Source organism: Alligator mississippiensis, chromosome 4 (genome assembly GCF_030867095.1).
Source record: "Alligator mississippiensis isolate rAllMis1 chromosome 4, rAllMis1, whole genome shotgun sequence".
Lineage (NCBI taxonomy): Eukaryota > Metazoa > Chordata > Crocodylia > Alligatoridae > Alligator > Alligator mississippiensis.
In genome coordinates this window covers 112,425,461-112,569,639 of record NC_081827.1, presented here as the reverse complement: position 1 = coordinate 112,569,639, position 144,179 = coordinate 112,425,461, and positions in this window count along the sequence as shown.

Sequence of the window (144,179 nt, the reverse complement as noted above, 5' to 3'; positions counted from 1 at the left end):
CACAGGGACATTCTTTACAGTGCTTTGAGGTGGAAAGGGGTTTTTCAAAGGTTTGAAATCATTCAGATGGCTCTTCTTTAAAAGACATCACAACAGTTTATTCTTCAAAGGAGAATTTTAGCATGGTTGGTAGATAGGGACTTTTGTTACAATTACTATGATCCACCATACCAGAAAGAAAAACCCACCTACCAAAATATTTTAATTCAATCAAAAGCCTACATTGCAATCATAGTTATTCTAGGAAAACTATGTAAATATACCAATACTAACCTATTTAGTAGGGCTGTGCAAACCTTCAGTCGTCGATTTGATTCAGAGAAGATTTGGTCCAATTCGGGGACCAAATCTCCGAATCCAATTCGAATTAGAAGACCAATTAAAAGCTCTGAATCAACTGAATTGATTGATTTGTAAAAGCTTTGGAAAAGATTTGGCCACTTTGGATATTCAGCCACAGACTAAACAGGCAGCTGACACAGCTGCCTCCAGCTGGTGAGTCTTTTGGGGTTGCGGGGAGGGAGGGAGGGAAGGGGTATGGGGGAGGGAGGGATTGGGGCTAAACCTGCGACTGGGACAAGCTGCCTAGCTGGGGTGGAGGGGCGCATTACTCGGGGAGCGGGGTGGGATGCAGATGCAGCAATGCTGGGAGTGGGGGCTCTGCCCTGCTGCCACTTGCCCAGCTGGAGCGGCGGGGAGGGAAACAGGATGTGGGTTCAGCTCACTCCAGGCAGAAGGGGCAAGTGACAGCAGTTCAGACCCCCTGCTCCCAGCGGTGACGCACCCACATCCTGCGCCCTCCCACATTGGCTGGCAAGCGACAGTAGGGCAGAGCCCCTGTACCCAGCCCTGATGTGGGTGCGGTAGCACTGGGAGTGGGAGCTATGCACTGCTGTTGCCTGGAGTGAGCTGAGCCTGCATTGTGCCCGCCCCCCGCTGACTGGGTAAGTGGCAGCAGGGCATAGCCACCACTCTGAGCACTCCTGCACCCACATCCCATGCCCTGCTGCGCTGGGTGGCAAGCGGTGACAATGCCTGCCCCCCATGCTGGCTGGCAAGCGGTGGCAGGGCAGAGTCCCCACTCCCAGCACTGATGTGGGTGCGGCATATGGGAGAAGGCCACCTCTGTTTCTCCCCAAAAACTCTGCTCTGTGACAATTTGGTTAGGATGGGCCCAGCAGAAGATACACACCTTACCCTATCTCTTTAGGTAACCTGAGCTGGATACATTCCTGAGGGAGGGGGGACACCTGCTCCCTCTGTCTATGTGACTGGTATCACATACCTGGGTGAGGGGCTTGTTCCCTGGGGAGCTAGGAACTGCCAGTCTGCCCAGCAACTAGTGATGCATTTCAAATTGGTTGGCTGACAGCCAACAAGTGCTGGCCTCCATTGGACCAGGTAAATGAGGTCACAAGGACTATATAAGTTAAGGACTGCCCAGGAGGAGGGGGCAGCAGCCATGAGGAAGACTCAAAGAGGGAGAAGAGCTGAACCATGTGAAACTTGCTCTCTCTCTCAAAACTCATGATCAAGGAACTGCCTGCCTCCAGGGGGAATCTCCACCTGCCTCTGGATGATATTTATGAGTAATCTACCTGAGATCTAACTAGATATATAGCTTGCAGTAACTCAGATGCGTGATCAAAGGCTACCCAGCCATGGGAGTTTGCTCTGTGGGATTTCTCTGATATTGCTCTACCCTGTAACCTATTCTAACTCTACCCCTTGTAACCAATAAAGTTCTCCTTTGTACCTAGTGTGGGAGACTTATTGGGAGTGGGTCTAGATTATGCCTTGGGGTCCCCTTGGTTTGGCTGACTAAGGGAGACCACTACTTGTGCTTCTTACTGAGGAAGCATCCCAAGTTCTTGAAGTGAATCAAGTACCCTCAAGGGCTACTAGGCCTGTGTTTCCCAGGGTGCACAGAACCAGAATCAAGCCCAGCCCTGGGTGGTGACAGTGGAACCCCCAGGCTAGTGGGTGTGCTCCAGGAAGAGGGTCAGCCAGACGTGAGGCACCCCCGGGGAGGCACTCAGAACCTGGAAGGTGGTCGGGAGCAGTGAGGTGAGTGGCTCAATGCAGGAGCGCCCCACACTGACCTGCCACATGGCAGCACTGGGAGTAGGGGCTATGCCCTGCTGCCGCCAGGAGCGAGCCGCGCCTGCATCATAGCCCCCCTCCCCCATGCTGGCTAGGCTGGGCAGGGGATGGGGCCTGGCAGGGAAGTCATGGGGGCTTCTCCTGTGGCTCCCCGTGCTGGGGCAGAGGCAGGCACAGCTGGAGGAGCTGCGGGAGAAGCTCCTATGTCTGCCCTGCCCGGCCCAGCCTCCCAGCACTTTAAAAAAAAAAGAAGAAGAAAAGCACTGCTCTCACCAGCTCTGGCAGTGGCAATCAGGGCCTCTGAGGGCTCATGGTAGAGCCCCTACATACAGTGACGGGCAGTGGGGGGAAGCAGGAATCACCCCCCTACTTGGCACCCATGCAGCAGCTGTCATACCGCATGGGTGCAGCACGGCTTGGCAGGGCTCCCCGTGCTGTCTGGGAGCTGGGGTGGCTCCAGCAGTCAGCTGGAGCCCAGAACCACTCAGCCCCAGGGGCCCCAGCTCAGCCCCAGGGACCAACAGCCTCTGGTTTTTGTGACACCAGAGTTATGAAACATATGACTCAAATAAATTACAATGACATTTTCAAATGGGTTCAGAGTCACCCAGATTCTATTTCCATTGGGATTTTTACCATTGGCCTTATTGGGGTAGATGTGCAGAATTACGTTTCCTTGCATTCATATAAATGGAATATATTTTAAGCGCTTTGGTCAGCTATTCAATACATTTTTGCTGTTTGTTCATTTAAGTCTGACTTGGAGACTCAGGCCGTGCACATCAGAGAGACTTTATTCATAGGTGGCTTGGCATTGTTTTAGTGTAAACTATTGAACAAGAAACAACTCACTAGATTAAATTAAGAATTGTTATATGCAATTTGGCTAAGTGTGTTTTTTCCAAGTTTACTGAAGTCAGCTGGAGATTTGCCATTGACTTCAATGAGTTTTGAGTAAGGCTCTTGGTCAGATAATATGTCTATTAGGTAACATGTCACTGTAAGAAATATGGAATAGAAAATGGACAATAGAAAATATTGTCACTATTATAAGGCAAAAAAAAAAAAAAATCAATCAAAATGGTGGATTGTTCAATAGGCTGAGAAAGGCAGATTTTAGTAACTGATATACCAAGCCTTGGATCTATATAACATGGCATTGGGAGATTAATTTTTCCCTATAAAACCATATAAAAAGATGTTCCTGAGGCAGCTGATCCTGAAACAGATATCCTGAACTTTCCTAGAACTGGACATGAGTTCCCCTATCCATATCCCAATCCTGTCCTTCCCCCTTCTGGGTTCTTGGGATTTACTACAGTTAATCAGTTTGGGTAGCCATGTGCCAAAGCCACTATCTCAATTTTCATGATAAAGTAGGTCTGAGTTAATTTTCAATTCTCAAGCCTCAGGGTAGTAGCACTAGAAGTATATTACATAGTAGGTATAACATGCCATTCTGGGGAATCTCCTATTGCTACTAACTTATGTAGATTAAGCTCTGTGATCTACAAAGAGGCTGCCCCTAGGGCTTAAAAGGCAAAGCCTGTGCTTCTGGCACAGAAAGGGAGAAGGCTACTTAAAGAATAGAAATACAGACTTCATAAGACGATGTTTGGGAAAACCCTACCCACACATTGAAACCAAACCCACTCAGACAAACCAAGACTTCAGAAAATGTAAGCCCCCATGAGATGTAGTCTTGAACTTCTACCTCTTCTCTCCACTTCACACTTTTAAATAAAACTTTAATAACTAAGTTTCTCCAAAGCTGCACATTTACTAGGACTTCCTGACTTTTATTCCTAGTCACAGACCTGAGCATAGAGGTACTTTCTTTTCTGATGATGTTTGAATGTGAACTGTTCTCATAAGATGTGGACCAATGGCAGAAACCTTGGTTCCCAGCAGTGGATTTAAATGACTCACTGGGCATGTGTGTACTAAGTGAGGAAGATTCATTGCATGACGTAGTTTAATGCAATTATTTTGGCAATTTAGTGTACTCATAGAGCAAAAATGATTTTGATAGTCAGTAGCCCACTTTACTACTGTTGTGGATGATGAAGAATCTATGCCATAAAAAGTCCAGCACACTTGCTGCATGAAGAACTCTTGGGTAATTCCTAAATGTGAAGTCTGGCTCATTGAATGGTATTAGGAGTAATAGATGCATTGGTCCAGTTGCAATCTTTTACCATCAGTCTGACATTAGGAAGAAATCACTAAGGACAATATGAGTGAAAGATCAGCTCTCCCTCTTAAAAGCAAGGCCTGTGAAACCCCACAGATACCTACTTTTCATGGATGCAATGCAATGGACTAGAGTTGCTAACTTAACTTGTTAGAAACACTGGTTTCTGGCAATGCTTTTCCATTTGCTTATCACAAATAGGATCACTGGGATGTTAATCATTTTGCAGTTTAGAAATGAAAACTGAATACAGATTGAAATCACATGGTGCCAGATGCAGACAGAGCAGTGCCTAACTGTATAGACCAAGACAAGACGATGGGTAAGAGATATTTGCCTAATAACTGATATGTAGACAAATATTTGATTGTACCAGGGAAGCTGTTCACTTCATTCTGAAGCTCATACATCCTAGCTAGTTGTGGCAACTTTTGTATACAAGCTGCACTTGATATCCCTTGGTGTAATAAGGATCACACAGCAGCCAAGATGCTATTAAAGCTTAAAGAGCAATATGTGTTTGGCTTTGCTTTGCTTTTTTCCCCAAATTGTTATTGTGATCACTGCAGAGCCAACTTTGAAAGAGCAGTGTGAGAAGGCTAATTCACTCCTGGAAAATGTTTGTACACTTCCTGAACCTGCTGCTGCAAGAATTTTTTCTTGAATGATAATGCCATTACAGAATTGAACAAAATCTGCACCCAGTTTTCTTTCTGAGGAAATACCTGTGGGTTGTATTCTCAAGCAGAGAGAAGAAACAGCTTAGCCAGGGACAAAGTGAAAGCAGTTAATAGGCTTTTAGTTGTTATATATTAAAAGGGGCTGGGAAATGAGGGAAAAAAATACAAGGCCACACATGAACACAAATTAGCCTAGAAACAGGGAGGAGGAGATTTAAAAACTGGGAGCAGGATTTTCAAAAATTTTCCATGACTGTCTAACTTTCAGAGCTAAAACTCTTCTTTTAGGCCAACTCTAAGACATGGGTCTGTAAAGGTTTTTACGTGCCACATACCAGGTAGGAAATTAATGGGAGTTAGGCACCTAAAATACCTTTCTACCTTTGTGCAAAGTGCTTCTTAAAATCCCACCCTGCATCTTTTGTATGTGGCAACCAGATTTGTGTGTGATCTTATTAGATCTCACATGCTAGATTTGGGATGAAATGGGAGTCTGCATGGAACTGAGCCAAGACAGGGCCAGGGGCCTGAGAAGGACTGATACCACAGCCAAGGGGCTCAGAATCTAAGGAGGAAAGATAGAAGTTGGGGCCCAGAAGCTCACTTTGGTACAGTGGACTGGAGCTAGAGGGCTCATCAAGAGAAAAGGGGCAGGGGCCAAGAAGGTTGAGGCTCTGACATGGGAATGGTAGCCTGGTAACATCTGCAAGGCATGGGTGTGGTATAAAGGGGTGGAAGAAACCACGGAACAGCCCCTAAGGCTACAAGTACCCTGGGGCAGCAAAAGTGATCAGGAGGACCCACTTTGCCCAAGAGGAGCAAAGCTGAAACCAAAGCAGGGTCCAGAAGGATCTGCTGGCAACTAGAAGAACTGGGGCTCACTCTAAGACCCTTAACACTTTAAGACCTTTCTCTTCCAATAACACAATTATATCAAAGGGGTAGCAAGCGAGTAAGAAGGGGAGGGAACCCTAGAGCTGGAGCCAGGCAGGGGTTGTGTGGCCACGTCACGGCTGCCCCTGGAACATGTGCCTGCTACAGATACATAAAACTAGGGAGCAGAAGTTCAAATTTAGCTGAGTTTAGAGCAGGGGTGGGCAAAATATGGCCCGCAGGCTGGATCAATTAATGGAGGGATTTTGTCCAGTCCACAGTGGGTCCCTCAGTCCCTCCTGACCCAGGTACCATCTGGCTTGTGGCGCCTCCTGCCACCCCTGGGCATGCAGTGGGGCTGGGGTGGCTCTGAGGCTGGACTCCATTTCTAGGCAGCCCAGGTGGTGATGGCTTCTTGCAGCTGCCACTGCTGCTGGCCCAAGCCCAAGCCCCTGGCCTGCCCCGCACCTGCTCCAGACTTGGACAAGCTTGAGTGGACCAGCTCTAGATCAGCCAGGACCTATGCACGCAGGCCTAATCTCGGCCTGCCCCCTGCCTGCTCCAGACCCACCCGCCCATGCTGATCAGTGATGGTGGCCAGGCAGAAGCTGCTGCTGAGTGCAAGAGAAAAGTGGCCACCTTTCCCTCCCTGCTGCCAGGCCCATGTTACTGTAGCTGCCTGGAGCCTGCACCCAGGCTTTCCTGTGGCTCCTCTCCGCTGCCACCACTGCCCTGCTGGGCAGCTTGGAGACAGCACTGGGGGTGGCCTGGAGACAGTGCTGGTGGTGGCCTCTTTCCCCCTGCGCTCAGAAGCAGCTTCTGCCCATCAATTGCTGCTGCTGCTGAGCATGGTTTGGGGTGGACTGGGGTCAGTGCTGTGCGTGTAGGTCCCAGCTGGTCCAGAGCTGGTTTGTTCTGACCGGGGTGAGTCTGGAGTGGGTACGGGCCTGGCTAGGGGTTGTGCATTCAGCTGCCGCTGGGCACTGGTGGCTGGGAAGAGCTGCAGGATGCATGGACTCTGGGCTGTTACAGGGCGGGAAGGGAAGGGAGAAGTGCTGACCAGCCTACAACAGCTCCCCAAAACTGTCTATGTGGCCTGTGGGCCCAAATAATTGCCTGCCCCTGGTTTAGAGGAAGTTTATTGGTTGTGTATGAATACCTGGATTTGATGTACTTGTGCTTTCATTTTACAGTGTGATCAGTGGATGATTCTATAGGGAAACCAGGGTGCATTTGTTCCTTGACTTCTTTGTTTTTTTTAAAGCCTGAATGAATTTTTGTTTTTTGTTTTTTTTAAAGCCTGAATGAATAAAATGAATTCGGATTCATTTTAAAGCCAATGGGTTTGTCTGCGCGTATAACAAAAGGAAAATTTGGCCCTGAGATGAAGAGAGTAACACACAATTTAATATGTCAAAATAAAACATAAAATTGCAGCTTCTATTGAAAAAGGATTGGTATTTCCCCACTGCCGTTTGAATGGACTAAGCTCTAAGGCTGAGTGGGCCTTTTCCAATTTCAACTGATATCATTATTCCTTTTCATTTTCTTTCTTCATTTCTTTCTTGTGTAGTGTTGTGCAATAGCCAGCTGCTGTCCCCTATCCTGGAACTAGTTGTACTTTTGCACTGAGTAAAATTTAATCTCATACAGGGTTTAGAAGACAGGTTTTGATCTCTGGGTAGGTGGACAGTCATATGTAAACATGAAAGATGCTTGCTCATGGTTAGTGTCCTAATTGCTTGGGATTTTGCTGAAGAACATCATGCTACCTATTGCAATGCATCTTTTCATGCTGATGTCTGCAATGCCCTCACCAAGATACTGAAAGGTTTCAAAAGCACTCCTTTGCCAGCTCCCTGGTGAAGCTCTCATATCACAAAGCATTGTTTTGAGACACTCATCTATGAAGCTGACACGGAAGAAATGAAATGGCTTTATCCCCTCAGTACATCCGTATTGATTATTGTGTTGCTGGCAATGATCCAGTGTCATATCCTTCTCTTACTGTTTTGTCTGCTTTCTAGAAGATAGAAGGAGAAGAGGAAACAAACGCTGCCTAGCACCAAGTCAGTGACAGGCTGAAATACTTTAACAAAATGATATCACAAACTGTTTTCCCTTTGTCTGGATATGCAGGGGGCTGGAGATGAACTCCAAGGTGGGAGACAAGTGGCAAAACACACCTTTATTAAATTAATATACCAAGAATTTTCCTACATGGGTTCAGTGAAAGGGAGGGATGGAAGGTTACAGGGCTCCTACCATATGACACAGGGTGCATTATAGTTTCTCTTTGGGTTTAGGATTCAGCCCAGGCTTTTTAGGGCCTCATTATATTTTATGCTGCAAGTCAAAAAAATGTTAGTTGTCTGAGTGTTGTTTGGCTTAGTGGAGCAGTCACACCTTAAGGCAGGAGTGGGTAAAATACAGCCCACAGGCTGGATCTGGCCCACCAAGGATTATTTATCTGGCCTGCAGCGGGTCTCTCAGCCCTGCCTAGCCTGGGCCATGGTACATGCAGCTGATCCTGCTGCCCCTGAGCGGGGCTGGCGCTCGGGTGGCATGGTGGCCAGACTCTGCTTCCCAGCAACCCCAGCAGTGGTGGCTCCTTTTGGATGCCACTGCCAGTGTCACCACCCCACTGTCTGGACACCCCAGCTTGTCCGCCCCACACCCACTGCTGGGGGTGCCAGATGGAGCAGGTAGACAAGGTCATGGAGAACGACCCAAGTGTGGACAGGGCACACACAGCTGGGCAGAAGAAATGGGGCCATGGGTGAGTGGGGAGCAGCATCTGGGAGCAAGATGGGCAGGCAGGGAGCAGTGTCCAGAAGCAGGGTGGGTGGGCAAGGCTGGAATCAGGATTGTGGGGTGGTGACAGCACAGGGCCAAGCCTGGGGCAGAGCTGCAATCCACTGTCCACAAAAGGGGTAATGACCAGCCTGACCTGGGCTGTACTGGGGCCGGGTCATGGGTGTACACTCTGCCTCCTCCCAGGTTGCACCTGCCTGGCTGAGCACACCCTGCTCACAGAAGCCACTCAAGCAGTTTTGGTGTGTTGTTGTGGGTGGAGGTGGGGGGCAGGAGTGCAGACCCAGCCCACAATAGCTCACCAAAGCTCCCTAAGTGGCCCTCCAGCCCAAATAATTGCCCAACCCTGCCTTAAGACAAAAACTATCTCTGACTGTCCTTCACCTGCACCACTTTGACTTGCCACTAGAGGCTTGGTGAGTAGGAGCAAGACTAGGAGCTAGGCTTGCTGCTCCCGCTGGGCAGAGTGAGGGCTGCACTGGATGGCCACAGTGCCTCCTGCTGCCACCTGGACTGGCTTGGTGATTGAGCTCTGAGGGACCTGATCCTTCCCCCCACCACTTCCAGAGCTTGTGCCCCCTTCCGCAGGGGAAGGGGGCAGCACAGCATGGGCAGGGCCTTTGCTTTCTCCCACACCTCTTCCTTCGGGTAGGTTTTCTGGCTGGGCAATACAGCCCTGCAGAGACAGGACACCTTGCTGCCTGCCTGAGATTCAGACGCCCTTAGATCATGGATCAGGTGGGCCACAGAGAGAGCCTTGCCCCTACCTGTGTTGCACTCAGCCTACCCAGTCTGAGCCTACCCAGAAGAGCTTCCAGGAGATGATGCCACTTTTCCCACCTGCCGTGTCTGGCACGTAGGCCAGGCACTTGCCTGGGACAGAGGTGGGTGGAGCAGGGAAAGCTGTGCCAGGTGCTGGGGGCAGATGTACTCCCAGATTGCCCACTGTCCCAGGTAGGAGCCACAGGGCAGGCTTTTAAGGGTGACTGAATCTCAGGTGGGCAGTGAAGCATCCCACCCCTGCAGGGTTGCATTGCCCGGCCAGCAAATCTATTGCGAGGGAAAGGCACGGGGGAGCTGCTAGCAAAGGCCATGCCTGCACTGTGCTGCCCCCTTACCCTGTAGGGAGTCGAAGTGGGGGGCCTGTCCCTTGTGCTTTGACAGGAGTCATGTCTTCTTCTTGGTGGCACCCAGTGGCAGCGTGGAACCCTGCAGGCTTGGCTCCAGCCACTTGGTCACATAGTGTTAAGGCACCTTATGGCATCTACACATTGGTTGAGATGCCTTTAACTAATTGCACCTAAATTTGATACTTGCTTTATCTAGGTGTTGCTTTATTTAGGCACAATTAGCCTAAAATTGCCATTTTTAAGATGCATTTAAAGCACACACGTGTAGACAGATGCACATTAAAATGTCTCAGGTGTGTTAAAACATCATGTGTAGATGTGCCCAGAGAGTACCAAAAAGGAAAGCTTGTTCTGCAAAGTTCTTAGGTCTCCGCTTCTTCCCAATAAATATGAAGTTTGCCAGCAAAATACAGGCCTCCTTTATTCTGGATGCTAGCCATTTTTAATTCATCCACACCAGACCTAGTTACAAATTATGAAGGTAACATCATTTTATAAATTCCCAAATATTTAATTTTAAACTCTACCCATATTATATTAACTCAACCCATATTAACTAAAGCCAAGACGAAAGTGAAAAATCTACTTTAGCCAAGCATGGCCCCCACAGGAAAAACTCCCTCAGAACAGATGAGCAGTCACACCTATAGTCACAGAGAAAGAGGCTCAAAGGTCTAGGGCAAGCATTGAAATTGTAAGGGGAAGCACAGAGCCAATCATCTCTCTTTTGCCTCTGTGATAAATTCCATACTAGAAATGTGTGTGCGCTCTTAGGGTCATATGTAAAGCCTATCAAATGTCACTGATCAGAATATTCTTGATTAACTTTTCTTTTTATGAAATATGCTTTTTTGTCAAAACTAAGATATTTTGTAGTCATGCTGAATATGAAAACTATGAAAGCTTGGAAAATGTTTCTAGCACAAAAATGCAAGACAAGGACTGGGGCAAGACTGGGTTGTGATAACAAGACTGCCACAAGAAAATCAAACTGCTAATAGCTTGCAACCCACTAGGTATTGAGACAGTGGAGCTTGAGGTACCCAAAACCAGACCCATGCCATAAAATAATAAAAGTGATGATTAAAATTGTTGGCAGAGACCTGACACACTTATCACATGTGTATTTTCAAGCTAAAAAAGCGAGAGAAAGAGGCTGAGATCAATGTAACTAAAGGCAAGGAAACTACATATACATTTTGATTGAACTAGCAACTAAAGAAAAGAAAAGACTAAATATACATTTTAAGCAAAACCTGTAAAAGGTGCATTGAATAAAGGAAAAATGTCCTGTACGTGACATCGTCACATTTCTTAAAACAGGCATCCAATGTCTAAGGTGTGACAAATGTCTTAAACATTTAATGTATGTTTGGAGTTTTGTAAATAGACCATCACTGCTACAAGCTGTTGCAAATTTGCCACATTAATAAACAAAGCCATTTGTACATGCCACAAAATTGGCCTTTAAAGTGGCTTAATGCCCTTTTGCACCACTTTAATGGTGCAGCTGTTTGCACGTGTCGGCGGTATAATGTGCATTAAGTGACTTTGGGATGCAGCAAAATAAAGCATCTCCAAGGTGGTTTAATTTACCATGGAGGGAAGCACTGGGCTTCATGCATCTTAGGGCTTGTGCAGGTAGCCCAGCGGCAGCCTTTGCAGGCAGGCTCCACTGAAGGAAACCCCCCCCCCCCCCTCCCAAAATGGTGAGCCTGATTTTTTTTATTTCTTTTCTCTGGAGCCTGCCTGCCTGCCTGCCTGATCTGCATGGGGGCTCAGTGCTTCCCTCTGCGGCTGCAGTTCCCTCCAGAACCACTTAACCCAGGTGCTTGCAGGCGGGTGCCACCTGGTGGGGCACCGCCACTGCTGTGGAATGAAGCACCAACCCCACCCCCACAGCTCAGGGACTGCTCAGCTCGCTGGCAGCTCACCCTCCCCTCCCCACCACCAGAGAGGCAGGTATGGGTTGGGCCCAAGCCTTGTGTACACGCCACAGGCGTTTACTTCACCCTAAGTTGAAGAGGTGTTTTTAAAGACGTTTACTTCACCCTAAGTTGAAGAGGTGTTTTTAAAGAGCCACTACTTCAATTTATGGAGAATTAAACCAAAGTAAACCCCCATGGTGTGTACAAACGCCCCAAATGCCCAAAGACAGGTTTGGTAACCAGTGCCTCTAAGCATCCTGTTTACTACTCAAAGCAGCATCACATGTCATTGACCTATAATTGCAGTGGCTGCGAGAAACACAAGTCTTCATGCCTAGACAAATCCAAAAACAGGAGCCAGGCAATTTAACTATTGTAATACGATGCTCACCCTTTTCCTCCCTGTTTTGTTCAGACTTTAACCGGCCAACTATCAAGGAAAAATGCTTTGAAGCTATACAATTAAACAGTATAAATCAAGACAGAACTGCCAGCAAGATGTGTGTAGTCCACGGAAGACCAAGCTGCCATCCAGCCACACAGCCAATAAGCAAAGGATCCATGTTGTGAGGCTGTACAACAACTGCTTCCTGCCTGCGCTGGGTAAAAATCTCTTTACAGCTAATATAATACAAGGACTAATAGATCATTTTATATTGGAAAAAAGTATTTTTCTGTCATTTAGTTTTGTAGCTTGTGATAGTTATTAATGCAAGCCTTTCTGCTATTCATCAACCTAGTGTTGTGCCAATTCTTAAAGCACTAGGTTTAAAAACCTGCTTTCTAAGTGCAACAGTCACATACACATGTTGATATTTTTAACAGGAAGTTTTCTGAAGTCCTTGGCTCTGGTCATTTTTTACTTAAAGACCTAACACTGTTTAATCCAAAACCAGATGTTTAATGCAATTTCATTTTTTAAATGCCTGAAATAAGTTGCTTTCATTTCAATGAGGAATAAAAACACATTTTGACACCTTAAAAGTTGTTGCAAAATGGAACTGTCATCTTCTGATCAACTCTACTTTCGACGCCAGTGGGAATTCTTCAACAAGCTTTGAATCAGGCTACATAGGAAGCAGGTGGTAAATAACATTTTTTAATTAAAGAAAAAATAGATACAACCTTTTTCATAATTTTAACTAGGACATAAGCATTGGGGAAAAAATTATGATAAATTTTGGTGGAAGCACTTATGAATGAAACCTTGCCTGTATTTAATTAATGGCAAAACTTTCATTGCCATCTACAGGACCAGGATTTCATTCTTAATTTCTTAAAATTGAGTCCTGGTATATATGAATAGAGGTTCAACATCTCGAAGTGCTCAGCCGAGGCAATGTAGAATTGTGGCGAGGGTGGGTTTTTAGGAGTATTCAGAACACTTTTTCTCAAAAATGTTTGTCACTGTCTTGACTAATCCAAAAACAAAGAATTTACCCCCTCAAGGCTATTTTTACTGGTGTCAGGGTTAAATCATTTCTTCTGGGAATGTAAAGGAAGTAAAAAACACTGTGGGATACAGGGAGATCATCACGAACATCCCTTCAGTTTGAGGACAGAATATTAATATGGAGCTTCTGTTGAACAAATTGTACTGAATCAAAAACTAAGAGACAAAGTTCGGGATGGGGGGAGGGGGGGCAAGGTACATGTTAGTAGAGGGCAACTAGGTCAAACTGGGATAAATTTACCCTTGATGTAAAAAAGATAACACCAATGGTGTAAAAACAATAACACCAATGACCCCCAGCTTGAACACACTTAGACACATCACTAATGATCTCCAAGCCCTTCTGGAAGATGACACCCATCTCGAGATAGCCATGGGAAACAAACCTGTCCTGGCTTACAGTCATCCCTCAAATGGCATGTCTCTATCAACAGGCTATTCAACTCCTATTATCACCAAGGCACCAGACCTTGCTCTAGACACTAGCTGTGCCCCCTCATCAACCCAGACCATATAATCAGTGCATCAAATAACATGGATTATAACATCCAAGGTTACCTGTACTTCTACCTAATGATGTATATACCAGAGTTGCTCAAACACTGGTGTGTTGGCCAAATGCAGCCCTCAGAGACATAGATATCTGGCCCATGGAGCTCCCTATGGAGTGGGAAATTTGGCAGCTGGGAAACAGTGGTGAAAAATATGCCCGCTCTCCCCTGCTGCCAAATTCCCAAACCCCAAGCCCTGTGCAGCAGGTTGGGGCCAGACCACATCCCTCCTCCTGGGCTGAATGGGGCTGGGACATGCCTCCTTTCCCTAATGGGCCAGATTGGGACCTACTTAAACCCCTTCCTCCCCCTCCTCCCCTGTAGGGCTGGGTCAAGCTCCTTTACCCCTGCAGGGCTGGGTTGGGGCTGGGCTGTACCCCCATCTCTATGGGGTATGGTTGGGGCTGGACCATGTCTCTTTTCCTCCACAGGGCTGCGCCATGTGTCGTACCTGCCCCTGTGGGACTGGGTTGGAGCCGGGACACTCCCCAACCCCCTCTGCATGCCCCCACCTATTTGACCACACAGTGCTGGATTGGGACCATCAGCCAGATCTGGCCTGTGGATGGCCTAGGCACTCTCTATCCAACTTGCCGGCCTAAAAGGTTGAGTACCACTGGTATACACCATCTTCTGTTTACACACCTTTTCTGCTGTCTGCATTGGACGGATAGGGTGATCCCTGTAAGAACGAAAGACCACCAATTTGCCATCAATTCAAGAAAGACACATAGGCCTATGGCAGAACAATATAACCTCCTTGAACAGTCCATCACTGACCTCTGAGCAGCTGTTCCTAGACAACAACACTTTAAAAATGAGCTTGAATGGGAAACCGAGGAACAAGAAATCACCTACAGACAGTATTGTGTTAAGTATGGTCTAAACTGAGACTACAGATTCCTATCCCATTTCCTTGATTAGCTTTTATAACCCCTGTGTCCTGCTCTTTCCTACCCATCTTGCCTCTCAGCAGTGCTTCTTTTTCCATCCCTTTTCCCTGCCCTTTGTATTCTAATCACTGCTTTCTATTTAGAAGCTCTGCTTCCTGCACTTCCTTCACAGCATCTGATGAAACAAGCCTGCTGCTTATGAATTCTTTTACTATTTACTTCTGATTTAGTAAGTCTATAAGGTGCAATCTACCCTGCTTTCTTCAATAATGAAATCTTCAGTTTATCAACAGAACAGGTCCAGAATGGTCTGAACAAGGGCAGAATGTGCCTCGCAGCTGACCAGAGGAAATTGCTTATATTTGAGAGTTTACAACAGAAATCTCTCACTGGTTTGAAACACTCACTGGATCAGAACCAGAGGGTCAAATGCTACCCTTACTTACAGCAATATCTTCCCACTGATATAAATTTTTAAGCCAACATGATGCAATACAAAATGCTAGAGGTGGTTTTACATACTAAATTCAGATTGCTATTTCTCCTCCATGAACTTCAAAACTTGGGAATATTTGAGTTTGTGGTTTGGTTCAGGATTTTTTCTATGACACTGTTCCTATTAAAATTGTAAGAGAACTTTTCATTTTGAATTTTTAATCCCCAAATTCGTTAGTCATGGAAAATAAAACTAATCATGAGTTGTTCTGTTCTTATTAAATAAACAAATATGTGGCTGAATGATATACTACATGTCATTTCACCTCATTTAAAGATACAATATGCTTTCTAACCCTCTGACACTCCTTTGTGTTACTCATAATTAGAAAAAATGTTGGCATTTAAATTCAAAACGGTTTCTGGGTATCAAAAATGTCCATTTCATGCAAAATCTCTAACTCACTAATTAGTTTCTAAAGTTGGGATCAGGTGTTTGTAAGCCAAAGTCATTTAAATTAAATAAATTACTGTTATATAGAGAATGCTTTTGGCAAGGCTGTTAGCCAGGCTAAACCAGTCCTTGAAAACTTTATACAACTGAAAAACAGCAACTTTTTGAATACCTCATCTTCTGAAACAGAAAGTATTCTATTTTTTACAAAGTAAATTCCCTCAAGACATAGTAATGTCACTCATAATTTGGAATAAATGTGCACTACTTATTTTTTAACCAATGTAGAAATTAATATTACCCAAACTGAAAGGTATGAAAGCAATCTGAGAATCAGAAAATGAATTCCCCAGAAGAGTTTGAAATGCACACATTTTGGGCACTTATATTTATCCATAAGACTATTTTCTTAACTGAATATTATAAGTGATGGACCATTGCAGTTATTCACAGATATAGCAGGTCCTAGACTTGAATAAACATAGGTTTAATTTTGCTGTCTCATGTGAATAACCCCTCTGAAGTAGTAGATATGCTGTTGTGAGGAAACTACTGTATTTGCTTAAATCCAAGCAAGATTTGTCCCCTCCGATCAACATCGGGGAGGGGGGCGGGGAGGAAGCCTTGTCTTATATTCAAGTATGGGGCTGGGACAGGTGGGTGCTATGGCTCTGGCTCCAGGCTTGGGGCCAAAGAAGAACTAAGTTGCCATCTGCCCAGGCTAGGGTGGATTGTGCAGCAGGGGAGGGGGTATGCAGCAAGGGCGAGGCATGGGGGAGATCACCTGGTGGGAGAGGCAGTGGGCACCTAGGGGAGATCTGCAGTGGGGAGGAACACAGGAGAAATCTATGATGTGCAGCTTGGGGAGAGGGCAAGGGAGACTGCACAGCCTGTCTGTCTGTTACCTCCTCCCCAACTACTTACCTTCACCTTCAGCCCTGGCTCCAGCTGGACTTGGAGCTGCTGCTACCACTACTTCTACCTGGCAAGGCTGGGCACAGGCCAGGGCCACTGCCACTGATTGCCCTGGAGATGGAGCCAGAGCTGCCAGAAGGTAAGCAGTGGGGGTGGAAGGGCAGGTGGAGAGAGGAGCAAAGGGGGAAGGCAGTTGTGGGGGGCATGAAGCAGGGGGTAGGCACAGGCCAGGGGGATAGGCAGCAGGGAGGCAGGCACAGGCACACTGGGAGGTGAAGGGCAGGGGTATAGCAGCCTGCCCCCACCCTGGCCCCCACTGCTGCTTTCCCTACCATAGCAGTGTGGGGGATGAAGTTAAGACAACCCTCCAGTAATTGGATTCTATACTGAGAAATGTGCGGGCTGGACGCGAACCTGGGCCCTTGGTCGCGCTGCACGCAGGCTGTGGCCGGCAGCCCGGGCACGCCGGGTCGGAGAGGGCAGGCGCCGAGCTAGAATTAGGCACAGACACGTAACGGTTGATTTTAAGATTGTTTACTTACACCATCGCGGTGCAGGCTGAAAACTTGCTTGAGCTGCGGTTACAAACAGAAAACACGAACAATCACGTGGAGTTTGCTAGGCTCCACGCAGACAGAACTCCGGATGTCCAGGACAAGGGCACCTCAAATAGAAAACTCGTCGATACGTCTTATAGAAAGTTACCGCTCGAAGATGGGAAGAGGTGGGCGGTGGATCAGGCCACCAAACTCCTCTGAGTAACAGACAGGGCTTGGATGACCCTGCCGTGCACCCAGAGTCCCCACAAGATGGATGTGGAGTCCTCTTCTGCTTGGGTGGAAACTGCTCAAGCCTCTTATACAGCTAGCAGGCCAATCGCTAGCCGCCACGTGGGAATAATTTAGAACTAGCCAATAGCGGGACACGAATTTGCATGCGAAGAGCGGGAACTCCTTCGCACCGTGCATTTCTGTGTTGCAAAGGAAATGCACCCTGCAAAGACAGCTGCAAAGTGGCGGGAACTCTCTCCTTTGCACGCGGGTTCTCTGTGCAGCAGAACTCCACCGTGCAATGAAGCTGTAAACCCACTGGGATAATTCCTAGTGCCGAAGCACACACAAAAAATCAGAGCTTTGGGTCATGACAGGAAAATTATAACTAATTTTCCATATATAGAATCTAATTAATGTCTTGGGAGGGGAGTCATCTTAAATTCCAAGTCATCTTGGATTCAGGTAAATACAGTAAGAAGATGTATGTTTCCAGGAACTGGGATTTACTGAGCTGATTAAACATTGCCTTGTGCATTACCTTGTAATCAAACACAGCTGAACAAAGAGAATGGCAATGAGGCATAAATAATTCCTGAGCCAGAATGATAGTTTTTATATCCATGTGGACAGTCTTTGAACTGGTGTAAATGATTGCAAGAGAATAAGTGAGTCAGGTTCTCTGTGTCCCTGAAATCAGGTGAGGCGATTGTGGTCTTTAACAAACAAGCACAGAGATCCCAAGAGAAAATGGAGTGCTGAACCAATGAACCCTTCTCCCACTACCCCTCCACACGTGTGTTAACATTTATGGACCTTAGCTCCATTCTGGCACACACCTCCCCTTAGGCAGTGCCCAGGGCTTATGCCCATGTCACCTCCCCATTCTCATGCTACTGCATTCGGCTACTGCACCTCTTGACTTCGTGAAAGTTGGGGGCAGGGTTACTGTTTTTAAGGGGTTTCGGAATTTTTTAGCCTGTAACAACAGGAAAAAGTGGTGACCTTCCCCCAGAGTCAGGGATCATTCATATACGTGATGAGAAAATGCACCTGCAACAAGTTTAACAAATCACTTCTGTCTTGTAGCCCGCCAACTTACATCACTGTGAAGTGGACTTGAGAGTAAAATAGCAGAAATGCAAGTCCCATGGCCAAACAAAACCTCAAAAGAAAATTTTAGTATAGGTGAAAACAGAAAGGAAATGCTGTAATTTTCTTTTTCCAACAAAAGACAAAAACAATAAAGTATTTTGTTTCAGGTCAACCCAAACCATGTTGTTCAACCTGACAAAAAATGTTATGTTGCCTTTTCACTGATTAGTTCTATTTCATGTCTTAACAAAAAGCTGTTAGTTCCAAAATGAAAATGTCATTGTGAAATGAAAATTTGAAATGTTTTATTTCCATATTTTAAAATTTTCCCCTGGGTTTTTTTTTCAGATGAAATTTCTTTTTCAATGAGTTGACTTAAAAAATGGTTTTTCTTCTGTGCAGCTAAATCAGCTTTGAACTTTCTTAAAAACAATAGGCTCTAAGGCTGTTACACTCATTAAACATGCTGCAGGCATCTGGCTTATATGAAGATCTTCACTAAGTCTCCGTCATCGTTCATTGCCCTAGTGAGATGATGGATCCCTTGTTGTTCTAAAGGGATCTGTTGTAAGATTATACTAGTCTTCCACCATCATCAATTAGGCTGGTCATGAATCTCTTTTTTATGGTACTTATTGCATTTTCTAGTAGGAAAGCCTATTCTCTCCCTTGTCCCATAGATAATTTACAAGTTCATTCACTCCTGCTGAGTATAACTTACTTTAGGAGTCATAAACCTGTATTGTTATTGTCCAAATAATCAAGAATTAATAGCAATGTATCATTTAGACTGGTAAAGACATTACATTGCACTAGTTTATGGCCAATTGACATTTGCAATGGACCCTTCCTCTTTTATTGACTAGACTTCATCTAAGTATGCATAAGCCCCTGCCTGCTAAAGAATTACTCAAGTATTCTCTCCTGTTGACTGGGAGGCCATGAGAAGAGCTGAATTCAATTTAAATCAAATAACTTTCCTTGATTTAAATTGCATCCCAAGTGTAATCCGATGACAGGAAATTAACTTGAAAGAGTCTGTCATGTTTTTAAGGGGAAATAGTTCTTTTCTGGCCGGTTCTTGAAATTAAGAAGTTTGTTCCCAGAACAGACTAACTAGCTTACAGTGCACTTTTTTCTGCACCCTCATTACAACAGACTGAATGAGATGCCACTCCCCTGACACTGCTTATGCTCATAAGTTTACAGTGGGATTTTTCACTATGGGTGAATATGAACATCAACAATTACCTTTTTAAATATTATACTTAGAATCATAGAATCAAAGAATCATAGAAAAGTAGAGCTAGAAGGGACTTTCAGGGGTCATCTAGTTCAACCCCCAACCAGAGGCAAGACTATCTCTATCCACACCATCCTATACAAATGCATTTTCTAGCTTAATAGTAAAACTACATAGTCAACCCTAACAAAAACACAAGGCAAGGTACCCTGACCTGCCACAGGTAAAGCAGGGGGACAACAATGGCAAGTGTTGTTAAAATATCCATGAGAGATTCAAGGAAGAGAGTCATGCCCTCCGCTACATAGGAGAGCAAACACATCCCCTTTTTCCACCCAGTGGGCACATCTACACGTGCACTTATGTGCTTTTACTAATGCAAATTAAATTTAGTACCTCCAATGTGAGGTGCTAAATAAATATGCATTAGGCTGCCCTAATGCACAGTACGCCTGTGTTAAGTGGCTAGTGTTCACTTCGGATTCAGCTTTGGCTGATTCAGGGGACAGGGATTTGATTCGGCTATTTGAATCACTGTTCTGAATTGATTCGGCCAATTCTGATTTGGAGATTCAGCTGCTGCCAAATCTCCGAATCAGCTAGGCCAGGCCCATCCCCCACCCACTCTTCCAGCCTGGCAATGGCTGCCCTGCCCATCCCAGCTCCCTGCACTTGGGGGGAAAAAAAGCACCGACTCAGCAGATGCTGCCGGGTGGGAGCGATCTCTGATGCCCCCCACTGCCCCCCCACTGTGTGTGGGGCTCTGCATAGCCCTCCAACCCCCCACCTTGCTCCCCCAGTGGGCCAGCTCTGGCCCTTTAAGAAAAAAAAATCAACCTCCCCCAGATTCACCGCTCCTGCTGGTGGAGGATGATGCCAGCTGCCTCCCACTGCCCTGCACTACTTGTGGAGCACTGCATGAGCCCCGCAAAGCCCTGAGGCCACTGCAGGAGTGGTGTGTCCCAGGTCTTTTCTTGTTTTTTTTTTTTCTTAAAGGGCCAGAGCTGGCCATGGCGGAGCACCTGTGGTGGGGCTGGGGGAGCAGGGGGGTTGGGGGGCTCATGGCAGAGCCCCCCATGCAGCATGGGGCAGTGGGGGGCAGCAGGGATCGCGCCCCCTCAGAAGCACCTGGTGAGCACTGTGACTTTTTTTTAAAGTACCAAGCTGGGTCAGGTGGGGGCCCCCATGCAGGGGCTGGGGGAGCGGGTGGGGATCGAGGGGTTGGGGGGTCTGAGAGAGAAGAGGGGGTTGGGGGGCTGGCAGGGGTCCCCTCTATAGTCCCCTCTCCCAGGCCCTCCTTTCCCACCCCTAGTACTTATCAGCTTGGAGTCAGCTTCAGCTGTCTGCTGCAGCCACTAGAGACTGTCCGAATTATCAAAGCTCTTAGAATCTTTTCCAAGGATTAGGAGAGCTGTCAATTGATTTGGACCTTTTAATTGGTCCCCTAATTCAAGTGAGATTCAGAGATTTGGCCACCAAATCAGGCCGAATGTCCTCCAAATCGAATCACCACTCGAAGCTTTGCACAGCCCTAATGCTCAGTACTAAAAGTGCATGTTTTTTAAGTGACAATTCACAGTCGCCTATTTTACTGTGCATTAGCATAATTGCATATTTTTTTATGTGATGCTTTAATGTGCAGTAAAATAGGCTATTATGCATTAAATTTTGGGGCAAAGCATCCACACCTGAAGACAGGAGGGCGATCCAGGCTGACCCAGACAGGCTCAGCAAATGGGCGGATGAGAACCTGATGGTGTTTAACATTGAAAAATGCAAGGTTCTTCACCTTGGGAGGAAAAACCTGCAGCATCCTTATAGGCTCGGCAGTGCTACGCTGGCTAGTACTAATGAAGAAAGAGACTTGGGGGTCATCATTGACCACAAGATGAACGTGAGCCTGCAATGCGATGCTGCAGCTAGTAAAGCGACCAAAACGCTGGCTTGCATCCATAGATGCTTCTCAAGCAAATCCCGGGACGTCATTCTCCCCTTGTACTCAGCCTTGGTGAGGCCGCAGCGGAAGTACTGAGTCCAGTTTTGGACCCCACAATTCAAAAAGGATGTGGAGAAGCTTGAGAGAGTCCAGAGAAGAGCCACGCACATGATCAGAGGTCAGGAAAACAGACCTTATGACAACAGGCTGAGATCTGTGAGGCTCTTTAGCCTGGAATAGCACAGGCTCAGGGGTGATCTGATGGCCACCTATAAGTTTATCAGGGGTGACCATCAGTATCTGGGGGAATGTTTGTTCATCAGGGTGCCCCAAGGGATGATGAGGTCGAACGGTTATAAACTACTGCAAGACTGTTTCAGGCTGGACATAAGGAAGAATTTCTTTACTGTCCGAGCCCCCAAGGTCTGGAATAGCCTGCCATCGGAGGTAGTTCAAGCACCTACATTGAACACCTTCAAGAGTAAATTGGATGCTTATCTTGCTAGGATCCTATGACCCCAGCGGACTTCCTGCCCTTTGGGTGAAGAGCTGGACTCAATGATCTTCCAAGGTCCCTTCCAGCCCTAATGTCTATGAAACCTATGAAATCTATGAAAGTGCATGTGTAGACATGCCCAGTCTGTACCAATATAATCATTAGGTAAAATTCTTTCCTGACACGAAAATATGTTGATTTTTCTAACCTTGAGCAGAAGGGAAAGAGCTTCTAGCCAGGAGCCTCAAGGTTTAAGACCTAGGAGGAGCATTTGTACACCCCAGGCAAAATCCTTAATCTTGGCTGCAGCCAACCACCCAATGCTTTTGAGAAAAGGGGAAAAAGAAAAAAAGAAAACCCTGGCACATAGCAATTGGGGGGGGGGGGGGGAGAAATCCTTCCCAACCTCATGTGACAACCAGAAAAGCCTAGAAATACCCATAGTAGAGCATAGGCATAGCTATATCTACATCATCCCTGATCAGTGCTTGTCCAACTTCTTTTTGAACACCTCCAATGATGCAGATGCTACAAGTTCCCTAGGCAGTCTATTCTGCTACTTCATCGTTCTAACAGTGTAGAAGTTTTTCCTGATATCCAATCTAAATCTTTTCTGCTGCAATTTCAAGCCATTGGTCCACATCCTGCTCTTTGCATCAAAGAGAGAAAAGGTATTTTCCCTCTTCTATACAGTAGCCATTCAAACTGCTATTGTCCCCCCTCTGAAGTCTTGTTTGGCAATCCCTCACAGTCAAGGATGATTGTCTTCTATGATTGTCTTATCTGTGTGTCCCAAGATGGCTGATGAGGCCTTTCTGGGACTGACAGACTCTCCTGCAGCTCAGACATGTGTTTTCATGTTGGGTGGGTAGCACTGGATTTATTTAGTCCACGGCATTTTGTTTCTCCTTCTCCTGCTTCTTCATTTTCTGTTGTTGTCATGAGGTTTCAAAGTACTGAGATCACTGCAGCAGATTCTTCCTCCATTCAGGGCAGTCGTGGCTGATAGTCCCCCCTGTGCTGACTGACTGATGTTGCATTTTTTTGAGTTGGCTTTGAGGACGTTCCTGAAGCACTTTCTCTGCCCTCTTGAGCATACACCTTGGCTGAGCTGGGAGAATAAAAATTGCTTCAGAAACCTGGAGTCAGACATCCAGATGACATGGGCAGCCCAATGAAGTTGATGCCAGGTGATCATTGCCTTAATACTCATAGTGCTTGCTTGCAGGAGATTGCTAACAAAGGTGCATCTCTCTTCCCACTGGATTCAAATGATCTCCTGCAGGCAGGATCGATGATACTTCTCCAATAACTTTAGATGTTTCCTGTATGTTGTCCATATCTCATCTCTGTACAGCAAGGTGGGGATCACAACTGCTGGATAAATCATGAGCTCTGCTGTTGCAGTCTTTGAACACCCATTTCTTCAGGTGTCCAAAGGCTGCATTTGCACATTTGAGGTGATGTTGGATTTCTTTGTTGATGTCAGCCTTCTGGGAGAGATGGAGTCTGAGGTATGGGAAATATTCAACATTCTCCAGAGTCTCACTGTGGATCTGGATTACTGGAGCTGGGGACTGTTCATTAGGAGCTTGTTGGTGGAGGACCTTAGTGTTCCAAGTGTTAAACATCAATCCCATTTCCTTGTATGCCCTGGTAAAAACCTGAATGATTGCCTGAAGTTCTACTTTCGAGTGCACCCTACTACATCATCAGTGAACTGGAGCTCAATAATTGTGGTTGGGATGGTCTTGGTTTTGGTTCAGAGCCAGCTGAAGTTAAACAGCTTAGTAGTTTAGCTCCACTCTGGATGGAAACTTGTTGGTGGTCAGATGTAACATCACAGCAAGGAATTATGAGAAAAGTGTTGGACCAATGACACAACCTTGCTTAACTCCTATTTTAACCTTAAGGGGATCTGTGATAGACCTATTACTGAGAAACACCACTTACATACCATCATGGAGCAGGCAGAGAATGGTGACAAACTTCCATGGGCATCCATACTTCGGAAGGATCCTCCACAACACTTCTCAGCTGACAGAGTCAAAAGCTTTTGTGAGGTCAAAGAAGGCCATGCAGAGAAGCTTATGTTGTTCCTGACATTCTTCCTGAAGCTGGTGAGCTGTGAAGCTCATGTCAGTTGTGCCTCTTGATGCTCTAAACCCACACTGAGATTCCAGGAGGAGCATTTCAACAAATAGGAGGAGGCGGTTCAGAAGGGCTCTTTCCTGTGATGGACAGTAAGGTGATCCCCCTGTAGTTTCCACAATTTGACTTGTCTCCTTTCTTGAAGATTGTTACAATCATGGCATCCCTGAGGTAATCTGGGACTTCCTCATCATTCCAGATTCTTAAGATGAAGGCATGAAGCTGTGATGTGGGCTTCTCTCCTCCCTGTTTTAAGATTTCAGCGAGGATTCCATCTGCTCCAGATGCCTGGTTGTTCTTCAGCTGATTGATGGCTTTCCTCACCTTGCCAAAGGTATGAGGTATTCTGAGATCATCTCTGACTGGGTGTTGTGGGATGGAGTTGAAAAAACTCTCATCAGCAGCAGAGTCTTGATTAAGAAAGTCTTCAAAATGCTCCTTCAAATGGGCATTCATGGATCCCCTTTCCTTGATCAGGTCTCCTCCATCCTTAGGTCTCAAGGGGGTTGGTCCCCTAGTGCTCATACTGTAAATTGCTTTGGTGGCACTGAAGAAGCCATGTATATCATGGATATAAGCCAGATGTTGAATCTCTTTAGCCTTGTCTTCCCACCATTTATTCTTCATATTGCATGTCCACCTTTGAACCTCTGTATTGGCTTGTTGGAGATTCAATTTCTTTTGCTTGGAGTTGGTGTCATTTTGCCAAGCACAAAAGCCCTTGCGCTTTCAATCAATCAACTCATGGATCTCCCGGTCTTATCAAACCTGTCTTGATGTTTCCATGTAGAGAATATAAGTGTCTTTTCAGAGGCACTGATGACAGTGGCCTTGAGGGCACCCCACATGCTCCAGACATTCTCCCATTGTTATTGATTGTAATTCACCAGTTTTTCATTGAGGCAATGGTGGAAGAGCTCATGCTTGGTTGGGTCCTTGATTCCTTCAAAACTGATCTTCTGGCATCACTACTTCTGCTGCAGGCATCATTTTGGAGCCAGTTTGAGTGACATAACCAAGCAAATGAATTGGTGATCAGTCCCAGCAATCATCAACTCCTAGCATCAGTTCCAGCCCCTGCTCTGTGGGGCAGAGCTGTACTTCTACCCTGTTCATCTGCAGGTGGCAGGTAATGGTATGACCTTCAAGGAAGGTTAGTTGTAAAATGAGCAAGGATAATTCTGATGAATAAGCAGTTGCAGACCAAGCAGTGGCAGCACCACCAGGATGTGGTGAGGACAGCAGATGGCAATGGTTTCCCTCCTGAAAAGCCACATATATCACTGATTCACAGAAGTTTAGGGCTGGAAGGGACCTCATGAGATCATCAGGTCCAGCCCCCATGCTCTGGGCAGTAAAGACTGCTGGGGTTAAATAACCCCAGCAAGGCATGCATCCAGTCTCTTTTTGAAGATCTTCAGGGTAGGTGCCTGTACCACCCCCACTGGGAGTCTATTCCAGAGTCTGGTCATATGAATTGTGAAGAAGTTTTTCCTTATATCCAGCTTGAAACCTTCTTCTAGGAGTTTATGACTGTTGCGCCCTGGGGTTTTCCCCTGGGGCCAGTTGTTTGCCTAGCCCCTGATGCTCACCCTTGATATATTTGTAAGCTGCCATCAAATCTCCCTGAAGTCTTCTCTTTTCTAGGCTGAACAGTCCCATATCTGTCAGCCTTTCCTCATATGGCTTGCTCTTCAGGCCTCTAATCATATGAGTGGCTCTTCTTTGGACTCTCTCAAGCTTCTCCACATCCTTTTTGAAGTATGGCACCCAGAACTGGATGCAGTACTCCAGCTGCAGCCTCACCAATGCTGAGTAGAGCAGGAGAATAACTTCCTTAGTTTTTCTTGAGATGCATTGGTTGATGCATGCCAGCATATTGTTTGCTCTGCTAACTGCAGTGTCAGACTGGTGGCTCATATTCTTTTTATGGTCAATTATGACCCCCAGGTCCCTTTCAGACATGGTGCTAGCTAGTGTAGCACTACCGAGCCTGTAAGTTTGTTGCAGATTTTTCCTCCCCAGATGGAGCACGTCACACTTCTCAGAACTGAGCAGCATCTGGTTCTGTTCTGCCCATCTAACTAATCTGTCTAGGTCCACCTGGATCACCAGCCTACCCTGATGCATGGTTGCACTTCTCCAGAGCTTGGTGAACTTTGCCAGTGATGGTGCTGTGACATGGCAAGTACAGGTCACCACTATAATAAGCCTGCCCAGCATCCAGCTATGAGTCTGCAAATTCTCAATGGAGAGCAGGTAGAAAAAGGTGTTAGAATCTCAACAGCTGAGAGGGCAGAGCAAGACTGCAGCAGAACAAGATCCCCAGTTGTCTTGGTCTTCTTGCCATTGATTCAAGGTCCCAAACTGTCAAGAGCCATGTGGAAGCTGATGTGCAGCAGCTTCTCCATAATGAAAGAAGAAATGGACAGGCGTCTTCCATGCCAGCATATTCTGCAAGCCCTTTGGCAACCAACTAATGTTAACAGGAGCAGGATTGTGAGGTCTGGAAGCTCCTAGTCATGAATTGGCATGAAGGAGGCAGTTGAAAGAAAGTTATGTAGCAGTTGGACAAGACAGAAGTGTTATTTGGCAGCTTTAACTGTGACTAAGCAGCCCTCTTCAGGATCCACACTGCTCACCACACATGGGGGCGGGGGCTAGAACAGGTACTATAAACATAGACTGTCTGATACAGTATTCTCAGCTCAATACAGTTTAGCTCAAAGGACATGGAAGCAGCTATACCTTATTCCGGAAGGGTAAACAGGAAGGAGAATGTGGTATTGCCATTAAGAATGAACTCATAAACCAACTTGTTGGATTCCCTATTAGAATTAATGAGTGCCTCATGACTGTCCATCTTAAATTGGTGGGAAGCCAATATGGCACTGTCATCAGTGCATATGCCCCAACTCTTGACACCGCTGATGAAGCCAAGGAGGAATTCTATGCCAACCTTGACCAAGTACTTTCTGATGTTCCGGATGGAGACAGACTTATTCTTCTCAGTGATTTCAATACCGGAGTCAGAAGGGACTCTAACCTTGGGAACAGAACCATCAGCAACAAAGGAGTAGGAAAGGTCAACTTCAATTGCATTCTCCTCTTGATCAACTGTACAGAACATGGACTCACCATCACCAACAACCTGTTCTACCAGAAAAACAGGCACAAGACATCATGGCAACACCCACAGTCGAAGCATTGGTACCTGATTGACTATGCCATCATCCATGCCCAGGATCTCAAAGATGTCTGAATTACCTGTACCCTTCTTAAGTACCTTTTCAGTGAGCTGAACATGACTATTTCCTTCAACCTTTCCTTGCATGACTCAGCTTCCAATCACTTTATCATTTTTCTCTCTCATCTCTGGACCTTCTCTAACTTCTCCATGTCCTTTTTAAAATGTGTTGCCCAAAATTGGACACAGTACTCTAGATGAAGCCTAACTAATGCTAAGCAAAGGGGCACTATCACCTCCTGTGTCTTGCGTCTAATACTCCTACTGATGCAGCCCAAAACCACATCCACCCTTTGTGTGGCTACATCACACTGCAGACTTATACTGAGTCTGCTATCGACCAAAACTCTATCTCCATAGGACTTCCATTCCAGCTAGTTGTCATCCAACCTGAATATATGTTTTTTCTTATTCTTCCTTAGGTGTTGAAGTTTGCATTTGGCAGTATTGAACGTGATCCTGTTAGCTCCATCCCCACTTTCCAATCGGTGAAGATCCTTCTGTCAAGATTCTTCCACTTCAGCCCTCCAATATGTTCTCAGTCCTTTCCAGTTTCATGTCATCCACAAATTTCCTCAAGAAGCTTTCTATTTCAGCATCCAAATCATTAATAAACATGTTGGACAGCACTGGACCTAGGATAGACCCCTGTGGGACTCCACTAGAAACCTGTAGAGTCTAGTGGAGTCCCACTTCATAAATGGCTCCATTTATTTTTACCCTTGGCTTGCAGCTATTAAGCCAGCTGTCTACCCATCTTGTAGAAGTTTTGTCCATTTTGTTTATGAGAAGGTCATGTGGTACTTCGTGAAAACCTTGTTGGAGTCCAGATACACTATATCCACTGCTTTCCCTTTGTTTGCCCAACTGGTTACTTTGTTGAAGGAGATATTTGGCATGTTTTGTTCTTAGTCCATGCTGCCTGCTTGTGATCAACCTTTCTTCATCCATATTCTTGTAAATACATAGACTTCCTTATGATATGCTTCCTGTATAATGAGATGAGGCTAAACCGTCTATAGTTTCTTGGGTCCTCCTTTTTGCTTTTTTTAAGGAGGGTACTACTTTGGCCCTTTTCAGTGCTCCAGGACTTCACCCATCTCCCCCTTGCTTCACATTTTACATTTTGTAAAATGTATTATTATTCCAGGCAATATCCAGAAAACTGAAGTCTATCATTGGTTAAATCGCATAACTTTTAAATTATTTTGACCTCCTTGAATAGTGCGTCATCCACTTCTTCCTGACTTGGTGGCCTATAATACATATGGACTATAATAAAACCCCACCATCGTATCAGTGCTTTATCTTTCAGCTTTTATCTTCTCCCAAATGCATGCTGATCTGCTACATTCTTCCTCCTGAACCAGGGAACAAGTTTATACAGTTTTGACATACAGTTTTGACACAAGCACCTTTTCTGTCCATAATTCTAAGTATCTTGACATATTCAATCTTAAGATCTTACAAGATCTTACAAAAAGTCAACTACTGCAAAGTTAAGCTACTGCAATTTATTCCACAGTTAAAGAGTATTTATAAATGTAACATTTTCTATCAGGGTTAGCTTCCTTTCAGTGGCATTCTTTTGGATCATGAGGCTGGAGAACGAAGGTTAAGATAAATGTTGGGTCCCCTCCACCCCCAATTAAAAAAAACATGTGATCCTGCAATATTTAAAACTTCATTACATAAAAGTATATGCCACAGTATGTAAAATACTATGCTGTTCAATAGCCTTCCCTTACGTAAAAGGCTGTTATAAAGACGACAGTTAGAAATTATTCTCTGTAGCAGCTGGGGACAGAACAAGAAGAAATTGGCTTCATTTGAAGACAACAGGAGTCTTTCCACTGATGTCAGATGGCTTTAGATTATACCCTGAGCCCATTTTTAATACTGAAACCATTTGTTAATTCTAATTCCATAACATCTCCCCTTTTACCTTAATTATGTAACTAAAACTGTGATAGAGTTAAAACCTCCTTGACAACCATTATGTGCAAGTAGTCAGGATATAGTATATATATATATTTTCTGCAAAATATAAGTAGTTTGTTTGAGAGAATGAGAGAAAAACATCTAGGGAAAAAAAAACAACAAGGTACATCTCCCACACAGACATAGCCAAAGGATATAAATGAGCTATACAAATGGCCCCGATGTGTCTTTTTTCTAGGATGTGGCTATTTTATAATTGATAAAAATTAAACTGAAACACAAATCTCTGGTCTTTTTGAGGTCAATGTTTTATAAATAAAAGTACTACTCATATTATACTTTGTCATTTCATCTTTTCTAGTAATTTTTCTTTCTCAGCCCATTAATAATTCTGTTTTGCTGCTAGCAGAGTAACAGAAAAGATGCATAAAAGGAAACTCAATATGCAGTGCTAGAGAAAGGGTATGCTAAGGTCTCAGGGCACCAGAGAAATCAAAGTCTCTTTTGCCACCTGTGGCAATTCACTTGTTTATAGCTAATATGATCATTTACATCTGTATCAGTCAACAATATAATGTCATAATGACAAGGCAATGGGGAAAGCAAAGTTCAGCAGATTTATTTGAATATGGTTTGCAGTACTTTGGAGAGCTTTCACTCCATCCTATTTTTAGCCTGAAGCAACTGGCTAATCAGATGTTGAGATTAGTTACAAAAATGTGCATCCAGTTTTCTAATGTGAATAGACATTCATCTATTCACATTAGAAAACTGGTTGCACATTTTTTAAATACATTGATTCCTTCAACTTGTGCTATCTCATAATTCAGGAAAAGGCAGGGAGACTTCTGGCTCTCAAAAGGGCTTTATTGCAACTGTTAACACATGCACAAAGATGGCTGACAACTTCCTATTGATGTCATCATGCCAGCCCTCAGGAAGGGAGTTAACCCTTACTACTACATCCCCTTTTCTCAGGACAAACTTGAAAAATTTCCAAAGAACTGCAAAATCATCTTGAGAAGAGAAGTTACAAGCTCACTACTCTTGTGAGCCACTTCCCTACAAAGAGAGAATAATCAAAACAGAAACTTCAAAAAGCCTTTTCATTTAAAGTTTAGACATATTTCAAATCTAGGTTCACAAATCTAGCCTATTTGGTGGACAAGAAACACATCCTGACCTAGTCTAGTAAGCAGGTAGAATATGACAGAGATGCTCTCAATTCCTATGGAGAAGACCTCTAAGTGTCACCACCCTATATGAATGAGGGGTATCTTCCCTAGCCTAGACAATGCCTTGTACTCCTGCATCTGGAGTCCAAACTTTCTGCTGTGAAGAAAGAGTGGGTATGCTTCTTGAGTCATGCCTGGTGTTATCATTCTTTCTCTGACAGTCCTCTATCAGTTTCTCTTTCTCATGAAATTTTTGCACATCAACAAGTTCTAGGACCAAGTCATCTATCATAGTTGGTAGAACTGTACAGAGTTGGTGACTCATAAGCAACTCAGCTTGACTCCATCCATGCTGTAATGGTGATGAACGGTATATCAGGAGAGCCTTATAGAGATCTTTGTTCTTCTAAAGCAAATTCTTCACAGTCTGCACTGTATGTTTTGCTTCCATGTTAAAATGTGGGAAATGTGGACTGCTGGTGATATTCTGAAAGTCATATTGGGATGCAAACTGCTTAAATGCAGCTCCAGAAAATTGCAGACCATTATTGGTTCTTAAAATGAACAGTATGCCATGGCACAAATACATACTCTTCAACACTATTATAACTCTCAGTTGTGGTCTTCTCTTAACTGTGCCATCTCTAAGTAACAGGAGTAATAGCCAATAACAATGAGGTAAACAGAACATTTCCAAGTCAGTAAGTTGGTTATGATCCATTTATAAAATAAAAGTCAGGCCAACGAAGAAATTTCTGAGTCACTTTCATGTCCGTGTAACTGCTACTGCTTCTTTTTCTGTTTCTGCATGTCAAGTTTCAGGTAGAGCAAGTGCTCTTGACACAAAAGCAATAGAGGCCCAATGGCCAGCTTCTTCACATTGTTGCAAGACTCCTCTAGGTCCATAGGATGAAGTGTCTGGTGTAATACTTGTTTCTTATGCCAGACCTTATTGAGCTGGTAAAAATGAGCTGAGAATTGATATGGTCTCACTGAAGGCCAATTGTTGTAGTGGACCCCAGAGCCATATGTTCTTGTCATTTCAAAGGTCTCTTAAAGGTTTTGTTATTGTTGCCAAGTTTGGCACAAAATGGCCCAAATATGTGGCCATTTCTAAAAATCTGGATAATTCTGGGACATCATTGGGTTTTGATAACCCCTTAATACCTGTTTTTTTGGTTGTAGCCATGTTGGTCTAAGGACATAGGTAGGCAAGGTTCTTTGAGTAGATGTGATATCTTTTATTAGACCAACTGAGTAGTTGGAAAAAAGCTCTTAGCAAGCTTTTGGGTGCAGTCACCCTTCTTCAGGCATAGGGAGTCTCTGCTGGTCTGAGACTCCAATGAATGAGAGAAGTTAAAAGTATAGCAGGATGTTAGTGAGAATATAAATAGGTAGAAATTAGAAAGACAAAAGGTAAAGCAGACTTAGTTGGTCTAATAAAAGATATCACATCCCCTTAATAGCTCCAACTTTTGCTGGATCTGGTTGGATTCCTTGTGATGTGATCCAATGTCACACAACTATGAGTGAGAGGTAGTAAAAGTGCACTTTTCATTAAGTAACTTTGGCTTCTTGAAGTTTTCTGACTGTTGCATCCAATCTTGTATCATGTTGTGCCCTGGTGGTCCCCAAAACCAAAATGTCATTGCTGTGACAAGGAACACGTCCTAGGCCATCCAGTATCTGTGACATCTGAAGCTGAAGGAATTCAGAAGCTGATGAGATCCTGAAAGGTAACCATTTAAATTGGTATAATCCAAATGATGTAATAAAAGTTGTTAGCTTGGTGATTCAACAGCTAGAGGAATCTACCAGAATCCTGCCTTAGCATTCCATTTTGTGAAGACCTTGGCTCCTGCAAGTTGAGTCAAGTTGTGTTCCACTGAAGGCAGAATGTCTTTCTTGGCACACACATTTGTTCAACTAGGTGAGGTCAACACATATCCTAACCTTACCACTGGGTTTTGGCACAACCACCATCCCAGAACATCAAGCAGTAGGTTCTACAATCTTTGTGATTATTTTCATTTTTCCATTCATGCTAGTTCTTCTTTTACTTTGTCCATTAGCAGCAAGGGTACTCATCTTGGTATAGTTAATGAATATGGAATTGCATCAGCTTTTAGTCCTCTCTTATATTCACTTGACATTTTTCTAAGACCTGAAAAGACAGCAAGGTATTTGGCTCTGCTGTACTGCTCCAAAAATTTCTGGTCCATAATTTTATTCAGTTGATGGGCAAGTTGTAGTGCCTGTATGGCTGGTAAGCCAAGCAAGACACAGCAAGTTCACAGATTACAAGGACTCCCTGGTCTATAGTTCCCTGTTTCAGTGTCATTTTTGCACTGAAGGGTCCCAGTGCTTCAAGGGTAAAGTAACCTGGTCCCTGTAACATTTTAATAGGAGGAAAGAGGATCCCATACCTATGTTGGCTGTAGTAAGTATCAGGTATAGCTGAAACTGCTGCTCCTGTATCAATTTTAAATGGAATTAACTGTCCATTGAGCTCTATTTCTGTCATTCAGACTCCTGGGTCTGAAGAAGACTCTATAAGTTCCTCTAATAACACAGTACAATCCTCTGAGTTCTATTCTGTGACTTAATGGACTCCTGTGGTTGAGCAACAAACTAAATCTTAGTAACCTTTCTTTTTTATATCTTTGACATATCTCTTCCTTAGCAGGACAATTAGCATAACCATGTTCAGGGTTTTTACCACACTTGTGGCTTTGGCCCCCTTTCCCACTTGATTGTTGCTGTGGGTGCTGGCAAGACCACTCTCTTTGTTCACTGTAAATGTGTTGGCTACAAAGGACCAACTCACAGGATCATCATGAATTCTAATTTATTAGACGGGATGTGAAGTTACCAATAAAACCATAAATGTAAACTTTGAGTTATGAGGGCTACTGGCCACCTTAACACACATTGGCACACACATACACACACACACACACACACACACACACATGCAATTGCTGCAATTGTAGTGTAGCCCTGATGTTGGTTTATACCTATCTGGGGTGCTGGAGTCTGCTGTCAATGGTCAGCTTCCTCCAAGGCAAGTCTTCTCCAGAAGGGGGTCACCTGCTTGTCCTTCTGTCTTGGTAGGTCAGGGGCTGAATGAGGGGGCTTCGCTGAGGGTCACACTTCACTGCTTTTTATCCCTTCTCTGGCAAACTTCTGTGATCCCCCAGCATCATCCTGGCTGCCCAATCCAGAGATCACTGTCCTACATGAGTCTTGAGTAGTGCATGACAGCTGTTAGTCACAAGCCGATGGTGCAGTTTCAGGAGTCCACCCTTGACTTGGTTGACTCAATGGCTGTATTGAATAGTCAATAGGGTGGGTGCTCACTTCCAGGAATCAGTTCCTTGGCTTGATTAGCCTAAAATGGCTTGTAGAGTAGAGTTTTGTAATGGTAAGTTCCTCTGGCTAGGCTATTGTCAATTAACAGCCAGAGGCTCTTGCTTTGCTATTCAGTTATCTATTGATTCATACATTCACTCAGAGGGACCAGCCCAATACAGCAATACAATTCCAGTGATTACAATTCCCATGCATTCTTATAATAATAATTTTAGTAATACAAGGTATGACTTACTCTAAAGAATACATTCATTAAAAGCTAAAAGGTCTAAAACACAAAATACAGAATGCCAGGACAAAGATGAGACAGATGAAATATAAAAATGCACTGTGAGAAATACATACAAATGCAATGTGAGGTAGTGAGGATCAAAGGCCACTGGGGACAGTAAGTGAGTTAAGTTAGATGCAGTCATGTAGACTGATTTAGCATAAAACTTTAGACAGCTGTCGGAAGTTTGCCTTGGGAAATAGGTCTTCATCAAAGTGGGAATGTGTTCACCAGGATATATTTACATGCTTTTCTAGTCCTCTTAATGGCTTTGCTTTGAACTGGATATTTTAGTTATTTTGTTTTCTGTAGTGACACTTAGCTCAATTGATATATTAATGTAGTTTGAAGGTTTCTCCTACAGAAATCCACTTCAGCTTTTATAAATCACATTTCTTTTGCCCCCAAAATGTTCAGTTAGTGCCTCTACCATATCAGCATATTGCTTTTTCTCTGCATTTGTAAGAAGCAGTGACATCAAGATTTCATCAACCTAATCCCCTATTGAGTAGATGAGAGGACTTACTTGGTAAGGTTCAGACTTTTTGTCCAAACCTGACACTTCCCTGAAGTGGTTAAAATGTCTGATCCATCTAGGCCACATTCCTGGGTGTCACTGGTAGGTATTATAAGGCTTTGGGGACCTCTTTGTGGGTGCCCTGCCTCCCAGCGATGTCAGGGTGAAACCCTACTCCAGTGCCACCTAGATGGTCTGGGCGCTGCCCCTTTTTCTCTCCTGCCACGTCTTTGTTGTTATCAGTTGGGGAGGTAGTTCCTGGTTGGGGCCTGGAGGTGTCTTGACCCTAGGGTTGTCTTCATGGGGCTCCAAACCTCCCCTTTACCCCACCCTTACCACGCCTTCAGCCTGTGTTGATGCTGCTCCTCTCAGATCTTCCCCACACTGCCCACCTTGCCAGGACTGGGTCTTCTGGGCTGTGAACCTTAAGGGGGCCACCCCTGGTTTTTGGGCTGGTTTCCCCCTCTTCAAGGAAAATAAACTTGCCCCTGCTGGGGTCATCCATAATTCAACAGAAAAATGCCGACACCTGCCAGTGGAGCTCCCGAGCCTGCCTTTCTCTCTCTCTCTCGGGGCTTCTTTCTCCCCCGCTCCTAGGAGCTTGTCCGTCTTCTTCCCTTTTAATGGGCAGGGGTACTGGGACCTCCCCTGTGCCCCATCCTTACCATTTCCTCTGGCATCCCCACCCTGGAGCCCGGCTGACCTGGGGTCCTGTCATCTTGGTCCCTCTTCTTCCCTTTTCTGGGGCTCATGGTTCCCCATGCTCTGACCCATTCAGAGCTGTCTGAGTATAATTGCAGACTTACTGCAGACTACTCTGCCCTGAGTCCCAGTTCCAGGGCTCCTAGTCAGAGCTTGAAGTTCCCCAGTGGTGTCCCACCTGATCTCTGCTCTTCAGCAGGGTTCCTTGGCTCCTGCAGACCCCCGAGCCTGCCTTCTGCCTCACCAGTCTCCTGGTGGCCAGCTGCCTCTTCCTCCGGGAAGCTGGGGCTAGAGCTGGAGCCTCCCAGCTCCTGAGCTGGCATCTCCCAGCTGGCACTCTGTCTCTGTCTCCCCCGCTCCTCCCTAGCTGTTTCTCTGGCTGCCTTTTGAGCAGCCCGTGCTGCTTGAAGTCCATGCCCCCAGCTCTCCCTGATTTGCAGGCTCAGGCAGCTGCAAAACCACCAAGCCTGCATTTGTGCCAGCGTCTGTGCTTTGGTCTCCTCTCTGTTGTTGCCCATCTCAGCTCCTTTGGTTAGGGGTCTGGGCCATGCTGGGGGGGGGGGGTCCTGTCTCCCTTCTCACACAGGGGAAAAGAAATCAAACTGTTACGGTGATGTAACTTCACAGGCATCTTTACATGTGCTCTGAGGTTGGGGGAAGGCACTTTAATTACAGCAGCTCTCAGGAGCCAGTCTAATTAAAGTGCTTTCAGTGTCTTGTTCATTCAGCATCCCATGCTTCAAAATGGCAGTGGAGGTGCTTTAACTGAAGCTTGTTTGAGTTTTAGTTCAAGTACCCCCCCCCCCACCATTTTTAAGCATGGGGACAATGAATAAACATGACCGTGAGACTGCTGGAGCGTGCTAATTAGCATACTCCAGCAGACTCAATTAATTGAGTCTTCTCCGATGCATGCTAATTAGCGCATATCAGAGCAGGCGAAAGGCATGTCTATAGGTGCCCTAACTGCCTGCATTTTCTCTGTGGCCAGCCTTTGCCATGACCTGGACTCAGCTGCTGCTGGACCTTGATCTGTCATTTAGGAATCACGCAATTGCTGACTGACATTTGTGTTCCTGTTGGTGGCAGGATTCAGTCACTTCTGACAGCTTGTGCTACCTCATAGCTCAGAAAAAGGCATGGAGACTTCTTGCTCTCAGCTGCTACCACACACAAAAAGATAGCTGACAACTTCCTTTTGATGTCATCACGTCAGCCCTCAGGAAAGGAGTTAACCCTTACTACTACACAACCCACAAAGGCTTTAAAGATATGATATATTCTGGGGCTGTGTGAAGCTTTGGTCCCTGATTCAATTCAACAAAGATTCAGTCTGATTCGGTGGCTAAATCTCCAATCTGAATCAAATCAGGAGACCCTTTAATCTCTTCAAATTGAATTGGAACCCTCTGAATCGATTCAGAGAGATTCAGAAAGATTCAATGATTCGGACATAGACACAGCTTTAAATGTTTTTCTACATACCTCAAGGTAGCAGGCGGCTCGTGAATGCTGCGATGGCGGGGCGGATGGAGTGTCCCACAGGAGTTCAGGGGGCTCCCCAGCACACTTTGCAGCAGACCCAGAAGTGGACCAGAAGCACTTCCGGTCCACTTCTGGGTCCGCTGGGGAGTGCGCTGGGCCCCCCCCCCCCCGACCTGGCACCCCTCCTGGCTTGGCAACTGGTGCCTCCTGGGTCTGTGGGGGGGGGCACCCGGGGTCCCCCCATGGGTGATCAGGTACTTCTGGTCCACTTCCAGGCCGCCCTGCACTCCTGTGGGATGCTCCTCCACCCTAGCATCACAGTGTTCACAAGCCGTGCCTGGTACCTCAGGGTATGCAGAAAAAATATTTAAAACTGTCTATGTGCAAATCGCTGATTCTCTGAATCAGCATCAAATCTTCATATTCAGATTCAGCCAAATCAAATTGGGGACTGTGATCTGAATCAACTAATCGAATCACTGTCCCCAATTTGGGCCAAATACAAATCTGAATCTAATATGGCTCATTTTGCACACCCCTAAGATATACTATTGCTGACTAATCTTTCATTGAGAAGGAGTTAGTCTATTATGAAAGCTACAATATAGCAATTGAACAGAAATGATAAAGAATAAAGTCACAGGGTGGATCCCAAACTTAAATTCCAGCAGATACTATATAGCAAACAATATAAAGGTACCCATTAATTTTGTTCCCTAGCAATTCATTGCTTTCAGGAGAGGAGAGAAAACTGGGAATAGGGTCAGTAGTTCTATCACTCAAATTCCTGAAAATAATTAAATTAAATGCAGAGTGCTCATCTGGGGATGCTGACTCCCAAGACTCAAAATGTCCTTAAAGTTAATGAATGAAATTGATCAAAACATGGCAGGCCATATAGTCACACTTATGAATAATGATGTTGCCCTGTTGTCTTTGCTAGAACTACACAGATTTGCTTTAAATAATACAGGTAATAAAAAAAGTTTTTATAGTCAGGATTTTTTTTTAATTTATTTTTAATTTTCTACTTTTATTTCTTTTACTTACCAATTAACATTTTTCCAAAACAGAAATATTTTTCCTTTACAATTTTTGTTAAAACAAATGAGACCCAGAAATGTTCAGGCCAAATGAAAATTTCACATAAATCCTCTTATTTCATTCAAAAATTTGTAATGAAAAATGGTGGCCAGGGCTGTTACCAAAAGACCTGGTTAGACAAATTTAAGGGCATAATTTAAAAAAAAAAAATCAAACAAATTTCTTGGAACTTAAAATGTCTTTGGTGATTTTGAGTTGAAGGTTCCACCTGTTTCTTATTCTTCTTGGGGCTTTTCATAGATCTCTAACATTTTTCCTTTGATGCACATCCATAGCTTCCATTAACTACTCAAAGGAACGTGCTCATTCATCAAAGGAGAGTATACTTGTCATCATGCAGAGACTGCAAGGGAGAATTGTTCTGTATATCCAGTCTTTTTCCACTATTTCTTCTGCAGGCAGCCCATTTTTTCAATGGCCTTGTATAAGTTTCATTGTGTGATAATTTTGGGTCTTTTAGCATTGTTCAAAGAAGAAATGTGCAATAAGTCAGTCTTTGCCTACCTGTAGTGCACACAGCATACTAGCTTCATCTTTCTCAGGTGTGAAGAAAACATCTAACTGAAGAATTTCTGCAATGAGGAGGGTATTTCAAGCAGTGGTCTTTGTTCCACTTTGCTAAAAAATGTGCTTAATGGAATGGAAGTGTGTAATTTTCATGTTGGCTGCTACATCCTGTCAGTGAAAGCTTAATGCCTAAACAGAATGCTCCTTTTATTGAATCTGACATATATTGGGTTTGTATGATTTCAAACACTGCAGTTCCTGCACGTTCCATTCCTTTCATCACTTCTAAATCACCATTTAATTTCTTTTTTTTCCTCTCCCACACAGCTCTATAAGCCATTCTCCTATTGCTATTATCTGTTATTCAGTTTTATGTATAAAAAAGCTCCATCCTACCATTTTACTTAGTTTCCCATGTTATGTATATGTTACATTCTTGATTGTTAAAGACTATAAGGCTTTAGAGCAGTTGAGAGTTCACTGCAGATGCATCCAGTGTCAGTTTGGGCTGACAGTTCTTAAAGACATGCATTTACAAGGCAGAGATAAAAGTGAGAACAAAATCAAAATCTTCAGATGTACTTTTTTGGCTCTAGTCTTAGAGATAGTGAGCCATTTGAAGGTATTTGTCTGAATTAAGCATGCACTGAAGCACAGGCAACTGGTAGGGGGTGCACAGGGGTGGATGTGCCCCCACCGATGGAGCCGGTGCCTCCCCTGGCAGCTGACACTGATGCTGTCAGCAGGGCTGGTGCCCCCCCTGACAGGGCCATCAGCGGTGGCTTCTGTGGGTGCCCCCCAGATTCAGGAGACACCAGTCATTCATGCATTGAAGTGAAAGCAGGGTAAATATTGGCACCGGTACTTTTATTCTATTTCACATACACATCGTAACATATGGAGCTGACCTAAAATTGAACATTTTTTTCTTTTGGAATTGTGTCAACAGTTAAAAAAAAAAAAAAAATTGGTGTCTCTTAAACTAGCTAAAAAAGCTACTTAAGTCTCAACAGGGCTTAAGTTCCAACAGGAACATTAGCTTACCCTAGGCAAAATCTCAGGCCTTGGATGTAGCTAATAACCAATACTTCTGAGGAGGGGGAAAAAAACCAAAACCCTGATAGGTAGCAACAGGAGGGGGAAAGAAATTCCTTCCCAGCCCTATGTGGCACCACCAAAGCCCAGAAACATGGGAAATATCCATAGTAGAGCACAGGAAATGCCTACTCCTAGATCATCCCTGACCAATGCTTGTCCAACCTTGTCTTGAACTCCTCCGATGATGCAGATTCCACAACTTTCCTAGGCAGTCTGTTCCACTGCCTCACTGTTCTACCAGTGAAGTTGTTTCCTCTGGTATCCAGTTAGAACCTATTTCGCTTTAACTTCAAGCCACTATTTTTTTTGCGAAAAAAAAGTTAAAATATGCATAAAATATTTGGCAAATGTTCAGAAAGTTCACAAGCAATATTAAGAAACAACATTGGTTTTAAAAGCTTGTGTAATACTCTCAAAGTGTCTCCTACCTGTCTCAAAACATTTTCCCTTTTTTACAAACAAAATTAATTTGTAATTGATAATTTAGTTGTATTCTATATAAAAGCATTACAACTGAACTACTTATAGAGAGCAACTTCCTACATGGTTACATTTTCCAAGTTTTAACTCAATAAACTTTTTTTAGAATAATATGGAGTGACTTATAGTATCACAACCTGAAGAAGTTATCACAAAGTAAGTTGAGGTATAGGTATAAACTTACTGCACATTAACTTCTCTGTAGTAACTACCCCTATAAATATTTGAATCCAGTAATAAGTAGCTAATGCACTGTAAATTTACAGCCTTGCTTACTACATGGTACCTTGCTCATGTAGTCATATCTTTAGACAGAGAAAGAATAAGTTATAAAAGTCATAACCAATGTCTTCACTTCAACTAAAGCCTTAGCTTCTTCAGTTGAGCTAGAGTCTGTAATTTATGAAGAAATTGTGATACATTAGTGGATACTTTGATTAATACAATCATTAGAAACTGGAAATGGCTGGGCAGTGGGCAATTAGAACTGTTGTCCACAGCTCTGTAGCCAGTAATTCCAACCCAAACTACTTGGAGCCACATGATTCATTTTTGTACATTTTCTCTCTATTTGCTAATGACCAATACAGCTCTAACCCTTGTCAGTTACTAAATAAGCTGGCTAGGTGTCGACTTCACTGCAATTGTGAGACATTTGAGAGAGGATGTATTCATTTCAAACATTGACTCCTGCATATATATTTTCCTCAGAAGAGCTTTCTAGCTGTCAATATTGGTCTAAAAATAAACAAGCCCACCAGCAATGCCTTCATAGCTGGCAATCAAAATGAATGCCCAGAGGCAAGAGAAACCCCTGTGTGCCTGACACACTGCACTATAAAAGTTAGTGTTGAGTAAAGTCCCCCTGTACTCTGTACCTATTGGGGGGTTTAAAAAATGGAAGTACAGTATACCATCTAATATGGTACCATTATTGCAAGCACTTCAGAGAGCTGTAGGTACAGCTCTGACTATTGAAACACATGTCTAAGTAAAAGAAGACAAGTCTCATTAAAAATGCATGAAAAATTTTTTAAAATTTTGATTGAAATTAATACTGTGTGCAAAGCAGAAGTTAAGTCAGACGAAAGAAGCTGCTGTTCATCACAATGGAGGCAGTGCCTACTTTGACTTCAGATGCAAGGTGTAACTCAAGAGAGTTCAGCTGTGGCTTAAAATAGAATATCTGACTCAACAAATCCAATTTCTGAAACAACTCAGCTATGTCAATTTTTTAAAACTCTGTATCTCTTTCAAAGCTGTCAAAAAGTTTCTGGGAGAGTCATAATGTGTTAGTGTGCTAACATGGCAGGAGTTACTCTAATTAGTCAGGATCTGCAGTTGCACTGACTTTCTCTTCCTGTTTTAGATGTAAGTTCAACAACTCCAGTCATACTTTCTTCCAAGTCCCACCACAGACCTGTAAGTGCCAACATAGTGTCCTTCTTTAAAAAAAGGGAAAAGGAGGACCTGGGGAACTATAGACTGGTAATCCTCACCCCAATATCTGGGAAGTTACAGGAGCATATCATAAAGAAGTCCATTTGCAAACATGTGAATGAAGAAAGGCTGATCACAAGAAGACTGCATGGACTAAGAACAAATCATGCCAAATAAACTTTACCACCTCCTTCAACAAAGTAACCAGTTGGGTGAACCAAGGGAATGAAGTGCATATAATGTATTCGAACTGCCGCAAGGCTCTGACAAAGTACCATGTGACTTTCTCATAAACAAACTAGAGAAATGTGGGTGGGATAGACAAAACCACCACAAGATGGATAGACAACTGGTTCAATAGCTGCAAGCAAAGGGTAATACTAAATGAAGCCATGTCAAGATGGCAGGAGGCTTCTAGTGGAGTCTGTCCTGAGCTCAGTGCTATTCAACATGTATATTAAAGATCTGGATGCTTCTTGAGCAAATCTGCCGGTGACATGAAACTGTAAAGGATTGTGAACATGGAGGACAGGAGTGCAATTCAGAAGGATCTTGATGGATTGGAAAGTGGGGCTGGAGCTAACAGGATAAAGTTCAGTGCTGACAAATGCAAAGAAAAATCACACATGCAAAATGGGTGACAACTGGCTGAGATGGCAGCACTATGGAGAAAGAGTCTTAGTAGATCACAGACTCAGTATAAGTCTGCAGTGTGATGTAGCCACCCAAAGGGTGGGTGTGGCATTGGGCTGCATCAATAGGAACATTAGATGCAAGACACAGGAGGTGACAGTACCTCTTTACTTGGGACTGGTTAGGCCTTATTTATAGTACTGTGTGCAATTCTGGCCTCCACATTCTAAAAAGGACATGGAGAAATCAGAGGGGGTTCAGAGGTGAGAGAGAAAAATGATAAAGAGCTTGGAAAGTGAGTCCTACAAGGAAAGGTTGAAAGAAATAGGAATGTTCAGCTTGCAGAAAAGGCACTTAAGGGGGACATAATAGCAGTCTTCAAATACCTGAATGGCTGCTTAAAGAAGAGGGAAAACACCTTTTCTCTCTTGCTGCAAGAGGCAGGATGTGGACCAATGGCTTGAAGTTGCAACAAAACAGGTTTAGACTGGATATAAGGAGACACTTCTTCACCATTAGAATAGTGAGGCAGTAAAATAGATTGCCTTGGGAAGGTATACAATCTGCATCATTGTAGGTGTTCTACAAGAAGTTGGACAAGCATTGGTCAGGGATGATTTAGGATACCTATGGATATTTCTCAGGCTCTTGGGCTTTGGTGGTTGCCACATGGGGCTGGGAAGGATTTTTCCCCCATGTTGCTATATGCCAGGGAGGAGGTTGTTTGTTTTTTTGTTCTGTTTTGTATTTGCCTCTCTCAAAATTATTAGTTATTAGCTACAACCAAGGCTTGAGATTTTGCCTTGGGTGTGCCAGTGCTCCTGCTAGGTCTTCAACTTGGAGGTTCTTGGCTAGAAGGTCTTGTACCTCTGCTCAGGGTCAGGCCAGTCACCTCATTTGGAGTGAAGAAGGAGTTTTACCCCATGGTCAGATTGGTATGGACTCTGAGGGGCTTTGTCTTGCTCTATAGCAGGGTTGTGGGTCTCTCACTTCCCTGCATCTCTCAAGCATATTTGCACTCTTGCAGCAGCAAGATACTGGCCACGGTTGTCTCTCTGCTTTGCCAGTGGCAGCTTACGGCTTTGTGACAGGGTTGCCTGTGTAATTTTAGCCATAGGTTAGACGATGATTGGTATGGTATGGGTTTGGACAGGGGTGGTCCTGCTTCAGGGACACAATTAGAGTAGATGATCTCCAGAAATCCCTTCCCTACTTTTGTATGATTCTATAACCTTCTTGTCACAGTTGACCAAATCTGATATTCTGTTCTTGAAAGTCCTTCTTGAAAACTCCCCTTTTGTGAGTGGACTTCCTCCCCTGAACCCATCTGAGTACACCATTAACATTACTGTCCTTTTTATAATCAATATTTAAAAATTGCACAGAACTCAGTTGTTACTAGTTGAGGATCTGGGTATCCCCGTGTATTATTATTATTTTTTGTCCATATATTTCTAAGTTAGTGGGCAATCATGCTAGTTTAGGTAAGGATCATGTGTCACATCCTTGTCTATGGCTCCTGTTTACTGTTTAAATACAAAAATTCAGCCCCTTGACTGAAGCAGTCCTCTGGGTTGTCTCCCTTGCTCAGTTCAACATACCTAAGAGTTTACTCTGTTCCTTTGAATCTTCTGTTGTCATGCGATAAGCATTCCTTAATTCTTTCCCTGTCTCACTCTGACTTACAGATCTTTTAAAACTTCACTGTGATTTAGACTAAATGTTAAGTAAAGGGCTATGAAAGAATAAGAGTCCCTTTGAACTTCCTGTTTGAGTTATGTGAGTTTGGGTGCCACCCTTTGACTTGGCGTTGCATCTAGAGACAGTTTAGTCCTGAGAAATGGAATGTAAATGCTTTGAGAAATACACTCTTGGTATTTACCAGATAGGAAATGCATATACAGCATCTCAGAGCTTTTAAATATCATGCAAATTAACTGTAGTTTTCTCAAGTGATTTAAAGTAATTCCTTAATAATGAATGTTTCCAAATATACTAAATGCTAAAAATACAAAAAGCACGTGAGCTGAGCCTACTGCCCAGATACTTCTGATCATGTTATGGTCTTCAGCTGGAGTGTTATGGTAAGCTCCATGTCTAACAGGTAAGCTTCTGAAGTTCAAACAAGACAAGAGAGAAGTAATGCATGAGCTAGGTAAGGATTGCGGCTGGGGATTCCTAAGTAATATAAGTGGCCTAAGGAGGGGTTGCCTAACCCACACCTCTACCCCCAGCCTGCAGGCTAGATCTGGCCCCAGGTCTCATATAATCCAGACCCTGGGGCCCCCCACAGGTCCTGTGTAGAACCTCACAGGCTATGACCCTGTATACTAGATTAGGCATGCAGGGCTGTATGGGACCCAGTCCCAGCCTGTGGGGACCAAGTGGGAGAAGTATGGAGCTTCTGGAGCCCAATCCCAGCTGGGTAAGGGTGGCATGGCATCTGAGAGCCTGATCATGGCTGAGCAGGTGTAGTGCAGAGCCCTGTGCTGCCTCTGCCCAGCCTGGATCGGGCTTTGGAACCCCGTACTATCCCTGCCTGGCCCCCATGTGCCAGGATCAGGCTTTGGCTGGGTGCACATAGCACAGGGCCTCAGGACCCAATCCTGGGGAGTAGGGGCAGTGCAAGGCCTAATCTGGACACATGGATGGGCCTTGCACCATTCATCTGGCCCATGGGGCCAAAAGTATGTGCACCACTAGCTTAAGGTATCTAATTTAATTTAACTTTGGTAAGGCATTGGCTTCAAGGTCACTTAACTGAATATCTGTTATTTGCTTAACATCAACTTGTTTTGTCATTTTAAACATTGCTTACTGTTTCTCTTTATATGATGGACTCAGAAGCTTTTGTCATGAAAGACAAAATGTTCTTCTTCGCTTCTTCCTTCAATATTAGGGTACAGGATCTTACACAGAGTTTCATGTTTGGGCATGATTACTTCTTTCTGGCATCTGGGCTACTGAATTATTTAGCAATGTGCTTATAAACCTATCATTTAACAGCAGCATATTTTGTTGATTTCCAGGATGACTGTTTTCTTAGTGATGGGAGATGAAGCAAAGAACAGAATTGTGCTGTAACTAGTCCATTTCCTTTAAGCCTTCAATGCAGTGGTCAGGATACAGATCACACATTAAAAAGTCAGATTGCAGGTATAGTGCAGAAAAGTGAACTGAAATCACCTTAACATTTCAAAATCATTTTGCGGTGTGATAAGGGGTGTGTTGTAATGATGAAGTCACTTGCCAATAAAGTGAGGTGATTCAGAACATGAAATATTTGATAGACCATGAATCAGCATCACAATAGGAAAAAAAAAGCACTGCCCCATTTGCAAACCTTGTAGCTGCCTGGACAATAGAGCAGCATTTTGTATCCCAGGTCACTGCAGGCTGAGGAAAGGTGTAAACCAAGGTGTTCCATAGCACAAGCTAGTACGCTAACCAGCTTCACTAGTCATAACTTTTCATCTGAATATGGTTTCTATCTCACTCAGACTGATTGACTGAACTGAAGAAGCCTTAAAGAAATAATAGTGGTAGGACAAATTTTGCTGTCAGATTCATGCTGGCAGTTTCATTTGATTTCCGTGGACCTTGTGCTTGCATATCTGAGGGTGGAGTTTAGTGTCCCATTGGTATTAGAAATGAAATATGGAGAATTAGCTGTCACTCCTACCCCTCAAGTTAAACCAAGTGCATGGTTTCTTCCTTGGTAAATATGTTTTTTGCAGCTCCATTGTCAATCTGATGCATAATGATTTTGGTCACTTTATATATGATTAACATATATGACATCATTATTCCTCAGTTTTTTCATGTAAAGCATTTGTAGGTGTTGAAATTGGATTAAGATGTTAAAACATTAATTTTGCTTTCTGCTTTTACTTTTTTGGTAGTTGAGTTTACATATTTACACAAAGTACAGCACATAAAACTTTCAAAGTCATTTGTAAATGTTAAAGAATTTGTATTCCCTCTCAAACTCTGACTAGGTGTATTGTTTATGTTACTTCAAATCACTTCATTCCTACCCTTTCTGGATCTATGCAACACGACTGTTCCCTACAAGTCTCCTCTAATTTCCTTTTACATCTGTCCTTTTGTCTCCTTTCCTGACTCATAACTGATTTTTTTTTTACACACTGTCTTAGCCAAATTGCTTTTTAAAGTCCAAGAGTTTTGCTAAGTTTACAGTGTTAAATACTAGGGCTGTGTGAAGCTTCAGTCCCTGATTCAATTTGGTGGAGATTCAGCCTGATTCAGTAGCCAAATCTCCAAACTTGAATAGAATCAGAGGACCCTTTAATCTCTCTGAATAGAATCAGAACCCTCTGAATCAATTCAGAGAGATTTGGAAAGATTCAGAGATTCAGACATAGGCACAGCTTTAAATGTTTTTCTACATACCTGTAGGTAGCAAGCAGCTCGTGAATGCTGTGATGGTGGGGCGCATGGAGTGTCCCACAGCAGTGTGGGGGCCTCCCTAGCACACTCGGCAGCAGACCCAGAAGTGTACCAGAAGCACTTCCGGTCCACTTTCAGGTCTGCCAGGAAGCACGCTGGGCCCCCCCCCCCCATGCTCCCCCAGCTCGGCGACTGGTGCCTTCCGGGTTTAGGGTGGGGGCACCCAGCATCTCCCCACAGCCAATTGCTAAGCTGGGAGGGGCATGGGGGTCCCCTCAGCATGCTCCCCCAGTGGACCTGGAAGTGGACCAGAAGTACTTCCAGTCCACTTCCAGGTTTGCCACTGAGCACATGGAGGGCCCCTCCCCCCCCACACGCTCCTGTGGGATGCTCCATCCGCCCCAGCATTGCAGCATTCACAAGCCATGCCTGGTACCCCAGGGTATGTAGAAAAAACATTTAAAGCTGTGTCTATGTCCGAATCACTGATTCTCCAAATCAGCATTGAATCTTCAGATTTGGATTCAGCCAAATTGAATCAGGGACAGTGATCCAAATCAACAAATTGAATCACTGTCCCTGATTCGGGCCAAATCTGAATTGAATAGGGCCCACTTCACACACCCCTACTAAATACCTCACTAGCATAGACTGTTCCCCATTTTTTCCTCCTGATTTTTATTATTTGTATTGCACTTGTGTGAATTACAATGTAGTGTAGACTTCTCATGGTGGAAACCTGTATGTAGATGTCCCTAAGGCACTGTCTGCCCCTATATTGCATGATAATGAATAGTTACAAATCGCGAAACAATAAGAGTTCATTTAAAAGTATCAATGGGGGGAAACTAAAAGACATGGGTTCAAAAAATCCAAATCTACTACCCATGATTCTGATCAAAATTTGAAAGTGTCTCTTAATTTAGGAATCTGTTGGGGTCCCTGTGTTTCTAACCCTGATCCATGGCACTCACAAGCAGAGGTCCAAACTGTGGCACTACTTGGCAGCTAGATTGCTGCCTGCTGCAGCCCAGGCTGGGCCCTCCCATGAGATCGCTAAAGGGGATCAGATAACCTAGGAAGACCAGTAGGGGCCACAGGACCCTGATGGGAGTACTGTAAAACATTTCCACTTCTGGTAGCCCATGTCCCTGTAACAATAGTCTTAGCATCTCTGCTGTGGACCTCCTTGCCTGATTCCTGTATTCCTGCTCATGTCTTAGACCTCCCAGATTCCTCGCTACTGTTTTCACTCAGATTTTTCTGTTGAACCCTGGGCTTGCCTCTCTAGTTTGGTTTTGTTTTGCCTCTATCTCACACCCTCCTACCTTGCCTTGCTCCAGCCTTTAACCCTGGTGCCTTAGTCCTACTTCACTCCTGCCTTGGATACCAGTACTTTATGCCTGCTTACCCTAACATGCATAACACATGTTGCATTTTGTGCATATTCCCTGGCTCCTGACGTCTGGCCTGGCCTTGACCATGGGTCTGTTTCGACTCCTAGCTTGATACATTGGACTCAGGCTGACACCCAGTCATGTGACCCTCAACTTTGACTTTTGGATTTCTGGTAGTGTTGACCCTCAGCTTCTGAACCTGCTCCCCCACATCTGGGTCATACCCACAAGAGGACCAATATAAACCATTATGCCCAGTCTATGTGGTACTAACACCTGAGGGCTATCAACACAATTGGATCTAATAACATACTGAGAAATAAATGAGCTACCTAGCAAACTTGGAAAACTATAGGCATGGAAGGAAACTGTAAGAATTTCACCTTCTATCTTTCAGTGTTTGTATGATGACAGAATATCTGTTTTGAAACAAATGGGCTGCTATTTACCTTATTAATCTAAAAATGTTGCATTTTTTAACAAATACGGGAGTTGAAATCCAGCTCTGTATGCAGATGATACTTCTTGCTACTAGGTGGAACTCACTTTATGAAACTAAAGAGACTGGGTAGGAAACTGGTGGGCTAACCTATCACTTTTGATTCAGATGCTATTTTCCTTACATTTGGGGAAGCACAAATTTGTTTTCTAATAATCACTGTGACAAAATCCACTCATACTGAGAACTGTGAGAGTGATACAGATGAAATGCTGAGCAATTAATTTGAAAAATATTAATTTCTCAGTTCATTTGTGAAGGACATCACTTTCTAGTCTCTGAATCCAGTTAATCCATTCATGTTCCTACAAGATGGACAATTACACTGTGACCTACTGTGATCCTCCCCTCCCCAGTGATTTCAGACCTAGGGGCCATTTCATCCTAGTTAGGGTACCTTTTGAGAGAGACCACTACAAAGTGGCTAGGGCTATCCAACTATTTACTTATCAAATCCTGAAATCACTGAGAGCACATGATTTAGATTTCTCCCTCTAGATTTAAAGGCAGAGAGGAGTAAGCATTCCTTCCATGAATAACAACCTTTTAAAGGCTACTTTGTAAACCTGTTAATTTATATGCAGCTACTAGATTAACCAACCAGGGCTGAAGACTCTCTTCCCTGCCTCCTCCCAGCTGCACATCTTATGCAACATTTATTCCTTAGGGAAGATGATAAAAACAGGCTAAAGCTTCTCATGATCAGTCTCTCTGAAGTGCTATTTACCCAGAAGAGTTAAAATTGTGCTATATGCCAGCTGACCACAACAACTGCCTATGGATACTCAGAACTAAAACCTTATTGGCACAGGTGCAGAGATGTATAATTTGGCATTATATATTTTATTCATCTTTCCCTTGCTCTCTTTTTGGACAGGGGACTAGCTTATTTGTTTATTTGGAAGCTGAGCTAGAAGGACATTCCAAGAAATACACTAATAAGATGTCTGTTTTTACTTATTTTAATCAACAATTTAACTGCTGTTATCATTGTAATTAGTGCCAGATCCTGGAGAAATATATAGATTTCATAGATTTCATAGATGTTATGGCTGTAAGGGACCTCAAAGATCATCAAGTCCAGCCCCCTGCCCCAAGGGCAGGAAGTCAGCTAAGGTCAAAGGATCCCAGCAACATAAGCATCCAAATGTTTCTTGACTAAGTCCTGCTGACTGAGTTGCCAGCTTTGCGAAGGATAGTAAAGGTGATCAGCTCATGGTCACTATCACCAAGCTTTCTGTTAATTCTTAGGTGACTGACTAGATCATCCTCTTTGGCCATTACCAGGTCCAGTAATGCTTTACATCTCATCAGCCCATATCTTGGTCCCTTGCTTTCTTTTCCTAATACTCTCTCTATATGCCTAGTTTTAGCCATACATTTTTAGTTTATTTTTAGTTTTATCATACATATCTTCAGTTAAAAAATGCAAATGGGAAGAAAACACTTTGCTAATCTCATTCAAATGTAAATTATGGGTCAATTCCTTGATTTACATAAAGGAGTCTAGATCTATTGACTTTCAATTTACATCAGTTGAGGATAAGGTCTGACAACTCTAGCTGTGAAATGATAAATCTAGCTGTGAAATATTCCAAGTAAAACTTTGCTTCCTGTTGTTCATAAGCTTTCTTTATTTTTCTTGATAGCCTTTATTTATTTTTCTTTCAAATATCAATTTGCAGGCATTTTTTAGAACAAAGGATTCTAAACATTAAGAATCTAAAAATTAGATGCCGCAGCTTTATGTGAAATGATCACAGGAGGAGCCAAAATACACAAACAGTTCTTGGACAGGGGACCAGAACTCAGATTCCCCCCTCCCCCACGTGACTCTCTTACTTACTTGGTTACAAGATCATATTCTCTGGTAGGCACCCTGTCAATTTTACTCTCACCCCAGAAACCTTGAACTCCTATCAAACAGTAATGCAATTTTAACAAGAAACAACTTCAGGGTGGGGTATTTCTCACCCTCACTCCTGAATAGTTTTTAGCCTGATGATTAAGGCCCTCTCCAGAGTGACAGAGGATGTAGGGTTCAGATGTGAGGCTGAGAAGGAAATTGAACATAGGTGTCCCACTTCTTGGTCAAGTGCTTTCCCCATTCGACTATTATATAAAGGAGGATACCACCATCTGTTCCTCTTCTAACTATACTTTTAAAGAAAGCAGCACCCACCACAATATTTTGTGAGGATACTGAACCTTTTGGTGTATGTTAGGTAGCTTCTGAGGATAACTACTTATAAACTCATCAGGGGCAGAAAGAAACACGTGGTTTGTAGATGTTGATTGGGTTTTGATGTGATATTGGCACTAAGCTGCTAAATTCTGGCATGATGGGCATTCACAAAGAAAGAACTGTACCACTTTCAAATTCAGGATAACTTTCAGGTCAAAAGTAAGGTGTTAATGAAGTTTTAGTACCTCCAAGGGTTTCCTAGAATTAAAATATTGGATTTTCTTATCTAGATTACACCAATAAGCAGCCTTACTTCAGGTGCCTATATCCTTTACTGGCTCTGGCCCTTACTTCTTGTAAAAGACTGATCATTCTGAATAGTGAAAACCTCTTGCCACAGAAAAGGATGAATTTTCAGCAGTACAAACTTCCCCATGTCTCAGTAATAGACATTAGGTCTACACGTTGAACAGAGTCTATATCTCCAGGTTGAATCACCTCTTACCCTTGTACTGAGATTGTCAATAAAGTTGAGGAATAAGAATTGTTGTCAGATTAGTTTGGACCTCTCTCCCTGAGGAATGAAGCTACCGAACAGCTACTGCTGGCATGAGCCATATTTAAACTATTGATGAAAATGAGAAAAGCTCTGTATGGCAGCAGCAAGCTTGCAACCATCAAATGTCCTTGGATCATACATTTTCATATACTAAAATGTTTGTTTTTTGCATTAGATCAGCAATTCTCAACTACGATGCTGCCTGAGGAGCCACGAGAACCTTTCAAGGGTGCTGTGGGGTGCCACACAATGTTAGCACTGTTAGGTGGGCAAACATGGTTCACAAGATAAACTCAGAGGGCATCTTTATACATGCTCCTGGGTGGAGGGGGGCACTTTATACAGAGTGGCTCTGAGAGTCACTCTAATTAAAGCACCTGCAGCATCACATGTATTCAGTATCCCACTCTTCAAAATGTCAGTGGGGGCACTTTAACTAATTAAAGCACCCCACCACCATTTTGAAGAATGGGGACACTGGATACATGTGATGTGAAGGCTGCTTAGCATGACCCAACAGATTTGCTAAGCATGATCCAACAGATTTCATTAATCAAGTCTGATGCTTACTAATTAGCAGATGTCCAGCATGTGTATAGGTGCCCATAGTTTTTAAATAGAAATCCATAGTGTCTAAAATATTCTGGCCTGTTGTGGCCTTTCTGAGTTCTTTGCAACAGGAAAATTGCTCTATAATTTTTCCATAATCAAAAAATAAGTGAAAAGGAAGAACTGGCATGTTTCAAGGGGTGCCTTGAGTTTAACTGAAGAGTCCCTTGAGTCTATAAAGACAGAACCATGGCATTAGATGCATATCTCAGGAGGCTTATCCAGTACTTAAAAATCATCTGTAATGGGTGGGGTGATGCTTCTGGATTTTGTATTACTGAGACAAATGGTAAAGTGTTTCCTGTGCCTTGCCTCCAACAGTATATGGTCCGGTCCCATCCAGAAGTCCTCACTTTTGGCATGATGTCCACCAGGGAACAAAAAGTTTGCAGGAAACTTGCACTATCACAACCCCACCTCAAGTCGGGGATGAAAGGAAATGTAGCCTTTCATCTTCAGCTTTTTGTTGCAAGTTTTAGATTAGTTAAGCCACAGAAAACAGGATTTATGTCCTGTTTCCATATGAGCAGCAGGAATAGATAGGGATCAATAGTTTTCGAAAGATCCTTACATGGTCAATATAGCCTGGATTCCCAAGTCTAAATTACTTTTGAAAATGAAACTTAAGTGCCTAAATCACAGACACTTATGAAAATTGTAAACTTTTAGCTTGGTGAGCCTTACATTTCAGTGTTTTATTCTACCTTGGATGAAGGAATGTGAGAGCTGCTCAAAGCCATTCATTAGGCACCACAGATTAAGTACTTACTGATGTAATACAGGACTTTCTAACCCCTCCTCAAGCATGAGAGGCTCTTTGATAGGATAAAGTCAGACTGTCACAAAATGGATGTTGTATAAGTCAAACATTTTTAAACCATAGTCTTGAATGATATTACAATATCTGCAGGCTTCTGACTGCTGGAGGCTTTTATTTTAATATTGCCTTGGAAAGTATATAGTACTGAGACTAGGCCATTAGCAACTCAATTTATTAAGAAATTTCTGCTTAACAAAGAGTTCACTGGTTTGCTGGAGATGGGGAGCTTGATTCTAACTGTCTTTACGCTGATGACACTTCACAACAATTTCTGTATTACATCAGAATTCAAGGAGCCACAAGGTTTAAATTAATGGTTTTGTGTGCCAGCCCCTCTTGTTCACCAGCTCAGGAGTACACTCTGGCCCATGCACATAGCTGTCATTAAAATTAAGAAGAACTGTTCCTCAGGAAGGACTTATTTCAGATGCTGGCTAAACGATAATGAAAATAAATATGGCTTCAATATGACTTAATAGCCAGTTAGAAATTACTATTCAGTTGATACATTAACTTAATAATTTTATACATTTACAATATCAGCAGAGTATGTGCATGGAACTGGGATGGAGCATAAGGGAATGGTTTGTGGAGTGTGATAACTATATGAGAGTCAGAAGAACTGGGCTCAGTACTGCTTCTGTTACTAATTTTGCCACTGATTTTGGCATTCCACCTCTCATTTCCATGCCTCAATTTCCCTCTATAGTGAGAGCTATGGTATGGCACCCTGATTGAGAATCACTAGTCTGAATTTGATAAGCTTGTGGCCAGAAGTGCACACTGTTCCTACTTCTGCTAAGTTTCAGATTCCCAACTGCTGGCTCATGCAGCTATTACCATAGTTGTTACCTTTTATATATATCCAGAAATCTAAGTAAAATTAAAACATCTATAATTTTGAAAGCCAATAAGCAGTCCTTGAAAAGGCTGTGAAACACAAGTGATCCTAAACTCCTTTTTACAGTTATTATCATTCTAATTTGCATCAACTGCTGCAAACAATTAAACTGTTATTATCAGGCTAATATAAACCTGGTATTCTCAAACTTTGACAGGTCCATTTTTGGCTTAATGTCACTAAGTTTTTTTCTTTTGTCCCTTTCTACCAAAAAAGGGGTTTAATTCCTTGTGGTGGACAATAGAATTTTTAGATTGGTTGGCTCTGCCCTTGCAATGTCAAACAGAGTGGGCTAAAATAACAGCAAATTATCTTAATGCAGGCTCACAAACCTTAAGAGTATTTTTAACCTATATGTTGACACTTATTCCCTATTCTTGTTTTTCTCAAGGACTCGCAGTTCTATTCAGGATATTGGAACACATCTAACCCTAAATGTACTGTCCCATTTTTTCAAAATGTAAATAGTGTTCCTATTCATTGCAATTCAAAAATAGGTAAATAGTTCTAGTGATAGTTACTGTTGTGATCACCAGGTTCAATAAACATAGGCATATGTAAATGAGAAAAACTAAAGAATTAACTTTATTGTAAAGTCGCAGGCAATATCTCTAGACCGTTGGTCTTTCTCTAAATAAATGATTACATAACTGAGGGTCCATCTCTCAAATACCAACTTTTTCAGCCTCGATAGTTAGAGAGCATCTTTAAATTACAGCTAATATCACTAGAGTTGCAAAACGCTGTTTACAAAAAGCCATGCCTTCAAGTGCCATAGGGAGTGCCATAGGCAGACAAGGTTCTTCAAGTGTATCTGATATCTTTTATTAGACCAACTTAAATAGTTGGAAAAAAAATTTAAGCAAGCTTTCGGGTTTAAACATCCTTCGTCAGGCTGAGGAAGTTTCTGCAGTTGGTGTGTGTGTGTGCTGTTTCCGTATAGAATGAAAAGTAAAGAAGCCAGAGGCTGGGCTGGTATGCATGCAAGACAGGCAGTCAGTGACGATGTAAATCGTGGAGTCAGTGGGTGAGAGACAGGCTGGGTGTGGGGGAGAAGGGGGATGAATGTAGCAGTTAAATAGTGGAGAGGTACCTGGGGAGTCAGATGTCAGGCAGGTTGTAATGTGTCATAAATCCAATGTCTATAGGTAGTGCCATTAGCTAAGCAGTGTACCATGCTGTTAGTTGGCAAGTGGCACTTGGCACACCAGCAAAGGAACACTGACAGAGTTCTGTGGGGGCTGTGAACATGCAGTTGTAATGCAGCTGTGCATTTGCAATTAAAACACACACACAAAACCATAAAGCTGAACAAGATGCAAAGGCTGGAAGTTGAAACCAGTTCAAATTGGAAGGGAGAGGAATGAACAGCTGTCTAGGGAAAAGCAGATTAATTGTTACTTGGAGTCCTTGAGATTTGGATTTTCCACAGGCTATTAAAATGTGACTGGGGAATCCATTCCCCTTAAAGTTCCTTTGAAAAATTCAGTTTAACAGTAGACTGGATGCCTTTCTATAAGATATAATTTAGTTACTGGGTTTGGTTGTGTTCACTAGCATAGTGGAGAATAATTTCTTCCACTGCGGGAAAGCCTGGATGAAATCCTTCCGCTTGTTTTATGTAGCAGGTGAAATCAGATGATTAGAATGTTCCCTTTTGGCTATAAAAACCTATGGCTCTTCTATAATAAATTCAATGGTGAACTGCAAAACAGTAAGAGTGCTGCTTCTTTTTGTTATGCTTTGGCAACTGAAACACCAACATGCATGAGTCTTTCAGACATTTATATCTAGATTGTGTCTCTTGGTACAGCCTTGTTAAATGAATAGTGCACATCTGGACCTCCTCAGGAAGAACTGCAAAGAATCACAAGTCCTACTCTGCTCCTGACATACCAGTGATACCAGTAATTTCCTACACTACTTTGCCAAGTGGAACATGCCCACTGCTGTTCCCCTTCAGGTAAGGCATCCCTGGTGAGCTGTCCAGTGCATGGTTAAAGGGATAGGATCAATGCCATGTCCCCAGCCACTTCTTTTTGTGTTTCTTTGGTTTTCTTAGAAATAATGGCTCATTGCCCCCTCTCTGATCTTGCTCTGCACTCAGAGCCAGGATGTGAGGAAGCTTCTCAGAGGTATGGGGGGGAAAGGTCTTACTTCCCCTTACAACACTCTCTGTTAGAGTCAGCCACAGTCTGGCTGTCAGCAGACTCAGCTGCAGGGACACGTTCTTCTGAGGAACATCTGCATTATGGTAGCCAAAGACAGAGCATAGGTCACTTGTGATTTAATCTCTCCAGGTCTCCTCAGGACCAGCCATCCTGCCATGCTTTTTACAGTGAAATGATACAAGGTTCAGATTTTTTAAAATCTAACCGGATTTGGTTACTAGAGATTTTTGTACAAATTACAGGCTCTGTCTTGCTCTATTTTTAAATCATTCAGTAGAAGCACCATTCTTTTCATTAAAAAAGGGTAAAAACAGATGCCTCCAGATCTTTTTGTTGAATCTGGCTCCTTTTCAAAGGATGCCTGCAGGCTGTGGAAGCTTGTTTTAAAAAGTCATGCAGCTTTAGTTTTCATGCCACATGCTCCACGGTGCACCGTGGGATACTTTTACAAAGAATTGCACAAGGTTTTTTTTAACCATTCAGTTTCCAGGAAAGTCAGCAGGAATCACATGGAAGAAAACAACTTTGAAAATATGCCTGACGTTATGACCAACTAATCTTTTCATTCTGCTCTCATCAGCAGGAGAACAAAAAGAGAGTTATGTGTCATTTACATCATGGATCAAACTTTGGTAGAAAGTATTCTAAAATGCCCCAGACTGATATGCTCAGCCAGTCTTTTATAATAAACTTACCTTTGTGCTTCCAAAAAATCATTTCTGGTATTTGTAGCACATATTCCAAGCCTTCAGACCTCCTGCTTGCTATTTCCAGAGTTATCACATTCTGTCACCAATATTAATACCAGGAAACATAATAACTGGCAGCAAGCACAGTGATGCATTTGATGCTTTAGAAATAATGAAATGTCACTCCCATTACAAAACAACGTGGCATTTAATGATTTAATGGGGCTATGCAAAGTTTATTTACATTATTATTCCACCATAATGATTTTGCTGGCAGTCAAAGCTGCCAAAAATACCACTGAATGTTAATTTAGATGAACTTTAAAGGCAGCCACATAGGGAGCAACCTGAAATCAAAGCTCTTGGTCTTAGCCTTCAAAGGAGACTGCCCCTGAGGGTGTTATTAGAATCCTCATTTAACCTTGCAGGTTTCATTTCTGGGATGAGGACAAAAAGAGAAAGACCCCACACCTGACAGGAGCTTGTGTCAGAAAAAATCACTGTATTAATTAGCTGGCATGGAAAAAAGCACCGGATTTAGATATTAGTGACAATGCTAATTAAATATCAGGTTTGGAAAGAAGATGTTAGGTGGAAAAGATCAATGAATAATAATTTTTTTCCCACACCCATGTTGTTATTTTTAATGAATTCTACTCAACTTTTTCAAACAGCACTGTTTATTCATATGCCACATGCACCTTTTCCCAAAAGATTAATCTACTAAAGTTGGGGTAAGCATCTTAAAATGAAGAAGCTGATTCTCTTCCCAAAATAAGCATTCCACTTAGATTCTTTCTCCACTCAAAGTTTAAAATCAACTCCCCAGTAACAGCAGTGGCATTTCTATTCAGGCAGAGGAGGGAATCAATTGCTTAATAGTTCATTGTTCTCAATGCCACAGGTGCTAATGATTGTCTCTCCTTTTTAATGGCCTTTATAGGAGTCTTTACATGTGCTCCAGGGTGTGTGTGTGGGGGTGCTTTAATTAAAGTGCTCACACCATCTCCTCCATTCAGTGTCCTGTGCTTCAAAATGATGGTGGGAGTGCCTTAACTAAAGCTTGTTCAACAAACTTTAGTTAAAGCGCACCTGCCATCATTTTGAAGCATAGGGATACTGAATACAGGCTGTGGCTACTGGACTATTCTAATTAGCACACTCCATCAGACCCAATTAATCAAGTCACTCCCTATGTCGCTGCCTTTAAAGCTCATCTATATTTGAGAAAATATGATAGTACTTTTAAATCCACCATTCCTGCAGTTTTTGATTGAAGGTACTAAGAATCAGTCCCTGTTGTGCTTTACTGAGATGAGTTGTTTTCATATAGCAAGAAGTAATCCTTGTTATTACTATTATTATTATTATTATTATTATTATTTGTTTTTGGTTACTATGAAAGGCCCCATATCAGGGTTGAAACTATATTGGTTTGGCACTACAAACAAAAAATAAGAAAGGCAGTTCCTGTTACAGAACTTACTCTGTAAGTGATGAAGTCAGCCAAAGGAAGGGAGTTAACAAAACAACACACACACACACACACACACACACACACACACACACCAATTTTTCTATGACAAGCCCTAGGGTGAAAATCCAGCTCCACCAAAGGCAAACTGCACTTTTGCCTGCAGTTTTCACCCTGCTGTGCCTTAACATACACACACATGACACGAGTTTTGCTTTCAAGACTTTGAGGTATAGTTTCCCAGAAACCCCAGCATCCATCTCCTTGAATCTTAGCAGGTTTCATGGCCTCAGAAGGGGCTACCATCCTGGCAAGTTTCATCTTAACCAGGCAAGAAATGACAAAGATATAGGCAGTTTCATGATTCCCTATCATAGCCTATGGGAGAAATGTCAAAACAGCATCGAAACAGTAAAACAGTTTTGACGAAATGAAACGGAACAGTGCTTTGAAATTAAACAAAACTCAAAACGAAACACTGTCCCATCAAAATGGCAAAACGGAAGTCGAAATGAAACAGTGATGTTTTGCACAGCCCTAATTTCTTTCTTTAGTCTACATGGAAATGTACAACATACAGTGAAGTAGGTGGATATGTCATGCATATGTAGAAGTTGGAATACACTTGAATATCCATTTTTACAGTGATGAGCATAGTAAACTGCCTACTGCTAATGGGAGAACAAGTGGGGGTCTTCAAGAGGAGGTTAGATAGGCATCTAGCTGGGGTCATCTAAACCCAGCACTCTTTCCTGCCTATGCAGGGGGTCGGACTCGATGATCTATTGAGGTCCCTTCCGACCCTAACATCTATGAATCTATGAATCTATAAGTGGTTTCAGAATAAATAGTTAATACTTCATCTCTATATATGTTATTTACAACAAATGAATAAATTCAGCTATAATGCCTTGAAATAGTGCACCATGGGGATTGATTCTGCACTACAGATGTCAGTTGGATCTTTGCCACTAAATTCAATGGGAGAGGATCAGAACCTTAGTGAATGCATATTTAGACTCTGAAACAGAAAACACATTGATGTTGGAAGAATTCCAGTCAACCCATCCATGCAGAACCAGCTGCAGGTCCCAATTCAGTTGAAATTTATTCTTAAATTACATCAAAAACAATGGGATTTAAACATGAAAGTTAGTCCTTTCTTGAATAAGAATGGATTTAGGTATATACTGAAGGGCAAGTTTCTTTTCTTTTCTTTTGGACAACTTGAAAAGATTTCACTTTGGATTTGAAACATTTTTTTAGATCAAATTGGGCTAAATTTTAAAAAGAGCTTTAAAAAGAACCCTGAAAAGGAAGTGTTAAGGGTTGAATTAAATGCTTTGTTCAGGCTGAAACAGGTTTGTGGGGTGCAGGAGAGTTATGCTGGAAAGAAAAAACAATGGTTGTATTTTAAGTCAGCCTAGAATGATTTTTTTTTCTTTTTTAAGCCTGACCAACAGACAGAAAAGTGAAATATTTGCACAGCTCTACCCCAGTTGCAATTGGCTTTGTAACATAAATAAAATGAAGGAGCACTTATATTAATCATTTATAACCCTCTTTTATCCAGGCTTTTATCCACTAGTGTTTCAATTTCATGCCGTAATCACCTTACACCTCTAAACTATTGTACAAATCAGGCAGATTTGCTAATAATTCTTTTTATTTCTCTAACTTGGATCCCAATTAGTACCATTGTACCATTAAAAAAGAATTATTAGGTTTATGTCTCTCCAGAAAATGAAAACCAAAGAAAACAAGGCACATGAATCTGGAATTGTTTATACATTATTGTAAAAACAAGGCCAAAAAGCAAAACTGTAGCACCGCAGTATAGGCATCTGAAACAGACAAATAAATGCATCACAAATATATATCCATATACTTAATAAATTATTTTAAAGGGTTGCCAGATGCCTTGGTTGGTGAGCTAATTAACTTAACAGAAGGTTAAAAATCAGGTTAAAATCTGCTTTTCCCCACTGTTGTTATTAGGGCTGTGTAGTAAAACATGCTGCTGTTCTATAGGAACCCTTCCTCGTCTGATGTCAAAACTGAATGGTATATAGTAAAAGAAGCAAGGGAACACAGGAAAACAGGACAATTTCATAAGTAGGGAAGTTCAAAATTGGCTTTAATTCCTGCCTCTGCTTTCACTGCTGGCTACTTATTTTTAGCTATTTATTTTGAAGAATGCCTGACTTGAAACTGTGGGGTGAGATGTGAAGCAGTGCTGAGCATTCCCAGCTGCAACTGAAATCAGTGGGAACTGTGCTTGGAATAGATGAAGGGCTACAAAATACTAAGTTTTCTTCAACTTAAAATGACTGGGTTTGGTTTTTGTTTTTTTCCAGGATGCTAAAAATTCCTGAAAAAAATAAGTTTCAGGTCAACCCAAAGCACATTTAAAATATATTTTTGGTTCATCTGTTGAGCTACAAATTCAATGACCATCACAGTCATAATTGCCAGCCAGTCATCAGCTAAGTACTGATACCTAGCTAGTATACTAATGGGCAATCTTTGCACTAAGATGCATTTCTGAAATCAGTAGGTATCTGCAGATGTAACTCAAGGCAGGATGTTGCAGTTAAAATGAGGAATGTATTCTCTTTCCAAAAAAATAATGTATTTGATGATGCTTAGGGTATGAAAAAAAAAAATTACTATGTTTGTGTCGCATTTAGCACAACCATAGGGATTAAGGATCTCCAGTTTTATGCCTGCAATGCTCCTCTGAGTTCAGACGACCTACAATGGTGCAGACCTGCAATGCAATGATGGATCAGACTCATAAATTATAAGTGTGAGTATATTAGCATGTGTAAAATATGTAATTGTTAACCAGCATATTATGCTAGGTTGCCCCTGGATTTAAACACTGTAATTATATCAAAGACATATAATTTACAAAAGTGAATTTTGCTTATAAAATTGTATCTTATAGTACAGAGCAGGGACCATTTGGGGTTGAGCTACCAAGAGAAATGAAAATAGGCAAATAATTACCCAGGTTCAACAGTGGCATTGGCAGAGTCTAAGTACAGCATGGTTGTAAGACATACTAGTCTCATCTTTAAAAGTAAAACTGTGTCTGTTCCAAAAAGGAGTGCAATCAGATGTGGTGAAGAAGCAGAAAGTGAGACTGACAAAAGTATCAGCAAGTTTGTAAGTATTTCCATCTTACTGCATTTCACAACAGTCCATTTTCCTTGGAGATATTTGTAAATGAAACAAATTTATTTGAAAAATGAGCACAATGGAGGGCGGGGGGGGGAGACTGATTTTGAAAATCAATAATAAAAGAGAACACCTTGTGAAGAGTAAACGTTACATTTTCTCAATGAAAATTTTGAGTAAGTATTTTGAAAAATTGGTTTTTAATTTAAATGTATTTATAAAAAGAATCAATATTCAAAAAAGCCAACTTTTAGTTAAAAACACTTATGTTCAAAATATTATAATTGACTCTCAGTAAAATACTGAATTGTTCATATGAACATAAGAATTGTCATTTAGTGGGTCAGACCACAAGTCCATCTTGCCCAGTATCCTGTGTCACACAGGGGCAGGAAATAGATGCTTAAAGGGAGAGTGAACTGGGTGTGACCAGGGTTTTTTCCACTGTTCCTCTCTCACTTGCAGCCACCAGAATTTAAGGTCTAGGAAGTTCTGATTCAGTGACTGTGTCCCTAACTCTTGTACTCAATAGCTACTTATGCCCCTTGACTCCAAGAATTTGTCCAATCCTTTTTTGAATCGGCTAAAATCTGGTTCATACTCTTAGAATTTCTATATAGATTAACTTCAGCTACAAAATACTATGTGATAGTTTTATTTACTTATTTGTAACTTCACCAAAAATGCAAGCCACTGCAACCAGGAAGAAATTCCTTTTTAGACAGAAGCACAAAGAAAAGTACAGTAATGCATGGGGTTAAAACATACATATAAACAAATAAAATAAGTATAAGCTCTATATAGTAATCCCTTACTGCTGGAATACACATTTAAATGACTACCACCACATAACATTATCTATTTATTTGTATTTATCCTCCTCCCTTAACTGAATGCACATCTCTGATTCCCAATTAGCACATTCAAAGATAGATCAAAGGCCATGTTACCAGCTGGTGGAAACATCCACTTTCGTTTATACCAGCTGAAAATCTGGCCCCAAATATGCTGTTTTCTAGCCATGTTCTCAATACCTTTCATGAAATATTGTGAAATCCTTTAAAAGCCTGTAGACTTTTATATTCTTATTATGCTGTACCACAGGTGTTAAGTTCTGAAAGATTCACTAATGGAACCCATAATTACCATTTGACATACAAAATGAACTCTACAAGGACTGTTAAAGCACAGCTCCCTGACCTCAAGTTTGTAAGAGCTTAAAGACAAAGATCAAGCTGCAGCTTTTCCTGCTCCTTATCCAGAAATTGAAACAAATTCACTGGGGATAAAATTTACTTGTGGGTTGATGGCCATGCTCACGGTCTGTGAACCATGTAAATCTTTAAAATATAGTGTAAGAAGTACTAATGTGTGACTAATGTGGCAAGGTTCTTTGAGTAGATGTGCTATCTTTTATTAGACCAACTGAATAGTTGGGGAAAAGTTCTTGGCAAGCGCTGTCACCCTTCTTCAGGCATAGGGAGTCTCTGCTGGCTTGAGACTCCAAGGAATGGGTCTCATGCTGCGTGAATATACTTGGATAGATTATCTTGTCCTGCCTCTCTTTTTTGTTTCCTTTTAGTTTTTCATGTTTTTTAGTAGTCAACTGTGATATGAATACGGCATGAACGTATTTCACACGCATTCACTCATGTTAAAAAGCAAGCCAAAGCTAGACCTCTAGCACTAAACCACAGGATATGACATAAGACAAGTATTGACCAAAGCAGAAATTACTAACTGATAACATCTTTCATTGGACCAATTGCATAAGATAGCTGGGAGGTTTCCTATGAAGCCACCACCTCTAACATGTTGCCATGTGGTGACAAGGCTACGGTGCTGTGCTTTAGTACTTCCTTTTGGAAGTACTAATGCATGGAAGTACTAAAGCATGGTGCCATATAAGTGGTTACTGCACTATGCACGCAGCGCACAGTTAGATTTCACCGCTATGCTGCTGTAGTGGCATGCTGTACCAGGGGAGTGTGCTGCTACGGTGACATAGCTGGTGATCATGTGTAGACCCACACGATTGCTACATCACCATAGGGCACCGTACAACAATGTAGTGCATCACTATGTCACCATAGGGTGACATGTAGGAGCACCCTATGTAAAGAAAACAGAGAAAGGTGTCTAAAGTCACATACACAATTTGTGGCAAACCTGGGAATTCAGGCAGTCCAGTGCATTAAGTACAAGACCATTTTATAAAAGAGGCCAGGAATTCTTTTCATAAACCATTTTATTTCTAGTATTTATTCTTAGATATACACACTATTCCACAATTATGAAAGCAGAATAGTTACCACTAACAAGTATCAATTTAGCAACACTTACCACAGAGCATTATCTGAGCTATCATAGGTATTTCCTGTCTGAAAGGAGGGAAATCATGTTGAATTTCAAACACCACTGCTAGTTGTTGGTAGATGCTAACTTTCTAATGTAGAGCACAGGTACTAGAACTAAGTGAATAGGGGCTGACAAAAGTAATTCCCAGGTTCAATTATTTAACTTGAAAAAGAAACAGCAGGACTCATATTTACTTTCTTTTTCTGCAAAATACATATTGATCTGGAACATTGTTCTTGGAAATTCTACTCCTGAAGAGCAGTAGTTTCAAGAATGGTATTTATCATCTATGGAATTGCCATCCAATCCCTGGCGTATCATTCAGGATACGCAACCCCTCCTAGATTAACATCACAGCGAAGGTCATGGCAAAATCTTAACTCCAAAAAAGTAGTGCTAAAAAGAGAAAAGTATTTATCAAAGCAATGGGTTCAGAAAGGTAGCAATAATTGCAGAGATAAATGTATTTAAAATCCTACATTTTCCTGATGGATTTAATTACTCATTATTTATGTCTCTTGAGTAGACTGTTATAGAATAATTGATCACCCTATTGATCTTTTTTTGCTATTATAAATTACATGTGATTACCTTTTGTAAAGCACAGCTCGGAAATGGCCAAGATAGAAAGGATGTTTCCATAATACTTTTAAGTGAAAAAAATGATTTCTCTTTCCAAAACTGATTTTGTTTTCATTTGCAATTATCAAAATATTTAATGGAAGAAAAGGACATGTTTCTGTTTTACCTTTTCCTTCCTATTTTACCAATTTTTAAAAAATGGGACAGGAAGTGGAAAAAATGGAAGCTTTTTTTATTGAAAAAGTTTAAAATCTCACCCAAAACGAAAAGTTCATAAAAATTCACAAGTGAGCATGGGTTTAAGGAGCTGGGTTTTTGGTAACCTAAAACCATTTTCCTAGAATGATGATTTTCAACTAGGGTGCCATAAGATCCCTGGACGAGTGTTATGAGGTGTGAGGGGATAAGCACATGCTCAGACTCATTCTTGCATGGCTTTACTCTTCACTGTCTACCTCCTCTGGAAGGAGATAATCACAGGAATAAATAAATTAGTTTTTGAAATAAGGTGCTGTTCAATTCACAAAAGCTACAAAGGGGTGCTTTGAGTCAAACGAGGAGTGCATTGAGTCTAAAAAGGTTGAAGACTGCTGGTCTAAAGTAAGTGCCAAACAAGCATGTCTGAAGGGAGAAAACAGGGGGGAAAGCGGGACAAAACCTTATGTCTCTTTCAGAAAGGAATATTGCTGTTCCGGAGGAACAATTCAGAGCCAAGAGATCCTTTTGAGACATCTATCTATTTTGTTATTCACTGTTAAGGAGCTGGTTTGTCAGGAGGAAAAAAGGAAAATGTTTTCATTACAGACCTAATTAAACAGCTGGTGAATGGATGGTGGTTACACACTTCCGTAAGAAAGCAATACACTTGAAGTTCAGACTGATCTGAAATAATTGATCATGCCTTGCCTGATGCAGAACTAGATTAGGTATAGACTAAGAAACAGAAACTTCTGAATTCCAGTCCCAGTTTCTGCTTGTTCTACGCTTAATTATAAAGCCTTGGCTAAGGCATTCAATTTGTAGAGCTGCCTTTCCTGAAATGAGACCCAGGGTCAGTGTCTTATTTTGTATACGTATTCACTGCATGCCATAAATGCATATTTGTATGTGGAAACAAATCCAAGCCAAGGTTCCATAAAGCAGAGAAGATACTGCTATGTATGGGACTGTAAGGAGAGGGGGAGTAACCATCCCAGGTAATATAAACAGCAGATTTTTGCTTCTAGTTACTAATCTAGGCTGGCCTGGAGCAATAGATGTGTTAAGAGGTGCACTGGTGAAGCTTCATTCAGTTCTGAGCTGGCACAAACTGGTATGTCACATTGTGCCCTTCTCTTCAACAACAGCAGATGACAGGAAATGCAACCTCATGACACTTGGGCAGGATGGCATTTCATCATAATGTCTGTACTACTTCAGTTCATTCCTTTCATCATACTGGATGAGTGGGGCTATTGAAGTAAAACTGATACATTAATTTGTAACCAAACCTGCTGCCAGTGACCAAGGCATTTCATCACATAGTCTGAGATTGCCAATCCCTTTCTCTAATTCATCAAGCCCCATTTCTGTTCACCATGATTTTCATTTATTATTCACTGTTTGGTTGTGTGTCTAAGGCCTTGGCTCAGGATGTAGGACCCATGCAAACATTGTGCTTGCCCTGAACAGTATATAGTACAAGACCCTAAACCTGTAGACTGCTCAGTGTAGTTCCCTATGAAGAATAAAGAGCAACTTAAAACCTTGGACAGAAAAACAAGGGAGTATAGCTCATTTCTGAAAAAAATAGGGAATATCCTTCAGGTAAACTTTATGTAACTGGCTATAGTACCTATGCCTGATTCCCCACTTACTTGCATCTGAGCAGAATTATGATGTTTTACATTCACTTGACAGAGGCATAAACCATTACATGAAGTGAGAGTCTTTAAGTATGGATAAAAACAGATAGTATGGTAAACACCAAGGTAACTATAATGGTTGGATTGCTTTTAATTATTTTCTTGGTCTTGAAATGAGGAACAACTGTCCATTTATTTAAGGAAAAGAAGCTAAGGAAATACAGACTAGATGAAAGTAATGTAAGGTGAATATATAAACCAGTTGGATCATTGTGCCCAATGACTAGTCATCAATGGCTCAATGTCTAGTTGGAAGGAGGTATCAGGTGGGGTTCTCCAGAGAACTATCCTAGATCAATAGGACTGAGTGCATATTTAGCACATTTGCAATGATGCCAAGCTGGGTGCAGTTGAAGACACACTGGACTAGGATTTAGTCTAGAATCCAGAATGACCTAGATTGACAGGAAAAATGGTCTTTAACCAACCAGATGAACTTAGACAAGGAGAATGCCTGGCTAGGCTGAAGCATTCTGGAGAAGGAGCTGAGGGTTACAGCAGACCATAAAATGAACATAATCCAACAGCATGCTCTTGTTAAAAAGAAGGCAAACTGAACACTGTATTAACAGGAGTGTCACTTCCAAATAAAAGAAAATGATTATTCTGTTCTATTCAGCACTGGTGAAGTCTCACGTGGAGTCCCGTGTCCAGTTTTGGGTCCCACAATTCAAGAAGGATGTGGACAGATCGGAAATAGCCCAGTGGAGAGTAGTAAGAATGATTCAAGACCTGGAAAGCATGACTTATGAGGAAAGGCTGAAAAAACTAGGGTTATTTAGTCTGGACAAGAGAACACTGAGGAGGGATTCAGGTACCTGAAGGGTGCTTACAGAGAAGATGAAAATGGGCTTTTCTCTGTAGCTGTACAGGACAGGATTAGGAGCAATGGCCTCCAGCAGCATCAGAGGAAATGTAGTTTAGAGATTAGGGGGCATTTGATGACTATGAGGGTGGTCAAGCACTGGAACAGATTACCTAGAGAAATTATAGAATCTCTAATTTTCAAGAACAGGTTGGACAGACACTTGGCTGGGATGGCTTAGGAAGGGATGATTTTGCCTTAAGTAGGTGTCTAAATTAGATGGCTTTGTGAGGTCCCTTCTAGCCCTACCTTCCTATGATCCTGTTTGGTTATTTTTTTTTTTTTTTGGGGGGGGGGGGTCAATGTATTTTTAAGTGGTAAGTATGCCATTTGGGGCCTAGGTTGGGTACTTACTTTGTATATTACAAAGGGAAACAAGTAAATAAATACTGCTTCACTATCTTACTGAGGACTCCTCAGAGCTGACAGAGACATGGATGTACTCAGTGACAAGACTTTCTGTTCTGCTTGATTTAGTTTTGGCTGGGTTTTTTCTTTTTTGTTCCTTTATTGCCTGACTAGAAACCAATGAATCTCAGAAGTGAAAGGTAGGCAGATCTGTGCTATTCCAGTCAAAGAAAAGTAAATAACTAGTTGTGATGTTTGCCTACCGGTGCCATATTAACATGTAAAGCATCCCACACCTGTGCTCACCATTGTCCCTAGGCCCTAGGGCTGACAGTGGGAGGAGATAGAAGAACATGCTGTCAGGATCCATCACTCTTTTTCAGTAGCTCAGTGCTGTACCACTTTGGTAGCTCTATCTCCAATGAAAATGACTAACCACCAGAACGCTGGCACAATGACAGCTTAGTATTTTCAGCAGCTCTGTAAAAGGATGTGAAAATGACTAAGGCAACATACATCCCTCATTCCCAGGTTCCACTGGGAACAACAGCTTCACTCCTTCAAAGTGATATTCAAACTGGATAAGTGCAATATTTACAGTAATCAAGGTGCAAACAGGCTATGCATTGGGAAATGTGGCAAATAATATGCAGTGAGTAATTCATATAAGAATTTTTTTGCTGTTTTTTACCTCTTTGCAAATTGTCCTGGAACAGATTGCAGTCTCCAGCACTTCAGTAGTTAATTGAAAATACTCATCCAAACAATTGATCTAAATAATTCCAGATCTACAGCTCATTTAAGAACAGTTGTTTTGAGTATCCAATATTTGATATTTCAAATGTTTAGTTCAGCTTCAGTTCCACAAGTGCAAGAGCTGAATATTTAATAAAAATATTCACAATTGCAAATTCATATTTTGCTTTCTACAAAAAACATGCAATATTTGTTTAAGGTTCACTGTTTCAATGGACATTTCTGCCAGGAAGCATATTTGATGTAATATTCATGGAAAGGAAGCACAGGAGAAGTAAATGTATATTAAAAAGATGAGTATTCATTGCATTTTTTTCCTCAAATTACATACCAAAAGAGTATATTCAAAGTAAGCTTAGAATGTAAATTCAAGAACTTGCTTTCTAGATAATGCCTGATATATGGTTGCCCAGGCAACCTAAATTTTTCCTCCTTGTACAGCCATGCTATATACTTTTTTCACCCTTTCACTCCATTTCCCCCATTTCATACCTCATATTTTTCATGCCAAAGTGAGATGAACAGAGAAGAGGGGAAAGAGAAAAACCAAAGAAGTGAAAAAAAATTCAATAACAGTCAAATAGTAATTCCCCGCCCCCAACAAAACCTATTTTGAAAACTAGCATGAAAACAAATTAAAAATATTTTATTAACTCTTTCTCCAGTTTTTTTACTATCTCTACAGCGTGGCCAGAGCATTCTTCTAGACATGCTAATAGTATAACAGATTTATAAGTCATGATTTTCATGAAGGCAGGAGCCTTGGAAGTCATATAGATATCCAGGATCTAGAGAGATAGAGATCTGCAAATTCTGGAGAAAGACCTAATACTCATCTCAAGATCCACTACTACCTCAGAATCATGAGTATTGCTTACAATGGGAATCATCAGGCAATCACCAGGCTGTAGTACTGTATTTACTCAACTATAAGATGACCCTGATTATAAGATGAACTCCCAGTTATCATATTCTATATATGGAAAATTTATAAATTTCTTATACTTTTCCCAGTATAGAGTCTAATTGTTGGAGGTTTGCCTTGAATTTCTCTTCCCCTGAAGCCCTTCCTCCCCCTCTCCTTACTGTCTGTGGCGGAGCACAGGGTGCTCCTGCCACTTTAAGGGCCTGGAGCTGGCAGCCTCCAGGTGCCTGATCAGGGCAGCCATTTTGGGGCTTATATAAACCAGGCAGTTTGGCTGCAGGAGGTCAGGCAGCAACATTGCCTGGCTGTAGGGCTGCTGTGATTGACCTGGAGGTAAGGGGGAGCTGCAAGGGGTTGGTAGGAGGCTCCTGGTCCTGGGCATGACCTGAAACTGCACCCTGCTGGGAGTGGGTGGTCTGGTGGGGCTCTCAGTGGCGTGGGAGACCCCAGGAAATACCAGGCCAGTGATCACCCCAGTGAAAGGCGGGTTGGGGCGCCTTAACCCCTAGCTCCTACCACCACAGGGTGGGTGACCCCTGACTTGGATGAGGGCCGAGAGGGCCAGTGTTGTGAGGGGCCCAGAGAGGGTGGACCCCGAGAGTGGCAGTGATGTGGGCGAGGTGCTGCGGTTGCTCCTAGGAGGAAGGGAGTAGTGGCACGGTGAGGCCCGAGGAGTAGAGTGAGTGGCTAGAGAGACCCAGCCCGAAGGGGAGAGTCCCCTCGACTGGCCCATGCTGGGGCCAGGACCAGTGAGGGTCAAAAGGGCCGGGGGCCCACCGCGAGGGATGCCCAAGAGCCGGGGGCCTGGGATCCTGACTGGCCTTGAGGTGGGCCAGGGCTAGGTAGCCGAAGGTTCCGGGGGAACCACAGCCGAGAGGGGAACAAGGCTTCGGGGGGGGGGGGTGAGGTAGCCCAGATGACGGCGGAGTGGCCGTCTGAGTAGAGAAGACCATAGTGGGGTCTTGCATAGAAGATTCTGGGGCCCAGTGCGGGGGCTGGTGAGGAAGAACACCGTGATGCCGTCTGCGAGGCTTGGGCTGCGGCATTAGGGGAGGTCGGAGCCGCAGAGCGCCCCTTTGGCATCGGGGCAGTACGAAGGGCAGCCTCCCGCTTAATTAACATCTTAATTGAACTCATTATCATCAAAGGTGTGGCGGGCGAGATAGGCGGGCGGTTGCCCAGAGACAGGTGGGCGGGCCATGAAGAGCTCGGCCCTGAGTAGGCCTGCTGTCACAGTGACAGGCGGGCGGGCCACAGAGTTCGGGCCTGGGAGGCCCCCCTGTCACACAGTCAGACACTGTTCTCCCTGAGCACATGGAAGTAAGGGGCAAATCTGAAAGCACTGACCTTGAAATAAACATATTTTACCATATAGGCAAATTACTACTGGTACCTTAGTTCATCCAGAATTAATGCATTTTATTTTTTTTAGGACAGGTACTCCATTCATATGCTTTTAAGCTTCCCTTTGTATCTATTGATATATAATACAAACTATGCATAATATTATTTCAAAGGTAAAAGGCTTATGATTTAAGGGTGGTGAAGAAACAGAAATAATTGGAAATGGAAAAGAAAGTAACAGCTCAGCTGTGGGGGTGAAGAGGAAGTAAAAATATATTCAATGCAGTGGCTCACCATGACTTGAAAAATGGTGCTGAGGGAGATTGCGCTCAAAGGGCACTATCATCTGGGATGTAACCTGTCCTTGTGGTAGTATGCCTCATATGAGCCATGTGTTTTATAGTCATGCTCAGTGCTGGCTGCATTTAGTCAACTTCATGCCTGGTTTCCAATTCTGAACACGTACTGCTTTTGACAGCAGTTTAATGAGGTTTCCTTATATGTGGTTATCAAACAAGGGGCTTTTCCCCCTGTGCTGATTGATTGGAAAAAAAACTTAATCTTGCATTTGAGTAAATATGGTAGCTGTTTAGGCTTTGTACAAGAGTTACATTTAGATTGGCCTAACCAGGGTTAAATCTATCTAAGTGCCCACTCATGTAGGTGTGTGAAAGGTGTAAATTGGTCAAAAAATAGAGTGCCTGATCTAAGCACACTTCAGGAAGTGCACTTAGACTGAGAAAGGGTCACAATCTAGCAAGGGGTTAACCTGATCTATTGAACACCTGCACACAGCCCTGGGACCAGGAATGTCTAGTCACTTGATTCAGCCCTAGGCTGTATTGTTACTGACCCTGACACCTCTGATCCTGAATGGGCTATTTATTGGCCACCCTGTCTTGATTGGGCAATCATCCCTGCAGACCTGCCAGCACCCCCAGTCCCACCATGTTCTCCCACCACCCTGAGTTACTTGCCTTTAGCTGCCCATGCTATTCCCAGCAGCAACAAACAGCTGCACATGCCTCTTAAACCTAAACCAGGTGTGCCAATGCTTGTTCACACCCTTACATCACATTAGCTAAGGATTATACATGAAAATCACTGCCAAGCTTCTCTGTAGTGTCCAAACCAAAACGTTTCAATCTGACTGAAGGGTTCAAGTTCTTGAGGTTCATCCCATCACTGATCAAAATTTAGGTTAATTTTCCAGTTTCAAACTATTGAATTAATTGATCTTGTATACAAACAGGTTATATCATTGTTATAATGACTACTTTTGGTTATGGCCTCAGCTGACTTTTACAATGGAGTCAACCTTATTTGGTATACACAGCAAAAGACTGCCATCTAATAGTAACCCCCTTCTAGGCAGAGTCAAACATAAAAATCTAGACAATGTCATGATACAGGAACATGGGTATGAAGAAGAGATCTTTGGTGACTGCTGCTAATAACGGAGCAAAACTGAGTTCAGTATCTACAATCCCTTTGTATGAGAAAGAAAGCAATAATGTCGATCTGAGAAAGTAATAAAAACACAGTGGTGAAGGAGAGTCAGAAGAAAATAATTATCCAGAAAAAGAAAATACAAATCTTGAATATTATTATAAAATTGAGGCAAACAACTATACAAGGAAATTAAAGAAGCTAGGTTTGTTTGGAAATTTCCTTGGGTGGCCCACCTGTATAGTGAGCAGCCTTTTAGACAAACTTTGAAGCATGAAGTACTCTCTCTCAGATTTCAGAAAGAAGTAGATACCACCTAAACTAAATGCCACGTACAACAATGACTGATGTTTAGCTCCATTTTGCAAAATAAAATAATCGCAAAGAAGGTAGCAGTATTAAATTTAAACTTGTGCAGCTCCCTTCCCAGAGCTAAGGAAGGGCACTTTATACCTAAAAGCTTGTCTAACATCTCTTCTAATTATATATTTCTTCTGATAAAAGATATTATTAAACAAAGCTTGTTTCTGACACATTCTTTGGATCATTGCAGCTACAATGCACCCCAGCTCTACTACAAGGACATTCAGACATTTAAGCAATTCAGATAAGTGCTGCACATAAAGTCTTCAAGAATATTAGACTCTGTACAATCTGCACCAAATTTTCACTCTGTACCTGCACATTATGCAAATATGTATGCATATTGGGTCTACAAAGTAAACATTTTTCTGTGCAAATTTGGAATTTCATACATTAGTACCTGTGTTTCTACAGGATTACCCATTCTGTAACTGCACATGTTGATTTTTAACATGAAATTACCTCTACTATTAGTGTGTTTATATGTAAAAGTTCAGTTTAGATGTCTGGGTCTGAAAACTTGGCCCTGGATAATTTGTTAAAGAAGCCTCTTTCCCATGAAATACACCAAAGATTTGGTGTAACCAAGTATTAATAACACTTCTACTTATAGACCATATACCAAGTGTTTTCTGAAACTATCCATGAACAAAGAATAAGAGGATATCCTTATGCGAATGGCTCTTATAAAAGACCTGTCAGATGCTGTCATAAAAAAGATAGCAAAAATCATAAGAATACTGTATCAGTAAATGTGTTATGTTGTCATGACAACCTCCATCTCTAGTCTGAAGAGCTGAGGGAAAAAACAACAATAGAGAGAAAACTTTATAAGCATAAATGACCACGCAGAATTTAGAATTATACCAGACTGCATCAAGTGTTTCAGGGTAAAAATGAAGAAATATTACCATTATCTTTATTTATTGCCAATTTGCATTGGAGAATAGTAAAAAGAGATTATTGAAAATGTATTCAAGAAATTGGTCTTGAAAAAATTTTAAAAATAGAATAGCAGAATATTATTCTGCTAAAATGTTATCCTACCACTGAATATTTGAGGGGAGAGAAGGAAACAAGAACACACCTTTCCAAAGCACAGGTTTTTCTCAGAGGAAGGATACACCTCAATTTTAGATGCCAGCTTTTTAAGGGCACAGGCAAAATGATCAGTTATTGTGAGGTAAAGGAAGGCAGGGACCTATATTGTCTCCACTGCTTTGCTGTACCATGGGCACACTCCTACCTTGTGGAAAATGAAAGAGGGCTGAGTTACCATAGGCTAGCTTTAATTTACAATAGGATAAATACAGTTACTGCAGAATAGCCGATACATGGTGGGCACATCTACACGTGTGATTAATGTGCACGAATAAACTCCCAAGCTTACTGCTCCAGAGTTTTTTCATGCACAGCAGCACTCATGAAGATGCTGCCCTGGCTGGCTGCAGCACAGCAGGGGCAGCATCTACACATGCACTGCTGTACACACACACACACACACACACACACACACACACACACACACACACACACCTCTGCAGGAGGGCAGTACTTGTATTTTACAAGACTACCCTGCTGTAGAGTTTATTACTTTTGTGTGCCCTGAGAGGGGCGCACACGTAGATGCTGAGACATTCACTGTGCAGTGAATTAGTCAACTGCAAAATAAATGTCTCATGTCGACATGCCCAGTGGATGCCTACTGCCTTGTACCTCACAGTAATTCTTTCCTTGCTGTTAGATATCATTTAAGGCATGGACAAGGCTCTGCCATTCCAATCTCTCACACTCCTTGTCAGAACTGCTATCTTGTCATGATTCTAGAGCTTAACTTCCTTACAGAGATAAATTGTGGGTTACTTAACATGGAGGGCATGTGAACTGCTTTTCATCTGGTCCTTATCTTTGGACTTATCTTGCTTGGATGACCTTTGTAGGAATTAAAACCCGTATTAGTCTAGCTCCCATGGTCACTGCAACACACAAAAACTGTGTCAAGGTCCATAGCTAAGGCAAAGTTTCTGAAGTTTAATTTAGGCCAAATCATCATGATCAATTGCAAAATAATACTCCCAAGTCTTTTTGTGACAACATCATGGTGAGAGTTGCATTATGAAATCATTTAGTATTGCAATGCAAGTATACAATGTAGAGATGAAGTCAGTGAAGATTTAAGGATTTTTTTTCTACCAACCACTAAGAAAATTAGAATTATTTGTATCCTGAAAACTTAAATTTAAGCCACTGAAAAATGGGATGAATGGGTATCTTAAGTTATACTAAGATATATGTTGTATATGTCATTACCAAAATTTCACCTCCACAGAATAGAGCCAATTCTTTAAACAGTGGAAACACATAATAAAACTGTTGTGAGATGAAATTACATAAAATGAAATAAAATTAAAAAATTGTGTTCCATGGACTGTGAACATGACCGGCCATATAACCTGTGATTATACTTAACTCATGTGCCAAGAACGAGTCACATTGCCTCATCTATTCTTCCTCTGCCCCTTATAACCATTTGAGTCCAATCAGTATTTTCTTAATGAAATTAATACATTTTAAATTAAATTAAATGTATTTTATTCTGCCTCAGATATTACTTTATGCTGTAGTTTTTTTGTATTGACTATGAGAAATTGTCTTATACATGATGTCAGGGAAAAACTAGAGGTCTCAGAAGCTGAGTAAGGGAAGCTAGCATCCAGACACTGGAGCTGCTTTTAGGATCCAAGAAATAATTGGGCGGGGGGGGGGGGGGGAGGGTGGTAATGATAAATGATTTACAATTAGTAAGGGAGATAAAAGACTCTGTCAATATTTTAGAAGTAAGAGGAACAACACAAACTGGTAGGGACATATTTTGCTGCAAAGTGTAGTGTCAGAATTCAAATATGACACACCCCCAGACCAGGAAGTGGAAGAGTTGGAAGGAATCAGAGCGCCCCCTGTGAGCCAGTTTCTGTGGCTTTTCCAGGTTGCCATCTTGGCCTGGACAATTAGTAAAATGGCCAGGAGGGAAGGAAAGACTTTGACTTTTTAGCTACTTTATTCAGGGGTTCGGGGTACAAAAAGTTGGGCCCTCCAGGGTCCAGGTCCAATATACAAATCAAAGACAAACAAATCACTATCAAACCAAAAGCACCATGCTATTACATTCATAACATCACACCATGACAGACACCTTTGCAGTATTATATATCATGTCTAACATGCCATTATGTGGTCGGGACACCTGGCCACATGGTCATACAGACCAAAGCCCTCTATAAACAAATGATTCCTACCCTGCTTTATCCAATAATACATGTAACAAAACCTTCAACTTCCCACACAAAGAAAAAAAGCAAAAAACAGCCTGGTGAGGGCCCAGGGCGTGGTGCAAGCTTGGAGTCATAGTCTGCCATCAAGCCTACTCGGTCACCCAGACCAGGCATGACATCAGAAAGTGTGTTGAAGATGGCTGTCCTCCACGTGGCAGAGTACCCCCTCAAGGGCCCAGCATGCCTCAAAGGCAGGCACCACCCACCCACTCCAGTGCACTTAAACTCCAGTGAGAGGCACACCCACACCAGGAGGCTGAAAAGCCTCAGGGCATCATCTGAGCCAGTCTCGGAAAGCCAGTTACAGCAGCTCTTGAGGACAGCCATCTTGGCCTGGCTCAGCAGAAAGTTGGCCAGGCAGACAGCACCCTGCTCGGCCACCTGGTATGGGTAGGAGCACACATAGGTGTTCCCTGAGGGCTCCTGCACAGCGCCCGCAGCAGCAGCTCAAGGGTGACAAAGAGTGGCCACGGGAAGGGACAATCAAGGAAGGCATGAAAGAGGTTCTTCTCAATGCCCCTGTCATGACCCAAAGGTCTGATTTTTTTTGTGTGTGCTTCGGCACTCGAATTATCCCCGTGGGTTTACCGCTTCGTTGCACAGAGGAGTTCTGCTGCGCAGAGAACCCGCGTGCAGGGGAGTGTTCCCGCCACTTTGCAGTGATCTTTGCAGGGTGCATTTCCTTTGCAACACAGAAATGCACGGTGCAAAGATTTCCCGCTCGTTGTATGCAAATTTGTGCCCCGCAATTGGCTAGTTCTAAATTATTCACACGTGGCGGCTAGCGATTGGCCTGCTAGCCATATAAGAGGCTTGAGCAGTTCCTGCCCAAGCCGAAGAGGACTCCACATCCATCTCGTGGGGACTCTGGGTGTGCGCGGCAGGGTAATAGAAACCCTGTGTGTCGCTCAGAGGGGTTTGGCGGCCTGATCCACTGCCCACCTCTTCCCGTCTTCGAACGGAGCCTACTATAAGACGTAACAACGAGTTTTATGCGCGCTTGTCCTGGACATCTGGAGTTTGTCTGCGTGGAGCCTAGCAAGCTCCACGTGATTGTTTGTGTTCTGTCTGCGTGGAGCCTTGCAACCTCCACGTGTGTTCGTGTTTTCTGTTGTAACCACAACTCAAGCAAGTTCTCAGCCTACACCATGACCATCTCGGTGTAAGTAAAATAATCTTAAAATCAACCGTTACGTGTCTGTGCCTAATTCTAGCTCGGCGACCTCCCTCTCCGACCCGGGCTGCTGGCCACAGCCCGCGTGCAGAGCGACGAAAGCGACCCGGGGTCAGACCCGGCGCGCACAGCCCCCAGGGCAGAAAGGGCAGGCCATTGAGGTGGCTGGGTCAAAGTGGGATGCAAATGTGCCAGTGGCTAGTATGCCATGCAGCAACTGCCACTGCAGGTCACCGGTCTTCTTGGCAGTTGGCAGCTTATAAAATGTGCACCAAGCCGGGTGAGCCAGCGAGGAATCTGGTGGCCCCAGGTGCCATTGCCACAGTGTATTGGGGCAGCCCACCAGCAGCTGGGCATGTTGGACAAGAACCACCCAGGCATACAGGCTTCTACATGACAGAGTAGCTTCTACATGTGTTACTGTCAGGAAGCACTGGGAGAGTCAGGAAGGTGCTAAATCCACCAGCCAGCTCGCCGGCCACAGCTGGGGTGACTGGCAGTGTGGGGAAGGCCTTGCTTGGAGCATCAGCAGTAAGGGGGATCTGGCACACCTGGAGATGGTCATCTAGGGTGGCTGCTGCCTCTGGCAGGAGGATGGCCTGGATGTCATGCAGGAGATGGCCCACGCCGCAGATGGAGCCCAGCTGGGTGGTCAGGGCCTCGGGCGAGAGCCAGGGCAACCAAGTGGGGTCAAGGAGATGGCCCAGACAGAGGACATGTGCCTGGATGAGGGTGGCTGTGAGGCTGGCAGAGGCCAGGCTCAGCACAGGGCAGTGCCGGGCTCGGTTGTGCATCCAGGGCTCCCTCATCAGCTGTGGGAACTGCAGGCACCAGGCCCAGGGCTGAAGGCGGTATGCCAGGCTCGTACCACACTGTGGTAGAAGACCAGAAGCACTGCCCAATTCAGGAGCATGAGGTCCAGCAGGAAGAGCTTCCCGTCAAAGCCGAGGGCCCCCACCCTCTACAGGAACCAGTATGCCAGTTGTTGCCAGGGTAGGTACTCCTCACTGTAGAGGAGTCACTGAAGGGCTTGCAGGTGGAAGGCGGCCACCTTGCTTGCCAGATTGATCAGGCCCTGGTCCCCCTTAGTGACAGGTAGGTAAAGGATGGCTTGGGGGAGCCAGTGGCACCCATCCCAGAAAAAATCTACCAGATCCCATCCCAGAAAAAAAAATCGCCCATCCCAGAAATAACGTAGTATACTTGTAGTTCAGTATTATCCCCAGCAAGGGGATGCAAGATTCAAAAAGCAGTTAGGGAGCCCAGGAAAATTCCAGCCCAGGATGGAGGGCTGAGGGGCTTCCCTTAAGCTGGGGGCCTTCCCTTAAAACCCAAGCCAAAACTTCCCATTGGCTGCGGGGCTTCTTTTCTGTATATAATTAAATTCTGTACATAGTTACTCCTGAGTCTGCAAGGTCTCTCCATTGTAAAAGAGAGGCCCTCCTCTCAGGGAGCCTCTGGTCACTCCTAAGTGAGCTGAGCAATGGAAAAGCTACCTGGCAGCCCAGGCCCCAAACACCTGGACATGGCCGCAGGTAGCATTGCACACCAAGGGGTACAAATATAATATTTATATTAAACTAGACTTCCATAGATATCTGCCAGCAAAGAAAAAAGAAATATATACAAGCACGTATTCAAAAGTATTGTAGAGCGCACAAAGCTTTTTGGTTGTTGTGTATCAAAGTTCAACCCACTTCAAATGCACATGGATTTTCAGATAAATAACAGTTCAAAAAGAGCATGACTTAGCTGCTATGAAAGTGGGGGGTGGGGCAGGAAGCACCCACGCTATCCTTTATTCTTGGTTATAGAAAAAAGAATAAATGAAATGTTCTTGGAAGAGGTAAAAAATGAGTGAAGTACTTGAGTCTTCTTGCTCCACACAGGTTAGTTAGCAAAACCAATCCTTCAAATAGCAGATTTGTACCTGTAGAGAAGCAACTCCTGCCAGTTCAACTGAGTCATCATTTAAAAGGTATCTATCTGGCACAGAAATGAAAAAGGAAGAAAAGATTAATTTCATTTTAATCTGAACTGATGAGTTCTTCATAATCTGTAAGATCAAAGACAATAAAGAGTGACTGTGAATTATGTAACTGCACTTGTCTTTATATTGTATGACATGAACAATGAATATAATATATATTCAAGTGATATCTTAAAGCACTGCGTCTCAGAGTAAAAAGTAACAGAGACATATTGTACTGTGACAATCTAAAGCTAAATTCCATGAGTGATGAAAATGGTGTTGTTTAGCTGCACTGTGTGTATCATTATTTTTTTTCAATAGGTAGAAACTGTCTCTTTCTACTTTCTAGCATGAAAAACAGAAAAAATATTTTACTGTAAAAACTATATTGAGGAAATAGCATATACTGTGTTGAAACTCTTCTCAATACTGAGAAGAGTTGCTACTGAATACTGAATTAAATTAAAGTCTGTGGGCCTAATTTTCAGAGCTCTCCCAGCAGCTATCCACAGCTACCTAAGTGGCCATCTCACTCTGTGAGCATGACCTTGCATAGCAGTTACATTCCTCTGTACTACTGACCTTACCACAGGAGGCAGTGCCTTCTTGATATTGGCTCTCACTGCCTTAAGAAATAGGAGTGGCCATGAACTTCAGCTTTCAGAACAAATGTAAATGATGCTTCTTTCTAAACTTGTCTTTCTGATGATAAATAAATTCCCTCGAGACAATACTGTGAAGATAAATATATGAAAGATTCTTAGGTGCTCTGATCAAAGGCCATATAAATACGATCTCTTGGCCTGTCTATCTTGGAACTAGAAAGGACTCACTGAGGAAGTCAAGGCATGACTACAGTAGTTATGTTGGCACCTGTCCAGCTTCTTCTAACATGTCCAGGTCCTGATCAACAACAATCTTGTGACCACTGTTTTGTGGCACAGGTATGTCACTCTGTGCCTACCAATCGCCCTGAGAAGCTACAAATGCTCCTTGTGGACTTCTTCTGAGATGGTCACCATTGGCACTAGCAGGCCATCCTCTACTTGCCCACAGCTGAAGGGTGTCAGGTCCTGATCAACCTCATGAGCAAAATGGCTGCCTTCCTTGACTGTTCCTAGCTGGCTGCTCTTGGCCATCCTCAGCACCCTCTTTGGCAGACTGGACTTGAGCTTCTTTAAGACTGTGTACATTTATTTATCCTATACTAAGGATAGAGCCCTTCAGTGGATGGTCTTTGCTGGAAAATATGTCCCCTGGTGATGACTGAGTTTTGCATTCTTGCACCAGGTGGTGGGAGGTTTGGCCTTGATTGGGAACTTTTCCTCTTGGGTCCTGATCACCTCAGCTGGGATGTCTTCTTGACTTTCTACCAAAGCCTAGCACAGGCCTGGAGACCCATTTTGCCTGAGACCCCAGGCCAGGCACTAGTGATTTCCAGGGCTGCTGCAGGTTCACTATCTGGCTTTGCAGTAGGGATACTGAACCGAGCCTCTGAAAGCCTCATTGCTTCCTTGGTCTTGCTACACACCAGAAGTACCAGATGTATGAGGGTCTGAGGGGCCTCACCCCACCCAGGAAATGAATAAAACTGTCACCTGAAATGAATTAAACTTTCCACATGTCCATCATCTTGGGCCCCCCTCTGGCAAAAAATAAAAGTTGGCACCTATGCTACACACCATCAAGCTGATCCACCTCTTTGACCCAGCCCAATCTATCAGACCTTAGCTGCTTGGCTGGGGCTGCATTCCATCCACTGTACTTCATGCCTTCTGACTGAAGTGAAGGCTGCCCACCCTGTGGATGCTATTGCTGCTCTAGAAGTCCATCTCTATGCACAGAGAACCCTCCTTGATAGCAGCTTGCTGGACACACCATCTCCATTACTGCCTGCTGCCCTAGACATAGATAGCAATGACAGCAGGGGGCCTCAGTACCCTGCTGTCCCTTCCCATGCTGCCCAAGAGTGGTGGTAAGAACTGCTTTAAGATCCTGTTTAAGAAAACACTGTACACATGGACAATCTGGGTGTGCCATGCCTGCATCTTCACCACCTACCCTGATAGAACCTAGAGGCAGTGCCTAGCACCAAGAGGAATGGTAAATTCCAGTAAAGTCTGCTACATGAGGTCCTGGCTACTACCACGTTAGACCCAGTGACATTGGCAGGCTGGCAGCCTGCCCCTTCTGCAAGAATGAGATGGAAGGCATGCCTTCCTTGACTGTCCCTAGCTGCAGCTGCTCTTGGCCATCCTCAGCACCCTCTTTGGCAGGCTGGATATGTGCTTCTTTGAGACTGCATACATTTTCTCCATCCTATACTAAGTGGCTAAGGGGACCGCGATGTGCCAATTTTGTGCTAAACCAGATCAACGTAGGGACCCTGAAGAGCCATGGGAAAGAACAGACTCTCATGGACCAGCTGTATCTCAGGGATTTTTTTTCTCTTCCTGGCTTAAGTCCATCTCTCCTTTGAGTTTGGGCAATTTATAACAGAAATAGACCAATATGTGTCATGTGACACCAATATGTGTCATGCTGGGCCTGAAGAAGTCACTCTGTATAGTGGAAGATGACCCGCTACTTCAAAAATGTACTCATGTGAAGGATATTGAAAGAGGGGGAAAGGGGTTTCAGTCTTCTGGTAAGTTTGATCCCTCAGCAGTGGAATTCTGGGCAAACTGTATTCAATGTTGTGGTTCATCATGACTTGAAAAAGAGTTAACAGTTAGAGGAACTGCATTTAATGGGCATTACCATATGCCTTAATCAGGTGGGCTGCACTACCCTATTCTTGTGATAGGTTCCCATCAGCAGCATGTGATTTATAGTTATGTTCACTGTTGGCTGCATTTAAATCAATTTCATAGTTGGTTTCCATTGCTAAGCATGTGCTGCTTTTGGCAGAAGTTTAATGATAGACAGTGTATTTAGTGAGATTTTATTGTATGTGATTATAAGATGAAGGTCTTTTTCCCACATGCCAATTGGGGAGGAAAACCTCATCGTGTATCCAAGTAAATACAGTAGATACAATTCCAGAGAACAGGCAGGTGGTGATTGGGATTAGGCTTCATGGAAAGGGAAAAGCTCCTAGGTGTTACTTGCAGTGTAGCTATTGCCATTGCATGCAGTGCTTGATATCTCTGGGTAAAAGTTCTGGAAAGGTGGGATATTACATCATGCTAACCTAAGCAGCTAGTGCTGACTTGGGAGGTAGATGGGAAAAAAAACAGCATCTCCTGCCACCTCCCTCTAGTAACAGTCCTGATTGTTTATTGTCATCATGATGACATAAGGTCTGACCCCAAACTTACTGAAGTCAATGGACTTTTGGGTCAGGCCCCAACAATGGTTGCAAAGATGGAGGCAGACAATCAGGAGATTGCCTTCTGAGAATCCCTCTCCTTTCACTGCCTGCACTGGTCCTTCTTTATCTGCTGTTAGAAAAAGAGTTACAGTAATTGAAAATGTTTCACTGAAGCCCAACTAAAAACTAATCAGAAGAGTACTGAGAATCATTTTGCTAATTTAACATGTAACACTTTTAATGTGACACATTCCATGAGCTTGCTTCAACGACATTTTTCCACAACAGTATATTCATAAGTCAAAATGGGACAAAAAGACCTTCTCTTATTTCTTAGATGTCCTCAAAAATGTAGAGTCTAAAGCAGCTGAAATTCATCAAAACTTATCCCCCTAGTAGAACATACAAAGCCAAAGGTAGAAAAAACAGGCACACAGGGCTAATCATCAGCCGTATAAATGGGGCAATGAGAACGTCATCAGGCGTATTACTGAATGATAGTGCACTGCCTTCCTTTCTTCTCTGTAGACATACTTTCTATTAAAGTCCATATAATTACAACACTTGTGGCTCTAACCCACAAAACTACTATATTATACTATACAAAATAGATATGAATGCCAACATTTTGCAAAAAGTAAATAGTGATGCTAGGTGTCTAACTGTACAGACCTGAAGGAAAAACAGTTTTCAGAGGGAAGGTATTCAGGACTTTCTAATACCTGGCTTTAACTTATGTCAGACTGGGTGCCCAAAAATGGCTTAGACCTGAGGAGGGGCACCTGGTGCCCAAAAGCTTGATTAAGTTTTTTTCAATTATACGGTTAGTCCAGTGAAAAATTTCACAAAATTTCTTGCCCCTCACCCAAAAATGAAGCATCCAAAAAATGAGTCAGGTATAGAACTTTAGGCCATGTTGCAGAAATTATGTGCTAGAAAGCACACACTGCTTTGTTCCAGAAAGCAGCTAGAGATGAAAGAAAACTTTTACAAAATGCATGTATACTGTTTTTCCACAGGATATTGTTAGTGCTGAGTATGCTTCTGAAAGCAAGTAGTGCAAAATGGGCAGCTGCAATTCTTCATGAAAAGAAAAGGAAAGGCTTTGTTCTCATTAACAGTTAGAATTATTCCAGTTCAGCCAGACCTGTAATCTAGAAATGTAACTGCTATGTGAAATGAAAAGCTCTTGGTCTGACTTACTAGAAGTTGTCTCTTCTGAGTTAACTGGAATGAACTCCTTCTGAGACTGAGCTTTAAATGTTTTAAATGACCATGAAAACCTGCAGCTATATCCATTTGTCTATTGCTAACTCTGCTCTAAGTGGGTCAGAAATTTTCCTAGGAAATGAAATTACCAATATGTTGAGGCCAACTTTGTGGAATCTAAGCCATGATTCTTGTGTAACCATACTTAGATTCCTGAAGTTCAAGGGCAGACCCACCAGATGCAGCATCTGGATTCAATGTTTTCGGATTTTCTTAAAAGAAAAATTTCTGGAATGCCACACAAACCACAAGCTTTGCTGTGCATAGAGTTGCTGCCAATATGTTTCAGGGGTTGTTAGGTAATTTTCCTCCTTTAGGTTGTGTTGAATCCAAAGTTAATGGATAAAAGTGCTAAAGAGATGTAGAGAGAAGGATGATTCATTCATTTTCCAATTTAAACAAAAACACTTCCTCATACCAATGCCTGTGAGAGAGACTGCATCAGTGGGCAAAGCGGCTTATATTAAACACATATGCTGGAAAAATACAGGACCCAGTCTGACTCTTGCTGAGATTAATGAGATTTCCATTGACTTACTTGGGAGGTGAATCAGATGATTGCATTGCTAATAAAGCCTAATGTCCAGTTCATTTCATTTTTCTGAAACTGCAGGAGAAAGGGCAAAGGGTGAAAAAAAGACCTTATGCTGGGACTTCAGTGGGTGAAGAACTAAAACCTTTCTGTTTATATAGCCAATAGATTCCAAAAAACCAGAACGGTGATATTTATAAGCAGGTCTGAGTCTCATTTCTCAACAGTAGGCTGTAGGATAATAATCACCCCTGGTAACATTGTCTCAGCAATAAATGGAGAGGCAGTGAACTCCATCTGAAGCATGGAAGCCATCTCAAAGCCATCTGGTGCTAGAATTTCCCTGAAGACTACAAGAACTCCCTGCAGCATATTACTAGATGATAGTGCATTGCCATTCTATTAGCTTTGCAGGCAGAGTTCTCCTGTCAGAGCCTCTCTCCAATTTGTATCTGTTTTGTCTTTTATTTTATTTATTTCTTTATTTTTATACAGAAGAACTCAAAGTGACCTCCCAAGTCACAAAAGACAGTTTTCTCTCACAGGCAACTATGGCATCTGAGCCTGTTCATATATGTATCAACTTCCATCTTAAAATTAGTTAGGTTCTCAACCCCTGCTTCTCATACTGAATGGCTGTTTCAGAACCTTAAGCCTTTACCTTCATCTAATTTTTTATCTAAATTCATTTGTGATCAAGTTATAAATGGATGAAAAGAACATTTATTTACCACATGCAGGTTTAATTTTTTTTTCCGTAGCAAATGGTCCTAAATTGATACCTTTAACCTCAAACAATGAAATGTTTAATAGTTTAAATAGTTTAAATAGTAACTTACTTAGCAGTCTTTCTTTTATGTTGCTGATCACTCAAGATTACAGTAACTATTTTAACAAATATTCTGTAGATAAAGGAACTTTAATTTGTCCTTTCCGCGCATGTGGTTTTGTTAAATCCTCCCACAAATGTTGTTTTTCCATTGTTCCTCATTTATGCACAGAATTATGTTAATATTGGTAATGAACTTTGGAAATGGTACTTTTAACTGTAGAGAAACAGCACTACCTAAATATTAAATAACTTGTATGAATATTTCAAGAGCAATAAGATAACACTTCATCTTCAGTTCATGGTTGATTTACTTATACTGCAGATAGTATGCCCTTCAGTATTTATATCACCACATAGCTATTATGTTTAGAGGCATTTACACACTATTGCTCTGATACTTGTTTTTGATTTAATGCAAAGATTGTTTGAATCCTTCTATCTACTATCCAAATTAAGAGAAAAAAATGTCCCATTTGTTTGGTAGATAGCATAGAGATATACTCTCAGAACAATTCAGGTAGCAGCATAAAGGAAGTCCTATAAGAAGCACATAATGTAAACCAATATTTAAGCAATCTTTTTGAAACATTAGTAGTACGTTATTTAACTGGAGTAACTGATCTAATAACATGACTGACTCCTAAGAAAAGACAACCCCATCCCTGATAGTTTTTCATTTATATAATAATAATTCCCATATTTCCCCTTTCAGGGTCTGCATTTTTTCAGATCAACTCATTCTAAAGATGAGCAACATTGCTAAACTACAAGAAAGAAAAAAAAGCAATATTATATGTAAAAAATGGTGAGAAATTGGTTGCTTAGCAGTACTTAAAATGCAATATACAGGACAATAAATATGGCTCAGTGCTTAGATATGAGTAAAAGGCATCACAGAAAAAATAGAGGTAAGGTAGATGAGTGCACAGCTTTGGTTCACAAGACTCTCAAGCAGCTATATCCATAGAACATAAGTAGAACTGTGTGAGCAGTCTAATTATTTTTGAGAAAGGAGGTACATCTCACCTTCGATGGCAAAGGACAACTCTGCTCTCACCAACTCCTCCCCACCAATAGAAAGAGGAAAAACTACTAAAGGGATGCATCTACACGAGACATTTACTTCAGAGTTGTCTAATTAACTGCACACTAGATGTCTCAGTATCTACACTTGAGCTCCTATTAGGGCACACAAAACTAATAAGCTCTGCAGCAGGATAGTACTTCTATATACACAAGTATTATCCTGCTCTGGAGTCTTTTTATGCACAGCAGCCCACATGTAGACACCAACCTGGCTGGCTGGGGCAGGAGGGTGCTTCAGTGCAGGGGCTGCCGAAGCACCCTTGTACCCCAGACAGCCACTCCACAGCACACAGAGCAGTCCCCAACTGCCAGGCTGACCCCTGGGTCTCCCTGCCACCTGAGGCTGCTCCAGTCAGGCTCCACATGCTGCTCACAAATAAACCCCTGAGCTAATTGCTCTAGAGTTATTTACTCCTGGGCACATGTTCAAAGAGTGTGCCTGGGAGCAAAAAACTCCCTAGCAATAAGCTCTGGAGTGTATTCTCTTGCACTAATTGCACATGTAGACGCACACAAGAAAACCAAAAAAAATGAAAAAGCAGAGTATACTTTGTAGGGATTGGGAAATACATTTCACCATAGGGACTGAACCCAGTCAAGCCCAGGTTGCTGGGTAAAGGAAACATTTGGTTTATCTATCCACTATTAAATGTAGTTACAGGGCCTATTACAGTTCAATCTGAGAGAAAGTATAACCATCCCTGTATTTTAGTGATTGTCAGTTTTCAAACAGAGTTCTTTTGTTACCTTACTACAGATGACAGAGAGGTTTCTGTACAACTGACAGTTTATAGAAAGCCAAATACACTTTATATTAAAAGCAGCTGAATAAATAGCTAATAAAGGATTAATACATGATTACAAGATGCTCTAACAAATGGTTATTCAATTGTTATCAAATCCAGATAGTCGAAGGATTGCTTATGACCATCTCTAGTGTGCTTATTACATGTTTAACTCATGCTGTTTATACCTATACCTGTAACATATGCAACAGAGAATAATCTTTTATTACTATTTATAAAGAAACTATTTATAAATCTATCCTAATTCAAACTCTCTAGATGATAATTCAGAGTATGAATCCTCCTCCTTTAGATCTATTAAGGGATCCAAACACTTCTGAACTGGGATTCCATCTATTCTAGATTCATAACAAATGAAGAAAGAGCAAACAAGGATGAATCTTCAGTTGACATAGAGAACTACTGGCAACTGGCTGTCGATAAAGGGGCTAAGTACAGACAGTCAGAAAGCCTGAGGCTTAATCAATTAAATATTCTCATGTTAGTCTAAGCTGCATAGATTGAACTGATAAGCGAGTGAATAGAAATTCACTTTTGATTCTGGAAATGCAGCCACATGCCTGCAGTGACCCAGGCCAGAAGCTGGGGGGTGCTAGATCATACCTCCCTGTTTGGCTGGAGCAGACAGCTTGGGCCAAGGCTAGCTTGCATACCCAGTGAGGAGGGGTGGAGGATCAGGGAGGTGCAAAGCATCCTGGGTGGGACACTAGGGGGCTGTGGGGTAACTTGAATCTGAAGGGGATCTGGGACAAGTTCAATAAAGTGATTTCACCTAAATCAGTTAAGTCTGGTACAAAATCCAACCAGGTTTATCTTAAATGAGTTTTGGCCATTTAGAAAGTAATTTATGTGCACTGAACTTCTTTTGTGTTACAGATTTGAACTGGTTTCCAAACACACCAGTTAAGGTGTAATTTCTGCCCCTAGCCAGGAAAGCTTATACAGCACTTATCCTCAGTAGCTGTGTGTGGCATTCTCTGTTTCCCCCATTCTTTTGAGTCAATGAAAAAAATTAAGTGCAAACTGTTACCACACAAAGAGGTCACAAGTTATATAAAAGCAATCACCATACTTAGATTCTTCCAAAACAAGCATAAAATATAATAAAGTCTTTTAAACGGTTAGAATGTGGCTTTTACTAGACTATCACTCAGGTAAATAAGTAAATGATACTGCAGTCCCAAAAGGGGTACTCATCAGATCCTGTCATAGAAAACACTTTCCACAATTTTGCTTTAACTGTCATTTTCCAGAAAGGAATGATTTTTAAAAACGGCATCTTTTGAACTCTGTCAAACAGATATAAGTGATATAAACCAAACTTCAATTATTTCTTTAAAATTTCCACAGATCTTACTGAGACTGTTACAAAATCATCTCTGACTCCTTGTAAATGACATCCTATTGTTAAAACGGAAGCCAATGCTAGATTCCCAACCAGATGAGTGTTTAGTAGAACTACACTCATTTTCAAAACATTGCACTTCCAGCAGGAGAGTCTGTTATGAAAAAGATTTTCTTTTTTCTTTTTAATAAATTGTAAAAGTCCTCAAGGGCTATGAAACCACGTGTTATGGAGATCATTGTGCTCACATGTGAAAAAGGCAGCTTATGCAGAAGAACAGAAAAAAGGTTATTTCGACCTCTCTAATAGGAAGTTTGAAATGACCTTGGGGTCCTTCTAACATCCTGGTTTATGGCTGTGAAAATGCAAATGTTGGTTTTTGTGATTTACAAATTGCATTATCATTAGTATTAAGGATATCCAGTTGGAATGAAGCATAAAACTTTTTATTCACAAAGAATAAAAGCTTATTTTGCTTCTCTCATTTCTTGGAGTCTCAGAACAGCACAGACTTCCTATGCCTGAAGAAGGGTGACTGTGCTTGAAAGCTTGCTAAGATTTTTTTCCAACTAATCAGCTGGTCTAATAAAAAATATATCACATCTACTCAAAGAAACTTGCCTGCCTTATTCACAAGGAGATATTTAAGATGCACCAGAGAAAAAAAAACCAAACAAAAACATAGACCTTATTTATATTCCCCTACAGAATTGCGCAGGATGAGAAAGGTATTATAAGTGTGAAGTAGCTATGAGAGTCCAAAAATTATGCAAGAGGCAAGGATTTCTTAGGGTCATATTTAATTAGACCAACTATGAAGTTGGGATAATGTTTGACTTTATTTAACTGTAACCAAGTCACCGCTTCATCTCTTAAAGGCTGTGATCATCTCAGTGATGCATGCCAGCAGTATCCCACAAAGGGATGGCCTCTGTGTGTTCTTCCTCATGATCAGAGTATTTCTGTCCTCACTATAGCTCGCCTGCCATGACTTAGTTGGAAAACACCAGGTAGAATTGTTTAGTCTGTGAACAGTCCTGACACACAGATTGGAACACTGTTAACACTGCTGCCCCTTTCTCTTTTGCAGCAAGCTGATTTGAATATTGGGCTTTAAGGGCCCTGAATGGGAGCTCCTCCAACCCCTACACTTCCGCTTCAAGCCTCTGGATATTCCTTATAGTCTTAACCCCCTGCAAGGGTATTCATTCATACACCTTCAGGATATACAGTGCCCGCACTCCTCACTGAAGGCACCAGGCTTCACCCCTGGAATAGTCCACTCTGTATAAGTATAAGAAATGGGGAGCTTGTCAGCAGTCCGCAAGTCAGGTCCCTCTGTATTCTGCTTCCCCCTGCACCTCTCTCTTGGGGTCTCCTGGTATTTCTTAGACAGGTCTCTGATCCAATCAGGGTCCGCATCCATAGAGCAACTGGAGCATGTTGTCCATGCTGGAGAAGTCACTGGTCCATGAATCACTGGCTAGCTGTTTTTAATTAGGGCTGGTGCCTTTCCCAGAGCCCACTCCCAAGCAGGGAAACTTATTTCCCCGGACAGCACGTCCCCTCCCAGGGTCCTCCATGTCTAGCCTGGCCAACTCAGTCTGTGTGGCCAAAAGTGCAAGGATGACCTTGCATAACTTGCCCTGCTCCCAGAGGAAGCAACAGTCTGGGGTGATTCCTGATGCCCTGCAGGTAAGGGGAAGGGTGCAAGTAGTGTTTTTTCTTCCCTTGCCTCAGTTGCTCTGGCACACTACCTTTAACTTTATTTGAACTACATAACTCTAAGAAATCCTTGCATCTCACAGGTGAGAAAAATACTTGTTTGATCTCCTGTTGTATCTCATCATCCCCTGAAGACGGGAGGAAGCATGGACCATTTAGAAACCATAAAAGGGCCCCAAATTGCATAGGGAATCTGGATTACATGGATTTTAGGGTTCTAGCGCAGAGAGATAGTTCCTTCCCAGTCTCTTTCCTGCCACCTACCATCTGCATGGCTCTTTCCTTGGTTGTTGGATTGTATTTTGAATCTGTTGCTCTCATGTGCATCATTTCAGGATCTTTTCCACATTTCCCCTTGTCCAACCCCTACCCTTTCTGGGGTTGGTACTCATTAATTTACCTAAAGGACTAAGGTAGGACTATGATTAAAGCTATGCAACATAAACATTACAGTTCATAATCCTTAGCTCCTAGATGTTTCCAGAAATAGTTACCACTTGGACTTTTCCCCTCTGAAGGTTTTCCTATCCCTGTCTCGAGTCTCAGAACAATACTTACTCTTATGTCTGGCTGAGCTGGAGCTAATTAGATGCCAGGTATTCTGCCTAGGGATTCAGCAGTATGGCTTTGCATCTGAACACAGGGTCATAAAGTTTGATTTCATTTTAACATCAAGCAAAAGGCTGCAAATGCCAGTCATTATGCAGGTGCAAATGTTTTTCATGATGATGAAGTGTGTTCAAATCCTGAGAATAGGAAGTCACTCCTAAACTGTGGAGTCACTATTGTGACTCTATATTCTGTGAATAATACCAACAATAACAAAAATAATAACAATAATAAATAAATCTTCCAACTGGTTCAATTCAAAATGCATTTTATTCTGAATATAAGCAATGCAAAAAGCTCTTAATATTAAAGATCCTAACAACTCTTTAAAGTAAAATAAGTAAAACAAAATAATAAAAGCTATTTTTTTATGGCTGTGGCTATTCTATGCTAGGCTTTTTCTAAACAATTTGCTCCAAGGAACTCTTGGTCGAAGAACAGACATGCAAGCAAGGGGTACAGGGACAGTAAGTGATTTATTATAAGTCTAAAAACAGAAGAGTGTCTTGATGTTTTTAAGGGAGGACCCCTATTAATGATCTCAGGAAGGTCATGCTTTGCACTGTGCAAGAAAATGCAGAAGTAATTTTGTGTTTAAGGCAAGAAGCCATAATAGTAAAGAAAAGAAATATGGAGGGTTTTGGTACATGATGGTATCTTCTAGAATAAGTCTCTATGACAAAATAATGGTGCTGATTCTGCTCTCACTTAAAACAGCCTCACACTGGTTTAAGTCTTTCCGTGTAACAGAGTTTAGGGCTTTACTCTAGTAAAAGTAGGTTTTGGCCAAATACCCACCTGTCCCTCAAAAATAGTATTCATGGAAGTGGTCTGCTGTGTGCCTGGAATCACAATATAGGTATTCAATATAGGCAATCAAAAACATTGAGGAGGAAGTGAAAAAAAGAAGAAAAAAGAACTCCTAATGGAGTCTGTAAAAGCTGAACGATTAAAGCACAGAAAACATTCACCCACACTATATTATGAGGAGTACTTTCCTTTAATATAAGAAAAATGAAGCTCCATCAATCCACTCAGAGTGAGAAGTCAAAGGGATAGGCTTTTTAATAATTCAGTATAATTTTAAAAGTATCCAAAGTTTGTCTTAAATGGTTTGCATTTTGGTTGTAAAAGCATTATTCCACACTGGTGAAGCTTACATATTAATTCTCCCTACTGCCAACATTTTGCTTTGGAGTCTTCATTAGGTTGCATCAGCATACTATGGGTGGAAACAACATTTGTGGGACCTGGTTTAGGTTTGGCAGCTTTGTTTAAACTAAACCTAAGCCGGGAGGAGCATGTGCAGTTGTTTGCTGCTTGCCATGATCAGCCCTGGCAGTCAGAAATAAGTAATGGGGAAGGGGGAGAAGGAGGAGGGCTGGCTGACAGGATCTCAGGTAGGGAGGAGATTGGTGGGTCCAGGGAGGTCTGGTGGGTCTCTTGCTTCTTGATCCATGAGCGGTATTTTTGTGGACTAAAAAATAGCCTTGTCATAGTGGGGAGGGGTGGGAAAGCATAAGAATAGCACAGCCCCGAGGCCCTGGTAAATGGCAGGGCTTTCCCAGTCCCAGGACTTTACCCTAAAAAAGTATGCAGGCATTCATTAAGCCAGGTTAACCCTTGCTAGTTCAGGTTAAGTCTTTATGAGTGCATCTACATGTGCATATTAATGCAAAGCAATAAAATCCAAAGCTTATTGCTCTGAAGTTTATTGCTCTGGGTGTGCCATTTGCACATGCTCCTGGGACTGAAGCACGTTAAGCTGGGTCAGAGTAGCCCCAGATGGCAGAGGACCCTCGGAGTCAGCCTGCCAGCCCAAGGCTGCTCCACTCTGACTCAACATGCTGCAGAGGAGCTGGCTGGGGCATAAAGGTACTTCAGTATGGGGATAGCTGGCAGGCAGCCCCCACACAGAAACACCCTTGTGCACCAGCCAGCTGGGGAAATTTCTACACATGTGCTTCTGCGGAGTAAAAAAACTCTGTAGCAGGATTGCACTTGTATGTCCAAGTACAATCCTGCTGCAAAGTAAATTAATTAACTCCAGCCTAAAAGGAGTGTATGTGAAGAATGTATGATGTTTACTGTGAAGCTAATTAGTACAGTAAGGATCTCATGTAGATACACCCTACTAATCTAAAGTTAGATCACCTCTGATATGAATTAATTTTATATTAGGTGCACCATTTTTAGGTTTACCAAAGCACAGTGAATGCCTGCACACTGGGGCATTTAGATCAACCTAACCTTGATTAGTTGATCTAAACATAATCACAGAATCATAAAAATTCCGTCTGGAAGGGACCTCAGGAGATTATCTAGTCCAACCCCCTGCTCAAAACAGAAACACCTACAACTAAATAATTTCAGCCAGGGCTTTGTCAAGATGGGCCTTAAAAACCTCCAAAGGTAGAGATTCTACCACTTCTCTTGGTAACCTGTTCCAGTGCTTCACCACCCTCCTAGTGAGAGTTTTTCCTAATATCCAACTAAACCTCCCTTGCTGTAACTTGAGACCATTGCTCCTTGTTCTGTCATCTGTAACCACTAAGAATAGTCTAGCTTTATCCTCTTTGGAACCACCCTTCAGGTAGTTGAAAGTTGCTATTAAATTCCCCCTCAGTCTTCTCCTCTCCAAACTAAATAAGACCAGTTCCCTCAGCCCCTCCTCATAAGTCATGTGCCCCAACTCCCTCAACATTTTCACTGCCCCCTGTTGAACCTCTCCACCTTGACCACATCCTCTCTATAGTGGGGGGCCCAAAACTGGATAGTACTCCAGATATGGCCTCACTAGTCCCAAATAGAGCAGAATAATTACTTCCCTCAATCTGCTGGCAACACTCCTACTAATGCAGCCTAGTATGCTGTTAGCCTTCTCAGCAACAAAGGCACACTGCTGACTCACAGCCACCTTATTGTCCACTGTAACTCCCAGGTCCTTTACTGAAGAGCTGCTGCTTAACCAGTCAGTCTCCAGGCTGTAGCAGTGCATGGGATTATTCCATACCAAGTGCTGGAATTCGTATTTGCCCTTGTTGAACCTCATGAGATTTCTTTTGGAGCAATCCTCCAATATGTCTAGCTCACTCTGAATCCTAGCCCTACCCCTCAGCATATCCGCTACACCCAGTAGGTTGGTGTCATCCGCAAATTTACTGTGTGTGTAGTCCATCTCATCTTCCAGATTGTTAATGAAGATACTGAACAAAACTGGCTACCTGCTGGGCAGGGACAACGTATAGGGAGTGCATAGGGGTGCACGTGCACCCCCTGAGAGTGTCAGTGCAACCCCTGTCAGGCTGCACTCCCTGTGTAGCTGGCAGGCAGGGGGGCAGGCAGGAGCATCAGTGCCCCCCCTGCAAGTGCTGGCTGAGGAGTGGGGCTGCAAGCAAAAGCAGCCGTACTGCTCCTGGAAGTGGCCACGGGAACTCTGGAAGTGGCATGGATGCTTTTACAGTGAGTAAGATCGGCCATGAGGGACTCCACCCCCTCCCTGGCCAGCAGGATTGGCTGCTGGGAGACACAAACCCTGGTTGCTGGCTGGTGTCAGGGGAGGCACGTGACCCCTCTGACTCAAGAGGCACCAGACACTGAGCCATTGATTACTGCCCATTAAGCCCAACAAATCCAGCCAGCTTTCTACCCACCTTACAAGTCCATTCATCCAATCTATATTTCCTCAGCTTGCTTGCAAGAATGCTGTGGGAGACTATCAAAAGCCTTGCTAAAGTCAAGGTACATTACATCCACTGCTTTCCCCACATCCACAGAGCCAGTAATCTCATCATAGAAGGCAATCAGGTTGGTCATGACTTGCCCTTAGTGAATCCATGTTGACTGTTCCTAATCACCTTCTCCTCCAACTGCTTAGACATGGATTCTTTGAGGACCTTCTCCATGATTTTTCCAGAGACAGAGGTGAAGCTGACTGGTTGGTAGTTCCCTGGATCCTCCTTCTTCCCTTTCTTAAAGATGGGTACTATATTTGCCCTTTTCTAGTCATCTGGGACCTCCCCCAATCACCATGACTTTTCAAAGATAATGGCCAGTGACTCCGCAATCACATCTGCCAACTCTCTCAGCACCCTTGGATGCATTTAACCTATTCTTTCACCACTGAGGGCTACTCACCTACTCCCCAACTATGCTCCTTGGTGCGGTAGTCTGGAAGCTGACCTTGCCTGTGAAGACTGAAGTAAAAAAGGCATCAAGTACTTCAACCTTTTCCTCCTCATTTGTCACAAGGTTGTCTCCCCCATTCAGTAAGGGACCTACACTTTCCCTGACCTTCCTCTTGTTGCTAACATACTTGTAGAAACCCTTCCTGTTACCCTTCACATCCCTTACCAACTGCAACTCCAGTTGCACTTTGGCCTTCCTGGGCACGTCCACACATGCAAACACGTGCGCTTGCAGCATCTCAAATTTGAGCTGGGGCTTTTTGCTTCAGCGCACATGCTCAGACATGCACTTTGTTGTGGAGCAAATTGTGCCACTTAGGGCAAAATAACCCTGTCTGGCTCCTCCCGGATCTTCAGCCAGGGGGAGCTAGAGCCTGGGGCCAGCACTTGTGCTGCCCCCAGCAGTATAAAAAGCTGCCCTGTCCTGGCCCCAGCAGTATAAAAAGCCACCCTGGCAAGTAGATCAGGGCTACTAGCTCTCAGGAGCTTCTGGGACCCAGCCAATTGGTACATGGGGACACTACCCGTTCATAGATTCATAGAATCATAGATGTTAGGGTCAGAAGGGACCTCAATAGATCATTGAGTCTGACCCCCTGCATAGGCAGGAAAGAGTGCTGGGTTCAGATGACCCCAGCTAGATGCTTATCTAACCTCCTCTTGAAGACCCCCAGGGTAGGGGAGAGCACCACCTCCTTTGGGAGCCCATTCCAGACTTTGGCCACTCTAACTGTGAAGAAGTTCCTAGTTTAGACTAATGTCTAGTCTAAATCTGCTCTCTGCTAGCTTGTGGCCATTATTTCTTGTAACCCCCAGGGGCGCCTTGGTGAGTAAAACCTCACTAATTCCTTTCTGTGCCCCCATGATGAACTTATAGGCAGCCACAAGGTCGCCTCTCAACCTTCTCTTGTGGAGGCTGAAGAGGTCCAGGTGCCACAGTCTCTCCTCATAGGGCTTGGCCTGCAAGCCCTTAACCATACAAGTGGCCCTTCTCTGGACCCTCTCCAGGTTATCCACATCCCTCTTGAAGTGTGGCGCCCAAAATTGCATCAGTATTCCAACTGTGGTCTGACCAGCGCCCGATAGAGGGGAATTATCATCTCCTTGGTTCTGTTCATTATGCATCTGCTGATGCACGATAAAGTGCCATTAGCTTTCCTGATGACTTCGTCACACTGACGACTCATGTTCATCTTGGAGTCCACTAGGACTCCAAGATCCCTTTCCATTTCCATGCCTCCAAGCAGGTCATTTCCTAGGCAGTAGGTATGTTGGACATTTTTCCTCCCTAGGTGCAGCACTTTGCATTTCTCCTTGTTGAATTGCATTCTGTTCTTTTGTGCCCATATGTCCAACCTGTCCAGGTCTGCTTGTAGTTGTTCCCTGCCCTCCGGTGTGTCCACTTCTCCCCGCAGTTTTGTGTCATCCACAAACTTGGACAGAGTACACTTCACTCCCTCATCCAAGTCGCTGATGAAGACATTGAAGAGTATTGGTCCAAGGACCGAGCCCTGCGGGACCCCATTGCCCACACCCTTCCAGGTTGATACGGATCCATCCACTACGACTGTCTGGGTATGACCTTCTAGCCAATTCGCCACCCACTGGACCATGCAGTCATCCAAGTCACAGCCTCTTAACTTGTTCACCAGTATGGTGTGGGATACCTTATCGAAGGCCTTCCTGAAGTCTAAGTAAACGACGTCTACCCTTACTCCTGCGTCCAGGTGTTTTGTAACCTGGTCATAAAAAGAGACTAGATTAGTCAGGCATGATCTACCTGCTACGAACCCATGCTGGTTTCCCCTCAGCATAATTTTTCCTGCTGGACTCTCACAAATGTGAGCCTTGATAATTTTTCAAAGACTTTGCCAAGGATGGAGGTGAGACTGACTGGCCTATAGTTGCCTGCTTGCCCTTGTGCCAGCTGGACTGCTGAAGCAGCCCTGAGAGTTCCCTGCACCCTCTACCCACTGCAGCAGTCTGGCAGTGAGGTGGGGGCTGCTGCCTGGCTGTGACCTGCTGTGCACCTGCCAGACTCGGATGAGGACTACAGAGCCAATAGAGGCATCTGCCCCTCTGGGCCAGCTGCCAGTGGACTGCAGTTGCAGGGTTGGCCTCTGTGTAGTGCTACTGCCATGTGTGCCCCGTGCCCGGCCATCTGGGCAGCTATTACCCAGAAGATGTTCCGGGTGTGGTGGCCTGCTTTGAACTGTCAAAGTATGTCCTCCTGACCCCATTTAGCCAGGAGGTCAGCCACAGCCAGCTGGGCACAAGGTGCCAGATGTGAGCAGGCAGGGTCCTGCCACTGGCCTCCCTAGCAGGAATTCTGATGTTCCCTATTGGAAAACTGAAAAATCCCTGATAAAAAAGATCCCAAAGTCACTCTGTAAAATAACCCCAAATCCATGTTCCTCCATAAGTAAAACAAAAGACCACTATAAAGAGAGACAGTGAGAGACAGACAGTGATCAGTTGGATGATGTTTTATTGATATATCTACAGTGTTAAAGCAAGTCTCTTATCATAATAATAAAGTGAACTCTAAATACAGGTTTCATGAATTCATGAATACATATTTTGCTGCCCTCCCACAGGGTGATGGCCCCCACACAAGGGGTTCATCCCCCACACAAGGGCTATGGCCCCCCAACAGAGGGATCAGCCCCCACACAAGAGCTATGCCCCCCCAACAGGGGGTTCATCCCCCACACAAAGGGTTCAGCCCCCCAAAAGGGGGTTTGGCCCCCACACAAGGGGTATGGCCCCCTCAGGGGCTACCACCCCCCTTGCAAGGCCCAAATGCCCCACCCCAGGCCCCTATTGCTACCCCACCTAGTCCCATCCCCCACCAGCTGCTGCATACCCCGCAATGGCTACCCCACCCAGCCCCGTTCCCTGCTCCCCCAGACCCCACAATGGCTGCCCCACCCAGTCTCACCCCCCAACTTGCACCCCCAGGCCCCCAAGGCTACCCCCACAACCCCAGGCACCATCACTTTAAAAAAAACCCAGAAAAAGAACAGGAAAAAATGGGAAAAAAAGCTTCTGCTTACCTTAGAAGCGGGGGTGGGGGGCTCCGGGGCCTCCTGGCAGAGCCCCCACAAAGGAAGCACAAGACAGCGCAGGGGCAGGAGGGCCCAGGCTGGGGCTGTCACCCTGACCCACACTGTGCGAGCGGGACCCCAGTCAGCCACACGGCAGCTCCAGCTGCCAGTAAGTGCTGGGTTATTTTGTTTGTGTTTTTTTTAAAGTATGGGGTGGGGAGGCAGGGATACAGGGGGCTTAGGGGGATGGGGCCGGCCAGGGCAGGGGTCAGGAGCCTCAGGGGGGCTGGTGGGGGAGGGGCCAGCCACGGTAGGGGTCAGGGGCTTCGGGGGGGCTGGCAGGGGGAGGGGCTGGCCGTGACAGGGGTCGGGGGCCTCCAGCCCCACCGGCCCCTTACTCACTGGCACCGGAGCCCTGGTGCTGAAACACGGAGCCTGGCTGGCCGCATGTTTCAGCACCAGGACGAAGGGCAATCATAGAGACGCTCTGGCAGCCTAACTAAGAAGGCTTTCCAAACACATATATAAAGCCTGATCTCCTCAACCCATTTCATTCAGTGACCACACTTTCCCTTGGAAGTAACAATAACAACAAAAGCATCCTGTTATCCACCCCTTGAATCACTTAACAGCTTTCCCACGAAGCACTGTTTACTGGAAGAGTGTATATACAGTGAAACTATTTGGAAGGTCTATACACCTATAAGCCACACGGTGACAGCAGTCATTTCTAACTTCCTAATTTTAGTACATAGATTTGTAGCATGATTTACAATGGTTTTGCATATATATTGATATTGCATTGGCCATGATCAGCACTTACCTGTACATTCACACTCTACAACTATTTTTCATTTTGGAGAGAGAAAAAACCTCCTAGAACTTCATTAATCTATGAAAGGAGAGAGCAGGGAAGAGGGGGAGGTAGTTAGATGGGTAGAATTAATGACTTCCAACTCATGAATGAATATTCAGTAGTGTGGAGCTGCTCTTGAAGTCTTAGAATTCTTATTGTATTAGAAATCCTCCCCAGGGGCCAACCTATTTTCTATTGTAAGTACATATCTTCGCTTATCTTTCTTGTATGGCTTGGTATGCAATAGATTTTTAAGCAGCATAACAATAATGTATGCACTTTATACAGTGAAACCCCGATGACATTCTTATGTGACCAACCTATTCTCCCCATACAGTAACAAAGCTTTAAGTACATGTGAATTGTTATTTGCTTTGGAAAAGAATGAAATAGATTGTCACACTGACAAGGGATAAAAGGGTACATAGGTGGCTAATAAAAGTATGCACTCATCAAAAGTTGAAGTCATGACCCTGAATGGTATATCAGTCATCTTATCCACTAAAATATCTAAATTAGTCTCTAAATATGAGTGATGATAAGAAAAATTAGCTACAGGAAATGGTTCTTTCAATGTCATGAAAGTCAAAGTTAGCAGTAAATACAATTTAGGCAAGATCTAATGCAAAAAAGAGAATTGGGTTATGAACTTTATCTGAGAAGCTACCACCTATCAGAACTGAATGGTAGCAGACTCCCAGTCTGCTGCTTTCAGCAACAGAAAGTCTTGTCCTCTGCCCTGTATCACTTAAATGGATATCCACTTCACAGTTCTCAAGCACAGTATTGAAATTATGTCAATAGTATGAGACAATAAAGTCAAGTTAGTGAGTTCTACTTTGTGTAGAAATACAGCGCTAAAGTGAATAGTGTGTATCTGCAGGTAAGGCATGAAGAGAATTACTCTGCAAGACTGGAATATCCAACTCTAAACTGAGCTTGCATCTCATCTGGTGTCTTATGATATGATGTTCTGTTAAAAAAGGACACCAGTTATCCTTGAACCACAGCATTATGAATGATAATGCTACTGCCACAGATGTAACGTAGGGTATGTACAAGCATTATGAACTGATGGGCAGGGTGCCTTGGGAGGCCAGTCTGAGGGGAAAAAGGAGTCCAGGAGAGCTAGTTGTATTTTAAAGAAACATTACTGAGGATTCGGGAACAAACCATCCCAATGTGCAGGAAGGATAGCAGGTGACCAGCTTGGCTTAGCAGAGAACTCTTCAGTGAGCTTGAGTGCAGAAATGAAGCTTACAAGGAGTAGAAGCTATTGGGAGGAGTATAAGAATATTGCTCAGGCATGCAGGGATGAACTCAGGCGGTATGTCCACATGAGCGTGCACGTGCCTCTTGCCTTGCCTCAAACCCCTTTGAGGCAGGGCAAGAGGCACGTGTGAGAACAAAAAAATGTTTGCAGTGCGGGGAGAAAATTAGACCCCTGGATATCCAGGGGTCTAAAAAAATTGATGTTTAAAAAAGCAAAGCCCTGAGGCAACCGGATGCTGGGTCCTCCATAGAGACACTCTGGCTGCCATATGAAACTGAACACCAGTGAATTCTGGTCTGTCTTTTAGTTAACTAAAACCAATAAAGTTGGGGAGGAACTGAGGTAAAAAGTTAGTGTTTGTTCATCTATTCTTAAACTTCTGGGCTGTCTCAGGTTACAGTAGGTCCCTAGACTTTTTCTTCCAGCTAAAAACTCTTTCTCCATTAGGTTTAAAAAAGAAAAAGAATTAAGCTTGAAAGTGTGTTCCAAGGGAGACCAGCTAACACCCAAATAAAATAACATTTTCTCCCTTTTTTGCAAACAGAGAGACTTATAGAAAACTCCAGGCATTACAAATTTTGGAAATAAAGGGTGCAGACAGAAGTGCAGCTCCCCACTGTAACTGGGAATGCTTTGCAGAAAGCTTCTGAGTTACAACGACCCCCCAAATCAAACAGAAGTTCACTGTTGCTTACAGGGGGAGGGGAATCTAGCTGCTGGCTGCAAGCCTGGAGCCAGTTTCCCTTAGCAATGACCCCTCCTCCCTGTGAGGCTGCAAAGTTTTCAGAATGGGAGGCGGGAAAGGGAGCAGAAGGAGCTCATTCTAGGGGTTTCCCAGCCCATGCTAGAGGGTGGGGAGCTCCAATCCACCTGCCATACCCTTCAGTGGGGGCTGAAACTCACCCCCCCCCCCACCGCCTCCCCCGATCATGCAATGAGGGTTCAGATTTTCACCTGATCAGCCATTTTTGAAGCTGTCTGCAGCCATGCACTTGTGTTTAGTCATGGCTATAAACTGCTTTTTGTGGCCAGATTAGGCAAAAATTGTTACTTCTGTCTGCACCCTAACTGTTAAAAGGTTTCTGGCCTTTTCCCACTTTAAAGTAACCATTCATTGCTTGTCATTATCTAGTCTGAACTGGCAGCATCCTATAAATGTTATATTTTGGAGAAAGCTCAAACCCACTGAAACTCATTTTTACAGGTGTAGAACAGCTTATTAAAAATATACAGAGGTTCTCAGTTTTCAGGTTTGTCAGCCAGCTCTCATGATTACCAAACTAATTTGCATTAAAGGGAAAAAGAGGTAGTGGTAAGTATTCACTTCTCTTTATATTCTGGGGAAGATCCTTAGCTGTGGTCAATTGCCAAAGCTTTAATGAATCTATGATAGTTTATACCAGATGAGGATATGCCTATGTATGGTTTCTTATTCCATCATAAACACCAATATCATTTTTAATTCTTATGTGAATATTCTAATGAGCTCTTGCCTGCTTACTTACTTTAAATGCAATTGCTTTGGCTCTGTCCAATTAATTATTTAAACAGTAGAAATATAAAATAATGATATTTACTGAATTTCCTTGTCTCTCAGATATACAGTGAAAGCATTAATACAGTAACCAGTTTAATTCTGAACTTCCTTCCAAACAGCCATTTAACAGCTGCACTTTAACTTTCAGACAGCAGAATGTTTTCCTTACCTATTTCTTTGCAGAACAGGGTTGGTATGTTTCAGAATGTTTTCCTTTCTTTAATATTGTCATGGATTGACCAGGCAGGACACATCTTCAGAAGACAGCAAATTCTGTTATTACTATTAAGGGGACAAAGTCAACTTAAAACTCCCACACTTATATGAGAAAACAGCTACTGTTTTCATATCATGTAGGCAATATGGTCAGGGCACTGACCATGTGAGTTACAAAGTAAGAAGACATGCACGTACATTTTATTTTTGACTCAGTAAATGACCTGCTTTGCGACTTTGAGACCATCTGATTCTTCTGTTCATTCTTTGATTATTTATTTGGAAGCAGCACAGGACAGCTAGACTAGGGACAGATGTTGCATATAAACCAGTGTAAGTGATGTCTGCTGGATGGGAGGGGGAAGAAGGGAGGGGAGGGAGCTTTGAGTTGGGATTTGCTCAACCTGAGCTGGAGGGCAGGGCAGCTGGATTGGAAACCCCCTGCCTCACAGTGCTTCCCCCCCCCAGCCACTTTCCCTTCCAGCTCAAGCTGGGCAAATCTGATAATGGTCTTCAGGTCTGTTTCATATTGTTGTTTCTTGCAGAAATGGAAGATGGGAGACTCCGTAACTTAGCTCTGATGGCTACTTTTTGGAGGCCCAATTCAGATTCTGTCACTTGATTTCCTTTTTTTTATGTTTATGATGCCAGAAGTTAAAGAGCATCTGTTTAGCTGTACATCCCTGCTTTGTTTCAAAACTCAGTTTAATTAAATCAGCAAGACTGTATCAGTTTCCTTTCTCTCTGCTTCAGAGGAAATGGAGACAAGATTCATATGTCCATAATCAAAAGCACTTTTCAGACTTCTTGGATTGCATTTAGGTTTTCCCCAAGTTGTAGAATGGGGCTCTTCGTTTCTATTTTTTTCCCTTTTGTCTCATTTAGGCCAAGTGATTTGGATCATTCAAGGCTTCTTGGGTTAGGTAACTAACAATGCTCTGTCACATTAATCACATGATTCATTCCACATAAGAGGAAATAAGTCACTTCACACTAACAATACCTTTATTGGAGATTGGCACTTTTTTATTTTGTTTTGTTTGTTTGTTTGTTTGTTTGTTTGTTTGTTTTAAAAAGCAGATGAAATGAAAGAAGATTTCTAGTTAAAGTTTATATTTCTGGGGAAACTTTTTGTTGATTGATGGAGTAGAGTGTGTGTGTGTGTGCCACACCAAACAGTGATATTGCTTGATCCAAACAAATGGAATTTGACCTCTGAATTGCTCTTTTTTTATTAAGCTGTACTAAAAATACCACTGAAAGGAGTAGAAAAATAATTCCTTTTCAGATGGAGGCAAAGCTTAAATTCAGAGAATATACCAATAGGAATAATTAAACAACCACTGCAAATATGCAATATTTTTGTTCTCCTCTTCTTTCCTTACATTTTCTTGGTCAGTCTTAATTTCAGAAGAAAATAGATAAAATAATTAACCCTATAAAGTGAAATTCTTCTCTCCAATTTAAAGTATGATCTCTACTGAATATTTTCTTGATATGGCATGTTACAACGTCTACTGAAATCAGTGGGAGGCTTTTCAGCATCTCCAATTGGCTTTCATTTGAGTCATGTATAGCACATGATGGTTTCCATTGACATAGAGGAATTTTGCAAATAGAGGGCCTAACCTGAATCCCATGAAAGAAAATATTCTTCTTTGTCACAGAGGGCAATGCAAGAAGGCAATGGGTTTACACTAAAACAAAGAAGTTTAATTTAAATCTCAGGAAAATATTTACCTCCTGTAAGAACAATAGGACAATGGGACAAACTGCCCAGGGAAACTATAGGTTCCTACAGTCTGTACTTGGAGGTTTTCAAGAAGAGATTGGATAGGTGTCTATCTGGGATGGTTTAAAAACAGTGTATCCTGCATCCCTGAAAGGGGGTAGGCATCCTTCCTTCAAGGTCCCTCCCAGACTTATAATTCTAAAAGGCACAATGTCATCTTGGATCTGAGGATGTGCATATGCAAACATACCTGTACTGGGAGCTTTCAGACTTGATTTTCACCTTGGGTATAGCCAGGATTCCTGGATAAGCTTTGCTTGCCTTATCTGCCTCTGTGTACTGGCTCCAAGAACTATATTTCTATCAGTTCTACCTACCCAATTTTAGCTGTCACTAACCTGTAGAGACTACAACTGGTAAACAAAAATCAGTTAATAACAAGCTTTTCCAAACAGTCCTCTAGGGCTCTGATTTAACTGCTTTTGAACATCTTGATGAACAGTGGGTACTTAGGTAAAACTGATCCAGCTTATCTAGATTGTCAAGTCTAGCATTTTCCTTAACTTTAAGAATTCATTGAATGACGTTCACCCTGATGCAGAGGCTTCATGTAGATATCTCTAGAGCATGCCTGCCCTGCACTACCTTCCATGGACCTGAATTCAAACCTAAAATTGTAGCTGAGCTATGTGGAGTATTAGGACCAAAGTCAGTAGCCAGAATAAATGGCCTCATTTCTGCTTTCTTTACCAAGGAGACTTATTCTAATGTTTTCATTTCAAACTTTTCTGGGAAGTCAGGCTAATTGTCATCCAAGCATTAATTGTTGTGTGTAGAAACCATGGGAAACCCTGTTGTACAGCACCTTGCTGTGAGTTTGCATGCATTTTTACATAATGCAAGTGAGGAAGGATTAAATGAAAGTGGGAAACTTAAGTGTTCATAACATCACGTGATTTTTTTTTGCAGTAACGTCTTACTACATTGTTAAAATATTAGGATGAGAGAGAAGAATAAAATAAAATAAATGCTTGTAGTGTAATAAGATTTTGCAGCAGCTTTCACTCTTGAAAAAATATCTAAGATGCTCTGATGTCTAAAGGCATTTTAACAAGACAGTGTATCAAACTTTATTAAGAATTCATTGCCACTGAGCATTTTACAGTTACTAATGTCCATTTGTATTTAAAGAACATTAATTCCTTGCGTATTTAAAAGATAATTCCCCACAAAATTCATAATTTGTTCATTCATGAATTCTTCTTTTCTATTTGTCACAGAATTAATCAATATGTTTTTCCTAAGACCCTTTTAGGAATGAGTTATATGAATGAATTAGCCTGCTTTGCAATGGATCAGATAAGTCAAAGTTTACAACATACTTAATAAACATTCTATCATTTACATTAGGGGGAATAGGAGTAACTGACTCAAAAAGTAACTGGGTGCATCTACACATACTAGTAGCACAGAGCGATAAACTCCAGCATATATCATGCTGGAATTTATTGCTCCTGGGCACTGTGTTTGACCATGTGCCCAGGACCGCAGCAAATTGAGATGGGTCAGAGGAGCCCTGACTGGCAGGGAGCCCAGAGGAGAAGGAGGGCAGGGAGGTCAGCCTGCCAGCCTAGAGCTGCTCCCTCTGGATCAGTGTGCTGAATAGGGGCTGGCTAGGGCACAAGGATGCTCTAGTGTGGGACTAGCTGCCAGGCAGCGTCCGCACTGAAACAACCATATGGGCCAACAGGTACACATGTATTGCTGCAGAGTTAAAAGACTCCACAGCAGCACCATCAGGGCTGTCCTGGGGGGGAGTAAATCAGGGCAACTGCCCCAGGCTCCACACTTTGGCTGGCCCTGCAGAGCTGGGCGGAGTGGCCATGCTGGCTTCGTGTGCAGCCACTCACTACCCCCTTTCCCCCCCACTGCTAACAGTGGCAGCTGTATCTTCAGGTCTGGGGCACATGGGATTGGAGCTGGGGTGGGGCCCCATATGGGCTGATTTGCCCCAGGCCCCACACCCTGCTCAAGTCGGCTCTGAGCACAGAACTTGAGTTTACAAGTACTATCCAGTGGTGCTGGAGTACACTGAAATGTTTACTGTGGAGCTAATCTGTCAACTTCGCAATAAGTCTCTTGTATAAATGGCACCCACTGATAGCAGAATTTAACCTTGAAAAGCAGTGTCAATAGCTTATAATAGCATTGCAAAACACTTGCAAGGTAGAGCAGAGCAATGTGATAAACAAAAGCAAGTCTTATAACAAAAATGTGAACCAATTTATGGAAATTTAAGAAATTTAATGTAATTTAAGAATTTTTTTAAAGGTCCATCTCACTTCCCAGGTATACCCTGAACTAAAGGTTTTGAAAAGACAGAAGAAACCCTGTCATTGTGTTTAAAGAATAGTCAAGGTAGATAGAATAAAAACATTGCAGAAAGAAAGCTTACAATATCAACCTACACAGGGGGCACTCAATGTTGCTTACTCTTGCAGTGTGACTATAAGTTTCACCGCCTTCTAGGGGGTTTCCTTAGAATACTCATGTTTAAAAAACATATTATTACTCAACAATCTCATCTACATTTCAAAAAGGTAAGCTTCTAGCTTGCATAGCTCTTGATAAAAGCTATAGAAGGCAGTCCAACAATAGAAGACAACTTAAACAGGATGTTATATTTCTATTTTATTTTGAAAGACCATGCTTTTACACCCAAAGGCCACATCCACACATAGTGTGGGCATTTCATTCCCCAGGGACAACTAGCAGCAGCATACCTTGTGCTGACCAATGCTGCATAGAGGGGAAGTATCACCTCCCTGGACCTGTCATGCACCTGCTAATGCATGATAAAGTATGGTTAGCTTTACTGATCACTTTGTCACATGTTCTTCTTGGTGTCAACAATGACTCTGAGATCCCTTTCCACTGCTGTGCTACTGAGAAGGTCCTCCCCCAGCCTGTAAGTGTGCTGGTGATTCCTTCTCCCTAGGTGCAGTACGTTTCACTTGTCCTTGTTGAACTGCATCCTATTCTGTTCTGCCCACTTTTCTAACCTGTCCAGATCTGCCTAGATTCGTTCCTTACCCTCAAGTGTGTTAACTTTACCCCATAATTTGGTATCATCTGTGAATTTGGACAAAGTGCTTTCCATGCCCTCATCCAAGTCACTGATGAAGACACTGAACAGCACAGGTCCAAGGACTGAGCCTTCTGGGACTCCACTTCTCACATCTTTCCATTGATCTGAGTCCTGTGTTGGGGTCTTTAAAAGGTGCAGACAGAAGTGACAATTTTCACCTGATCTGGCCACAAAGAGCAGTTTATAGCTGTGACCAAACACAAGTGCACGATGGTAAACAGCTTCAAAAGTGGCCGATTGGGTGAAAATCTGACTTCCATTGTATGAGATATCGGATATAGATGTTACAAAATGAAGCATTTTTTTAACTTGTGTCTGAAGAGCTCCCAGCCTGTCATTGTTTTCAGAATGGGAGGGGGGAAAGGGAGCAGAGGGAATTCAGTCTGCGGGGTTTTCAGCCCTCCCCCCCGAGGTTGGAGCAGGTGTATTGGAGCCCCCACCCCCGCCCCCAAGGTATGTCCAATTCACCCACCCCACTCTTCAGCACTGGCTGGGGAGACCCAAGAACAAGCTGCCTTTCTCCATTCCTGTTCTGAAAACAGTGAGCACTCATAGAGAGCACTGGCCACTGCTATGGGAACCTGGCTGCAGGCTCCCAGCCACAGTAGATTCTCCTCTTCCCTGGAACCAATAGTGAACTTCTGTTTGGTCTGGGGTAACCTTGTAACTCAGAGCTTTGCAAAAAATTATTCTGAGTTACAGCTGGGAGCTGCAATTCTGTCTGCATCCTAAGTGATACAGCTCAGCATCACCCCTGTTATGTTGGCACAAAATGAAACACTGTTTCTGCTGATCCAAAGAAGCAATGCAAATAAACTGAGAAGAGATGTAAATAGCTGTCCTGGGGGAAATGATTTTAAAACTACAGGATATTTTCTGCAGGGATTTAAATACAAATAAACATTAAAAACAATATAAAATGTATTTAGAAAAGATATAAGAGTGTGTGCATGTGCGTGCATGCATGCATGAGAAAAAGGAGTGTTGGGCTCTCATCAGTCATTCTTATGCAGCTACAAACCAAAGAAGAATTTGATTGCCAAACTTAAACCTGAGTTCAATAGACTATGGATTTTAGTTCTCTCAATCAGCATTAAACATTTATGTTATTACATTTATATTTCTGATTTATTTTGAACATCTTATTAGTGGTATACATGGACTTACTCTACCATTATTACTTCTACCATTATTAATTCCTTAAACTGCAAAATGAATTCATGTACTCAATCTTGTCATTTCTTGTGAGACAATCTAACTCATGCATATAACTTGTGCAAGTCTTCCAGGAACAGATTATAGAAATAAATGTAGGTCATTCTTAGAAACAAGAGTGTTTTCATCCCTTCCAGGAAATAAATAAGCATACAAGAGTTTAATAATTGACTCATCTACTCCTGCTTCCCCTGCTTGAAAAGCAAAGTGAATATCAATGTTAAACTTCTACATCAGTGAATTAATTACGTTTACTTACACCTCGCTCAAATTCTAAATTTCAATAGAAGTAGGTGGCTAGTTTCACTTACATAAATATTATTTCTGTACATTAGAATTTTCTTCTAGTCACAAAAACAATCTGCACTTCTGCCTTCAGCTACATTTTGTTCACGGGATCATCTCTCATGGGAGGTCCATTGTTATAATCCTTTGTTTTTGACCAAGGGAAGCTGCAACCAATGAAAGTGGTAATAGGTACTTGTAGGAATGAATATTGCCTGACTGCATGGAGCAACAGAAGTTGACAGATTCATTTATGTCACAGCAACAACTCAGGTTCCCTGAAGAGATTAAAGATTTGTGGAAGTTATTTATAAAGCATAAGTATTTTATCGTGAACAGAAGTCAGACTAGCCAGAGGAAATGAAGCAAACGTTCCATAGGCAAGAACCACCTTCATGCAAATATTCATAGGTTTTGAAATTTTTATCAGATATCATGGTAGCTGTCCAAGAGCTAAGTTGTGCAGGTAAAATAGAAGTTAGTACAGAACAGGTCTTGCATAGGTGGATCTGCAGCTGTGGTCTCTAAAAGCCTATTTGGAGAAAGCTTTCACAAAGAAAGTCATAATGATTGGAATTTTATGGCTGCTTTCAATCTTTTGTTACAGATGGGTCATTAAAAGCCTTTTGTGGGTAATGAGATAATATGTGAAAATAAGTGTAAAGTTAACAAGTATAATGTTAACTTTTTGTGGCTAGTGTAAACAATATTGCCAGCCCCCAGCCCTTGATTTGGGTAAAAAATATATATGTATGACAATAGTTTTAAAATCATGACATTAATAATGTCTTTGGGCTCTCTGTTTCTATTCAGGGTTATGAAGCATTTAGTACATGTTTCTCTGCAACCTGGAGGGCTATAATTACGAGAGGTGAAAACACCAGTGTTGTCGGGAGATTCATCAACAACTTCTAAATTATGTTTTACAGAATTTCACAACATGGAGGGCATTGTTTAGTGGCTTAAGTGCAATTATAGGTTCTTTGTAGTTGATAAAAAATGCTTACTTACAGAATTCTCATGCCAAACTAGTCCCAACCCTGCCTTCTGTAGTGCTAAGCAAGTCAGGTTATCTTTATGCTTCAACTTACTTATTTGCTCACAGCAAGTAAGATTAGTCACCATTCTCACAGAAATGTTATGTGAATTACTTGATGGTTTACTGATTTGAGGAGTTCTCTGAAATTTGGTATAAGTGCTTTCAAAGCAAATCTAAATGATCAGTTAATAGCCCAATAATATTTCTTTCTCTCTGCACAGGGGAGAGAAGAGGTGGTATTTTCTTACTACCTGTATCCCTGTGGTGATTGTGGTGGGAGGTTTCGCCAAAGCATGCACTAACTTGAGGCCCTTAGGTTTATGTTAAAACTCTTCTGCTTAGATTGTATATAGAGAAAATAAATCTGCTCCTTTATTAACAGGAACAGGGCACAGTGTTGTTAAACGTAATTGTTGAGGAACACATTCAATGCATCCTGCACACTTAAGAAAGGGTCTCTCAACTCTAGCAGTTACAAACAAGTTTCAGCCTTTGTCACAAATTGGAGCACCTTCTTCCTTGGCAGGCTGGCTGATTCCTGCAGGAGGCACAGTGAAAGAATATTTGGTAAGTGATGTGTAGTGATTGCTGGGTTCAAGTAGTGGAGGCATGTAAGGAATGAGAACTGACAACAAGTTTTATTGTGAAGCAGTAGATGAACCTTTCTGAATTTTTGAGGTAGATGAACCTCTTTAGTTTAGACTTTTAGACTAAATACAGACATTTTGGGGGTGGGGAGTTAGATCACATTAAAAATGGCCTATTCTAACTTAGTTTGCCCAGATGCAGATACCTTACATACAGATCCCTAGTTAAGTTGCTCTAGGTGAGAACTGTACAGAAGTTCCAGGAAGGTTAAACTGGTCTAAAAATGACCAACCTAATCCAAGTCAGACTACCTCAGAGCCAGCTTATTTTAGAATTTCTGTACAGATCCCAGTGCAGCTCCAGGGCTGGGAGCCAGCATCCCCCTTCCTTTTATAGCTGCCCTAGGGCAATATGGCATGGACTCTTATTATGGTCTGCAAAGTAATGTGGCTTACTGTTTCATTTTTCCTTCATCCTTACTTATGCAGAACTCACCAGGGAGTGAAGTAAAAATTTTAAAATCTGCAGATGAACATGTCAGGATTTGGCCCAGCTGTGATTTTCTATAACGGGCAAGTAACCCACTGACCTTTCTTGGATCTTAAAAATCTGTGACTCCTTAGGCTGGATTTATTTTAATTTGCATAAAGGGGGTTATTATAGCAACCCTTATGATGTAGCTAGGGTATCTTTGAATACGAATTAGTTCTTTATGAAGCAATAAAATTGTAAGGAAATTTAAAGATTCCACTCATTTCCAAAAGGTGCAAACTTCCTGTTGGAAAGATTCATATTACAACTTAAATCATGGTGGTGACACATCTCTTTTTTTCTGGTCTTAATGTGTTTATGGAAGAAACATACATATTTCCTATTCTTCCTGTTATCATATTTTAGTCAACACATTCATCTGTGAATCTCTTTTCATATGCACAGTATATTTCCAGATTTTTATGTAAAATACACTGTTAATTTTTTTTTTTAGTATAGTAAGCAAGATTCAAAGCTCATTAAAATCAGTTAGTATTTTTCCACAGACACTGCATCCTGCTCTAGCTCCCATATAATTTACTCCTTTTAACACATTTGCATTTTCACAGACTTGCATTTTGGCTTCCATTCTACCCAGGAAAACACACTAACACCAACAGACTTCCCCTATGCCTGATGAAGGGTGTTTGTGCCTGAAAGCTTTCAAGAACAATGTTTCCAACTACTTAGTTGGTTTAATAAAACTATATCACAGATGCCCAAAGAACCTCGTACTCCTTTTAATGACTTCTATGGCCACAGTAAATTGTAGAAGATCTGCCCTGTCAGGAAGAGGTTTGATATTGGCAACACAAATTTTACATAGCATTGAAACAATTCTGGACCCACATTCTATTGCCGCATGAAACAGAGGTAGACCCAACCTAAAACTTTGTACCTGAGAAGTAGAACTTTGAAAATGTTTGAATTAAAATCTGACCTTTGTGGTTCAAATTTGAATTTCAGACCTCAAGAATTTTCATTAACTCTAGACTCTCACTAAAAGCAGGCCCACTTGTATTCCACAATTTACCAGTCATGGGATTCAACATAGAATCTACATTCATTTGCTGAACAATTATGTTTCTAGCCATTCTTGCTGCAAAAGATAACATTGAAAACACAAACAAGGGCAAACCAGTACTGTTGTGTCATCCAGAGTCTGTAGATAGCCTACAAGAATTGCCCCAGGAGACACAAATGTTTCCATTTGTCTCAATGAGATGCTAATCAGAAAGATAAAGATGACAAGTCTGTTCCCAATGTATTTGATTTTTTCTCACTTTTTCCCCCATTCCTAGTGTCCAGCTAATGTACTTTCTCTCATAATCCCAAAAACCTTTCAAGTTTCCCCAGAAGACATCCCACCACTGAAAAGCATTATCTGAAGCTGCCACAGACATCCTCTCAAACTGCAGCACAATGTAGGCTCTGTTCTGTGGAATTCAGGGGCAGATTTCTGCAAACTACATGGCCTTTGGCTGTAAGTGATCCCACTCTTTCCCTTGGTGTTGGAAAAGCTTCTACAGGTGTGCTCTGTGATTCTCAAAAGCAAAACCCATAACACTGAGCTCAGCTAGCTAGGGCTTTGGCTGACTCAACTGGGATTCACAAACCTCTCAGTGGACCTGAATCAGCTTGGACCTTATTTAAAATGTCAGCCTGAAACCAAGCAAAACTTGTGACTTAAGGTTTTGTTTGTTTGAACCCAACCTCAAATAATGCCCAGGGCAGAATCATTATGGTCTTTAATGAGTTGCACAAAAGTGTTAAGGGACAGAATATCCCTCTACTACTACTCAGACCATGACAGCCATGTTAAGAAAAGCAGCAGCTACCTGCTGCTACTCCCCTCTTGTAAACAGGTGAGCAGGGAGCAGTTCTGCACATACCCATGCTTGGGCTCTCAAAGAGAAAACCCCCAAGCCAAAGAAGTGGAAACTGCTAAAATCCTCCCTCTACCCCCAGCCTATTTTTATAAGAAGCAGGTGACAACTTTCTCAGTGGAATTTGTTTTTGGATGCCTGTTCCCATGTCTACATTGCTGAAGATGTTCTTTTGAAATGTACCCAACTACACAGCAAGAAAGCAATAATTTTGCAATTGCTGCCAAAGTACCCGATTTTCATCTCTTGTAGAATATTTGATAACATCTGTTTAAGAACACTTTTCTCACCAGGCATTTCTTTTAATGTAGCACTGATGAATTTCTACAGTTATGGGTTATAAAAGAAAAAACAGATGGCACAGACATTCCCCAGAAAACTAAACCTATAACCGTGTCCTTTGCAAGGGTCTCAGGAGAACAGGCACCTTACTAATGACAGCAATTAGAAACATTAAAGTAGCATGAAGGCCAGAGCTGTGCAGACAGCATTTCTGATAAGCTCAGGAATTTATGCTTTTGAAGCTGTTCACGCAGGTAGGCATCATTGGTGTCTGATGTTAATTCATTGCTTTTAATCGGGTCCAGTGATGTTTTTCCTTTTACTTAATGGTACCATATTAATAATGGAGAATTATTAAGCCAGGAAAAAGTGAATCAGTCATCCTTGTCTTGTGTTGGAATCAGAAGTCCTTCTTTTTTATTACTTTCATCCTATAAAATAAATTTTGTTATCAAGCCATGCTGGGGTCTGTTATGAAGTACTGGGAGTCACTCAGTTTAATGTATGTTAGGGCCGTAGAATACAAGAGTTTGCAATGGTCTGTGTAGGGCATTAGAGAAGTTAAAAGCAGTAAGAGTAGAAATGTAAAAATATAAAGTTCTGTGGAAAGCACCGGCTTGAACATTTGGAACCTGGTCAAGGACTTCCTGGAATGGACAGAATCAGTATAACCTGCTTTAATAGACAAGAAAGGCATGTAGTATGGTAGAACCTGGTACATATCTGGGAAGGTACATAGGAATGTTGTAATAGGTTTGTGAACCAGCAAATCGTAAATGCATAGCACCAAACATGACTGATCGTGTGTGGACAATGATGTAGGCACTTCTAACATATAAAGAGTAGAATACAATTGCACTTTACATGTGTGTTTAACCCTGCACTATCCCTGCTGTTGGCCAGTCTGATCAGCTGGCTGATATCATGAATAAAGGCTACACTAAGTTTACATTCACTGGATAGCTTTCTATTTGAACCATGTTGCAGTAGGACTTGACAGGTTTTTGGAGACAACAACAGTCTGGTAGTGCTGAATGTTATATTTAGCAATGAATTTCCTTTTAGTATTTACTTAATTATTGTAACTGCCATCCTGGTGTGTAGGTGTTCATGGGATAGTTAAGAGTTACTGAAGAATAGAAATTGGAGCTGTTCCTTTAAGAACAGCAAAAGAATTTGTTGAATGCATGTAGGTAGTGCACTCAAAAGGTTTGCTAGAGCTGTGCTTGTAGTAGACTATATAGGCTCAAAGAAAATACAGAATATGAGTTAATAAATTTTTTCCAATGAATGTGGGTGCATTCTTGAAGGTACAATATAGGCAGCTGAGTTTTCATTATAAGCCTAATTTTGACCCTCCCCCTATAAAGTCTATAAAGAGCACTGGCCCTAAAATTGGCATGCTAGTGCTGATTCTGAGGTTAACCAATTGTGCCATATTTGTGCCAAATTGGATGAATGGTTCCTGAAGAGCACATTCCCCAAATAGGTTCTGTTCCCCTTTATAGCAGGCTATGGGCAGAAAGAAGTATGAACAACTCTCCTTAAACGCAACTGCTTAAGTCCAAACCCACTCAATATTTAAGGTTCTAAAAAGCAGTGTGTATTGGCCACAACAGATGTAGAGTATCGTATTACTATTGGGGACCTACTATTTCATTTAAAAAGAAAGAAAACGCAGGGACAGATTCTGTCCCATGTATTGGATACATAAGTGAACTTAGGTACCTAAGAGTGACTCTAATCCATCCTGCCCAAGTCCTAGAAAAACTGTTAATGCAAAAAGGTTGGTGGGTCCTTATTCTCCTTGCTGTTTTGTTGTGACTCAGTTTGAAAGGTAACATGATGGCTGGGTGTGTTACAAAAAGAGCATTTATAGGATTTTCAAGACTTGGTGGAATAGGATGTGGCCCTTAGTCTCTAGAATGCTTGCTTCTAGACACAGCACTTAAATTCTGTGCCAGTCTCTAGGGAGGATTATTAATGGAAAAAAATATGTATTTCCCTACAATTTAAAGTTAGTTTACATAGAAATTGTCTGATGAGGCCTTTATATTAATCATACTGGTAAAAATCATCATGAGACACTAAATTACTATTATATGTTTTTTATCTTCAACTTAGCCTTAAAAGATTTTCATCTGGGAATTTAATGCTTGATTTTTTTGTTTTTTCTTCAATTGTAGATAGCTTGTTCATACCTAGCTCTGGTTAGCAATGTATGGTGAACAACCCAGTAGGATTGCTTGGTGACTTATAAAAAAAAAAAAAAGAAAATATTGTTTCATTCAAGTTCCTAATACACAGGTGCTCACTAGGGCTGTGCAAAGCTTCAGTCCCTGCTTTGATTCGGGGGAGATTTGGCTTGATTTGGTTACTGAATCTCCAAATTGAATCAGGAGACCCTTTAATATTTCTCCAAATCAAATTGGAACACTCCGAATCAATTCAGAGACATTCGGAAAGATTTAGTGATTCGGACATAGATGCAGCTTTAAATGTTTTTTCTACGTACCTCTAGGTAGCAGGTGGCTCGTGAATGCTGTGATGCTGGGGCAGATGGAGTGCCCCACAGGAGTGTGGGGGGCTCCCCAGGGTGCTCAGCAGCAGACCTGGAAGTAGACCAGAAGTACTTCTGGGTCTGCCGGGGAGTGCGCCGGGGGGTGGGGGGGGGTCATGTCCCCCCAGCTCAGTGACTGATGCTTCCTGGGTTTGGAGGGTGCACCTGGGGTCACCCTGTGGCTGAACGCTGAGCTGCAAAGGACACGGGAGGGGGGGGCAACGCGTTCTCCAGCAGACGTGGAAGTGGACCAGAAGTACTTCCAGTCTACTTCTGGGTTCACCACCGAGCACGTGAGGGGCTCCCCCCATGCTCCTGTGGGGTGCTCCATCTGCCCCAGAATCAGTGTTCACAAGCCGTGCCTGGTACCTCGAGGTATGTAGAAAAAACAGTTAAAGCTGTGTCTATGGCTGAATCGCTTGTAGCAAAACCGCCAGTTTTTCTTTTTTTTTTTTTCTTTTAAAATGCATTCTCTCCCCTTCCCCAACCATTTCGGACTTTTTCTTTCCCTCTCTATTCCCTATAGATAAGTATAAGTGAGCTAAGACAGGATAAGCTTCAGCATCTTATTTTGGTAGCAAGTTGTATTTATTTTGTTTTTTCTTCTTCTTTATACTGTACAATTATTATGTTTATATTGATTTTTACCGTTCTATATTACTGTTTTACTGGTACTACATGATTTAGGCCTACATAGGTAAGTTAGCATAAGTCATGTCAAGTTTCCATTTTGTTTGTCAAGTCTCCATCCTGTCCCCAGGCCCAGTTGTGTAACCCATGACTCACACCTACCCCACCTGTGTAACTTGGTTCCTGAATGAATGGGGATGAATGAGGGTGCTTGAGAGACAATGGCAGTAGATCTAAAAATAGCTCCCTCTGAATGACCGAACCATCAACACCAATACCTGGACCAATGACCCAACCCTTGGAACCACCCTCAGTATTCAAGAAACAAAAGATGAGGCAACCCACCATTGTGCCAGGCTGCACATGCTCAGTAAGAACACCTGGAGCCCTCTGGAACAGGACTGACTTTGCCTGGACAGGCCCTCCCCATAGGAGATCAGAGGTAGTCTGTCCCATAAAAGGGGTAGTGAAGACTGACTCCTTGGGACGCCATCTCCATCTGGACCAGCACCATGCCACACCACCTATCCACCCAGAGGCCCTGTTGGCAACCCCCCTCTGGACAACACCTACTGGACAAGGACCCCTTTCCAGCCTGGATAGGAAGCTATCATCCCTACCCACTCTTCAACCAAGGACTTGGGTTCTGCTTCTCTTCCCTACCTGGACTCCAACCTTTCCACTAAGTCTATTTCTCCTGCTGCCATTGTGAGTGCGTGTGTGCATGCGTGCGTGCGTGCGTGCGTGCATGCGAACCAAAACTTCATGGGGCTGTGTAGTGTTTTGTCTGTTTAATAAAACTGTTATTTGGACCCCTAAGTTGGGTTTTACTTTACTATGGTTTGGCCCTTCTCCCATCTCTGCTCCTCGCTCCTCTAACTTATGTCTCATTTCTCTCTCTCCTGCTTCTGGCCCACTACCACCTCCAACACCTCTCCTCTCTGTCTCCAAACCCCCTATTTCTTTGCCACTGTCTTATCCCCACTGCCTTTCCTTTTCCCCTGAGCAACCAGGTTTCTGCCTCAATTTCTTTCCTGGCTGTCTCCTCTTTGCCACCACTTATCAAAACTGGATGCTTATCTTGCTGGGATCCTATGACCCCAGCTGACGTCCTGCCCTTTGGGCGGGGGGCTGGACTCGATGATCTTCCGAGGTCCCTTCCAGCCCTAATGTCTATGAAATCTATGAAAAATCTGCTCCCCTCCCCCAAATATCTCAACGATCTGCCTCAGTTTCCAGTCCCAGTCTACCTTAAGTAAACCCTAGCCTCAGTTCCTCAACCAGCTTCTCTGTTGTCCACCAGTTCTGGCAACTTTCACTCCCTACACTTTAACTCTCTCTCTCACCTGAACCTTCCCCCAAGTATCCCAAGCACACACATACACACTGTACCATCCAAGTTAAGAATATACCTGTGTGTATGTGTAGGTGGGTTATATGTGTGTGAACTGGTGAGTGTGTGTGTGTATGTATATATATATATATATATATATATGTCATTGTGTGCATGATATACAAATTAGTGATCTGTGTCTAACTTTTGGGGTGTATAGTGTATGTGGTTGAATTGGTGATAAGTATGCTTGTGCCTAGGCTGGTTTGGATGTGTATGTGCCTGAGCTGGTAGTGTGTGTGTGTATGCACCTAATTGATTTCTGTGTTTGTATATGTGCAATTGTGTCACACGCTCCTGTCTTACAGTGCAATATTGAAATCCTGAGAGTTGGCCTGACCCCGCAAGGCAACAGCTGATTGTCTGAATTAGATTCGGCCAAATCGAATCAGGGACAGCGATCCGAATCAACTAACTGAATCACTGTCCCTGATTCAGGCTGAATCAGAATCAAATATGGTCTGTTTTGCACGCCCCTAGTGTTCATATTGCAAAAACAAAATACACTTATTAATAACTGATTCAGCAGAGATGCTAAGACTTAGGATTGAACAGTCATCTTGTACCTAGAAGTGGTCTTTTATGGCAGAATGGAGGGACATTAGCAGGGTGATGTTCAGCTGTTTACATTGTCACATTTATTCTGAAGATCAATAGAGGACCTGTGTTCCTAGGGCAGTCAATCTGTTACCTTTAATGAACACTAAATTCACTTAGCAAAGGACAAAGGGCAGGAATACAATAGAAATTCAGTTACTTGGATTTCAGCTCGATCTTGACATTTGCTTTCTCCTGAGAGCATAATAATTTCTTCCATGTAGATTTTGAACTGTTTACTGCTGTTTTTTCTTGAGAGATAATACAATGGGGAATGCACCATTTATACATATGATGAATCTGAAACAATTTTAGCTCACAGCTTGCAATAGGTTTAAAATTAAAACACTTCCTAAATAATGTTTTCTAAGGATTTTCTTGTCATCAGCTGTTTAGGTCAGTTCATCTTTTTTATCAATTAAAGTGTTATTTTTTTATTTATATCTGGTTAATTCTACCCAGAGCAGGGAAGCTGGACCCAATAATCTCACGAGGTTCCTTCCAGCCCTAAACTTCTGTGAATCTGTGTGTGAATTATGATCTTGTGAAAACATATCAAAATGTGATGGACTGTAGAAAAGACCTCATAAAATTATCAGATTTGTTCACCTTCTACATGTCCTTTTTTCATCCTTTAAGCATAAGTTTTCCTTTCTGTAAGGACCCTCCTCCAGCCTGTATGCAACACTAAGTTAGGAGATCATGGGTTCTTTCCTATTATACATTACTTGAAATATACAAGAAGGTACAGCAGATCTTCACCAGTAGAAGGAACACTTGAGCCATTTCACAATAGAATTCTTTAGCCACATCACTACATTTCCCTCTTGACAGTCTAATAATTCAAATAGGGCTTTATTAATTCCTGGAGAGACAATACCACTTAACTATGACATGGCTGTAGCAAATTAGCTGCAATTGGCAATCTTGTTTACAGGTGTCTGCTTCTTCATAATTAAGTGGATGATTCCAAATTAGTGTTTCAGTGCATTTTTTTTATACAACTGTATAAGGATCCTGGTCATCTTCCTTTGCCTTTTTTTTTTTTTTTGGCGGGGGGGGAGGGGTGGCAGGGCTGAGCATGTATCTGCCAGGTTGAAAATAGGTACCAATAATCATGGGTGAGTTCAGGCCAGAATCACTTTCTTATGTAATTCCACATCTAGCTATTAAGGTGACATAGCATCACTTTCCTCATACAGTATGGGATCAATCTCTCTCTCCTCCTCCATCCCTTTAAGAACTGCAATGTAATGCCTTTTCTCTGCTGCTGTACAAATATCATCTGTATCATTTGGAAACATGCAATGTTGTAACCCCCAGCTGCCCTCTATCATCCACTGCACTGTATATAGAATGGTAAGATTTCAAAAAGTGTGTGCACTTGCATTTCTGTATCATGTTCTGGCTTAATTTCAGTTTCTGATAAATACATCCTAACTGTAACAATAGAATTACCACATTCAAAGATTATGTTTTTCAGAAGCCACTAATGAATTTAGGTGTCTCATGGAGAGTGCTTACTAGTGTCCACATAGAATCATAGAATCGTACAAGTAGGGTCAGAAGGGACCTTGTAGATCTTCAGGTCTGACCCCCTGCCTGGGCAGGAAGAAAACTGGGCTCAAATGACCCCAGCCAGGTAGGCATCAAGCCGCTTCTTAAAGACCCCCAGGGTAGGAGCCAGCACCACTTCTCTTGGAAGTTGGTTCCAGATCCTAGCCGCCCTAACTGTGAAGTAGTTCTTACAGATGTCTAATCTAAACCTACTCTCCAACAACTTGTGGCCGTTATTCCTTGTTATCCCGGGGGGTGCTAGGGAAAACAAGGTCTCCCCTAAACCCTTCTGGTCCCCCCTAGTGAGTTTATAGACGGTCACCAGGTACCCCCTCAGCCTTCTCTTGTGAAGGCTGAACAGGTTCAGGTCCTGTAGTCTCTCATTGTAGGGTCTGCCCTGCTGTCCCCGGATCATGCAGGTGGCCCTCCTCTGGACCCTCTCAATGTTGTCCACATCCCTCTTGAAGCGGGGTGCCCAGAACTGGACACAGTACTCCAGCTGTGGCCTGACCAGTGTCACGTAGACGGGGAGGATCACCTCCTTGGACCTACTTGAGATGCACCTGTGGATGCACGATAAGGTCCGGTTAGCCCTGCCGACCGTGACCTCACATTGTCAGCCCATGTTCATCTTGGAGTCAATAATAACTCCAAAATCCCTTTCTGCCTCCGTGCTCTCAAGAAGGGAGTTTCCTATCTTATAAGTGTGCTGCTGGTTACTACTGCCCAAGTGCAGCACCCTGCACTTGTCACTATTGAAACGCATCCTGTTTTTGTTAGCCCACCCCTGCAACCTATCCAGGTCTTTCTGCAGTCTCTCCCTCCCTGCTAACATGCCCACCTCTCCCCATATTTTGGTATCATTGGCAAATTTGAACAGGTTGCTTTTCACCCCATCGTCCAAATCGCTGATAAAGAAATTGAACAGTGTGGGCCCAAGGACCGAGCCCTGGGAGACTCCGCTGCTCACTTCCCCCCAGGTCAAATATGACCTGTCCACCACCACCCTCTGAGTATGACCCTTCAGCCAATTTGCTATCCATCTGACTGTGTAGGCATCGATTCCACAGTCACCTAGTTTTTTAATGAGGATGGGGTGGTCGACAGTGTCAAAGGCCTTGCTGAAGTCCAGAAAGACTACATCCATGGCGACACCTGCATCCAATGCTTTTGTGACCTGATCGTAAAAGGCAATCAGGTTGGTCTGACGTGACCTGCCCTTAATGAAACCGTGCTGGTTGCCCTTGAGCATCATCCCCGATGCCGGCTCATCACAGATGTGCTCCTTGATGATCTTCTCAAAGAGTTTCCCCAGGATTGAGGTAAGACTGATGGGCCTATAGTTGCCCGGGTCCTCCCTCCTCCCTTTTTTAAAGATGGGGACCACATTGGCTATCTTCCAATCATTTGGCACCTGGCCTGAGCACCACGAGCACTCGTAAAGCCGTGCCAAGGGCCCTGCAATAACCACTGCTAGATCCTTCAACACCCTGGGGTGGAGAGCATCTGGACCTGCTGATTTGAACACGTCCAGCCCCTCCAGTAGCACTCTAGCCCAGTCCTCCTCAACCTTAGGTCTTGAGGCATTCCCCTCCAGTCCATCTTGAATCACGGTGGGGGAGTCCCTGTCCCTGCACATGGTGCAACTGCTTTTATGGACTTCTACCTGCTAGTGCCCTTCATCTCCCTGGGGTCTCTCTCCCCTTTCATATCCTCACCTTGATGTAATAAATTGATGGGGAGGCTGTCCTAAGGGCAAAGAGAGCTTTGGGTAGTGGGCTCTTGTCTGGTCTGTGGACACCTTGGCCTCATCCCATTTTTACCCTGGCTGTGCCCTCTAGCTTGCAGCTCACTGCTGCAAGCCACAAGCTTCTGGCTTAGCATTGGTCATGACCTCCAGGCTCTAGCCCCTGTGAGACCCCTACACTGGCCCCAAGGCCACAGTTCATGCATTTACATATTCCAATCCTGCCTCTCAATCTCTGGCAGACTTTGCCCATCATGGGCTCCATACTTATCTCCAGTCTTTATCTTCTATCCTCTCAACACAGTCTTAGATTTGGGGCATCCCCAGATACCCCTTTCAGTGGTCTCCACCTCCCCTCCAGATGCAACTCTGTCTCCCAGAAGAAATGAAACCCACAAAACAAGAGTGCCTGCCCTGGATCCAACAACCATCCACCTGGGTTAGCCTCACCCTGAAGTGGTGCTTGCAAAACAAAAAAGAAACAAACTCAGAGTACTTAACTCACTCCCAATAAGGATTCTTAGGTTTCCTTCACCCTGGCTGTCCTTCTGAGTTCTTCCTTCATAGCCCTGATTTGGCCCCTAGGCTCTCCTGTCCAGAGCTCTGCTCCCTGTAGCTCATAAACCCAGACTACCTCTTTATCTTGAGGCTAGGGATTATTCTGGGTCACCTGACCTTCCACTTCTGCACCTGGGCTTGGTGGTCACTTTGTCTCAGGCTTCTCTGCCTGTTATTTTGGCTCTGGCAGCACAAAGGAAACATGAGTAAAAGGAAGACAAAAAAGGAGGTGGTGGGGGGGGAACAAAAGAAAAGGAAAACTACAAAGAAAGGGGACAAACTGATAGAAGAAGAGTGGGCACCTCTAGACCCTTTCCCTCTAGTAATGGGGTAGGGGCCCCATTGCACTCACACATGGACTAACCCCAAATGGCAAGCCCCTTCCTGAATGTAGGATTTTGGAACAAGTATATGAGGGAGTGATCCTAGACATCCAGCACAGCATCTGTTAGGCCTGCTTCTCACATGCAGTAACTTTGATTTACTTCTGAGGACACCATTGCACTGCCACAAAAAGTAGGAAATGGCTTCAGTGAAAAGTAGAGGGCCACAGGCTTTGTTGCGTATGGTGTATGGAGTGTATAGCAGTGCCAAAGGCTCCTTCCATTCCTCTGTTCTTCCCTGTTGTTTCTCTCATTGTTTATATTCACTATCATCTCCCCAGAAGGAAATCAACATGTTGCATGGCTTGCTGATATCTGGGACAGTCCGTGACATTTTGAAACAGATAGTCCATGACATTCAAAGTTATTTTGTAACAGACAAGCAGAGCAACAAACAAAGCATTGAGAAGGTCTGTAAAATTCCTTGTAAAGCTACACTTTGCTCCACAATATGAATTTGGCCTTGGGACTTTAGTGGGGCTCTGGCCAGCACTACTAAACAGGTAAGAAACGAGAAGGTAAAAACAAAGGGCCCCTTGGGACTTGGAGAGGGGGGGGCAGCAAAAGCACCAGTTGCAGGGCTCAAGTGTCTATATACTAATGCTAGGAGCAAGGGGAACAAGCAGGATGAACTAGCGCTCCTGCATGCACTAAACACCTTTGACTTAGTGGGGCTAACGGAAACCTGGTGGGATTCATCCCACAACTGGGCAGTACATATTGAGGGCTATAGATTGTACAGAAAGGACAGGGTGGGGAAAAAAGGGGGAGGGGTTGCACTCTATGTCAATGAGCAATATACATCAACCCTCATCAAGACGGAATCCAAGGATGAGGAACTAGAAGGATTGTGGGTTAGGCTACATGGGGGGCAAAGAGAAAGGGATTTGGTGGTAGGGGTCTGCTACAGACCCCCACATCAAGGGGAAGAAATAGATTCGGGGCTCCTGAGGCAACTCTCGGAGACCATAAAAGCTAAAGAGGCGGTAGTCAAGGGGGACCTAAACTACCCGGACATCTGCTGGGAGTCACAGACAGCAAAGTCCCACCGCTCACGCAGGTTTCTAACCTGTGTACAGGACCTCCACCTGACACAGGAAGTACACGGTCCCAATAGGGGGAATGCCATACTGGATCTGGTATTGGCAACGGGGGATGACATGGTAGGGGACCTACAGATCGGTAGCCATCTGGGGAACAGTGATCACCTAATAATAGAATTCACCATAAGACGTTGAGTGGGTAAGGTAACTAGTAGGGTGAAAGTGCTAGACTTTAGGAAAGCTGATTTCAATGAACTCAGGCGATTAGTCAAGGACGCACTGCAGAGTAGGAGATTTGAAGTGATGGGAGCCCAAGAAGGGTGGCTGTGCCTTAAGGAAACGATCCTTCGGGCACAAAGCAAGACGATCCCCGTGCGAGGTAAAACAGGGAAAGGGGCCAGGAGGCTTCCCTGGCTGACCAGAGAAATCCAGGGCAGCCTAAAGGCCAAAAGGGGAGCACATAAAAAGTGGAAACAGGGAGAGATCACCAAAGATGAATATACCTCCTCTGCTCGTGCTTGTAGGGAGGCAGTTAGATGGGCCAAAGCTACCATGGAGCTGAGGATGGCAGCCCAAGTAAAAGACAACAAGAAATTGTTTTTTAGATATATAGGGAGTAAAAGGAAGGCCCAGGGAGGAATAGGACCCCTGTTAAATGGGCAGAAACAATTGGTGATGGACAGAGGGAACAAGGCTGAACTCCTCAACGAGTTCTTTGCCTCAGTGTTCCTAAGCGAGGGGCACAACAAGTCTCTCACTGGGGTTGTAGAGAGGCAGCAGCAAGGCGCCAGACTTCCATGCATAGACCCTGAGATGGTGCAGAGTCACTTGGAAGAACTGGATGCCTTTAAGTCGGCAGGCCCAGATGAGCTCCATCCGAGGGTACTGAAGGCACTGGCCGACATCATTGCAGAGCCACTGGCAGGAATATTTGAACGCTTGTGGCGCACGGGCCAAGTCCCGGAGGACTGGAAAAGGGCCAATGTGGTCCTCATTTTCAAGAAGGGGAGGAAGGAGGACCCGGGCAACTATAGGCCAGTCAGTCTCACCTCCATCCTTGGCAAAGTCTTTGAAAAAATTATCAAGGCTCACATTTGTGAGAGCCCAGCAAGACAAATTATGCTGAGGGGAAACCAGCACAGGTTCGTGGCAGGCAGATCGTGCCTGACCAATCTAGTCTCTTTTTATGACCAGGTTATGAAACGCCTGGACACAGGAGGAGGGGTGGATGTCGTATACTTGGACTTCAGGAAGGCCTTCGATACGGTATCCCACCCCATACTGGTGAACAAGTTAAGAGGCTGTGACTTGGATGACTACACAGTCCGGTGGGTGGCGAATTGGCTAGAGGGTCGCACCCAGAGAGTCGTGGTAGATGGGTCGGTTTCGACCTGGAAGGGTGTGGGCAGTGGAGTCCCGCAGGGCTCGGTCCTTGGACTGATACTCTTTAATGTCTTCATCAGTGACTTGGACGAGGGAGTGAAATGTACTCTGTCCAAGTTTGCAGATGACACAAAGCTATGTGGAGAAGTGGACACGCCGGAGGGCAGGGAACAGCTGCAAGCAGACCTGGATAGGTTGGACAAGTGGGCAGAAAACAACAGAATGCAGTTCAACAAGGAGAAATGCAAAGTGCTGCACCTAGGGAGGAAAAATGTCCATCACACCTACAGCCTACGGAATGACCTGCTGGGTGGCACGGAAGTGGAAAGGGATCTTGGAGTCCTAGTGGACTCCAAGATGAACATGAGTCGGCAGTGTGACGAAACCATCAGAAAAGCCAATGGCACTTTATCGTGCATCAGCAGATGCGTGACAAATAGGTCCAAGGAGGTGATATTTCCACTCTATTGGGCACTGGTCAGACCGCAGTTTGAGTACTGCGTGCAATTCTGGGCACTGCACTTCAAGAAGGATGCGGATAACCTGGAGAGGGTCCAGAGAAGGGCCACTCGTATGGTTAAGGGCCTGCAGACCAAGCCCTACGAGGAGAGACTAGAGAAACTGGACCTTTTCAGCCTCCGCAAGAGAAGGTTGAGAGGCGACCTTGTGGCTGCCTATAAGTTCATCACGGGGGCACAGAAGGGAATAGGTGAGTATTTATTCATCAAGGCACCCCCGGGGGTTACAAGAAATAATGGCCACAAGCTAGCAGAGAGCAGATTTAGATTGGACATTAGGAAGAACTTCTTCACAGTTCGAGTGGCCAGGGTCTGGAACGGGCTCCCAAGGGAGGTGGTGCTCTCCCCTACCCTGGGGGTCTTCAAGAGGAGGTTAGATGAGTATCTAGCTGGGGTCATCTAGACCCAGCACTCTTTCCTGCTTATTCAGGGGGTTGGACTCGATGATCTATTAAGGTCCCTTCCGACCCTAGCATCTATGAATCTATGAATATTCATACAGTGCAAACAGGATCAATAAAGCTAAGAGCAAGTTACAGTTGCTTGATTTAAATCGCTCACAATAACTAGGAACACAGGGATGATTCACCACAACATCCGGGAGAAAAATGCTTCGACTCTTACATGGTACTTCAGCTTGTAATATTTTCTCCCATATAACATTACATTTGCTTTTTAGGAACACCACATAGTAAATCGTAGGCTATGTTTGCCCCAACTGTCAGCTGTAATTGCAGCTCATGTTTTTGCTTTGCCTCTCGGTACATCTGTCAGAAACTGGATGCCAGAAGCCTGCAATGTAGATAACATTGCTCAAATTATTGGTTGACCTGTTTTTTCAAAGTCGGCTTGATAGCGGAAGTAATTATGAGACAGTGGTGTTATCACAGAGCCCTTTGATTGTTTTTTACCTTGTTGGACATACATTTCCAAAGCAGCCCAAAAGGTTTTAGAAGATCCCAGTAAACAAGTTACACTGTACTCAGCTGTTCTATCTGGCAAGAATTTAAATCTGAATATGAGGTAGTAACTTTGGTTTGAACTAAACCTTACCAAATTGAATGAACTATGATACTTTTTCTGGCCGTGTGTTCCTGTAGAGATTAATCTATTTGCTCAAGGCTTTTGACCCTCTGCTGAATCATAGCCCAGAAACATAATATTTTACCAGTTATGTTTAGTGTTCACCCAAAAGGTAATGGAACTGTGTAATAAAGCTTTATTTGGTTCTGTGCAAGCTGTTGATTCCACTGTGTTTGAGAGGAAGCCAAATGACTTCCTGTATGTTTTAGTGTTTGGAAGAAGCATCCAGGAAGGACAGATCTTTCGAACAGTGTAAGAATAGGTATGCCCTTCATTCCAAAAAATAATACACTGATGGAAAGATTTTGGCATGCCAAGCCTGGTAGAAGGCCATCATGATCCAGCATTTAATTTAAAAATCTGGTACTGAAATGCAGAAGCATATCAAACTCTTTTGGTCCCACTGTAGTGGATAGAAGCTCAGTTGCTCGCTCCTTTGAGGAGGCCAGCAGGAGAGGATTAAAGGGAAGACAAGACAATCTCTAGGAAGTTCTTCAGATTTTTCCACAGTTATTCCATTGGATGATTTGGCCAATTTAAAGTAATCCTGAGAACTGGCCTCGAGACGGCTTTGGAACTGCACAGAGCCTGAGGCACCAGCTGGAGCCCAGGAACATATGCAGTGTGGTTCTATGGATCTTCACTAGCACTGAGTCCTCCATCACCACCCCTCCCTGCACTGTGGCTATAATACTGAAGTACTAAGAAGAAGTCAGCAGCCAGTGGCTATCCCTGGGACTGTCCTTTAAGAGGATTCTCATTGTGGAGGGGGGATTATGGGAAAGATGAAACAAAAGTTGAACTGCCCAATTAGTGGGTGGAGAGAGACGATACGGATCCCACTGTTGTGGCTACCAGTCCATCTATTTCTCCTCATGCCTAGTTAAGTCCCACCATGTCCCAGGACTCTCAAGGGATACTCCATATTAACTGGGAGTTATGAAATACAGTAACGTGGTAGCAGTTGATGTCCTTGTCCCTGGTAGGGCATACAGATTGTTTTCTTGCAGTACTAGAAGGTACAAATGAGTTAGGACATTGCACGCAGCTGCAGAATGTTTTTATATACATATAATGTCACAGTTTCACAGAGAGTATTTAATACTTGGCTTTCACAAGAGAAAATAGGAAATGACTAACGACAAATGAGGACTAATTGGCAAAAATTGTAGCAGCTAAAGGTGTTTAATTAAAGTGTGGCTATGGTAAGAAAAGTGAGACCTTCTTACTCAGTGACTTTGTTCCCTGTGGGAATGCAGTCCTATCTACTTATTTTACAGACTAAAATAAGCTTTTACCATTATTTACTTCTGTTAGCCCTACTGAGCCAGCACGCCTCCAGGAGAGTGAGCTGGATTTTATTATGGCTCACCACATCATCAGCTGAATGAGTAAGTGAATTCCAGGCACAGAGTCTTCACTCTTGGAAGTGACTGTGAATGAGCTGGAAAGAACTCAGACTGACTTTTTGAACCTGATAGGATCTCAGGGTGGGCAGTTAGAAGTGCCCTTGTTTTTGTGGGGGGGTTTTTGTGGGGGGGGGGGGTTGCTTTTATTTTTTTTAAAATGGTAACCTATTGATAGAAATACATTGTGAAAATATATTTGTAAGAACCATCTACAAAAAACAAACAATGCACTACGTGGGCCCTGATCCAACAGGCTCTGGTTACAGGTTATCAGTGTAAGTAACTTATAATCATTAAACATGAAAAATATTGCTATAATCCAGGAATGTTCAGTCTTTTGGCCCAGCCAGTCTGTGGGCCAGCCTGAGCCCCACTCCCCCTCCTTCTTCTGCTTGGCCCCACACCTTCAATCTAGTGCACAGGGCCGTGCTATCTGGCCCATGGGGCTCCCTCCAGGTCCAGATATTTGACAGCAGGAGAGCGGCAATTCATTCGACTGCTCTCCCACTACCAAATTTCCAGATCTGTGATGAGTCCTGTGGGCTGGATAATATGGCTTCATGGGCCAGATCTGGCCTGTGGGCTGAGGGCTGAGCATCCCTACTATAATCCACTATGCCTCAACTTTGTTCAGCCATTATCAGATGTTTCCAGCCCCCACTACACCTGGAAAATCAGGGGCTAAATCTCTAGTTTCCTTCCCCAGCTGCTTAAATATAAAGACCATTTTTCTCTGCTATTTTAAAGGCTCAAAGTGGAAGCTGCCTGTGTTGTTTGGGAGTATAGATGGGGTGCATAGTTAAATGACTACAGAGAAGTCTGGATGGAAACCTGAGTCATATAGTTGCAATAGTGAACACAATACAGATGTAGGGATAAAACAGGTGTAGGTGCTTTCAAAGAGGTGTGCTATAGGGCTCAAGATCTTGTCATGACCACATGCTACCATACCACCTGGGACACAGAATAGACATGATGATCTTTTTCATCTCTACTTTTTATTTTGATGTACTGATCAAGTGAGAAATAGTGAAACAACTTCAATTTTAGAGGGGCTGATCAGCTCAAGGCCAGTATGATGATTCTTCAATCAAGTGCTCAAGTCAAGATTTAGCAAAGCCATTATAAGGAAAATACAAAGTATTTGTATAAAAAGCTACTGTTGTTTCTGTAAGTGCCAGTTAGACAAAAGGAACTAAAAACTCATTTCAACTTCATTTCTAAACTAATTTTGACTAAAGTATTGTTTATTTGAACTGAGTGGATGAAACAGAATTCTAGAAAGGGAGTCTTAGAAAAAATATGTGTATATATATATATATCTACCTTGCATAAGACTTGAAGGCCTTAGTAAAGGGACACAGAAAGGAAATTAAATACAAGGAAATTACATGCTAAAAACAGTGAAACACATGTTCATTGCCTTGTCAAGGAACCTGTGACAAAGTACTGTATCTACTCAAATTAGAATTCAAAATGTCTTAGGAAAGCTTGGGCTAATTTGCTAAGCAGCTTGCTTTTATAAAATGTTTTTCTTTATTCAGTTCTTTGCAGTGTCTAAAGTTCAGGACCACTGCTGCATTTAAATACAAAACCAACATCAATTGCATTATTTTCTCTAAAAATCTATTTGTTTTCTATTTTTTATGCTTGTTCTTGTCCTAATTCATGTAAATACCTAATCTGTTTGCAGATTCTGGCAGTGTATTGCTAAAGTATTTTTGGCCATGCAGTAGTCCACATTCTTGTTGGCTCATTAAAATATATTGGTCAACATTATAGTTTCAACTCTTAGTTTCCTCATGTGAACCTTCAGAGTTCCGTAGTTCTTAACATCCTTTCCTTAAAACAGTTTGTTATTACTAAATGGAAAAAAGGAAGCTAAAAAATCCCCAAACTTCTTAACCAGGTAGTCTAAACCTCCCAATAGCAAGAACACATTTTAGAAGCTGCTATCAGTTACCTTAAAATCTTTCTTAGCTGAAATTATGTTGCAAACTGACTGGCAATATAGAACTTTCCTGTATTGTTGAACAGCTGGAAAATATTGGCCTTCTGTGTCTCAGTATGGGATAAGTTTGGTTGGGCAGCAGGGGAAAGAGGGAGGGGAAGACAGAGGTGAGAGTTTATGCGCAGATATATTGGGACCTACTTTCCTTGTGCCTCAAAATGAATATGGGGAGGAGCCTGGAGAGGGGAGAAAATTAAATCAGATTTGGGAACAGAACTGACAGGACCTTCAGAAATGATTTAGTTCATCTTTCTCCCCTGAGGCAGGATCAGCTCTTCCTATACAGAGGAACTGATTGGCTCTCAAGCTTCTCCCTGTCAATTTAAAAGTATCCTTGGTTTCCAGGGCAGAGACTATCTTGTCTCAATAACTGCTCCTCTCTCCATCCATGTAGCTGAGGTATATTGATTAATAGATTTGACCAACCTTCTCTTTTGGGAACAGAAACAGCATTTGCCCAGATTGTCAGGAGTCTGGATAATCTTCCTCATGTCTCCACATTGCTGTGAGGCACAGTTTTGGTTAAGAGTAGAAACTGGAATTCTAACACAAGGAGGGAATACAGAAACATTTAGCTTCATTTTAACTCACAGCTGGGGTCCAATGCAGGTGAAGGCAAAAAGGGCCTGCTCCCAGAGATAAATGAGGCCTGGAATTTGTCTAAGGTAAGCTGTTGATAAGAAGGGGAGACCTGAAGTTTTCATATACTGAGATCTTCTTTAGTATTTCTATTGCCCTTCCTCCAATTTCCAGAGGGTGCCAAAAATCATGGGTGATCTGGTCACTACCAGTTTTTGGTTACATGATAGGAGCTCTCTAATAATGAACTGGACCCAACAGCTGGTATATGAGAAGTATGTATAGCAACCCTCCTCCATTATTGAGCAATGGTTGCCTGCTGCATAAATCCATCCTAGGATCTATCTGTTATTTGTCTGCAGATCCTTTACTTATGGTTCTGGTAAATGTGTCCCATAGTTATAATAATCAATCATATACAGCCTGATCCTCAAGAAATTCTAAAAAAAACCCTACTTTTTAATATCATGTGACAATGGTAATTTAAGCAGTATATTGGTATACATTAGCAAGACATTAGACATTTGTTGAAAAAGCCAAACGATCAGCTCCCACTCAGCTGAATGGAACTGGCCCATCATCTGTTTTAATTTTTATTGATTAAATAAAATACACTACAAATATAAAAGAACATATATATCAACTGTATATGTAAACCTGAACTAGGCAAACAAGAAACAATATAAGGAAAAGGAAAACAAAAGGGGGGGGGGGGAGGAAAAGGGGAGGGATAGAAAAAAGTATGCAATGAGTAAAAATCTAGTTACCAAAGGTACTTCAGAAATGTGTTCAAAATCGCATTAAACTTTTTGAAGCAGTTAAGTCTGAGAAACATGACTGTCTCCATACTTACCAACTGTGCCATATCATTATGCCAGATCACCTTTGGACATGTCCTTCTGTTGCAATGCAGCAATATAATCTTGCATGTTATTAGTAAGACCTGCTGTAAGAAAGCAATTTGGGAAAGATTCAGTTTGAACTCTTTGGGGATATACTCAAGAACACGCTGATTTGCCAAAGGAATCAGTGCTGTGTTCAAAACCATGTTAACTGTAGTTATAATTTCTTTCAAAAAAGAATCAGTAATAGGGCATGAGCAAAACATGTGACCAAGCATTACCTGAAATGCATCACTCTCCAATATGTGTCTACTGGAGGTATATGTAATCTTTTAAAGGGAGCCCAGTGCTGACAAAAAATGATCTTTTGTTGTATAAGATAAAGTCTAAGATCAATTGTTGATGTTTGAATATTTTAAATAGCTGATTTCCATTGGGATTCTGTCATCTGGACACCTAAGTCTCCATATCATTTCAGTCTTAAATAATCTGTATCCAGTCTGTTACTTGACATAATGTATTCATAGAGTGATGGCACTGGATGGGAAAGAGAAGCAGATTTCAAGGCAAAAAATAACATATTGGGTTTATTTGCTATACCTAAAGCTTCAGCTCCAAACTGACTTTCTGCATATATTGCCATTCAACTGTTTTTGGAAGGTCAAATCCATCTCATCACCTGGGGTCCCGTGCGTGTAGATGCATTCCCCAATTCACAGCTCAGCAGCTTGCTATGTGTGCTTGGGAATCCCCTGTGGAGGATTTCTAGGGTACACATTTGCAAGCAGGGAACCCAAGGTTCCCTTGGTTGCAGGTGCCCCACAGGATCAGGTCCCTGAAACTCTGAGAGTGGCAGGGGCGCAACCCTGTGGAGCAATGGGCAACATCTGTATCACCCAGTGAAGCAGATCAGCTGTGCCAGGACACATCCTGGCACAGCTCATCCCTCTCCAAGGCTGAGGTCTGTTTATACCTTAGGAGTAGCTATTTCTATGCTCTGCTATGGGTATTTCCCATGCTTTGGGTCTTCAGTGGTTGAGGCTTGAGGCTGGGAAAATAATCTTTTCCCCTCTTGTTGCTACATGTGTTAAGGAAGCTTTTTTCATCTTCCCTTCTGCTCAGGGTCAAATGGATCACCATATTTGGAGTCAGAAGGGAATTTTATCCTAAAGTCAGATTAGTGCAGACTATGTGGGTTTCTGCCTTCCTCTGCAGTGCAGGACTTGACCCACTTCCTGAGTTCTCTCAAGCTTATTTTAACAGTCCTTGCAGCAGCAGAACATTGGCCAGTGCTGTACCCCTGCCTTACCTGTGCAGGTCAGGGTGTTGTGCCTTGTGGTTGTGTCAAGGTTGACTGTGTAATTTTACTAAGAGATTAGACAGTGGATTTGTATAGGATGGCTTGGATAAGGATGATCCTGCTTTTGGTGGACTAAATGACCTCTGAAGGTTCCTTCCAGCTCTACTTTTCTATGATTCTGTATAAAAATTAAATCACATAGTTGGTCATATATTTCCCCTCATTCAAAATGATTCACCGAGTCTAAAATCATGGTTCACTGAGTTTAACTGAGTGAGGAAAGTACTGAAAAAGGACTGAAGTTCATCTGAATCTCTTAAAAAATTAGAGGATGGGGGGCTTAAATATATTTTTCTTTAGAGATTGTTGGTGTTTTAGTACCCACATTCCTGGGAAGTGGCTAGTGGCTACCATCATGTTCTTATTATCAGAAATAGAGTTTACCAAAGTGGAATTCTCACAGGTGGCATTACAGAATCAGAGAGTGCTGACTGTCAGGAAATGTGACATTTTTTAGTGTTGGTCTGACTGGTTCGCTTCATTCATGTAGTAAATGGTTTATATTCCAGTCCATTTACCTAAACCAGTTGACCTCTGTTTCTGCATCTATTTTTACCTTTTTAGAAGGAGCACAATTTATTCGTCCAAAGCAATGCAAATTTGACCCTACTTGAAAATGAGATATCACTGCTGCAATAAGCTTGACAATCCCTTGACAGAGAAAACTGAATGAATCTGAATCTAATTTTTAACTAACCAAAGACTGACTGTGGGGCATAACATATTACAAAACCAGAAACTGAATGCCAACAAATTAGCATGGGAAGAGTCAAATTATGCATTATTTTTATTATAATACAAATACACAATTTGATCTTCCTACATCAGCACATCTTAAATAAATTCATTAAAATTAAAACATTATTTATGAGAGCGGTAAACTGTGGCCTACAATATGAGAACTTTTGTAAATAACCAGATATGAGAGAGAGAGGCCTTATCTACACTGCAACATCAGTGTGACCAAGGGATATTCCAAGCACTTTGGGATTAGTCCAGGAACCGTGCACATCTGCTCATGTGCACTTGCTCCAATCCTGGAAATGAACCAATGTAGCCATACTAGGGTGGTCCTCTGTATTCAGTTTTGAGTGTACTGGAAAAGCAGTCCTCAGAATGGCTGCAGAACAGTGAGTGCATCGACATGAGACACTATACTGCACAGCAGATTAATTTGCTGCCCAGTAAAGCATCACTGTCTACATGTGCACAGCACTTAGGGCACACTAGACTAATTTACTGCACTGCCAGACAGTCTGATCAGATACAAGTAGTATCTGGCAGTGCAGTAAATGACTGTGCTTGAACCCATATGAAGATGGTGACATTGGGCTCAAATTGAGCCACCATATATTTAATTGCATTAATAGTATGTGTAGATGTGCCCATTCTCACTAGTGTTTGTCTGGACCTGCAGTGTGTGAGAGAGAGTGGGGGAGGTGAGGTGTGTTTGGGAGCTCACCTAGTGTCACTGTAATATACACAAATCCAGGGACCCCACTGGATGAAAGATAACATTACTATGAGCTAGTGCTTCAGATGATATAAATCACTATGGCCCCATTCAAGTCAATGAACCTATGCTCATTTACACCAATTGTGGATTTGGCATTCTTTAGTTAATCTTCTAAGCTAAATATCTGCTTGAACCAAGTGTGTTGGGAATCATTTGGAAATCGTGTTTTGAAGAGGGCTTCTTCCTACTCAGTTCTGTCTTCCCTTAGAGCGTGTATTATCCTTTCATAGCAAGAGATTTTCTTTCTGGCTTTCCTAGGAGTATTCAGAGAATTAATTAGCTTATGCTGGCAAAGCACTTTGAAGGCAGACAGCATTATAGGCAGTGCAGTATAATATTTTGACTCAATTTGAATAGCTTCCTTATAAATATTTCTATTGCAACCTTGAGCTCAAAAAACACTTTAGAGTAGCAATTTATGGCTAACTAATGTATGGCTGTGGACAATAAGATGGTACAATTTGAGAGTGAAGCTAGACTGCTCTTGAATTTACAGAGAATTATAATGATTAAATGTCTTCTTTCTTCTAAGGCTCTCATAGCATGCCTGTGCAGGAGACAATTAGAATCCTAAGGGGACATAAAAAGAAGTTATGGGAGAAACACTGACTTGGGCTGTGCATCAACACAGTGTGGTGGGGATTCTCTCTAATCCTCTTTCTGTATCTTGAGTCTGGGCACACAAGACTACTTATATCCTCCTTTGACCCAGCAAGTGAGGAACAGGTAGAACTTTAGCTTCACTTTTTTCACTTGCTAGTAAAAGTAGCTGGTGGTTTATATAATGTTTTAGTGTTGGGATGGACTGGCAATAAATTACTATCAACCCAATGCCAGGAGGAAACAGGGAAAGAACTGTTACTATAAAGGCGGACAAAATACAGCCCACAGGCCAGATATGGCCCATTCAGGCCATTCTATCTGGTCTGTGGGGCCCCCTACAAAATTTAGTAAATTAATATTTATTTGCTCCTGGCTGCCCATCAGAGATGACAGGAGCCAGGGGTAGTAGGACCCAGGGAGAGCCAGCAGGACCTAACAGCCCATCCCTGCCTTCCTGCCCCTGCACTGCTCTGGCATCATGTGACCCTGGGCTGCATCTCCAGACCGGGAGCATGGGCCTTGCTGGTACCCCGGGGCCAGGAGTGGGAAGGGTGTTTGTGTAGGCAGGGGCAGAGGGTGTGTGTGTGTTCATAGGGTGAGTTCCCCACACACACACCACCATACACATGCACTCATGCCCATTTGCAATTCCATACACACTGACCCACACACACACACCCCAGCCATGCTCCCTCCACACACAGCCCCCACAAACCCCATACCCACTCAAACTCCACATATCCACACGCACCCACATGCTCCCTCATCCCACACTCCAACATCTATCCACCCCCCCACAAACTTATACCCACCCCCCAACAACATACAAGAGTAAGACTTCATTTTAAGCTATTGTACAATCACCTCTGTGTACACTACACAAACACATGTAAATCAGGACAAAAATATATATTTTTTAAATCAAATTTATGAATGTTGTAGATGTTTTCTTTTAGAATATAATTTGGTATTTTTCTGGTTCCAAGATAGCAAAAGGTCTCACTGAAAAGAGTACTTCTGGGGGCAAGGGGAGGGACTTCTTGTGGCAAAAGTCAGGGACTAGGGGGTTCAACTTCTGGTCACAAGATGGCAACCAGGGGGCAGGGCACCTGTCAAGGGGTAGGGCTACCCATGCGGCCCTCAACACCTTGCCCAAACTCGGTAAGCAGCCCTACTCTTGAAATAATTGCCCACCCTGTGTTACTCAGACATCTCTCTCTGGCTCCAAAAGCCTCCCTGGGAAGTGTAGCTTATGCAACTGCCTTTTGTCCCCAAAGTTATTGTGTCCAGTTCTTAAATGAATCTCCAGCTACAAAGCAAGCTATTAGCTTAGCTAGAAACATAAGAGAAGGATGTGGATTACAGTTGGCATAATATTCTAAGGGAGCAATTCATTTTACCATTTGTGTATTATGTACAAATAGTCTCTATGTCTTAGAAATTTGCTTAGAAATGCAAAATAATTTGACAAAAAGTTTATGCAATCATATTTTAGGATTGCTCATAAACTCGTCTAGAAGAATTTTTGCTTTGGATGTTCACAGTTCAAAATTTGCTATTAGCTTTGTGATTTGTCACCTGATGTTTCTCCTGTTCCCTGAGTGGATGATTTTCAAATTCACAAAGTAGTAGTTATTTGAATATTTATAGCATAGATATTGATATAAATTCACATATACTAGTCATTATTCACATACAAATATAATAACTTGTTGGAAAATAAAATAAAAGAGCTTGCAGAAACTGTTAGAATGAATTTGAAGCTTGTACTTTTAAAAATGTCCTCAAATATTGGAAATTTTACAGTATTGACTTGCTCTAATCCTGTCTCCCTTACCCTACCTGAACCTCAACTCTCTCAGACTGACTTTATAGAGCCACATTTGCTCAAACAGGGAAAAAAAGGAATACAACAAGCATTTTTTTCCCAATAACCAGCTGCTGGACATTTGAGTGTGCATTATATGCAAGGAAATATGGTAAGAGCAGTTTCTGCTGTTTACCAGGCAAAAATAAAAGTAAAGTCTGCACATGATCCATAAAGAGCAGAACAATGAACAGCAGCTCCTGAATTGCGATTACTCAGTTTCTTAGTACAGAGAGAGATCTTTTTTTTTCATTCTGCCTTTCAAAAAAGAAGTACCATATTTACTCTAATATAAAATGACCCTGATTATAAGACAGCCCTCAAATAATTAGATTCTACATAAGGAAAAAATTATAAGTTTGTGATTATTTTCTAAAGTAAGGTAGAAAATCTAACTTTTAGAGTTTTGTCTTGAATTTTCCCCTTTCCTACTGCTATAGCAGAGAAAATAAATCTGAGGGTTTAGATAGCCCCTTTGCCCTCCGCCCCTAAATTTCTTTGCCCTGCAGCCCCTTCTTCCTCTTCTTACTGGCAGGCCCTACTCTCTCTGAGAACAAGAAAGTGATGAACAAATTTGAAATAACTAACCTGAACAGCACCCATAGACTTAGTTCATTCAAAATTGATACATTTTACTTTTTCTGAAACTGCTAAAAATTTTAGCACAGCTACTCTATAAACACATTTCTGAGCAGCGCTTTGGCACCTGTTTATGTGTAGTACAAACTTGGGGCATCTACATGTGCATTAAGGCACTTGTAATGCACAATAAATTTAGTAACTCCAGGCTCCTACACATGAATGCTGAGGCTGCTCCAATGCACTGGAATTCCAGCATGGCGAAGCAGACTCGATGAATTGAGTCTGCTGGAGCATGGCAATTGCTGCACTCTGGCAGCCTCCTGCATCTCATGTATTAGCTTCCCCACGTTTAAAAATGGTGATGGGGGCACTTGAATTGAAGCTCATCAAACAAGTTCAAGCACTCCTACCACCATTTTTAAGTGCAGGGACACTGATACAAGAGATGCAGTGGCATTTTAAAGTGGCTCCGAGAGCCACTCTAATTAAAACACCCACCGCCCCACCCTGGAGCATGTATAAAAGTGCCCTCCAATGTGAGGTACTAAACAAATGTGCATTAGGCTGCCTTAATGCGCAGTAACAAATGTGCACAATTTTAAAGTGATGCTTAATAATGTGCAATGACCTATTTTACTGTGCATTCATGTAATATCATGTTTTTACATGACACTTCAATGCACAATAAAACAGACTACTGCACATTAAAGTGCACGTGTAGATGAGCCCACAATGCATGATATTAGTCCAAAGCCACAGGCTTATGATTTACCACATAGTTCATTGGGCTGGGCCCCAGCAGAGTCAACAGCATTTCCAGCCGTGACACCCCACAGCTCAGGACTGCCCCACAAAGGGTCCAAGTACTAGTTAGCCCCACACTCATGACTGGAACTGGGTGTTCTTGCCATGAGTCCTGGGATCCTCCAAAATATGCAGATGAGGCACAAGGCAACTTGGTCCAGCTTCACCTCACGGAGGGCAGGGCCACACTAATCATATGCAACAAGCTGAGAGAGGAACTGACAGAAGGATTTTGGATGAACTATTTGAAGCCCTGAGTAGTGATGTTTGCTAGCCATTTAAGGCTAGGGAAGAAACAGGAATCATTGGAAATAGTAAAGAAAGGGCTCAGTTGTGGGAGTGAAGAGGAATCAGAGTGTATTCAATGTAGTGACTCATCATGACTTGATAAAGAGTTGGTGCTGAGGAAGACTGCACTCAGTGGGCACTGGCATATATTTTATTCCGATGGGCTACACTAATGTCAGCATCTCAGCCTTTTTGGCTAAAACCAAATGCAGCATTTTTGGCACCAAGACAAGGGTGGCAGGGATGGCTCTGGCCTTCCAGATGCGACCTGTGCCAGTTTCTTGTGGTAGCAACACCCATCCATTTTTTAAGGGCCAAAATAAATAAATACATAAATAAATAAATACAAGTTTCATCAGCATGTTTGCCCAATATGAGCCATGTACTTCTGTGTTGGCTGCATTTAATCAACTTCATTGTTGGTTTCCATTACTGAGCACATGCTGCTTTTAGCAGCAGTTGAAAGATAGACAATGTATTTAATGAAGTTTCTTTGTATGCACATGTAAGGTGTGTGGCTTTTTTCCGATGGTGACTAGGAGGAAAAATTTTGTCTTGTATTCGAGTAAATATGGTATCTATGTTATTCTGGGGTCCACTGTATGCAGGAAAACACTGCAATATTAACTGAACTTTAAATACACTTTTGAGGTTGAGGACCTGCTGTCCAGCAGAGCATTTTGGGATCAGTTTGAGAGGAACAATGGAAACAATTTTATTGATACTGTATATATCTGTAGATGTGTATGATGTATGGGTGTCATCACCGCAGCGAAAAGTGGAGGACTGTTTCTTATTGCCTAGCAGTATATGCCAGCACTAGTGGGTTTATTAAAACAATCCAGCTTCTGTGGCTCAGTGTAATATGGATAATGGTGGGGAGTAGTTTAGGGTTCCTGTTCTACAAAGGGTGCATGCTAGTATATAAGCTTATTCCAACAAAAATCATTACCAAATAAACAACTAACTCTCCTTGCTGGAAAGGTCAGTGGCAAATGAAATGTTCTTTAAAGGATTATATAATTCTTTATATGGCTTTTAATACCAGTTTAGCAAGCACAGCCTGCAGCTTTGCAGAACTTTAGATCAGATTTTCAAGATAGTGATGGATAGAGATCTATGCTACATTTGCAGTCAGAAACTGCTGCAAGTAGAAGGTGAGAAAACAACATGAAATTAATATATTAGGTATTTTTCTTCATAGAACCTATTCCTTCTATGTGCTACATTAGAAATGTTTGGTATATTTCACTAAAATTCCCTCTCCTCTAACATAATCAGTATGCAATTGACCTTTTGCATTCCTTAAAAAATTGGGAAGCTCTATTTCATTATAAGAAATAAATAGATGCCCTCAGAATATCACATGACATGTAGCTGCCCCCTGCTTTATCTGCAAGTAAAAAAGGAATTTTCGGCTAATGTTTCATCTCCTATCACTTAATAAATGGAGATAAAGGCAAAAACAATATGCCTTATTTCATTAACAGTTGAAGGTTGTAGCCAAAGAGCCTGTAAATGTATCTGATAGTTTGAAAAGTTTACAAGAGTGAATTCAACCCACTTCCACTCCTGTGCAGTAAATTAAATGACCACGTTATGCCCCAAATTAAAAAAAAACAAACCTATTTTTGTCTTTGCATGAAGAACAGGGAGTGTTTTTATATCAGTGTGTGGCGGAGCACAGGGTGCTCCTGCCACTTTAAGGGCCTGGAGCTGGCAGCCTCCAGGTGCCTGATTGCGGCAGCCATTTTGGAGGCCTATATAAACCAGGCAGTTTGGCTGCAGGAGAGCAGGCAGTAACATTGCCTGGCCTTAGGGCTGCTGTGTGTGACCCGGAGGTAAGGGGGAGCTGCAAGGGGTTGGCAGGAGGGTCCGGGTCCGGGTCCGGGTCCGGGTCCGGGTCCGGGTCCGGGTCCGGGTCCGGGTCCGGGTCCGGGTCCGGGTCCGGGTCCGGGTCCGGGTCCGGGGCATGACCTGAAACTGCACCCTGCCGGGAGTGGGTGGTCTGGTGGGGCTCTCAGTGGCGCGGGAGCCCCCAGGAAATGCCAGGCCAGTGATCACCCCGGTGAAAGGCGAGTCGGGGCGCCTTAACCCCTAGCTCCCACCACCACCGGGTGGGTGACCCCTGAGTGGGAGGAGGGCCAAGAGGGCCAGTGTTGTGAGGGGCCCAGAGAGGGCGGACCCCGAGAGTGGGAGTGATGTGGGCGAGGTGCCGCGGTTGCTCCTAGGAGGAAGGGAGTAGCGGCACGGTGAGGCCCGAGGAGTAGAGAGTGGCTAGGAAGACCCAGCCGGAAGGGGAGAGTCCCCTCGACTGGCCCATGCTGGGGTCAGGACCAGTGAGGGTCAAAAGGGCCGGGGGCCCACCGCGAGGGACGCCTAAGAGCCGGGGGCCTGGGGTCCCAACTGGCCTTGAGGTGGGCCAGGGCTAGGTAGCCGAAGGTTCCGGGGGAACCACACCCGAGAAGGGAACAAGGCTTTGGGTGGGTGAGGTAGCCCAGATGACGGCGGAGTGGCCGCCTGTGTAGCGAAGATCATAGTGGGGTCTTGCATGGAGGATTCTGGGGCCCAGTGCAGGGGCTGGTGAGGAAGAACACCATGATGCCTCTGCGAGGCTTGGGCTGCGGTATTAGGGGAGGTCGGAGCCGCAGAACGCCCCTGGGCATTGGGGCAGTTGAGGGGCAGCCTCCCGCTCAATTATCATCATAATTGAACTGATTATCATCAAAGGCGTGGCGGGCGAGATGAGCGGGCGGTTGCCCAGAGACAGGTGGGCGGGCCATGAAGAGCTCAGCCCTGAGTAGGCCTGCTGTCACGGTGACAGGCAGGCGGGCCACAGAGTTCGGCCCCGGGGAGACCCCCTGTCACACAGTGTTTGCAAGCTCATTAAAAAACTCCCTGACCTTGAGATGTTCTAAAGTTTAAGCTTTAAAAATAATTATAATGGCAGCTTCTTGGTTTCTTTAAATTAGAATCGCTTTACTGGCTTCACTTTTATATTTTATATGCTTTTATCACTTTTTATCAATCCTAAAATAGTTCCTATATACAAGTTATTATTTTCTTATTTGCTAAGGAAGATAATTTTCCCTACTTAATTAAATTAAACTGCTACTATTGGATTAGTACATTCTGGTTCTATGGAGGAAAAGATTTCCAGTTGAATTATATTCCCAACCTTCTTCAGAAAATTGTTTGTTATTGCTCATACTAATACTAGGCATCAACTCCTGTTTGTGCATAGTACTGTTTTATTAATCAAGTAGTAATCTCTGATGTGTACCCCTCCTGACCCCAATTAATATGTATTCTGCCACATAGATAAATCATCAATTTATGTGTTCTGTAGTTTTTGATTAGCATTTTATATAAGATGGAATTTAGGTTTAGAGTATATCATCTCAACCCATCCCATTTCAAATGAATTTTGAAAACATGCCTAACATTTCCTCATCTCTTTTGCTACTCCCCTTTGGCTCCTAAATACAGTTATGCTTCCTGATGCTTTGAATTCATTAATTTGATTGTTCGTCTTCTTAAAATAAAAAAGGCCTTTCCCTTTTTTTGTGGCATCCATCTTGTTCTGGAAATGCTAAGGCTAGTCATTTAACATTTAGGTGACGTCTCCCTCTTCAGTTAATAAATTAACTTTGACATTTCTTAGAGGCCATAATGTCTCTTTCCCTGACCTCTTGTTCCTTCTGTGCCTGAAAAATCTTTTATTAGATATCTTGGATACAAGAATATTAACCTCTTCTTGCCATTTTCTAAGTTTTGCTTTTCTCATAATTTCTACCTCATGACTCCATTTTAGGCTATCTCCAAGACACATCTCTATTAGCTTTTTGATCCCCCAGATTTTCTCTTTACATCCTTGACTATTGCACTGATCAGCCACAATAGTTGGATGTTTTGTCCCAAGTTTGAGTCACCACATCTAATGACAGTCTTTGGTATTTGGGTATTTTTATTATCTTTATCATGCAAAACTATGCAGATCATAAATATTATGGCCAAGATTTTCAAAATTCAGAGTCCTATATTAGGCATCTAAGATCACATTGAAGCACCTCCCTGATTTTCAAAAGCTCTTAACTTTGACTAGCTATTGGTGACCTCCGAATTCCTCCTAATGTAACTTCAACTAACCACCGGGACAGTTAGGCCCTAATGCACCTCTAAATCTTATCTACGGCTTACATGAAAATTACTTAGACTTCCTCAGAATGTGATCCAAATCTACCTAGGGAGATACATAGCTCTTCTATGAGCTCCCAGGGTATTTATACAAGTGCTCTGGGGGTGGGGGCGCTTTAATCAGAGAGCCTCTGAAAACCGCTCTAATTAAAGCACCTAGAGCATCTTGTGTATCAGTGTCCCCGCACTGAAAAATGGCAGCAGGGGTGCCTTAACTAAAGCTCATTGAAAGAGCTTTAGTTTAGTTAAAGTGCCCCCACTGCCATTTTTCAGTGCAGTGATGCTGATACATGAGACACTGGAGTCTGCTGAAGCACAGTAATTACCATGCTCCAAGTAATTACCAGACTCAAGTAATAGAGTCTGCTCTGATGTGCTGTAATTACAGCGCATTGGAGCCACCTCACTGCTCGTGTATAGGTGGCCCCAGAGACCAATCCTAATTAACTTTAGACATGTATAGATATGTAACTCTATTATTTTGATAATAGGCACCTTTCACTGAGCCTAAGCTATCCAGGAAAGTAAATGACTTTTGCCTATTCTTTCAATGGGGGACTCTTATATAGGGATGCAGATCATCTCATTTTAACAAAGATGTGTAAATGGCAGAGGAAGAAGAAATTAATTTCTTGTTATCAAATTCTATGACAAGAAAATGAATAAAGGACTAATGGTACATCTTTTAAAGGATACTACCCCCTGGGTGCATCCAAACATGTCCCTACAGTGCCTTTGTTACTGTGTCAGCATTTAGTACTTCCTTTTGGAACAGTAAAAGCCTGCACTGTGCCATGCGCACCACACATGGTTATTTTTAGTTGCTATGTTGCCATAGCAACATGATATAATGAGGGGGCATGTTGCTATGGTGACATAGCTGTGGTGTTATGGTTTGTGACCACTGACACTATATCGCCGTACCGCATTGCTACAGCGACATAGTGTCATGTGTAGACATGCCCCCTCTGTATTAAAATGAGGCTTGAGGTCCCAGAGATAATTCTCCCTAGAATAAAAAAAAAAGTCTGAAGGACAGAAATCATGATTCCTGGTATGCTATGCCAAGCATACCATTGCACTAATCATGTTGACAGCAGACATTTAATTTTAAACAGTTCTGGATTTGGTTCCTACTAAATAGTAAATTATTTTCACTGTGGCTTCTTCAGACTATCTATTTATACCCTACATAGACTGCTTTGAAATAATGTATCTTTATACAGGGGAGATTGATTAGCAGGTGTGCCTGGGAGTCTATTTAATGATGTCTACCCATAAGAATTCTTGAGCGAGGGGTAAGTTCCATCAGGGGCTGATTAAGAACAACTGGAAAGAATACTCTGTCAACATGATAAGGGCTTAATCTATAGGATACTTACAGGAATCTGTACTAGGATTGCCATTGCTTGCCATAGTTATTGCTTCTCTTGAAAAGAGTGAGCAATGGTGCTGCAAAATTTGCTGATGACATATTGATATCATTTGAGACAGGAAAAGTTCAGAAGAAACTTACAAAATAAGATGACTGGACAAGAAGATGCAGGTGAAACTTAGTACAATTTAAAAGACTACAAGTGAAAATGCATTAAAAGGAATTCTTTGAAATAATCATATGCTTTTATAAGTATCAAATGAATACTAACCACGTTATTTCACTGGGGTCAATTCCAGACAGTATCTATTAATTTGAACAATTATGGCTAAAGTGGAAAACAAAATATTGGGGTATAGGAAGAAAGATACAGAGAACAATGCTAAACAACATTAATGACCATAGTGACTACTATATTCTGATACTATGGTGGAAAAGATTTTCAGTGAATTTCCATTCACGATAGGTATGGTGCAGTCCATAAGCAATAGAGGACACATTTTCTGCCTCAAAACTTGTGGGTCCCATTTCCACCCTCTATAGTCTCATTTCTGAGAGTCAGTTTCACATCTGCTTCAGATTCCACAAATTTCTTGCAAGTCATAGAGGGCACATCTACACCTACATTCATGCGCTTTTCCTAATGTGTATTAAATTTAGGACTTCCAATACGAGGTACTAAATAAATGTGCCTTAGGCTGTCCTAATGGGCAGTAGTGAAAGCACATGCTTTTTAAATGATGCTTAATGCATAGTAGCCTATTTTACTGTGCATTAGTGTATTAGCACAGTTTTTTATGCAACACTTTAATGTGCAGTAAAATAGACCACAGTGCATTAATGTGGGTGTGTAGACGTACCCAGCTTGCTCTAAATATAAACTTCTGGGAAGTAACTGGCATTTCCAAAAGTAGAGATGTGGCAAACTGTTCCTAGTACAATCTAATTGGGTAGTTGAAGCCATATTTTCTGTATGTTGTATGTGCGTGCAGTAGAACAGTTCCTTTCTCTGTTCCTGCTCTGGGAGGACCAGGCAAGGGGAGGGAACCCACCCTCCTGCTATGTGCAGCTGCATCTGTCCCCAGCTGTGGCACAAGCTAGTCCTTCCTGGAGTGGGAAGAAGTGATTCTGGAATTTCCCCCACTCCCAAGACAGTGGGGAAAGCAGCAGTGGCAGGCAGGGGAGGGGTAGAAAAGGGAGGTGAGGAAATATGCCTCTGAGCATGGATTCTTACCTGCTTTGGGGACTTAAAGAAATCCGTTGAAGTTCCCACAGGTGGAGTGAGACCGCAGCACTGCCCCTCCTCTGGATCCATCGCTGCTTATACCTATCCAGCATTCTGCTCCACAGACCATGTGGGGACACAATGCTGCACTTTTCACAGAAAAAGTACCTTCTATGCATCTTTAATACATGTCACTCCCAATGAATGATTCTCCCTGTATTGGACTTGCAATGAATTTTGCACTGTATTTCCATAGTTACTTTTGACCTTTGCAGCACTTACAGATCCATGACTTTCCTATGATACCAAACTGCCTGTAGGCAAAGATGTACTATAAAACATTCACCTACTGTCCTGTCAGACACAGTCTTTTAT